A 144179-nucleotide genomic window follows, 5' to 3' on the forward strand; every position below is an offset into this window, starting at 1 on the left:
CACGGGAAGTCTATGATTAATGCAATGTAATCACGAATAATTATCTGATTATTATTCATGAATAACTGATTAACCAAAATTCTGTGGATTATCTTGTCCAAACGCCGACCACTAGGGCTGAGAGACCCAGACGAAAAAGTTTCATCGGTAAATTTTAACTAATTTAAAGGCCGACTTCCAAAGAAAAGGGTACTTACGAACTGAAAACCGAGCATCGAGACTAACAATGGGGCGACCGTGCTGATTTTCGAGTTCGTGCTGAGACCAAATTTTGAAGCGTTCTAACTAACTGAAAACCTTGCAAGGAGGGTTCTAGCGAACTGAAGATAATCAATATTGAGAGACCCTCGATGTTTATCTTCAGTTCGCTAGAACCCTTTTCGTTGGAAGTCGGCCTTTAAAAGAAAAGTATAGATTTAAATTAGAAACGGTCAGAATGTTTCCTAGAACCCTAAATTGAAGCACGCGAACGAAATGAGTTTTGGTTTCTGATATCGAATTTTCTCCGCAAAGTTTTGTAATAAATGCTGAAAAGATGATTAAATAAACGCAACTCTATTATTTATCTGCATGCCGTTTTATCTATTATTTCGAAAACCATTACCTTAAGCAGAAGTCCATTAAAATAGCCTAGGAAGTAACCAAAAGCGGGGTTTGGGACTCCCCTCTCTTGTGTAGCAATACTGAAGAAGGCCGACACATTCGCCACCTCGCGATAACGTTTCTCAGATCTCTGGTTTAGGCGCGACTCGAACGCCAAAATTTGCCCTATTGAGAGAGAAACAGCTATTGGCTGAAAATGAACGCTGGATCTCTAAAGGGACCGGAAAACACCCCCTTCCACTGTAAAACCGAGCCCTCTCTAGCATAGCATCAGGGGAAGAGATGGGGCTGTGAATTTGGGAACATCAAGGTCATTCGGTTTTATATTATTATTCATAAACCTATTGAAAAAAAAGATTTAACGACCGTGACCGTTTCTCTTAATTTTATTTTTTTTAAAGCAAACGTGCTATATAGAGATATCTACCCATTTCCGGTCCCTTTAGAGATCCAGCGCTCATGGCCTGAAGAAGTCACGCCCCGCTCACGTGAAGAATTATCTCCAAGAGAGGAGCTCGAGATTTCCAACCGCCCATCCGTGAAGTTAAAAGGAGTTCTCACACCAGCAGAGACGTACACCATACCAGCTATTGTAATTGTTTACTTCCTAGGCTAATTTAATTGACTTCTGCCTTAAGCTAAACAAAAATTTACTGAACAACCAACCAAACGTAATGGTCTTTATAAAATGAGGTTAACTATACTATAGTAGAATTCAACCTCAGAAAGGGTAAATAGTCTCGTAGGAAACCGATTTTTAACCTTGAACTTTTGGGCGTCCAACCCTTCTAATGTTAGTTAGCAAAATTATTGATCACATTCTCCGGGATTGAGTCGCCGCTAAATAATAGGTATAAAACTCTATTTTAATCTGTATTATTGCATCAAGCTTCATAATTTATTTATATTGCTCCATTATATGGCATGAATTTATTCATAAACATGAATGTGTACCATTAGCCTTTCTATCATGTTATTCAGGGATGGGAGGTACCTTTCTATAACATAAACTTTTAACGTCATAGCGGTATAGCCAATCAAAATCGAGACGCTTGGAAGTTTGAACAGCAGACGACCAGTTTCACAAAATTGTTTGAGGGATACAATTCCCAGTAAGGTTTACCAAACTCCGTCAATTGAATAGTAAAAATGATCGCCGATACTTTAATAAATATCTCAACACGATGACCGAAGGTGATGTTGATCTTTTAAAGGAAATTTTGTTAAGTGCGCGCAATTGTTTTCCTAATCTAAAAGTGAAAACTGTGTGTAAAGTGCTAAGCCTTGGCCATAAAGAAAATGAAAGGGTTGAAAATTAAGTACAGTACCAACATCTGAAATCTTGAGAATTGATGGGGTTTTTTCTGCTGTTGGAGGTAAAATTAACGCTGTACTTGATCAATTTACAAGCATAATTATTCTTTCGCGTGACAAGAGCATAGCTTTAGTTTTTAAAACAAACCGCCGGAAATTCTCTGACGTCAGACAAACTTAGCCCCTCCCATCCCTGAATATGTAGTTTAACTAGTCAATGCACATATATATATTCGTGTTAAATGAATAAATTCATGACCATAATTATGTCTCCACTATAAAGTTTTATAAAACAGAGATTGATTAACAGAACGCGCAATTCACGGGGTGCGTAAAGACGGGTTACCCTATGTCCGCATGGTGTGAGCTTTACAACTCCAGAAACACCCGATTAAAAATGTGTAATGAAAGGTTAGTACAAAATTTTCTTTCTGTTCAATTGTTATCGCTTATTTTTGAGAAACTCCCAAGTTGCAGGCTGGTTAGGTATTCCGTCTAACTTTTACTACTCTTTTCGTACCGAAGAATAATTTTCGGCCAAGTTTTACTTCTCGGATACAGGTACCCCCTCTCGATACTGACAAGAAAATTATTCGTGACCCGAACCCGGTTCCAAATCCGAAAAATATCTAAAAATTAATTATTTAAAATTCAAGAATAATTTGAATTTATTTGAATCATTTCACAATTCATTAAAGTCATATTGCTCTTGGTTAGGGAATGTTGTTCCATAACGCCTATAGTGCCTATGGGACCCCGAGGGTGTTAATCAGGCACTGCTAAAAGCTATAAATGGGTTTCATTGGTTTTGGACGGAAATACCCAGACGCAATTTGTAAAAAACTATCAGATAAATTACCGGATAAATTACCTATGAACTACTGATGCTTTACCGGATAAATTACCGATGAATTACCGGATAAATTACCGATGAATTACTGGATAAATTACCGATGAGTTACCGGATAAATTACTTAAATGAATTATATCGATGATTTACCGGATAAAATATCTATAAATTGCCGGATAAATTACCTATAAATTGCCGGATAAATTAACTATATAATACCGATTAATTACCGGATAAACTACCTATATATTACCGATGAATTACCGGATAAATTATCGATGAATTACGGATAAATTACCGATGAGTTACCAGATAAATTACTTATGAATTATCGATGATTTACCGGATAAATTACCAGAAAAATTACCGGATTAATTACCTATAAAATACCAATGAAATTCCGGTAAATTAAAGATTCAAATTTTTTAAAAAATTACCTTTCTGTCGCAAATTTATGGTAATTTTTTTTTAAGTCTCTATATCGTCTAGCTATTAAAATACGTTGACTGTTGAGCACTTTATACCTTGTTCAGGTCCCTTAAAAACAACGAGAACTAATGGGAAATTGACGAAATACTGAACTCTGAAGTTAAAAGGGGTAATTTTACTTAAACATTTTTTTTTTTAACTGTGAGCGCGGAAATTTTGAAACTGTTCAGTAATTTACGGTAGTGGTCGGCGTTTGGACAAGATAATCCACAGAATTTTGGTTAATCAGTTATTCATGAATAATAATCAGATAATTTTTCGTGATTACATTGCATTAATCATAGACTTCCCGTGGATAATCTCAAATTATGAATAAAGATAAAACAAACAGATATTATTCTATCCAAATGCCGACCACTACTCAGCCCAAAACCCAGGAAGCTCACTTATAGCTTTCAGTATTGCCGGATAAACATCATGGTTGGCGGTCCGTTGGCCCCAAGTCAGGAGCAATATTAGTGTAATGAGTTTTGAAATGATTAAAATTAGTCGAGTTATTTTAATTATGCAATGCTATTATTTGCCATAACTACAATTACCTAAACTAACTTTCAGTGAAAAACCGACTTAATGGACTACTGGTGGTGTATGAGTCAAACTAAGTAGAATTCACGCAATGGGAGTTTTATAGCTATTCTTTAGCTGCGACAGGGATAGATTTAATTTTAGAAGTTGGAATGAAGAACAGAGTAATGTGGGCGTGCGTCAAAGTCCCGGACCCCCTTCCACGGGACGGAGGGGTATGAAAGAAGCTAGGCGGGTCATAGCGACAGAGGTAAAAAGGAATCACGTATTTTTCGGCGTCCCCATCAGCAACGTCATCAAAACGTAGTTTAAGTGAGCAGCCAATAAGATAATTTAAACTTTTCGTTACGTGTTTGAGGGAGGGACTCTACACTGGGCTATGAGTCGGACTGAAGTAAATACTAACCGTTCTCCATTCCTACTTCTGAAATTAAAATTATCCCTGATTAAATCAAACCCATGAATTTAAAATATGACAGATTAATAGGGTATAAAAAGCACGCAAAAGAATTACACTCGTGCTTTATTTATGTTTCAACTAGTCTCAGTCTGATACTGAAGAACTACGATAAATCTCTCATCAACACTTTCCAGCTTTTAAAGATTTTGGATTGTCCAGTCAAGCATTAGTGGGCCCAAAAAGATGGCTTTGAACGAAATTGAATTTGTTGGAAATGATCGGTATTTTAAATACAGGTAGAACTTGAATTTTCAAATAATAAACGTTATCGTTGATTGGAAATTTAATTTAAAATTAAAGGTACACCCAAGAAACAATTATTAATTGTTCGATACCTTGGTCTGAAAAGGTGAGCTTATTAAAATTCGGTGACGTTGTTGAAGCGAATCTTCAGTGTCTCGGAATTAAAACTGCTTTCTTGATGACAATTTAACTTTAATTTCTTGTCAGGATAAGACGGATTTTAAGGAACAGATGAAGTTCATGGCAGAATATTTTAATCGATTCTTCAACATGAAGTAAATTTTACACTTCCATATCAATTCGACTAATAATTGGACCGAATTAGACAGAATTTACTTAATGCCACTAAACCCGGGATAGATTTATTTTAGACTAGCTGTTACCCGCGGCCGCGCGGCGTCGCTCGGGTGTAATAAAAACTTTCATCAAAATGTAAGAATGGGTAGATTTTCCTGATGACTATAATACTTTTGTAGCACCCTAGGAGCCAAGGCACTCGGGGTTGCCCTCGGGACATTTTTTGTTACTTTTCATGCGGACATTATTCCATAAAGAAGGGTTTCTAAGTTTTTGGCCACCATTTAAAAAGATGACATCAAGTCGAACCCATAAGACCGTTCACCCCGTCTATAGGTTAAAGGAAACCAGTGTACTAAATATTTGTGAAATCGGTTGCATAGAGAATTTTTTTTACATATCTGGGCGCCATTTATTAAGATGGCGGCGGATTGGAAAAATATTTCTTAGTACGCGCCAACTACTTGTGAGTAACCTTCTTGCAAATTGTCAGCCTTCTAGGGCAAGCGGTTTGGGCTGGGGTTCGATTATCAGTCAGTCAGTCAAGACCTAAATTTATATAGATATAGAAGTAGGAATGGAGAACAGAGTAATGTGGAAATGTGGAATCGGTCCCGGACCCCTTCCCCGGGAAAGTGGGGGGGGGGGGGTATGTGTTTAGTTTTTCTTGTGTTCTTGAAGAGACATTAACGGTTCACTGTGAGTCGAGAGTTGAATACGCATTGCTAGGAAAAGGTGTAGTTTCTTTAGTAGAACCAAGTATCATGACGTATCGTCGATTTAAAATAATCTGCATTCAGCCTAAATAATGTAGTAATTCACAATTATAAAGCTTGAATAAATCATTAATTTTAACTTCTGCAATTGCTAATCTATAAAGAGCAATAATTACATATCTATATATATAGGTTTGTAGGTATTTAGTGATACTCTCGACTATGATGGGTAATGTTTTGAGATCAAATTGAATGTCGTTATTGATTTTAGAGAATTATAAAATATTCAAGAAAAAAAAGTAACTTGTGAAATATGGCAAAAACAAAAATCGATAAATACTAGGCCTAGCCTTTCAATCATTCAGATTGTTTTTTGAAAATTAAGTTAATTTTGAATTGAGTAATTGAATTTTGTTTCTAATGGGGATTTCCTAAAAAAGTCAAAACTATTCGCACACCCCCGCTAGTTGTTTTATACCGAAAGTTCATGATAACGTTTTCCCTAGTTCATACGCAACGTTAAAGAACTCTCAGAAACGAATCTCAGCTTACAGACTGCTATGAAACAATGTTAACATCCTATTATAATTCAATTTTGTCGACAACTTTTAGGCTGCATTACAAGAAGAAATATGTTGACTTCAATCAGTATTATAAAATAAACGATACGCCAAAATTTTCCGAGGTATGCAACTTTTTACTTATATTGAAACACTGATTAAAAACTGGAGTACAAATTATTAATCGCTTATATACGCCGATTTTAGACATATCAGGTTATCAATAGCAAAGAGATAAGCACATTTTTCCTCAGTCGATTGGATCATTACAATCCATCTCCGCCACTCGGAATAAAGGAGATGATTATCGTGACTAGACCTCAAGTGACAGTCGCGTCCAACTCTTGGTCCTTCTTAAATATGGACAAAGAAGTAAAATTTGTTCAATAACAATATATTTAATACCCAATTCATTGTGTTTTTCTTGGTTAATTCAGGTGGTGATTTTATTAGCGTTAACCTTGGGACTTCTGTCAATTTTGCTCGTCATTCACTCCATCGTAACAAACAAATACAAATCAGTGCCCACTAAGAAAGTAGCCAAGAAAATGACCAAAGAAACTCTGCAAAATGTCTGGGAGAATGCCTCGCTCTTGTGCGCCGAACGTAAGCAATTACTTCATCCCTAATATTTAAAATGAATTCATCGTCGTCATAAGCGAAACAGAGATTTATGTTTTGTAGCGATTCCCGCTGTTCTGCCTCACATTACTTGTCGTCTGCTCGCTTCTTCTTGGCTTATCGGAGTGACTTTCATACTGTTCTTCTTGGGTTGTTACTTGCGTACGGACTTCTCGACGGAAAGCTACAACTGCATCGACACTCTATCGGACTTGATCAAATCGGGAATTGAGCCGGCATTTATAGCAAGCGATGATTTAAAATATATTGAGGAATTGGTGAATAATCTTCTTCATGTTAAGTCCTTAATTATTCTGATATCATTGGTTTGTATCAGGCGGCCCAGGACCCAGTTGTTATGAAATGGCTAGATGCACACAAGAAGAAATTTGTTAAACATTATTTTTTATTTCGATATCCATATATTGATTTTTTCATTCCTATTTTTTCTGGAAAGACAGCTCTGATCATAAACAAAGATGAAGTGGATCTTTATTTTAAAAAGTTTGCGGATATTCATAAGACGAAAGAGTTCTTCTTAAAAAATGGAGGATTTTACTTTTCGCAACAAGTTATTAAACTCGAATACAATCACATAACTTTCAACACCTCATGGATCAAAAGCACACCACAATTGAACGCCCAACTGGTGTCAGTAAGAATTTTATCAGAAACAATTATCAGCCTTAACGCCTGTTTTTTTACAGAGTAGAACCGATGTTCGAAAAGCAAGTTTTCAAGTATCAGAAACTTGCGGCAGAATACACTATTGATCAATTAACTTGGAAGAGACCAGTTAAAAGCATGGAAGCCTTGGACCTGAGTAGCGTCAGTGTTCCTTTCTACTTTCTTCTCATGCTGTTGTCAGGAACAGTAGCCGTTATCATTACCGAAATAATCTTTAACTAACTCCCTAAACGTTCAATAATAAACAGTTAAGAACACGAAGAAATGGAATTACAATACAAGATAAAATTTTTATTTTTCTTCGAACTATTCTAAACGAACGAAATCAGTTCGTGTTAGGTCGTTTTAAATTCACTCTCTAACTATAGAGCATAATTATGCAAATAAGATTTGAAAGTAATTAATTATCATATACAACCTTCAAATTATTTTAGTAAACTTGTTAGTGGCAAAACACGGATATTCTGGTAGTTTTAAATGCCTAGGAATGTGCACAAATCCTTGAATAAACGAAGAATACCTCATTCATACATTAATATATCATTCACATGCTAAAATAGGCAATCGTGTATGGCATGCACATGCCCTCATAACTATCAGAATTTCAGAAACGCGTGCGAAGAACTTACGTTATAATTTCAAGGGGTCACCGGCTCCACCCTGTAATGATGGCTTTTGAATTGGGTACTTAATATTGTCCACGTTATATTCAAGGAGACGATTAACTGCTTACTCTGTTTTAAGAATCTCGTCCTCATTGTTAAAAATCTATATTGGTACATTTTTGTTTTGGCTCGAGATTGGGTTAGGAATATCCGAAGTATTTTCTAAAATTCATTACCTAGACTAGGTTTTGCCACATTTCCTTTTTCAGTCTCTGTTGCGTTTGATCCGACGATCATGCGTTAGGAGAGATTTCGTAAATCATAAGTAAAATAATCGCAATAAGTATGACACTTCAAATATACCCAATGCTAAATGCTTCCCTTTGGGAAGGTTTCTCCCAAGGGAAACAGAATAAAAGAGTTCTAGGAAACTATAAAACTTTATTCTCCATGGCGCCTTAAAAATGGTCGCTTCTACGACAGTATTTGACAAATGGCGGAAATGATGTTGTGCCCAGAAACATTTAGTGACATACTTTTTGTTTTTGCAAAATGTTACTTATGGTTAAAGATCGATTAATTCTGTTATATTCATGTAGGGAAAAAACTGTAATATGGATAAAATTGTTACAACTGTAGTTTGTCCCTTATTGAACATAAATATTTACAGTGTAATATAACCATTTTGGCACTAACCCTTCATTGAGCATAAATATCTATTGTGAATCATAACTATTTTGACACTACCCCTTAAATGAACATAATTATTTATAGTGTAATATATCAAAATTGTAAATCTACTTTTAAATATGTACACAAAGCGTCCTTAAAAATCTAAAATATAACTGGAATTACTCTAATATTTCTAGTAAAATTAAAAGTAACCTTAGATTATTGGGGTGGTGAAGTGGTTAGCACTTTCGCCTCGCTTCAAGGGTCCCGGGTTCGATCCCGGACTGTGGCACCGGGTTAAAAACCTGGGAACAAACCCTTCTGCGTAGAGTTTGCAAGTTCTCTCCCCACTTGTTGAAGTTTTCCTTCGCGGTCTTACCCGGTTTCTCCTTTCCATCAAAACTTTCCGAGGTTAATTGTAATAGTTAGTATAGGGCGCTGTCGGTTAGCTGTGGCATAGGGGCTAGCCACCACCCCTCTATGCATTGTAAAGGGACACACCTGTAAACAAGCCACAGGCTTAGTGTGGAAATCCCTTCGTAGACAAAGCTTAGCTTATTATTATATCTCCACTAAAGTTTTATAAAACAGAGAGTGGTTAACAGAACGCGCAGTTCACGGGGTGCGTAAAGACGCGTTACCCAATGTCAGTATGGGGTAATTGAGCGTTGCAACTCCAGAAACACCCGATTAAACATGTGTAATGAAAGGTTAGTACAAATTTTCTTATGATTCTGTTGAATTGTTATCGCTTATTTTTGAGAAACTCCCAAGTTGCAGGCTGGTTAAGTATTCCGTCTAACTTTTAATACTCTTTTCGTACCGAAGAATAATTTTCGGCCAAGTTTTACTTCTCGGATACTGGTACCCCCTCTCGATACTGACAAGAAAATTATTCGTGACCCGAACCCGGTTCCAAATCCGAAAAATATCTAAAAATGTATTATTTAAAATTTAATAATAATTTGAATTTATTTGAATCATTTCACAATTCATTAAAGTCATATTGCTCTTGGTTAGGGAATGTTGTTCCATAACGCCTAGTGCCTATGGGACCCCGAGGGTGTTAATCAGGCACTGCTTAAAGCTATGAATGGGTTTCATTGGTTTTGGACTGAAATACCCAGACGCAATTTCTAAAAAACTACCAGATAAATTACCGGATAAATTACCTATGAACTACTGATGATTTACCGGAAAAAATACCTATAAATTGCCGGATAAATTAACTATATATTACCGATTAATTACAGGATAAATTACCTATAAATAGCCGATGAATTACGGGATAAATTACCTGTATATTACCGATGAATTACCGGATAAATTACCTGTATATTACCGATGAATTACCGGATAAATTACCGATGAGTTACCGGATAAATTAACTATATATTACCGATTAGTTACCGGATAAATTACCTATAAATTGCCGATGAATTACCGGATAAATTTCCTATGAATTACTGATGATTTACCGGATAAATTTCCGATGAATTACCGGATAAATTACAGATGAATTACCTGATAAATTACCGATGAGTTACCGGATAAATTAACTATATATTACCGATTAATTACCGATGAATTACCGGATAAATTACCGATGAGTTACCGGATAAATTAACTATATATTACCGATTAATTACCGGATAAATTACCTATAAATAGCCGATGAATTACGGGATAAATTACCTGTATATTACCGATGAATTACCGGATAAATTTACTATGAATTACTGATGATTTACCGGATAAATTACCCATGAATTACCGGATAAATTACAGATGAATTACCGGATAAAATTACCGATGAGTTACCGGATAAATTAACTATATATTACCGATTAATTACCGGATAAATTAATTATAAATTGCCGATGAATTACCGGATAAATTACCTGTATATTACCGATGAATTACCGGATAAATTACCTGTATATTACCGATGAATTACCGGATAAATTACCTGTATATTACCGATGAATTACCGGATAAATTACCGATGAGTTACCGGATAAATTAACTATATATTACCGATTAATTACCGGATAAATTACCTATAAATTGCCGATGAATTACCGGATAAATTTCCTATGAATTACTGATGATTTACCGGATAAATTTCCGATGAATTACCGGATAAATTACAGATGAATTACCTGATAAATTACCGATGAGTTACCGGATAAATTAACTATATATTACCGATTAATTACCGGATAGATTACCTATAAATTGCCTATGAATCACCGGATAAACTACCTGTATATTATCGATGAATTACCGGATAAATTACCGATGAGTTACCGGATAAACTACCTGTATATTATCGATGAATTACCGGATAAATTACCGATGAGTTACCGGATAAATTACTTATGAATTATCGATGATTTACCGGAAAAAATACCTATAAATTGCCGGATAAATTAACTATATATTACCGATTAATTACCGGATAAATTACCTATAAATAGCCGATGAATTACGGGATAAATTACCTGTATATTACCGATGAATTACCGGATAAATTTCCTATGAATTACTGATGATTTACCGGATAAATTACCGATGAATTACCGGATAAATTACAGATGAATTACCGGATAAAATTACCGGATAAAATTACCGGATAAAATTACCGATGAGTTACCGGATAAATTAACTATATATTACCGATTAATTACCGGATAAATTAATTATAAATTACCGATGAATTACCGGATAAATTACCTGTATATTATCGATGAATTACCGGATAAATTACCGATGTGTTACCGGATAAATTAACTATATATTTCCGATTAATTACCGGATAAATTACCCATAAATTGCCGATGAATTACGGGATAAATTACCTGTATATTACCGATGAATTACCGGATAAATTTCCTATGAATTACTGATGATTTACCGGATAAATTTCCTATGAATTACTGATGATTTACCGGATAAATTTCCGATGAATTACCGGATAAATTACCGATGAATTACCGGATAAATTGCAGATGAATTACCGGATAAATTAACTATATATTACCGATTAATTACCGGATAAATTACCCATAAATTGCCGATGAATTACGGGATAAATTACCTGTATATTACCGATGAATTACCGGATAAATTTCCTATGAATTACTGATGATTTACCGGATAAATTTCCTATGAATTACTGATGATTTACCGGATAAATTTCCGATGAATTACCGGATAAATTACCGATGAATTACCGGATAAATTGCCGATGAATTACCGGATAAATTACCGATGAATTACCGGATAAATTGCAGATGAATTACCGGATAAATTAACTATATATTACCGATTAATTACCGGATAAATTACCTATAAATTGCCGATGAATTACCGGATAAATTACCTGTATATTACCGATGAATTACCGGATAAATTACCGATGAGTTACCGGATAAATTAACTATATATTACCGATTAATAGACGAATTCGGAAACCCCATACTCAGAAAACAACTTTCAGGGGCGCTAGCCATATCGGGGCCAAATATTTGTAATAACACATCACGGTAGATGGCGCTAAAAGTATTGCTCTTGATATTAATTATTTTCTTAAAAAATTATCGTGTTATTTTGCGTTTGTATATATACAAATAAATTTGTACCTAAGATCCAAACTTATTTATGTCAAAATTGATATAATTACTATATGTGCAATTAGTTATTAGTTCTCGTTTTAAAGTGTAGGGGGCGAACCGTATAAAAAAGTGCACTCTCATGCTGATTGGCTAGACGGACCCGTGAGCAGACGATGCTAATGACTTGGTGCGTAATTCTAGCCAATCAGCATGAGATTGCGCTTTTTAAACCGTTCGCCCCCTACAGTTTAAAACGAGAACTAATAACTAATTACACTTATAGTAATTATATCAATTTTGGCATAAATAAATTTGGACCTTACGTACAAATTTATTAAGAAAATCCCGTCAGGGATTTTCTATTTATACTCAATCCGAAATCGTAATGTTAAACTCTATGGAGCTTAACATTATGAGGTGGAAACATTTTCGCGACCAAGGGGGTACACTTTTTTCACAGCCTAACTTTACAGCACTAGCAAAGGCTGAAAAGGTATAGTATCTCATTTCTCGTAGTGTAAGGTTAACTTGGCCTTTTTGTATAGGTTTTAAAAATAAATATTTTAAACCACGCGCTAGCTCACGCGCCAGCACGCGCTGCATTTCAATTAAAGTTTCAATTCAAATCTCGCGCTTAATTTCACCATTTTGATTCTCTAATTAAGTTCACGTGATTTTTTTTAAAACTCTTTGGGCCTAATTTTTGTCTTTGTAAGCCTAACGTTAAATGATCACAAAGAAATAGTTGAAGAATTTTTATAATTTTCACATGGTTTCAACGAATATTTAGCTTAGTGTGTTTTTATACAGTGCATTGTATTATCCGACCATTCCAATTTCCGAATGTAAGTTACGATTTAGTGAAATACTATCAGAAGTAAATAGATTATAAACAAGAAGTTAATATCTCCCCGGCATGGGCGCGTTATGAAAGTTGAGATTAGGGCTGTGCGAATAGTACTTTTTAAGGTATTCGTCGAATACCAAATAGCAGTGTTTTGGGAGCCATCTCTCGGCTCGGAATAGGAAAATGACCAAATAATTTGACCAAATAGTGTGAAGTTCAAAAATTCGACCAAATTTAAATTTCTATAAAACTATTCTACCAAATTTCAAATTTATAAATAATGGGACACGGAAAGGTACTTTTGAACAGCTGAAAACTTATTTTTGAACGAGTCAAAGGTTTTATTTTAATGAAAATTAGGTTAGTTGTCAATATATCCCTACTCGCTTGATACTATATTTTTAATAGGTATACTGTAGTGACATATAGAGCTATTTCAGTGGGGGAAAAATTTCGTCTGCTACGAAAATTGGGCCTGCCTTTGAGTGTAGAGGGCGGCCATTTTGTGAGGGTTTCTCTATGGGCAAATAGCATTGGTGACGTAGCCATTACCCCCTCTGAAATAGCTCTATAATTAGGAAGTTCAATATAATTAGCTCCGCAGCGAGAAGTTGATAATAACCAGTAGCCAGTACCCTTTAAGTTAAAACCTTTAATGATTTATCCTTGTCTATGAACTTCTAAAGACTGAGTGGCTGATTCCTGCTATAGCCTCCTAGATGACGCGACTCGGTGAACGCGGGTAATACTTAACAGTAGCCACGTCAGAATTTTAAGGCTATGTCTGCCAAGTCGCGTCATCTATGAGGCCACGGTCCAGCGGACACTATCACAGCGCCCATAGGGAAGGAACATAACATTTATGTTTCTATCTCTATGACAGCGCCCTCAAATTCAGAAAATCAACAGAAAAATTCAAAAACTGGTTGCGAATACCAAATAATTTGGTCAATAGACTGTTAAAAACAGTCACTTTCAAACTGTTTTATCCGCTATAGAATAGTCGGTTTTTCGAAGCTCATTATTTGGTATTCTAGAATTTTGAAAATCATTATTCGATTCGTCGGGGCGAATAGTAAACGTCAATTTTGACCAAATTATTTGGTCCGACCAAATAGTCACGAATAGTCTGCACAGCCCTAGTTGAGATTCCCGCTCCTATTCCGCGGCAGTGCACAAATGGCGTAGCACCTAGCGAACCACTTGACATGTACCTAACGTATCTAGTGTCGCGCCGCTCAGACAAAGTAGTGCGGGTTGTTGAAGGTTTAATCGACGCGCATGCGTTCTAAAGGTAATTTCAATCAGCTGTCTGCTGTGAGACTGTGACAGTATAGCCTAGGCCTAGTACAAAATCTGTGAAGACTACATGTGAGATGTGATTGCCTATGAATGTGATAAAATAGTAATATGAAAAATGGATAAGGAATATGATTATGACGAATTCGTGAAACAGAAAGATGAACGTTAAACAATACTACAATGTTGGAAGAGCCAAGGACGTTTGAAAACTTTTGTTTGCAACATGATGGAAGAGTATGCGGTATTATTCGTAGGTTTCAGATAAAAATTGCTCTAGGTCGATACCGAAGGCGAAACTAAAATCGTTTTTTACGCGGCATTATGAAACTAATTACAGTTTTAGACTTTAGTATTTTAATATAATTTACCATAATTCAGCAATTACCCGCACTACTACGGCGCCATTTTCCATCACGTAAGCGCGGCTACCAATGATATTGCCCTAAATTTACTCCCATGATGCTCAGTAATTTGTACTGCTTTCCAATATCTCTTGTCGCTTCTATGACGTCATGCGAACATCCTATTGGTTACAAGCAAGCCACGTGATACTAGATACTCATTTTACATAGCATGCAGGCGGGAAGGTATGATTGACTTAAAGCTATTAACTTTTTGATATCTATTTACTTTTGATACTATATAATTAGTCTTAAAAAATTGGACGAATGAGTTTCACTATTCCAGAGCTAATTTATTCCCAAATAACGTTTCTCCCCAAAAAGGGACAGATATTATACCAAAACGAGTTTTGCTTCGCAGTCCTTAAAAAACTGCATTTATACACAATCCGCGGCACTTTTTCAAACCCACAAAGGGCCAGAAATTAGAAATTATTTTATGTATTGCAATTTGAAATTAAGTTTAATCGATATGAGAAATTTGGTTTTAATTGCGTAGTTCAAACATTTGTTATGATTAGAAATTTTACAACAAAAACGGGTATAAATGCGGCGTTTCGGAACAAAGAGCTAAATCAAGGACTATTATGACTCGAGTTCGAATTGAAGTTTAAAACTTATACAAGATGTAACAACACACATATGAACACCTTTTCTGAATGTATGATAAATGTCTGAAATACGACACTGCTTTTAAGACCACAAATCAGAATGAGGGACCTCATTTTACCAGTAGTAAAGCAGGAGTAGTAAAGCGACATTTTACTCGAAGTAAGTGTTCTTATCTCTTCCACCCTGAAAAACTAAAATGTTAAAAGCTCTTTTTCTATTTTTTCGCTTTAATTATTTGACAGGGATAAGTTTTTAGGGGAACAGATTCTATATAATTTCCTACGTGAAAATCTAAGCTCCCTTTATCTCGAAACGCCGCATTTATACCCGTTTTTGTTGTAAAATTTCTAATCATAACAAATGTTTGAACTACGCAATTAAAACCAAATTTTTCATATCGATTAAACTTAATTTCAAATTGCAATACATAAAATAATTTCTAATTTCTGGCCCTTTGTGGGTTTGAAAAAGTGCCGCGGATTGTGTATAAATGCAGTTTTTTAAGGACTGCGAAGCAAAACTCGTTTTTGTATAATTTGTATATATATAAACCCAAAATAACACCAAAAAGTTTTAAGAAAATAATTAATATCAAGAGCAAGTCTTTTAGCGCCATCTACCGTGATGTGTTATTATTAATATTTGGCCCCCGATATGACTAGCGCCCCTGAAAGTTGTTTTCTGAGTATGGGGTTTCCGAATTCGTCTATTACCGGATAAATTACCTATAAATTGCCGATGAATTACCTGTATATTACCGATGAATTACCGGATAAACTACCAGACAAATTACCGGATAAACTACCAGAAAAATTACCGGATAAACTACCAGAAAAATTACCGGATTAATTACCTATAAATTACCAATGAATTACCGGTAAATTAAAGATTCAAATTTTTAAAAAAATTACCTTTCTGTCGCAAATTTATGGTAATTTTTTTTAAAGTCTCTATATCGTCTATTAAAACACGTTGACTGTTGAGCACTTTATACCTTGTTCAGGTCCTTAACCTTAAACAACGAGAACTAATGGGAAATTGACGAAATACTGAACTCTGAAGTTAAAAGTGGTAATTTTATCGTCTTTGGCAGTCTAGTGCACTTTGTTTTACTTAAACAGTTTTTTTTTTGACTGTGAGCGCGAAAATTTTGAAACTGTTCAGTAATTTACGGACGATAAATTACTTATTCACATCACTGTGACGAAAGAAGTAAGTTTTTGTTTCTGATATCGAATTTTCTTTGGTTTATAAGAAATGCTTATTAAATAAAAGCAATACTATTATTTGCCATAACTACAATTACCTTAAGCTAAACTAACTTTCAGTGAAAAACCGACGTAATGGACTTCTGGTGGTGTATAAAATATGAGGCAAACTAAGTAGAATTCAATCTTAGAAAGGGTAAACATTCTCATATAAATTCGATTTTTTCTAGGCCTGTGCGAGTCCACTTTTTTGGGGTTCGAGTCGGGTCGCTATAATAAGGTATAAATGGAATAAAGTATAACGGGAATAAGGTATAATAACGAACTGGGATAAAATATAACTGGAATAGTGTATAACGTCGTATTTGAAAACTGGAATAAGGTATAACTGTCCAATACTGGAATAAAGTATAACTGGACTAGCGTATAACCGCGAAATTCTATACCGGAATAAGGTATAACCGGATTAATGTATAATGGACGTACGTATAACGCCAAGTTTGACAACTGGAATAGCGTATACCGGACTAATATATAATGGACGTAAGTATAACGCCAAGTCTCACAACGGACGTATATCTGTATAAAATTTTAATGGAATACCTCATAATACCAAATTAAAAACAATTAATGGTAAAATAAAATGGTAAAAAATAAAAACATTCTGCAGTTATGGGTTGTAAGTCCTGTATGCTGCTGAGGCGGCGGTCCTGCAATATGGGCAATTCCTATGTTGCACATCATTATTCATGATTATGTCTTTACACCTTTCGCAGGCGCAAGTATGGCCACATGGTACAAAAACAGTGTTTCTTCTATTGACCATGCATACCGTGCACAAATTTTCTATTTCTGGGGCCGGATCTGGGTTAACTCCTGGTGCCTGGTCTAGAACGGGAACGATTGCCGGGGTCAATCAAGTACCGGCGCTGGACCGGGGGTGGAGCAAGAACTGGACCGATGGCGTGGGCCGCAGCTGGATGGACTAGGCCTATGTTTGCCAGGACTGGACCGACTGCGGCCGCCGATGGCTGCGCATGTATAGCACCTGGAATCGGCACAGTGGGACGGTCCAATTCTGCAACTACGTGACTTGCCACGCGTAGAAATTCCCTGACGGTGTACCGATTGTGCTCCAATTTTTCGTTACAGCTAACGATTCTTTTCATTAGACACCGTCAGGGAAGTTCTAGCCCCACCCCCCGGTTCAGCGCCGGTACTTGATGTCGACCCAACCCCGGCAATCGTTCCCGTTCTAGACCAGGCACCAGGAGTTGACCCAGATCCGGCCCCAGAAATAGAAAATTTGTGCACGGTATGCATGGTCAATAGAAGAAACACTGTTTTTGTACCATGTGGCCATACTTGCGCCTGCGAAAGGTGTAAAGACATAATCATGAATAATGATGTGCAACATAGGAATTGCCCATATTGCAGGACCGCCGCCTCAGCAGCATACAGGACTTACAACCCATAACTGCAGAATGTTTTTATTTTTTACCATTTTATTTTACCATTAATTGTTTTTAATTTGGTATTATGCGGTATTCCATTAAAATTTTATACAGATATACGTCCGTTGTGAGACTTGGCGTTATACTTACGTCCATTATATATTAGTCCGGTATACGCTATTCCAGTTGTCAAACTTGGCGTGATACGTACGTCCATTATACATTAATCCGGTTATACCTTATTCCGGTATAGAATTTCGCGGTTATACTCTAGTCCAGTTATACTTTATTCCAGTATTGGACAGTTATACCTTATTCCAGTTTTCAAATACGACGTTATACACTATTCTAGTTATATTTTATTCCAGTTCGTTATTATATATTATTCCCGTTATACTTTATTCCATTTATACTTTATTCCGCCCCCCCTTCGAGTCGAGTCTCGAGTCCTTAAATAAGCTCTTATAGAATCTCGAGTCGAGTCTTTTAATTAATATCGAGTCCTCGAGTCCTTAAGTCAGCTTAAGAACTAGGTTTCAAGTCCAGTGTCGTGTCCTGATAAATTATATCAAGTCCCACTCGAGTCCTATTAAATTAATTCCATTAATACTAACTTTAATATAATTTACTTAGTTTAATTTTTCATAATTATAGTACAAGAGTTATAATAAATTAATTTCTAAAAAGCATAAATTATACTTAAAAAGTATAAATTTTACAGTGCCCACGACGAAAATGACGCGCAGTAACAATAATTTTAACTGTTGGTTTTGATTTGCTTAAAGGGAGGGTGAACTGGAAAATCAAGTGATTTTTTATCGATTCTTCTTCTAATTATAAGACCAGTCTTAACAGTGAAACATTCAGGAAATATCTCCGAATGATTTTAAAATTCAATTAGGTTTCGATTTTGAGAATAATTTGAAGTATCCCCCTCCGACCAATCGCGTAACGTCCTGCCTTTTTATTAATAAAATCCTCGTTGCACGCTCCGCGTTGAATGAAATTCATCGCGAGATTTGATAAAATTCGCGAGCGATGTGACAATCGTGGACCGAGACATGGAGCGTGCCATGAGAATTTTGTTAACAAAAAGGCAGGGCGTTACGCGATTGGTCGGAGGGGGATACTTCAAATTATTCTCATAATCGGAACCTAATTTGAATTTTAAAATCATTCGGAGGTATTTTTTGAATGTTTCACTATGCAGACTGGTCTTATAATTAGAAGAAGAATCGATAAAAAATCACTTGATTTTCCACTTCACCCTCCCTTTAACTGCTTTATCTGAAGTCAAATTTTTGTCCAACCCCACTAGATGCGGCCCTCTACTTAAATTCCGGGTCACCTAGTAAATATTTTTGGACTTTATAAGGCGTCAAGTCTCGGTTCGAGTCCTCCTCGAGTCCAATAGTGAAGGTTTTTGAGGACTCGAAATTATTCTCAAGTCCTAAAATATTGATTTTCGAGTATTCGCCTTCAATCGAGTACTCGCACAGGCCTGATTTTTTCATTTTAAATCATTCGCACGTCCTATTCTTCTAATGTTGGTTAGGAAAATTATTGATCAGATTTTCCGGGTTTATGTCGCCGATAAAGAATAAATATGGAACTCCATCTAACTTCCATTATTGCATAAGCTTCATGATTTCTTTCTTTTGCCCCATTATACTTATAAACCTACTATAGATCCGATGTGCATACGTATGGGGTGATTGCACCCCCCCAGCCAGGGCCGGATTAAGGGGGGGGCAGGGGGACACTGGGCCCCGGGCGCAAGGCTTGTTGGGGGCGCATTGAGTTTAACTATTCCCCTTAGGGACATTTGCTGTTCCGTTTTTTCCGACCTAAGGGGGCGCACACTATCTCGGTCCCCGGGTGCAAAATTGCTTAATCCGGCCCTGCCCCCAGCCACCGGGTTTTATTGGGTTTTTCTGGGATTTATTGGGTATTTAGTTTTTTTTGTTTTTCACTTTAGCAGTTGCGTTCATGGTAGAAATTGTCATTCAAAAGTAACAGCTTAATAAAAATGTCTTAAAATGTTTCATTAAAAATAATAAATATTATTAAATAGTACTTTTGAAGTAGAAACAACATATATATCTTTAAAATGAAATTATTCTTGTATCCAAATTCATGGGTTTTATTAAGCGGTTTTTTTATGGTGGGTATAACCCAATAAAACCCGCGGGTTTTTTGGGCTGGGTTTTTCGATTCGAATCCTCGTTACAACTAAAGAAATTCTCTATATAAAAATTTGCACTTAATTTACACTACGACAAATGTGCCTTTGCTAGTGCTGTAAAGTTAGGTTGGGAAAATAAGTGTACCCCCTTGGTCGCGAAACCTTGGGTCTACCGTCTAACTCTCAAAAAAGTATTGACCTCGTAATACTAATCTCCATAGAGATTAACATTACGAGTTCGGATTAAGTATAAATAGGAACGGGACCTGCTAATACTCATAAGCAACCTATCATATAAAATGCTTCGATTGCTCGAAAATATAGTAAGTTTCATCAGGGATAGATTTAATTTCAGAAGTAGGAATGGAGAACAGAGTAGTCTGGGCGCGCGTCAAAGTACCGGATCCCTTCCTGGCGAAGGGGGGTATGAAAGAAGAGGCGGGACATAGCGACTGAGGTAAAAATGAATTACGTGTTTTTCCCGTCAGCAACGTCATCAAAACGTAGTTTAAGTTAGCCAATAAGATAATTTGAACTTTTCGTTGCCTGTTGGAGGGAGGGGCTCCATACTGGACTATGAGTCGGACGGAAGTAAATACTCACCGTTCTCCATTCCTACTTCTAAAATTAAGAAAATCCCGTCAGGGATTTTCTATTTATACTCAATCCGAAATCGTAATGTTAAACTCTATGGAGCTTAACATTATGAGGTGGAAACATTTTCGCGACCAAGGGGGTACACTTTTTTCACAGCCTAACTTTACAGCACTAGCAAAGGCTGAAAAGGTATAGTATCTCATTTCTCGTAGTGTAAGGTTAACTTTGCCTTTTTTGTATAGGTTTAAAAAAATTTTAAACCACGCGCTAGCTCACGCGCCAGCACGCGCTGAATTTCAATAAAAGTTTCAATTCAAATCTCGCGCTTAATTTCACCATTTTGATTCTCAAATTAAGTTCACGTGATTTTTTTTAAACTCTTTGGGCCTATTTTTTGTCTTTGTAAGGCTAAGGTTAAATGATCATAAAGAAATAGTTGGAGAATTTTTATAATTTGCACATGGTTTCAAAGAACATTTAGCATAGTGTGTTTTTATACAGTGCCTTGTATTATCCGACCATTCCAATTTCCGAATGTAAGTTACGATTTAGTGAAATACTATATAATTAGTCTTAAAAAAATTGGACGAATGAGTTTCACTATTCCAGAACTAATTTATTCCGAAATAACGTTTCTCCCCAAAAAGGGACAGATATTATACAAAAACGAGTTTTGCTTCGCAGTCCTTAAAAAACTGCATTTATACACAATCCGCGGCACTTTTTCAAACCCACAAAGGGCCAGAAATTAAAAATTATTTAATGTATTGCAATTTGAAATTAAGTTTAATCGATATGAGAAATTTGGTTTTAATTGCGTAGTTCAAACATTTGTTATGATTAGAAATTTTACAACAAAAACGGGTATAAATGCGGCGTTTCGGAACAAAGAGCTAAATCAAGGACGATTATGACTCGAGTTCGAATTGAAGTTTAAAACTTATACAAGATGTAACAACACACATATGAACACCTTTTCTGAGTGTATCATAAATGTCCGAAATACGACACTGCTTTTAAAACCACAAATCAGAATGAGGGACCTCATTTTAGGAGTAGTAAAGCGACATTTTACTCGAAATAAGTGTTCTTATCTCTTCCACCCTGAAAAATTAAAATGTTAAAAGCTCATTTTGTATTTTTTCGCCTTAATTTGACAGGGATAAGTTTTTACGGGAACAGATTCTATATAATTTCATACGTGAAAATCTAAGCTCCCTTTATCTCGAAACGCCGCATTTCTACCCGTTTTTGTTGTAAAATTTGAAATCATAACAAAAGTTTGAACTACGCAATTAAAACCAAATTTCTCATATCGATTAAACTTAATTTCAAATTGCAATACATAAAATAATTTTTAATTTCTGGCCCTTTGTGGGTTTGAAAAAGTGCCGCGGATTGTGTATAAATGCAGTTTTTTAAGGACTGCGAAGCAAAACTCGTTTTTGTATAATTAAATCTATCCCTGATTAAATTAAACCCATGAATTTAAAATATGATAGATTAATAGGGTATAAAAAGCACGCAAAAGAATTACGCTCGTGCTTTAATTATGTTTCAACTAGTCTCAGTCTGATACTGAAGAACTATGATAAATCTCTCATCAACACTTTCCAGCTTTTAAAGATTTTTGATTGTCCAGTCAAGCATTAGTGGGCCCAAAAAATGGCTTTGAACGAAATTGAATTTGTTGGAAATGATCGGTATTTTAAATACAGGTAGAACTTGAATTTTCAAATAATAAACGTTATCGTTGATTGGAAATTTAATTTAAAATTAAAGGTACACCCAAGAAACAATTATGAATTTTTCGATACCTTGGTCTGAAAAGGTGAGCTTATTAAAATTCGGTGACGTTGTTGAAGCGAATCTTCAGTGTCTCGGAATTAAAACTGCTTTCTTGATGACAAGTTAACTTTTATTTCTTGTCAGGATACGACGGATTTTAAGGAACAGATGAAGTTCATGACAGAATATTTTAAACGATTCTTCAACATGAACTAATAATTGGACCGAATGAGACAGAATTCACTTAATGCTCTAACTACGGGCCACTAAACCCAGGATAGATTTATTTTAGACTAGCTGTTACCAGCGGCGTCGCTCGCGTCTAATAAAAACTTTCATCAAAATGAAAGAATGGGTAGATTTTCCTGTAGACTAATACTTTTGTAGCACCCTATAGGAGCCAAGGCACTCGGCGTTGCCCTCGGGACATTTTTTGTTACTTTTCACGCGGACATTATTCCATAAAGAAGGGTTTTTAAGTTTTTGACCACCATTTAAAAAGATGACATCAAATCGAACCCATAAGGCCGTTCACCCCGGTTAAAGGAAACCAGTGTACAAAATTTTGTGAAATCTGTTGAAACGCGCGGACTTTGTTGCATAGAGATTTTTTTTTACATATCTGGGTGCCATTTATTAAGATGGCAGCGGATTGGAAGAATATTTCTTAGGACGCGCCTACTACTTATGAGTAACCCTCTTGCAAATTGTCAGCCTTCTAGGGCAAGCGGTTTGGGCTGAGCGTTGATTATCAGTCAGTCAGTCCGGACTTAAATTTATATAGATACTAGCTGTTACCCGCGGCGTCGCTCGCGTGTAATGATGTAAAGAATGGGTAGATACTGATGACAAATAATTTTATAGCACCCTAGGAGCGAAGGCACATTTTTTATTACTTTCATGCGGACATTATTCTATAAAGAAGGGTTTTTAAGTTTTTGGCCACCATTTAAAAAGATGGCAACAAATCGAACCCAAAAGACCATTCAGCCCGTCTATAGGTTAAATTAAACCAGTGTACTAAATATTGCGAGGAAAAGGTGTAGTTTCTTTAGTAGAAGCAAGTGTCATGACGTATCGTGGATTTAAAATAATCTGCATTCAGCCTAAATAATGTAGTAATTCACAATTATAAAGCTTGAATAAATTATTAATTTAACTTCTGCAATTGCTAATCTCTAAGAGCAATAATTACATATCTAGATTTAGGTATTTAGTGATACTCTCGACTAGGATGGGTAATATTTTGAGTTCAAATTTAATGCCATTATTCATTTTAGAAAAATTATAAAATATTCAAGAAAAAAAAAGTAACTCTTGAAATATGGCAAAAACCAAAATTGATAATTTCTAGGGCTAGCCTTTCAATCATTCAGATTTTTTTTTGAAAATTAAGTTAATTTTGAATCGAGTAATTGAATTTTATTTCTAATGGGGATTTCCTAAAAAAGTCAAAACCAACTATTCGCACACCCCCGCCAAATTGTTTATACCGAAAGTTTATGATAACGTTTTCCCTAATACGCAGCCTTAAAGAGATCTCAGAAACCAGAAGTGAGATGAGACTAGAAGTGAAGGGCTCTAGCATTGGTGATAGATCCTGGCACTAGTGAACAAATTTGAGGATTTTATGCCGCTTCCCACGCGCTAAAACTTCAGAGAAAAAAATTGGTCGAGTTCCAAAAACATTTACTACCCCCTTCCCCTCAACCTAAAGCGGCCGAACACGGACGCGGCTCCTTGAATCTAGTTCGGCCGTCTACCACCGCGAGCGTCTCACGTTTTGGAGGGAAAATTCTGAAACCGCTACTAGAGGGCCAACTGTTCTTGTGTTATCAAGAATATTCACTTTCGCCGAGTGAAAAATTTGGTTAGCTCAATACTTCTGGTCTCATCTCACTTCTGCTAATACGCAGCCTTAAAGAGATCTCAGAAACGAATCTCAGCTTACAGAATGCTATAAAACAACGTTAACATTCTATTATAATTCAATTTTGTCGACAACTTTTAGGCTGAATTACAAAGAGAAATATATTGATTTGCAACACTTTTATGAAATATACTATGCGCCAAATTTTTCCAAGGTATGCGATTTTTTAATTACATTGAAACAATGATTAAAATTACCATTCGCCAATGTAAAATTTATTGGACCTAATCTAATCTCCCTGTGGCAGATTCATCCAGACACAAATAGAACTTGAAAATTTTCACCAGCTAGTGCAGGACCTGTCTGCGAACCCATAACCAAATTTAAAGTTGAAATCACAATTTTCAAACCAATGTGTTTAAAGAATAGTATGATTATAGAATAAGTATTTTTCTGTGTGACTAATGTACCATTTTTAAATATACCGAAGCCAGAACTTAAAGAAAAAAAGTACCGTGAAAAACAATGCACCCCCTTTAAAAGATTAAAAGAAAAATCATTAGCCTTGTAAAACTTTCTCTATTTGACAGATGCCCATTATAATCATTTTACCCGATAGATAATACTTCTAACTTATAATAATGCTCTACTGGTGAGCGACAACGGAGTCTACCGATTCAACCGAATACCATTGGAACGAATCCCATTCGTCCGAAAATTCCTAGCCAGTATTTTAAAATCTAGCCCAGTGGCGGTTTTCTATTAAAATAGAATATTTTCCCATTCAATCGAATCCCATTGGAACGAATTCCCTTCAACCGAAAGTTCCAAGCTAGTAAGTATATTAGTTTATTTGATTTCGAAGTGGTCTGCGTCCCACCGTGGTGTAGTGGTAAAGCGTCGGATCGTCACGTAGAAAATTTTCGTTCGAATCTCCATCAGGAAGGTGAGTTTACTAAAATCGAATTAAAAGTATAATCCTGAACAATCGATAATAATCGAATTTAATTTCCTTGCAGGTGCTGAATTTAGAAGGCCAATTTATAATTCAGCAGTATTAAGGATTTCACAATGAGAAATATAGCATTGTTAGGTTGAGCTACAAATTGGATGTTATAGCTGGTGTATTTTATTTTTATTGAGACACGTTTGGTATCATAGCCCACTTTAAATGTACAGAATGAGTTGTCGAATCTTATGTCCCTTAAAGTAGAACCAATCTCTGTGGGTGGGTGAATAATTAGGTTTATTTGTGAAAATACCAATCAGGATTGGCTCTGATCCAAGGGGATTGGTAACACATCCCTCTTTAGCAACAAAGAAATCCAACAAGGACCTTTGTTCATTCTTGCTTGCCCCTTTAAAATACGTTCAGCCAATGAAAGTCCAAAGAATATTTACTGTTAAAATGAAATCTAATTTTGTTTAGCGTAATGTTTTAATTTCAAACATGGGAAAAGAGAGAGTGAAAACAACATTAACGATAAATAAACAAATAGAAGAAATTGAAAGACTCAATAGGGTCAATAAAGAGTTGGAAAATAGAATCAAAGATTTGATGGTATGGAACATTTTTCATTTTCATGGTCGATAGGAAGAGTTACTCGAAAGGTGAAGAGTTGATTGTTTTGAAAAATAGGAGAAAAGTGGAATACATCATTTAGCTAACGATGAGCTAGTGAAATCTGAACCCGTTGAAAATGATTCGGGAATTAATGGCCACGAGTTATCTCTTCCAATTGTGATGCACAGTGTCGAAGCTGTCAATGTCCAAGGCATGCTGGGTAGAGAAGATATTAGTCAAGAATCGCCTGATTCTGAGTCTCAATATGTTGCCGAGGTTGGCAATACAAACAACGAAACTGAAATTATCCCAAAAAAGTCTAAAAATATTGGGTTTATAACGCGAATTACGAATGTATGTGTCCCTAAATTGATATGCAGTGAGAATTCGTCACTTTGTGTGCCTTCGCGAAGCTCGAGGTCGAAAACCAATTCAAAATGCCTCTCGACACAACGACGGAAAGTGATTCGTCACGAGAACCTCTTGAGAACAATAATACAATTATCGATTCTTATCATAAATCACAAAGTGTCTCGACAGAGGGAGAAACTGACGAAAGATCAACTCGATCGAAGGAATTACGGGTTCCTGAATTGAATGTTGAAGTCGAAAATAATTTGGATCTTTCTCTTGGCGCAAATGTCGAAAGCGATTCACTAGAATTAGCCGTAGAAAACGATCTTGATGATAACCAATCCAAGTATGGTACTGTGTTTGCCAAAACTGAAGCGTGTTGATCCAAGGTCACTGAGTGTGCCAGAGTGTGTTCCTAAACCAAAACGTAGCCCAAATGAACTGTCAGAATTGACCTCCGTCTCTATGGAAATCAATTTACCCGAAGTTCCGATAGAAGTTGGAAATAATAGTTCGGTGTCCAACTCTGAGACATTTCAAGATATCGCTCCAAAGAATTCCGAATCACCTTGTTCGGAAATTGGTAAGTCATTTTAATCTTTAATCGTCTGAGTGCCTAGAGTGGGGTTACATATTCCTACCCCCAATGGTGGAAATACGCTAATCAATTAATTCCGCCTTCTCGGTGTATAGTCTAATGGCGTTTTCCATTTTAATGCTCTGAGATCGCTCTTGATTTGCTCTAGACGACATGAAATGCGCTTCATTTCTTGAGCTGCTTTAACGATTGTCTTTTCCCGTCCTAATCGTCGATACAAATTTAGCGAGCTATCTATTCTGTCAGCCAATTTTAGTATATCGCTTAAATTGTTCACTTTATCCTTCCTTCCTATAGGACTTAAAAAACCCGAGTGTGATCATTGCGATGATAATCCGGATGTTAAGTGCCGCGAATGTTCGTGTTCACTGTGTGGTGGTAAAGAAGCACCTGACCAACAAATCCAGTGCGATCCCTGTTTGAAATTCTTTCACCTCTGGTGTTTGAAACCGAAACTGGATTCGGTACCAGAGGACGATTATTACTGCCGAGATTGCAAAATTGTCAGACTCGGACAAGAAGTGAAAAATAAAAAAAATGCGAGAGTGTCCATCGGATCATCCACTAAAAATTGGGGCAAAGGCATGGCTTGCGCCGGAAGAACTAAAGAATGCACGATTGTGCCCATGGATCATTTTGGACCCATACCGGGAATAGTTGTAGAAATGTCCTGGCAGTACAGGAATCTAGCCGCTGGATCTGGCGTTCATCGCCTACCAGTTGCTTGGATACACGGACGGGAAAAGGACGGCGCATTCTCGATAGTGCTTTCTGGAGGCTATGAAGACGATCTTGTTAGTATTCGTAGAGTCCCGATTTTCGATGTACGCTCGATCTATCTTGGAAAAAAGTGATGCTAAGATCTGGCTTGTCGAAAAAAATAGGACGCCTGATGGAGTCGCTTAATTCCAGTGAGAGTGGAAAATGGGTTTCTGACTTTAGAATTATAAAGATCGTTTCATGATGTGTTGGCTCAAATGCAACGCCTAGTCTTAAAAAGGTGTTGCTGGATCATAACGTATTTAGATTGCTCTCAAAATAATGGCCCATTTTTCAAGTGCAGCGTAGATCGAAATTCCGTGAAGAAATTTCAAGCGAAGCTTTATTGCATTGCGCTTCTAATGCATTGTTCCCTAAAGATAGAGCTCGGCAATATCTATCCATTATCCACGTTATTTTATCTTTATCCATACTCGAAAATTATCCACAGAACTTATGTGTTAAATCGTATTATAATCCACAACTTAGTTTATAAATAATCGGTTATCCACCGCTTTGTGGATAATGGATAGAAAATGCCGAGCTCTATCTAAAGATGGATTTTCAAAAGCGTGTGTTGAGGGCAAAAATCTAGCGAGTGCGAGGAAATTTTAAAAATGATCGCGAAAATTCAAATAAATTTATCCTACCCGGTCGATTTTATCCTCAGCAAGAACCAGCGCTTTCGTCTCGCAGCAAAAGGTCCCGGGTTCAAGCCCGGACTTTGGCACCGGGTGAAAATCTGGGTACAAATGATTTCCTTCTGCGTAGAGTTTGCAAGTTCTCCCTGCTTGTTAAAAGGAGTTTTCCTCCGCGGTCTAACCTGGTTTCTCCTTTCCATCAAAACTGGCCGAGGTTAACGGAAATAGTTAGTATAGGGCGCTGTAGGCTAGCTGTGGCATAGGGGCTAGCCACCACCCCTCTATGCAATGTAAACAAGCCACAGGCTTAGTGTGTAAATCCCTTCATAGAGAAAGCCTAGATTATTATTATTATTATTATTATTATTAAAACCCACCTTTAGCGTAGTGAGTGTTGCTGCAATGTTCACAAAAGGGCTACTGGTGATTTAAAGGGGCTAACCGGCGCTGTTGGGGTGAAGTCCGCCCTTAGTTCAGGGGGAAAACACCCAGCTCTTTGGCTATAAGAAATGGCGGCACCGTCGCGGTGGGCGGGTAAGCAATATGCTAAGCAATATGCTAAGCAACAGTTTGATCCCCCCTTCACCCCAACAGCTCCGGCCAGCCCCTTTAAGTCGCTATTTTCTCCCGCATACAGTCCTTTCTACGGGATATCACTTCCTCTAGTGAATAAAATACTCAGCTTGAAATTCATTTATGTGGTTGTTGTTGCGTGTGGGAAACGCCTATTTGATAGAAGCGCAACATTTTTGGCCCACATTATCACGGATATATGAACAGGTTCATTTCTTTTTAGGATGAAGGAGATCTATTCTACTACACCGGAAGTGGAGGCCGAAGTTTAGAGGGCAATAAGAGAACGGCGGAACAATCTTGCGATCAAGTTCTAACCAGAGATAACAAGTAAGTAGTTTTCGACAAGTATAGAGCTATTTCAATTCGGGGGAAAGAAGAGCTTTTGAGGCGGGGTTTCGCCAGTCCCCGCCTAGGCGCCATATTGTGCGGGAAATTTAGCATAGAGGAGGGAGGGTGAAAAGCGGCCCCGTTTATTGGCAGGCCCAACTGTGACGTTTCCCCCCTTCAACTGATTTAGCTCTATACGGTTTTGGGAATCTACTAAAAAAGAAAATATGGAAACTGAGCCTCATTCGAGTTTAGTTTTGTTATTTGTAAATCGAGACGGGAAAATAAATTAGGCATACAAGCTTATGACATCATAAATATGTTGTCACCATCCGGTTTAAAGATCTGTAGTTCGCGCTGGCGTTAAACACGGGTGAACTGTTATTATTGCTACTTTTTTTCGTGTCATAACAGTGTCGTTAACATCAAGATAACACCAAAATTATTTTATAATGCTAGAGATTTAATTTAGAGCTAGTTCGAGAACGACAAGCGAGAATTGACTTCATTCGGTTTTGCAGTCCATCTTCCAATTTACACTTCCTTCTACACTAAGCCTTTGACAGCGCCTCACCAGGCAAAGCGTCGCTTTACGAGAATCTATGACGGTCCACGTAAATGAATCAATGTTGATTTTTTTAACCCATTATTTAAACCCAGTGAAACTGATTTGGACTGATTTATTTATCTTTTTAACCACCTTAAATAAAATGAACCTCGAACCGATTAAACAGTAAAATTGTGATATCAGTCATCGGTATACATCACTATTTTAATGTGTATATGAAATCATGATGAAATGTATTATTTTAATATTCTATCTTGAGAAACTAATTTCAAATTTAATGACAGATTTACACGCTATTAGCACTTTATGGTTAACATTAGTTGATAGTCGCGATCATTTAAATAACCATAAAATATTTCATTTACTTTTCTAGAGCGTTAGCCAAAAGTTGTGCAGCGGCGTTTAATGATAAGGAGGGAGCCGAAGCCATAGACTGGCGGAGCGGGAAACCCATTAGGGTTTTAAGAGGTTTCAAAGGCTTTAAACACTCAATATACTGTCCTGAAAAAGGTTATCGATACGATGGAATCTATAAGGTGAAGAAATAACATGAAGACTGATATTTTATGAACCTATTTAGTGTTTAGCTGTAGCTAACTGAAAATTGTAGGTAATCAAATACTGGCCCGAGAAAGGCCGTGCCGGATTTAAAATTTGGCTTTATCTTTTACAACGGGACGATCCAACACCAGCCCCATGGACTGAAGAAGGAAAAAAAAGAATTCAAGATCTCGGAATAGAAATGCAGGTAAATTAACTTGGAAGCGAAGAAATACTTCGGTCAACCATCCTTACTAATTTTTTGGTAAAGAGTTTAATTAATATTTTCTCTGTAGATGTTAAATGAAGCTTCATCGACAGAAACCAACGAAGAAAGTAAGGAAAAACCTTCTATTAAGAACCGGAAAAGGAAGAGATCTTCTCCAGACTCTGTTGCTCCCGAACCGAAGAAAACGAAACCGATTCCTTACGTTATACCCGAAAGAGTAGCGGCCCTGATGTCAAAGGATAGCGTGAATAAAAGGATTTGGGAAGAGTGCAGTTCGTTTTACGAGAAAGGCGAATTAGTCAGTTTATATTTTATTACAATTTCATCACTCATTGCCTCCCATTTAAGCATGGGCGAATAACACTTTTTACTATCGAGACGAATATCGAATACTCAAAAATTTTCTTTTCGAATACCGAGACGAATAGTGATTTTTTAATGGAATATCGAATAATTAGGCTTAACGAAAATATAGTCTTATCGAATAATCGTCGAATATTAGGCCTATTATTCGCGAATACTTGCCGAATATCAGTACTAAAGGAGGTTGTTAGTAGCCATTTTTTACAAAATATTTATTCGAAAATGACTATGCTTTTACTGAAAGTACATTTTTAGGGGTTAATATTTGACTGCACATCTTGGTACAAAGATGTACCAAGGCCCTTTGCGAAATTGGTTGTCGAATATTTATCGAATAGTAAAAATGGGTTCAAACGAATACCGAGACAGTTATTGGTCTCGATATTCGATCGAATTATTCGTCATAGACTGTCACGAGTATTCGCCCACCCTTAGTGAGAAAATAGCTTTCCCCAATCAACTCTTAGCATCTTTAGAATTGTCTCTCTAGGGAATGGTAAAATGGTGAAATTCCACGCTAAGCCAATTAGGCACATTACCTCAGTAGGAGGAGCTATCTTCTTAAGCCACACCCCTGAACTCTTCATTTAAGGCCACCCGGTTTCTCCTTTCCATCAAAACTAGCTGAGGTTAATGATTATACCAAAAAATATATAGATATAAAAAGAAAACTTACACATTGTTGTTTAAACTTGTTCGCGCTGTGTAATATGAGAAATCGCCCCCTTTTTCCTAAAAATTAATTAACCTTTGGATCGCCAACATCGTGTACTATACTTTCTCAAAACCCATGACGTCAAGAAGCTCTTCCCTGATTGGTTAGTTTCCTCGCGAACAAGAAATGGACTTGCCCAACAAAATTAGACTAGTTCAAAGAAAAATGAACTCTTCGAGTAGAGTTACTAGCTTTGCTGAGGACTCGCGAGTACCCGCGAATTTCTAGGGGGAAAACAAGTTGCAGTCCAAGTCTGAGTACCAGCCCAGGCCTAATAATGACCATTCTCTATTCCCCCCCCCCACCCGTTAAAAGACTTATAATTTACCTTCACGCTTATAGTTGCCAGCGAATTGTTTTTGCGAAATTAATATTATTTATTGTTATCATTTCAGAAATTCATTGAAAAAGTGATAGAACAATTTCAGTGCACTATTTGTGGCATTTTAATGAATAGAGATCCCGTGAGTTTAAAGTGTAGCCACACTTTCTGTTTTAATTGTATAAAAAAGCAACTAACATCAAAGCAATACGAGTGTTCCCTTTGTAGGACTGTCATTCCGAACGATTTCCGCCCTAGTCCTAATGTAATTTTAACAAAAATTTTAAATACTTTATTTCCTTAAAGGACGAAAAAAATGTTGTAGTGTTTTAAATTGTCTTTAAATTAAAGTTTAATTAAGTTAATTTTAATGCATTTATGTCTCGTAGCATATTGCTCTACTGTGGCACTGAATTGAAACTTTTATTTGCACTCCATTGAAACTACTTCACGGAAATATTGCAATTGTAAAAGGCAAATGTTTATAAACGAAAAACCGTTGGCGTTTCTGTCTGTATTTTCCATTGAGAAATTTTATATTGCAGTGACAACGAAAGTTCCTTAAAAATAGGGATTAGGCAATTCGAGCTTAGTTCCACCTCCAGCGCCATTATGGGATGTTATTTTTCAGAATAAAAGCTATTTAAGCCCCTCCTCCTGGTAAAATTTTAGCACTAATGGAAGGTAGCCTGACGTTGCATGTCGTATTACTGCCAAGTCCTTGTTGCTTTAAATGTATCTCTGTCTCATTTACTACTGCTCCATAGTGGCAAGCTATATTTCCGTGGAGTAGTTTAAATGGAGTAAAACGTAAGTTTAATTAAATTGCCTTAAACACAAGTGTACAGTCTACATACAAGGAGGGATTTCTCACCGATTTGTCGAAATTTTTGGGAACAGATAGGAGGGGAGGCCGCCATCTTCTTGGTGCCAGGGAGAGTAGCGACTGTCCGCTGACAGCTTGTATAAATTTCGTGAAGGTGTAGCGTTTAACAAACAATACAAAACACAAAGTTCCAGATGAAATGAAACACACTTGCGATATACTTAATATATTTTTGAATTGGTTACTAACGAATGTGTTTTGGTAGGATTATATTTCATGTGCCTAACCTAACCAACGCTGGTTTCTGACTAATTAGACCATGGGGACTCGGGAATGTGAAAAAATAGTAAAAACATTCTATAGCAAATTGGTCAAACTGTTTTTTTAAAGCTTAAAATTGCATATATTTACCGCCATTGTGGGTTAAGACTAAAGTAGAGAAGAAAGCGAACGTGCCTAGAGTGCCTAAATGGTCATAAATCACCAAAAACCTAGTTTCCTCACAGACGTTTTAACCAGGGAGACCAACGGGAAGTAAAATACAGTTAATTGTAATTAAAAGTGATTTATATTTTACCAATTTAACCTTTTTTACCATTGAAAACAAGTAATTCTTCAAAATTAAACGATTTACATTGACGGCCAAATGACCTAGCAATTCCATACTTTAGTCGGATTAGGCCTACTTAACTCTCACCAAAATTCTGTATTGTCCCGGACTGATGGTTTTAGTTCATCGAATATAAACAAGCAGTATCAATCAAAAACATCCCTTTTAACTTTCTTCAAAATTATTTTTTCCACAATATTTTACTAAAATCGCCCCTAGGGACCCGCGTACTGGAGGGAAATTAGCGACAGAAGGCGCTGATGCTGCGTAAAAAAATGTGTACTTTAGTCAGCCTGGCAACTTTGCGTTTTTTCACTAATTAAGAATAAATTAATTCAAATAACCAATTCATAACGGCTAATCATGATGGGGAAACGTCGTATTCAACATCTAGAATAATTATTCAACGTCTTTTTTAGAAATTTCGCAACTTTATATTAGGCACCCTCAAAAAGATCGTTTTTCCACTTTGAACGCTTTCATTTTAATTATCAAGGTCTCCTAACGCGAAACCAATTTCAAAATAATTGTAATTAATCTAATTAAAAAGATAAACTTGGATTTCTATCCTTTGGCAACCTCAAAACAACGAAAACCAAAATTTCCTCATGCGTATTCATTTACTTATCCACATACACTGTCAAAAGTTGATAGATTAAAACAAAAAAAAAGTATACTTCATTCAATGGAGCTTTAATCTAACCGGGGCCATCTTGTTTAATCTCATCAGTCGTACCTGCTGGGCCAACTTCCGTAATCACGCGTAAAAATTACATTTAGCCCAAAATAGCTGCGCGAAATTAATCGTCCGCTTCCGAAGCTAGAAAAGGTGCCGAGTTAATGGACCTAAATAAATTATACCTAATGAACCTTCTAATATTCATGTTCAAGATTAAAAATAAAACTGCCCCCAAGTACGTCAGTGACTGGTTCTCCGCCACAAATCAATCCTATAACACTCGTGGTAAATAGTATGTGGAATAAGCTACCGCCAACAATTAAAAAAAACATCAAATATAAATAATTTTAAACACAATTGTTGTATCTTTCATTAACGACGCCAGATTAATAACAACAGAAAGACTTTATTAAACCCGTATAACTTTAACCCGTACATACGCAGTTAGCTTACATATTGTTCTGCCTACTGATCATAGTCCCATAGCTTCTGGCTATAAGTTACTCTATACAAAATTAGTACACTAGCGCCATCTAATGTCAAGTCCACAACACTGCCTTTCCCCAGAAGAAAAGATAATTATAAGTCCAACAAAACGCGTGGCTTGGGTACTCTTTTTGATCTTCGCAAATTCGATGTGTTAGAAGGTTCTGGCGTGGACGGTGTACCTGGCTGTGCCTGTTCAGTGTCAGGCGTTAGGTCTGGAGCGTTTGGCGTTGAATGTTCCTGAGCTCCCAACTCTTGTATTTCTGGTTCTTGTGCCGTCGCTGAATGATTATGTGGACTGGTGTCATTCCTTAAAGGTATTCGTGGTCGTAATTGATGGTTGTGCCTTCTGACGTTGCCATGAGGTGTCGCGACGTCGAACATAACTTGGCCCTGGTTCCTGATTATTTCGCCGGTGAACCATTTGTCTCCTTGCCCAAAATTCCTAGCATAGACCGTATCGCCAGTTTGAAATTTGAATGTTTCCTTCTCCGTATGTGGGTGGGGAACTCCGACTGTTGGGTTGATTAAATCCAGCCGAGTCCGAATGGAATATTTTAACATGAGGTCGGCAGGTGACAAACCCGTGGTCGTTATTGGTGTGCGGCGATAGTTCAACAGAACTCGACTTATCTGGGTTCGTAGGTCATGGTCTGATGTTTTCGCTAGACCAGTCTTGACTGTTCTTACGGCCCGCTCCGCCAGTCCATTGGACGCCGGGTGATATGGTGGTGTAAAAAGTTGCTTGATTCCGTTCGCTTTCAGAAATTGAACTGTTTCTAGAGCGGTGAACGGTGTTCCATTGTCGGATACGACTAGTGATGGCAGGCCAAATCGAGCAAAGAGGTCCCGAAGCTCGATGATGGTGGCGGATGCAGTAGCAGAGTTTACCACTAGGGCCTCAATCCAATTAGTGTAAGCATCAACCACGATTAATATCATTTTCCCATTGATCGGACCGGCATAGTCAATGTGGATTCTCTGCCATGGGGCAGTAGACGCTGGCCATGATTCGTACGATGTAGCCCGTGGCATTGGAGCATCCTGTTGACTGCGTTCACAAGCGCTAACGACGAACTTTATGGTCTTGTCTATTAACGGCCACCAAAATTTGTTTCGAGCGAGGCCTTTCAAGCGGGTCATACCCTGGTGAGTGCTGTGCAACTCGTCTAACATTGCACGCTGTAATGGTGGTGGTACAATAACCCGTGAGCCCCATAGCAGCACTCCATCCACGCTCGTTATTTCCGCCCGCTTCATCCAATAAAAACGGAAACCGTCGTCAGCGAGACCCTTCGGTTGCTTTGTAGGCCACCCATGATGAGTGTAATCGAGTACTCTGGCGAGTGTAGGGTCATTGGCGGTTGCCACTCTGATGTCGTCAACAGATACTGGGGAAGTAGGGTCGGATAAGGAGCGTACAAGCAAAACTATATCTTGCGGTACAGGTGGGTCAACCTGCGCGGAGTCCACTGGAAGACGACTGAGGGCGTCGGCGTTATTATTTTGGGTACCTTCCCTGTATTTAATTACATAATGGTAGGCGGCCAAAGTTAACGCCCACCGTTGGATCCGAGACGCCGCCGTGCGAGGAATTTGTTTCTTCTCAGATAGAAGTGAGACCAGAGGCTGGTGGTCAGTTAATAAGGTGAATCGGCGACCAAAAAGGTAATCACGATACTTGGTGACGCCAAACACCAACGCTAGAGCCTCTCGCTCGATATGCGAATAGTTCCGCTCAGCGGGTGTTAGAGTTCTCGAGGCAAACGCGATAGGGCGATCGGTGTTCGCGGGCCCAGGATGTGAGAGAACGGCGCCTAGGCCGTATGGCGAGGCGTCGCAAGCCAAAATCAGTTCCTTCGTTTGGTCGTAATGAACCAGCACTGAAGAGTCCCGTAGGGTTTCCTTTGCTTTCAAGAATGCAGTTTCTTCGTCGTTCGACCAGTTCCAACTCGTATCTTTACGTAAAAGAGCGTACAAAGGTGCTAACAATGTTGCTTGGTCGGGGACGAACTTTCCATAGTATGAGAACAATGAACGACCGTAGTTGTTCCACGTTTGCAGGCCTTGGGGCCTGCATGATGGCATCCATTTTGGACTCGAGCGGATGTATTCCCATTTTGTCGATACGATGACCAAGTAATTCGAGGGAGTCTTGGAAGAAACTACTTTTGTCTGGCCTAAGTCGCAGGCATGCATGTTGCATTCGCTTAAGTACTTCGTGAACAGATTGCAAATGTGTTGCGTCTGAAGTGCCTGTGATAGTGATGTCATCTTCGAAATTGGTTGCCCCCGGAATTCCTTGAATCATAAGTAACATAATAACCATAAGTATGACAATTAGCCAAAACTAACTAAAAACCTATTTTCGGACCTTTTACGTAATCATAAGTTCGCGCCCAGCACAGAGACCCCTAGCGGTGGAAAATGAAGCGACTTCCGCCCATATCGAAAATCCGGTTCAGAGGTTTAAACAGACGCCAATGAGAATTGAGTCAACGGTCCTAAGCCTTGGTTATATAGTTGATTTGTATTGACTTTTACCGACTTTAGCGCGGCCAGATTACGAAGTTGAAAGTTGCACTGGGTAAATTTAGTTACCGAATATTTAGACTTCAAAAGGCTTATCATTTTTGGTGCTGAAATATCCGACTTATGGCAATCTTAAAGTCGAACATACAAACACCGCGACCGCGCGAGCTTGTACAATAAATAGCAGACGAGCTATTTCCGACACAAATAGGTTCAAGGAGATGGTTTATTGTGATTGGCTAAAATTGTAGAACTATGTCATTCGCCAAAGACCAGCATGAAGTACCCGACGGAGTTGCAAGTCCTGGCCTGATGTAAGTGAGAGTGTCAGTGTTGATTATAGGTTTCATTTTGAAATTTGCATTATTACAATAGGAAGAGTCATACTTATGTTTATTATGTTACTTATGCTTGAATCAATTCCTCTAGCGCTCTTTGGAAAATAGCAGGCGAAGAGGCAGTGCCAAATGGTAGTTTGTTGACCCGAAATAACCCCTTGTGGGTGTTAATTACCGCCAACAGCTTGGATGCGTCATCCAACTCAATCTGGTTAAATGCTTCTCTAAGGTCCAACTTCGTAAACCTTTGGCCTCCAGACAATTTGGAAAAAAATATCCTCCACCTTGGGAAGAGGGTACCGTTCAGTATCCAACTGTGGATTCAAGGTAACTTTATAGTCGCCGCAAATTCGTGGTTTGGAGTCTTTCTTTAGGACGGTTACAATGGGCGTGGCCCAATCTGAATGTCGTACCGGCTCAATAATTCCCAACTCCTGTAATCGGATCAGTTCCTCGCCCACTGTATCTCGTAAGGCATAGGGTACTGGTCGAGCGGCCATGAAGCGGGGCGTAGCGTCCGCTTTCAAGTCCAAGCGAGCCTTATAGTTCTTCAATAACCCCAGTCCGGGTTTGAAAACGTCAGAATATTCCGTAAATAGATTGGTCAGCTCTTTGTCGAGCGTCTGCTTGGGCAGGGTTCCGCCAACGAGTTGGTTGATACTGTTCCGATCCAGAATTCGTAACTCTGAGAAAATCCAACTGCGTCCGCAAACGTTTGGACAGTGTTCCTTGGCGACTAGTAGCTCCAAGGTTTCAGAACGGTTTTGGTAAGTAACTAGCACCTGTGCCGCGTCCAGGTCTCCAATTGGATGTCCGATAAATGATTCCAATACCGGGTCTACAGGACGTAGAGCGCTGAGACTACCGCCAGATAAAGCGTTCCATGTCTTACGTGAGATGATCGTGTATGCAGCGCCGGTATCCAATTCTAGTTCGACTGGTTTGCCATTAACCAGAAATGGAAGTATTACAGGCGTCGGTGCCGGTGGCAGCGATCGCAGATGAAACATGGTATATTCCGGATTAGAGTTGCATGCGGCTGTTGCTCCTACCGTGTTAACTTTTCCCCTCGCCTTGAATGTTTGGTTACTCTTGGCTGGCTTTTGTTCGGCAAGACATTTCTTCGCCAGGTGCCCAACTTTCTGGCATTTTCCGCAAACAGCGGATTGTTGTATATATAGAAATAGATCATACGAGATTGTCTAGATGGCGTAACTGGGTATTAGTTATAACTTATACCGCTAGGTGGCTAGGGGCTTCCTAAACAAGAAAGGACGGAACGGGCACTGAGTTTGTGACTACCTCACCGAGAGGTTAGATTTTAAATACGTAATAAAACTCTTTTAAATTAAACTAAGTCTATTTATTGTATCCACCACAACATGGTGATAGAGGTGGGATGTTATTAATAACGTGAAAGTAACTTCAAAAAATTCTACGATCCTACGCTCATCATGGCGTCCTTCAAAGTCCCACCTGAGTTTGAACCCGGCTCTGATCCAGCTACATCATGGGCTGAATATAAGGAGAGTTTTCTTATTTACGTCGCTGCAACTAAACTACACGCTGAAACTATAGCAACACAACGAGCGACTTTTCTACATATTGTGGGCCTTCCTGGACGTCGGCTATACAATACTCTACCAATTAACGAACAAGACGACGCTCGCACATTAGCGGTAATTATCAAAGCTTTTGACGATTATTACCAACCTTATAAGAACCTGACATATCTCCGTTACAACTTTCAACAAACTAAACAAGTTCCCAATCAATCTATCGATCAATTCGTCACTGATTTAAGGACCAAGGCCCAAGGCTGCGAATTTTTAACTTTAACGGATTCATTAATAGCTACGCAAATAGTATGTGGCATTAGAAACGAGAAGCTTCGCAAAGATTTATTAGCTACCCCTAATCTCACTTTGGATACTGCCGTGAAATTATGTCAAGCCGAGGAAATAGCAACACGCCATGCACAAGTCATGAGTCAAAACGGTGGCCATAATGGTCCAGAAACAGCTGATGCCAACATTATGTAATCACTTCATGCAATAGAACGGCAACGCCGTCTACCGACATCTAACGCTATACAGCGCCACTCTAGATATACATCGAATGACCAAGGCCCACCGCCATATGCACGTACCTATCATCCAGCTACACGGCAAGGACCACTGAGGCGGACAGCACCTTTCTCTAATCACCAATCATCTAGCTCAACCTGTCCAAATTGTGGACGACCACACCATCGTACTGCCCCTTGTCCGGCTAGACAATCGACTTGCTTGTCTTGCCACCGTTCTGGTCATTGGGCAATAGTTTGCCGTTCCCGATCCCATATTGCCGAACTTACTGCACAACTACGCGACCTTGCACCCGATGAACAGGAAGATTTTGGCGACGATTTCCATCAAGTTTGTTATTGCCTAACTCTACATCAAGAATTGGATAGTATCGATACGTATTCTACACTCCCCGCTAGTGATGATATAATCCATGATCAACTATTGCTCTGTGATTTACCGCTTGTATTTAAAATTGACACGGGCTCGCAAGTGAATATTATATCTCAGAAGATCTATGATTCATTACCTCATGCTACCCGTCCACTTTTGCGACAGCCTATTTATAAAATAACGGCCTATTCCGGACATCAAGTACCCATTCTTGGTATGATGGATGCCAGTTGTTCTTCGTCTATAGCTCTCGGTCAATTTACATTCTACGTAACTACTCAAGATCGAACTCCTATCCTTGGTGCGGCAGCTGCTCAACAACTTGGTATAATTGAACATCATCAGTTCCCTCCATCTCAAACCCAAGTGAAATCTGTCTCAACACTTACGCCAACCCCACATACCGCGGTCCAGCATACCGTAGAAGAAATAGCCCAGCAATATCATACACTTTTTGACAAAGTGGGCAAACTACCGGGAATACACGACATTAAATTAAAACCTTATCCGACTCCATCGATTAGCGCCGCTCACAAGATACCTCACGCCTTACGCGAACCTGTGCGTCAAGAGCTCGATCGAATGTTGAAACTAGCTATTATCACTCCGGTATCGGGACCTTCTGAATGGGTTCATCCCATGGTGGTGACCCCAAAGCCGAGACAAGCCCATGAACCCATTGCTGTGCGTATATGTATGGATCCAAGAAAATTAAATTCTTCAATTAAACGAGAGCCGTTCCCTTTACCTACGACGCAGGAGATCTTCGCCTCATTATCCGGGAAGACCGTCTTTACCGTACTAGACGTTCAAAGTGCCTTTTGGCATATTCAACTATCGGAAGCCAGCTCTCATTTATGCACTTTTGCTACTCCTTACGGGCGTTTCCGATATTTACGTTACCCCAATGGACTGGTCACGGGCTCCGAGGTTTGTCAACGAACTTTACGAACTATATTTCCAATCGAAGAATTTCCACAAGTACAAATTTCGACTGACGATTTTCTAATATCCGACGTAGATCTCCCTACTCATAAAATATCGTTAATTAAGGTATTTCAACGAGCCCTTGAAAACAACCTATGTTTTGGTACGAGAAAAATGTCACTGGCAGTCAATCGGGCAACCTACTTGGGCCATATTGTTACCTCTGATGGTGTTGAAGTCGATCCCGCAAAAGTGGAAGCTATTTGTTCTCTACCACCTCCGAAGGATAAAAAAGCTCTTCAGAGCTTCCTGGGAATGATAAATTATATCACAAGATTTCTACCAGGAGTCAATAATGATACCGTCCCCCTTCGCCTCTTGCTTAAGAAAGATGTCATATATCAATGGGAAGAGGAACATCAGCAACATTTCGACTCTCTTAAACGACTCGCTTCATCAGCTCCAGTCCTTGCCTATTTTGACTCATCTAAACCAATAACATTATCCGTTGACGCTAGCCTAACGGGACTGGGTGCAGTATTATTACAAGAAGGGAAACCAGTAGAATATGCTTCTACCACCTTAACTCCGACTCAATCTCGTTATTCGCAAATACTAGCCATTGTATTTGCCTGTGAACATTTCAATTACTATGTAGCTTGCACTAAATTTACTGTACAAACTGATCACAACCCACTCTTGGCTATTCTCAAAAAACCCATTGAGACTTGAAAGAAATTATGACTTTTATTCACACCTCCTGGCCTAAAACATCGAAACAACTCTCAACACAACTGAAGCATTATTGGCCTTTCCAAGACGAGTTGCATATTGACCAGGATTTAATCTTCAAAGGTCACACCTTGGTGGTGCCACAAGAACTACGATCAGAAGTTATTCGAGAAGTCCACGGCGCTCACCAAGGAATTAACGCTTGCGTTGCGGTTGCTAAATTGAACTATTTTTGGCCGGGAATGCACACTGATATAACAACATATATACAAGCTTGCGATGTTTGCGGTACTAAAGGTGCAGCCAATCGCGCCATGCCTATGACACCGTACCCAATTCCGTCACTACCCTGGGAAATGGTTGCAACAGACTTATTTCATGTCAATTCCAGTACATATATCATACTCGCCGATTATTATTCTAAATTTGTGGAGGTCAAGGAATTAACTCAAAGCACATCCAACCACGTTATAAACTTTCTAAATCAAGTATTCGCACGACATGGTGCACCCCAACGGCTTGTGTCCGATAACGGTCCACCTTATAATTTGGCTCAATTTAAACACTTTTTGGAGCAATGGGGAACCATTCACATAACTTCATCACCACACTATCCTCAATCAAATGGGTTTGTTGAGAGAATGGTTCAAACCATAAAAAATTCAATAATCAAGACAAAACCGGCCAACAAGGACTTGCAATATGTTATCCTGACTCATAATTCTACACCTCGCGGCTCATTACCATCTCCCGCTGAAATGCTCATGGGAAGGCGCCTACGCACATGCGTAACAACTAATTATAAATCACTACTACCTCGCTATTCTACAGCTAAAGAACGCAAAATATTGCAAGAAAGACAAGATGCCATGGTCGAACACGCTAATAAGGGATTCAAGGGAAATCTCCCTCCTCTACAACCCGGAACAAGAGTGAGATATTACGACAGCCATCGTAATTGGTTGCCAGCAACAATTATCTCTAGAGCGTCTGAACCACATTCTTATAATATTCGTACAGACCGTCACCAATTCTTTCGTCGTACCAGAACCCAATTAAAATTAAAAACGGAACCCTTATCTTCTCCTCTTACTACACTAACTTCATCAGGCCATACTCCTTCGTCCACATTGTCGGCAACGTTAATGCGAACAATAGCATCACTACCCACCACAACACCATCGCTTCCTGCAATAAACACAATCAACTCACCAGCTTCGACATCGATTCCTGCTACGACTATAACCCACTCAAATGCTACTCCACCGCTTTCAACAACAACAACAACAACAACCTACTCAACAGCTTCGATACCTCCCCCTGGGACGACTCTAAATCAAACACCAACTACAATAGCTCCAGTACAAACTCAACCTAGTGAAACAACACTGGGTACCTTACCATTATACCAACCTCCTGAACTGACTAAGACTCCATCTCAACAGTCTACTTTGCAAATGCATCATCGACCGCAACACTTAGCAGCACAGAATATTGCGCCACTGACTCATCAAAGCAACTCACCTTGTCTACCTTTACAAACATTTACCAAATTGACACCACAAAGGACAACATCAGAACATCCTATCACAGTGACAGGACCACCATCTGATTCTCATCCGTTCCCCCCTACACGGTCCGGCCGCATACCCAAAATACCGATCCGTTTCCAAGATTACCTAATCTCCGGCGTACATTTAATGATAATAACAATGATTTATTAGTATTGTATGTATACAAGCAACTAGGAATGATATCGGATTATCTTGTAGATAAGATGTTGTATAACTTAACACTTTTGGGAAAAAGAAAGATGTTGGATGTCGTATAACCATGAGTGAATCATATACTAGCTCCCTATAAGTTACTCAGTCACACTGGCCTAATGTATCCAGCATTTTCTTCCGAATAGTAGTCGAGAGGAGGGAAGGCGGGTGAAAGTTATAGTAGACGGCGCCCTCTCTTAGGGCTTTGAAATTAATATATCGAGAACTTGAAAGTGACGATAGTTCCAAATGGTATTAACGGTTTTGGAGGTTTGACTTCTTTGCGTCACATTCATTCTTTTGCTTATTGAAAAATAATTTTGGTTTCACAACAGGCTTCGTTAAAAATGGGTTGGGCCTTTCTTTAAGTTTTTCTATTAGTTCTTTAGACGCATTATTAAAAAGTTTAGTAAGGTTTTCGAGATGACTATTAAGTTGTTGTTTAGCTCTTATTTTTTGATAAAGTTTGGTTCTCTCACCATAAATAGTTCCTGCCTCTGAATGTTGCCTACGGAATAAAATTTTTTATTCCGTAGGCAACGCTCTGAAGTCTGAATTTAAATGAGTTTCTATCATTTGGGCTTTGTCAAAAAATATCCAAAATTCTGCCATTTTAATGCGAAAAAAATAAAACTTCCTATTGTGCCAACCCTAACCCATTAAAATAATTTCAAAGATAAAATACGACTCTAAACCGTCCGCAAACAATCACAACATTTCTTAAACGTCGTATGCTTATACTAACTACCTATCAGTTCAAAGTTTCATTGGTTGATCTCCTTTTCCGGTTTTTTTACCGGAAATACGTAAGCGCCGGGAGAAGTGTTATTTTCTCTCACTGTAGGTCGCATATAGGTACACTTTTTTGGCGGGAAGAAAACGCTGGACACATTAGGCCAGTGTGGCTGAGTAACTTATAGGGAGCTAGTATATGATTCACTCATGGTATAACTTAAAACTCTTAGTATAACTTAAATTTCTTAAGGAAAAGAAAGATGTTGTATATATAGAAATAGATCATACGAGATTGTCTAGATGGCGTAACTGGGTATTAGTTATAACTTATACCGCTAGGTGGCTAGGGGCTTCCTAAACAAGAAAGGACGGAACGGGCACTGAGTTTGTGACTACCTCACCGAGAGGTTAGATTTTAAATACGTAATAAAACTCTTTTAAATTAAACTAAGTCTATTTATTGTATCCACCACAACACGGATATAAAGGGACAGTTAGGTGGTGGGTGATCAAATCTTCCGCAACGGGAGCATTCACTGTGTTTCTTGGGTGTAGAATGAGAGTTGTTCTGTGGCTTTGCCTTGTGGTTGAATTTGCGGTAGTATCTTTTTCCAGCGGTAGGTTGGTGTACTATGGTAGTTTTGTTTACCTGTGGGATAGCGTTACTTGCAGGAGCTCCAGTCACTTTTACCTCTTGAGTATAACGTGAGGCTGACTCTATAGCTTGAGCTATCGCTACAACCTTATCGAATGTCGGAGATTCTTCTTCAAATAGCCGTTGTTGTATCATCTCATCACGAACTCCTAAGACGAACTGGTCGCGAAGTTCCCGATCCAAAGCTGTCTTGAAGTTACATGTTCCACCCAGTCGCCGTAATGTAGCGACGTACGTAGGAATAGGTTCGGCGGGTGATCGCATACAGCTACGAAACTTGAAACTCTCCAAAATTTCCGATGGTTTTGGGCAGAAATGTGCCTTCAATGCGTCGACTAATATTGTGAAGGTTTTACTTGCATCATCCGGAGAATTTGGGGCCAGCAAGTCGTGCAACAGATTGAATATTTTCGGACCCACCGTCGTTAAAAAGATAGATTTCTTTTTACCTTCGTCGGTAATATCGTTAGCGGCAAAATGGTGTTTCAGTCTAGAGGAGTACCTCTCAAATGTTTCTATCGATTCGTCAAAAGGAGCAATAGTCCCGTGGGACGGCATTTAGCACCGAAATTCCGATCGCGGGCGTACCCGTCGACAAACGAAACAAAGAAAAACAACAAGGCCGAGGCCTAACCGAAACGAGCACGAACCGAAAAGTCCGAAAGAAACACGGGGAACCGAAACAACATAAGACAACCCGCGGGAGCACGAGAAGATCCGTCGCCAATTTCTGTTGTATCTTTCATTAACGACGCCAGATTAATAACAACAGAAAGACTTTATTAAACCCGTATAACTTTAACCCGTACATACGTAGTTAGCTTACATATTTTTCTGCCTACCGATCCTAGTCTCATAGCTTCTGGCTATAAGTTACTCTATACAAAATTAGTACACTAGCGCCATCTAATGTCAAGTCCACAACAACAATCTCAAAACCTTTTTGGACAACGCGACTACTCGAATCTTTTTAAATGGATCTTAAATTTAATTACTTAACTATATTTGAAATTAATTTAATCGGACCCTTTTGTAAATAAGAATTTTTTTCTCAAAAGGATATCCAAATAAAGCAAGCATTTATTTTTGATTTATTTATTTATTTGCAGTTATATATTTCTAAGACGCTCAAAATTTGATAATAAAAGAAATTTAGTTTATTTTCAGGGTCTGGATGCAACATATACATACATATTATTCTGGTTTACTGTAATTTTATTCTGATTTATTGTGTTTTTACACTGTTTTGTTATGTTTTTATGCTTTTATAGTTTTTTATGCTGTTTTGTGTTTTATGCTGGCTTATTGTATTTTTATGCTCATTTATTATGTTATATTGAGTTTTCATACTGTTCATTGTGTTTTTATGCTGTTTTATTTTTATTCTGGTTTTTTATGCTGATTTATTGTGTTTTTACGTCGTTTAATTGTATTTTTATGCTGATGTATTGTGTTTTTCGTCGTTTAATTGTATTTTTATGCTGATTTATTATGTTCTATTGTGTTTCTATGCTGATTTATTATGTTCTATTGTGTTTTTATGCTGTTTTATTGTGTTTTTATGCTGTTTTATTGTGTTTTTATGCTGTTTTATTGTGTTTTTATGCTGTTTTATTGTGTTTTTATGCTGTTTTATTGTGTTTTTATGCTGTTTTATTGTGTTTTCATGCTGTTTTCACTTCAGTGATTTTGCGCGACCACTGGCCCAAAAAATTGAATTGTAAAATGTTACATTAAGGTTGCGTTAGGCCTAATTAGTCAGGTTAGGTTTTGCCAGGGCAGTTACGCTAGACCTCTTTTTGATCCATATAGCCATGTAATTTCGTAAAATTATGTGGTGCTGAGGTGTTGTAAAAGTTAATGTTTGAATATCGCGAGCCGGAGGACACAAAAACCTCTGGTAAGTTATTCCACGCAATGATTAATTAATATTTCGCCGCGTCATTTCAAGAATGGAGAAGGTGTAATTTATGGCTGGTTCCATGTGTTGTTGACGCTGTATGTAAAAAATGTGTTTGTCTGGACTGCGTAGTATAGTATTTTAAACCAAAACAATATTTAATTAATTAGACTAGTTAACAAGGTTATGTAGTTTTTATTGCCCTTGAAATAAAACCAGTTTTGAAAGTTTGTGTCTAATAGCCTATTTATTTCACTTAAGAACATAATTACACGTATAAAAGAGATCAAAAATACGTAAAGCTATTTGAAAAGTTAAGCCTAATTTGAATTTCCCGCTCTTTTCATATTCGAATTTCCCGCGCTTTCCATATTCGAATTTTTGGTTTTTTTGTTTCTTGAAACTCTCAATAGATGGCGTTTGGATCTAATTCCCCCGCCGTAAAGCGTCGACTGCTAGTTCTCACCTCCGCATTTTTTAAAGGGCCTAACAGAGGGGAAGTGTATCTAGACCCGTATATATATCTATGATTACACATGGAGGAATCATAGAGATACATAGAGTCACTGTTGAATTCCCGCAATTGAGGCCGATTGTTGCTGACGTCACAGCATTTATGTATTTTACGTCATTATGGGGAAAAAAAGGCCATGCGACACTATGCGGCGGCGGCGGTAACTAAAATATATTTTTTTAATTTAATGCTGGAATATCATTGGTTAACTTATTCCGGCCCAAAATTGGGCGCCGTCATCTTTAAAATCCGCAAAAAGATTTATTTTGCCTAGAGATGGCGCTATATCTACTTCCGTTTTGGTCCAATACATTGGGTGAATGAAGAGGGGAACGCGTTAGTCAATCCATGCTTTAATGCATTAATTTTTTTAACTATAAATACAATATACGCGATTGCTACTCTTAGATGGCGCCACCAGTCTTATAAAGAACTGAAATGCAGCTAGCTTAGCCATTCAAAGACTTACATAGTCGAGCCATCTATCGCCAACGAGCGGAAACATGATGCGTTTCTCATTACTCATAGCTTTGTGGTCAATTTTAGCCCATTAACGCGACTTGGTCTTTAGAAACCCTACTCCACACCATCTCCGACACGTAAAACAAGCACGTCAATTTTGGTTGTAAAAAGGAAAGCAGTCCACTATTTGACCTCGTGACCTTTCCCGACCCATAAACAGCAACCCTGTTTATCTCGTCCAACGTTAGGAAATACGAAATTATAAATTGCTCAAAATGAATTTACTATTTGAGGTTTCATTCAATAGGCTTAGAATTATTCGGAGGAATTTTTAAAGAATATTATTATATTTATTGCGTTACACTATTAAGCTTTTATTGCAGAAAAATATACATTCGTACAATTTTACAATATTTTTTTTATAATTTTTGAAAAAGTGTTTTAAATTTAAAAAAAAAGTAGAAGAAAACAAACAAATCAAATATTCCCGCGGTGTTTTAATAATAACAATAACATCAAAATAATCTAATAGTGTTTATAGTAAAATATAATACGTGGAAAACAAAATGAAATAACCAGCCACCTAACATCCAAATTTGTTAGCCTTTCTTAGATTTTTTGCCAAAAAGTTTACGTTTTATCTTCCTGCCCATCAATGCTCGCGAAGACATTGGTTTTCCAGGCGTTTCGGATAAGGAATGCATTGCTCGAAGTTCGGATCTTTTAGCGCGCAATAAATACATCATCGGCGATGATTTCTCATTATTCGGAACTATAAAGAGACAAAATTTATGTAATCCAATGCCGAAAGGGGTATGTTTCACTAGGGATAGATTTCATTTTAGAAGTAGGAATGGAGAACGGTTAGCCTTTACTTCAGTCCGACTTATAGCCCCCCCTTTAACACGTAACGAAAAGTTTAAATTATCTTATTGGCTCACTTAAACTATGTTTTGATGACGTTGCTGACGGGGACGGCGAAAAATACGTAGTTCCTTTTTTCCTCTGTCGCTATGACCCATCTCTTCTTTCATGGTATGGTCCCATTTCTCCCAATTCTGTGTTTCCCAAAATACATTTTTATCCCAAACTTTCCGATTCCTAGTTCTCCCAATCTTATATTTCCCAATCGGAATTTTTATCCCAAACTATTCAATTCTCATTTCTCCCAATCGAATGGTTTCGGCTAATATTTTATGCTGCAAAGGGTTGCTTTCAAAACGACTTTGATTATTTTTAATGCGAATAGGTTAGGTTTGGTTTGGTAAGGTTTGGTTAGGTTAGGTTAGGTTAGGTTAGGTTTGGTTTGGTTTGGTTTGGTTTGGTTTGGTTAGGTTAGGTTAGGTTAGGTTTGGTTTGGTTAGGTTAGGTTTGGTTAGGTTTGGTTCGGTTAGGTTAGGTTAGGTTAGGTTAGGTTAGGTTTGGTTAGGTTAGGTTTGGTTAGGTTAGGTTAGGTTTGGTTTGGTTAGGTTAGGTTAGGTTAGGTTTGGTTTGGTTAGGTTAAATAATTTTCCTACCAATTAATGTGAAGTGTTTTACTAAATGTATTATATTTTTCTGCTAGATCCACGAGAAAGTTCGTGTTTTATAAATCATTTAACTATGGTACGCCCTTTCCAAAATATTAATGTTTAACTTCATTGACTTCTCAAATAATATGCCTTTTCCAAAACATTACTGTTATGTTATGTTAGGTTAAGTTTGGTTAATAATATTTTATAAATCATTTAGCTACGGTACGCCTTTTCTAAAATATTGATGTTTAGCTTCATTGACTTCTCAAATAATATGCCTTTTCCAAAACGTTACTGTTATGATAGGTTAGGTTTTGTTTGGTTAAGTTAGGTTAGTAATATTTTATAAATCATTTAACAATGTTACGCCTTTTCCAAAATATTGACGTTTAGCTTCATTGACTTCTCAAATAATATGTCTTTTCCAAAACATTACTGTTATGTTATGTTAGGTTTGGTTTGGTTTGGTTAGGAGGACGTCTCTTCCTCTTTGGAGCGGTTATACACTTCAAGTAAGTGTATCCCTTATGAAATGAAAAAATAAATAAATAAAACCATCAAATTCTACTCTATTTGAGTCTTTTTGGGTATGCAATATTGGGTTAATTGGAATAAGAGAACTGGGAATTGGGTTGAATGATGTTTGGGTAAATGGGAATTGGGTGTTTTAAATTGGGCGAAATGGGGGGTAACCTGTTCGACCACCAAACAGAAAACACAAGATTCAGGAGGAAAGAATAAAACAACTAAAAAGGGAACTGGATGCGGGGAGAAAAACTCCAATTGAATATCTAGAAATCATAAAATGGAAATTCAAACTAAACTGAATATGTAAAACATATCATTGTTAATAAAACCAAAAAATTCTCTTTGAATTTATTAACATATGTTTTATGCTGAATTGGGAGAAAAGAAATTGGGGGAAATGACATAGTGTTGGGTCAAATGGGATTGGGAGATATGGGAATTGGGAGAAACGGTTTGGGTTAAATGGGAGTAAATCGTAGGATTGGGGTGGGGGTCAGTCTGGGAAATAAGGATACTTTTTAAACTAGTCCTTGGAACCAGTGACCCCCCCCCCTAGTGTCCTAAATAATAAACTGGTCTCCGGACTGGTCCCAGCCTTTGTTCTCCTATAGATTTGCAATTAATAAACTGGTCCCGAGGACCAGTAACCCCCACTTCTTGAATTAAAAAACTAGTCCAAGCAATTAATAAACTGGTTTTGGACCAGAGGAAGTGTGCTATTTCCCAGACTGAGCCAGAAATACAAGTTGCAAATTTAATTATTTAAAATAGAAATTATTTATCTTGCAAAGTAAAATTGATGGAAAACACTATAATAATATAAGCATCAATTCAATTTGCCAGAATCAAAAGCGTGAAAAACCAAAAAGTACACGAATTTTTCCCGACAAATACCCGAGATTCCACCAGACTCGGGACGCACTAAATTTGATAAATTGCTTTCAGAGCTATGCGCCATTTTTTATTTGAGGGTAGAAATATATTTTCATTTTCAAAAATCAAACGGCAATACATTGGCTAAATACAATTAAACAAAAAAACTTAGGGATACCAATGTTTAAACTAAATTATTTGTAAGCAAAAATGAACCACGATATCCTCAACTATAGTTCCTTATTTGTATCCCATGACGGGCTTGTTTAACACCAGAAACACAAGTAAACGGCCAAAGTTGAGGAATTAGTAGCAGTTTGCACAGCTTATCGGTCCTTATAAACTCTACTTATTACCTTCTTCAGTGTCATTCGGAAATACAGCTCTTCCTGGAGTTTCGTTCTTAATGTATTATAACCACGTCAGTTTGATAGCAAACCCCAAGCTGTATTAAACTTCAAGGACATGTTTCATGGAAAAATCACGATTTTTGTTGAGGCAAATGTGTAGTTCATCTTCAAAACTTAGAGTATTTGAGTAACTTTTAAACCCCAGGCATTTTTTCGTCTGTTACTTCATGATTTCGTTTCTGTGACCCCCTCGTTTTTGACGCACCCCTGGTTAGCAGGGACGACATGCAAAGGATTTCTCAAGTTACTTTTGGAACCCTTAAAATATCAACTACCCGTATTCACTAAAAACGTGGTATTTATTATTTTCAAGGAATAACGAGACCTTTTCTTTAATAAACCGTGGAGGCCGACAATAAAATAAGCAATTTCGTTGAAACCGTAGCTAGGCCGCAACACTGTTTCCGTAAAAAGAAAATTTGTTGTTAGATACCACACACTAGCGTCGAATGGAGAATACATTATAATACTGGTAATGAACCGCCACAGATAATGTCTATTAAAAGCAAATAGAAATAAGAGACTACTGAGGCAGTAAAGAGATTCACGTTGGAAAATTACTTTTTTACTGCTTCCCTAGCGGAATACTAGAGAAAAACTCGTTTATGGATACTAGCGCGAGTACGAAGGCAAACCGAATTAAATTTACAATATTTGCAATACAAGAACCAGATATTCTAAGGGCCCGAATGCCTCAATAGCCTAACTATTAATAATCGAGAGAAATAATAAAATATAAACAGAAGTATATAATACTTCTCTTCAAGAGAAGTGTATCCCTTAACATTTGGAGCAAGCTAGGTTACCAAACCGAATTACACACGCGATAAATAGTTCCATCATCATTACTCTATTAGAGCTTAAATATTTGCCAAGACGCATGCATGCGCTTGTGGGTTTTTGTCCCACGTCAAGACAATTGATTGCTGAGGATTTAGTAAATACCAAACAATCCACCCTCGCACATTGCGATAATTATATACCCATCTGAAGTTTGATGAGCTGAAGAGCAAACAAAAAGGTGCGTGAGCGTGAGAAGAATTATGTTACATAACTAAAGAATATTAAGAGGATACAGAGCGTCATCCTTCTTCTATTATCCCCTTCTGATATCACGTAATATTGAAGTAGAGCGCTGACTGGTCGACCAAAGCTAAGGAGAAAGCGAGAGTTCGCGTCGTAAATATCCTTCATAAAGTCTTTCAGTCATAACAGTGCTTATTACTTTCCGTTATCTCCATTTGCCCTTGGTTAATGGCAAAGGCGGAAAACTTTACTAGCCTATTATTAGGTTTGCTCTAAGGTAACAGTTTCTCTGGCTGCGATTTGAATGGACACTTGGGTTAGAAATCATTGTAATGCAATTCCTTGAATATTTAGGGAAATTAGGTAGGTATTTTTCTCGTAATAACTTGCTAATTTATGTAGATTAGAGGAACTCTGAGGTCTCTGTTTAATATTTACGCGTTGTCGTATTTTTGTAATGGTGTAATCAAATTGCGTTGTGTTTATACGGCCCCTTATAACTTAGAATTAAACGAAGGTTTATTTAAATTGTACTGTAAAAAGATTTATGTATGATTAAATGGTTTATTTATTTAATACAGTTTAGTTTTAGGTATAATAAAAACAAGCAGAAGTAAGCAACATGAAGTTGTAATATTAGGCTTTATAGAAAAATGCATTAAGTTATTTATTGAAATATTTATGGTACACACTTTGTATCAATACAGTTTATAAGAGAAAAAAATATTGAAATAGCAGGAACTGAACGGGAATTAATTTAAAAATTAGAAGAATAATTAAGATGAAAAAACGAAATTTAAAAATACAAAGGGATAAGAAAATGAAATTTCTTAACTTTTGACTTAAAAAGTTAAATTTTTATTGTCGAAAAAATATATCAAAATAGCTGGTAATTAAACTGTACTTATTTAAAATGGCGTGAATTAAGTTGAGAAATAAAAATCTCCAAAAAATAATAAAAAACATGCAAAAAAACTTGACATCACTTAACTTTTGACTTAAAAAGTTAAAACTTTTTGTTATTTTTCGCTTTGAAATCTATGTTAAAATAGTTGAAAATTAACCGGTATTTAACTTAAAATCACACTAATTAAGATGACTAACGAAGATCTATGCAAAAAATAAATCAACATTACAAAAGTTAAGTTAAAACTTTTGCTATTTTTGGCTTTGAAAAATATATTAAAATAGTTGAAAATTGACCGGTATTAGTTTAAAATCACACTAATTAAAATGACTAACGAAGATATAACAATCACAATTACTTAACTTTTGCCTTAAAAAGTTAAAACAAACTTCTGTGATTTTCCCCTTTGAACCCTTATTAAGATGAGTAACGAAAATGATATATAAAACCCTTCCAAAAAAACCCCCACAATTACATAACCTTTGACTTAAAAAGTTAAACACACTTCTGTAATTTTCCCCTTTGAACCCTTATTAAGATGACTAACGAAAATCTTTATAAAAAAACCCTTCCAAAAAAAAACCCCCACAATTACATAACCTTTGACTTAAAAAGTTAAATGTTCATTTCAATTCTCTATAAATGAAAAATACAAAAAGACTCAAAGACTTAGGACCACAAGAAGCAGGAACGATAATGATTACATATTTTCATTAAATTGCAGTCGAATCTTTTTAGGAGTAGTTGCGGTGTATTCCTGGGCAAATTCCATACAAGATTTGGTAATTTTGTTAAGTAGACGAGTGACTACTTCAGGCATCCTTTTTTGAGTGGAACTACCTGGACCGGGAGACGTTTGCGACGATTGCTCTGCTACATTCGATGCTGAATCTTGAATTTCTACCACAGAATCATCAATTCCATTGCAATACTCAAGTGATTGTTGCGATATCATACTCGTTTCCAAATTATCCAATTTTCTCTTCAGCGTCTCATTCTCTTCCTTCAATTTTTGAATTTTCCCCTTCCATTCCAGATAATTCTGCTCAGCGTAAATTTGATTTATCTCAATTGATTTACTCAATTCCTCAACTTTTTCTTTCAATTGTTCATTTTCTATGGCAACTTTACGAGCGGTTTCTTCTACGGTATTTGAATTAGAGTCTACATCTTGATAGATGAAGGTCTCAATCATGTCAACAATCTCAATGTAACCCTTCTCCGAAGCTAAATCCAAAGGAGTATTGCCTTCTTTATCAACCGCTTTATAATCGACGCCTTTAGACATAAGGTAATGTACGATATCCGCTTTGTTAGTTGAGGCAGCGCAGTGTAAAGCATTGTAACCAAGTTCGTTTGCGGTATCGTTCATGTCGGCGTTTCTTTCAATTAAAGCAATAACCATGCTAAGGCAACCATTTAAAGCGGCATATCCCAAGGCGGTAAAGCCATTGTTGTCACGGTTGTGAATATGAACTCCATTGTCCAATAGACATTGGCAAATATCGACTAGATTTTTTTCGCAAGCTAGCATTAAGGGCGATATCATGAAACGAGTACCAACATTGACATCAGCGCCTCTTTCGATAAGAATAAATGCGACATCGCGGTGTTCTCGATAACAAGCCATAGTTAATGCGGTGAAGATGTCGCCACTGTAGCCATCGATATTGGCGCCAAGATTTAATAATCTAATTACTTCATCTTTATTTCCTTGTTCAGCAGCGCTCACCAATTGTTCTGTTAGATTTGGATCAGACATTGTTCCTGAAACGTTTGGAAATAAACTTTTCAATTTCCATGCCATACAACTTTTTGACACATTTATATGAGTCAACTTTTGTTTTGTAAATTAGTTGGGTCGTGTGAACAGAAGTTGAACAAGTTGAATCACGAAATAAAAAATTGATCACTGACCAATTTTTACTGATTCAACTTTTTGACCCATGTGATTGGGTCAAAAGTTGCATCGTCTGAAAAGGCCTTAATCTGAAACCACGTGGAAACGAAAACTAACTTTGATTTTTCCGTAAGCTTTGATTCGAAGGTGCGTTAGGCCAACTTAGAATAAAACTATAACTTAACTTAAACGAGCCTTGTTTACAGGCAATGCTGAAGGGGTTGATACATAGGGCATTGGATATTTAATTTTAGATGTGTCATATTCAAGAAAATTGATTTAATTTGGAAGCGGCAAGCCCCAATGACTGGTTAATTAAAACCAGAACTTAATATTATTATTAAGTTCACTTTTATCTGGCTATGTTTAAATTGACACTAGTTACGTTAAAAAAAATGGGTGTGTCTCAAATCTACAATTTCCCGGCCTTCATTTGACAATTTACCGGATTTTTCTCTTCTAAGTTCTAACGCGTTCCTAACCACACAGGATGATAGTTTTCATGGCTAATGTGAAGATTTTGATGTTTTTAGGAAACTTATAGAGTAGTGTCGGTAGAGAGGGGAGTAGACTGTTTATCCCTCCCTCTAGGCGCGCTTTTGTAAGAGGGGATACTGTACGCGATAGAAGGGTATGACGTTTGCATACGTAGAACTGACATCTAGCTCTAGCTCAGTGTCATCCCCCCTACCAGGCGCGTACAGTACAAAAGCGCGCCTAGAGGGAGGGATACACAGTCTACTCCCCCCTCTACCAACACTACTCTATGGTATGACGTTTGCATAGTAGAACCACTGCCTTCTCTAATACTAGGCCTTGCGATAGGAATAAAAGGGGGTTGGCAGTTACGATTTTACAAATGGCACTAGATGTCGCTTTTCTGAGGTTTCAAACTGGCGGCAAATACAAAACTATGGGAAATTGTTAGCAACGACGAAGTGTAATCAGGGAGGAGAGAATTGAGAGGGAGTGTTAAAGTGAATAGGCGCGTTCATTCGCTTCGTGGCTAAACTCGTCTCTCTCTGGCGCTGACTCGGGGTCTCATCGCGGTGTCCGCGCATGCGTCAAATTTAAAAACCGGCTTTGAACTAGAAGGGGAAGGTCGTGTTTGAATTTCTGCCATGGTTAACTATAAGAAGTGTTGATTTTTAATTGTTAAAGTAACCTATAAGTATTTAACAAGACCCGACATGGTAAACATCGTTTTCAAACCATTTCCCAAACCTAAAACAAAGCTTGAAATTTATTGAAAGTGAATAGAAGCTAGTGGAAGCTAATATCCATATTTTACATTTTTCTATCTGGGTTTTTGGCTTTGGAAACGCGTGGAGGGATATTCCTTTCATATATTTTTAAGCGAATACCTTGAATCATTCCTACAACCGTTACAAAATCAATTTGGCATTTTTATTAAGCCTCGGTTTCCTCCCAACAGACGGTGATTGTTGGTTCACTGCCTTCTCTAATACTAGGCCTTGAAATGTACAACAGAAGCATTTTTTATGTGACATTTTGAATTTGTGCTTAGTAACCGCATGAACGAAATAGTGAACAATCCAGGACATGCCTTTAATGAAAAAACCCGTCCACTATGTGTAACAAGCAACTACTATTTCCCCCTGTTGAGACAAATTCGCGCCAGCTGAACTACGTCATTTTAGGGACAAAATTAAAGGTCACGTGAGAGGGTGGCTATCGAAAGCGGCATACACGAAATAGAGAATGCGTTTTATGTAAACAGGGAGCTATGAGGTAAGCTGTAAAAACCGGCTCTCACTGATACAGTTTGGAAACACACAGTCCTTATTCTTCACAATTTTACGACCAAATTCCAATAATTTGAAGAAAATTGAACCGTTACGCCATTAGATTTAAAAATTTCAAGTATTATACTTTATTTATTCACCCGCAGATGGCGTTAGCAAAACCGGAAATTACAGCTTAATTTGTCCCCAATTTATTTTTCTCTCTCAAACTTCCATCCCCTCCGCCTATCTTCCCACCCCCTTCTTGTTACAACTAGTGGATGTCTCGGTTTGTACGTGCAAAGGTACGGCTGTTAAGTCCTGGATTGTTCACTATTTCGTTCATGGTAACCGTTAGATGGCTCTTTTCTGAGGCGAATTTTCGCGATGACGAAAGTAAATTGGTACTGCGCAGTCTCGCATGACGTAACGTCTTTCGCTTATGGCGGACCAGGAAGGGAAATAAGGATTTTTTTAAACTGGACTAAATAACCTGGTCCATGACCATTGACCAGGGGGCCAGGGCACATCGTCTGCTAAACTAGAGAAGTGGATAATTAACATATTGTAGATAATGTCTGTGTCCGAATTCAGCTGCCAAAGAAATCTCCTCCTACCTCTCCTAAGCTCGCTCATTGGGCAATCCAAATAAAACTTAAGGCATTTCATTGGCAATGGCAGTTTTTGGGAAAAACTTAAGGGCTGTGATGGGTTGAAATTTCCATGCAGACGCCATTGACACGTGTCAAATCATACACCAAATTTAAACTAGTATTTTTCGAACTCTGAAACCGTTCAGCATCATGAACCGGTTTAATGACCGGTTTTTTGCTTTCTTTTTCGAGACGAACTTAGCAGATTACTCTTAGTCGTTGCTAACAATTTCCTATAGTTTAGAATTTGCCCCCAGTTTAAAACCTCAGAAAAGCGACATCTAGCGGTATTTGTGAAATCCTATCTGCCACCCCCCTTTTATTCGTATTTCATGGCCTAGTATTAGAGAAGGCAGTGGTTGGTTGAACAGAGTGAGTGGGGCAGCAGTCGATGGAAGCGGCAGCTGGCGGCAGAGAGAATTTTTAAATTCTCTCTGCTGGCGGTAGTAAATGACGCCACTCGCGCCTGCGCGTTAGCTAAAATTGTGGAACGGAGAAAAAAATTCCTACCCCCACTTTCTTTCCCATTTGCCACTGTATGACGGTTTTTTAGCATTAGATCAACGCTCCCTCTAACGTTCCTTACTCCCTGGTTTTGGCAGGTGTCAATGGTGTCTGCATGGAAATTTCAAGCCATCACAGCCCTTAAGTTCTCCCCAAAAACTGCCACTGCCAATGAAATACCTTAAGTTTGATTTGGATTGCCCAATGAGCAAGCTTTGGAGAGGTAGGAAGAGATTTCATTGGGAGCTGAATTCGGACACAGACATTATCTACAATATTTTAATTATCCACTTCTCTAGTTTAGCAGACGATGTGTCCTGGTCATGGACCAGGTTATTAAGTCCAGTTTAAAAAATCCTTATTTCCCTTCCTGGTCCGCCATAAGCGAAAGACGTGACGTCATGCGAGACTGCGCGGTACGAATTTACTTTCGTCATCGCGAAAATTCGCCTCAGAAAAGAGCCATCTAACGGTTACTATGCGCAAATTCAAAATGTCACATAAAAAATGCTTCTGTTGTACATTTCAAGGCCTAGAATTAGAGAAGGCAGTGGTGACATTACTCTATATACCCAATTTAACATGAACGACGTAACTCTTCAATTACAACTCGCGAACTCGTTTGGACAAAGGCTTAACCGCAGACCCGTTTGAGGTAGGGCTTTGGGGGGTATAAGAGAATAAGAAAATAGACCGGTAAACAGTTGTTTTTAAAAAAATGTATTGTTCACAGAGTATTCAAGAAAAAAAACAACAATAATAATAAATAACAATTACCTTGTTAAATAAGTGTTTTACAACGAAATGAACGAGCGCCGTGACTGCTGTATGGTGCGTTAGCTAAGCAGACGACTGTTAATACCTCTCAGCAACGAAGAGAGTGAATGGGTAATGCAAACAGACCAAATAAGCTATGACTTTTTACAGACTTATGAAAACTTTTTGAAATCTGTAATTTTAATTAAAGAACGTTTTTCTAGCCAAAACGTCGTTGTCTAGCGTTTTCCTTTGGGTCCTCGCGGAGCGCTCCCATGGAGGAATAAAACTAGGAGATCCTATTCTTCAAAAACAGTCTTTAACGAAGCTGGAAACTACTACTACCATTTATTGCTCCTTGCGACCCAAAGGAAAACGCTATTAATATTAATACGATTAATACGAAGGTTTAGTGACAGACAGGCTGAGAAATTAGGTTTTTTTTAAAAAAAATCTTGCCATATGGCCAGAAGAGAGAAAGTACTTTTAATTAAAAATGTGGACACTGGCCACTTAAAACCTTGGAAGCTTTTAGTTAATTAAGTCTCCTTAGGGCCAGTAGACCCTAAAAACATTTAATTTTTAAACTGGCTCAGCTAATTTTTAGAGTGGACATTTGTCCAGGGCCAGCGCCTAATTTCTCAGCCTGGTCAGTGACTTGGTCAAAGCCAACTCGATCACGCGCCCGTGCGAGGATTCGAATCATTCGAGGAATATCATTTGTCTGAGTGAGAAATAAGGAATACTTCAAACTTGGTCGTGTGACGAGTGTAGTGCAAGCGTTCTTTTTATAAAAGAAACTGGTCACTGTCCACTTATTATTCCCACGCGCTGAATAAGTATGGGAAATTCCCGGGGACTACTATCATCCCGAGAATTTAATTTTTTAACTGGCCACCGCCTTATTTCTCAAATTACCACTCTGTCAATTGAACACTAAACTCTACTGAGGTTTGAAATGAATCACATTTGAAACGTAGATTACCTAACGTTAAAAATGCAAATTAACTAAAATAAAATAAAAAATTCAACATTTCACTTTCAACTTGCAAAATTTAATAATGCTTTTGTCACACAACTTTTTGAAAGAAAATGAGAACTTCTTGGCAGTTACATTCAGGTGATTATGGAAGTTTCAAGTACAAATTTGCAACAAAAAAAAAATATATTTTTTTTTCAATATCAACGAACTTTTTACTTAAAAAGTATCAAATAATAAAAATTTACAAAAAAGTTTTCTCTTTAAAATTAAAGATTTTTCAAAAAGCAAAAAAAAAACGTGCTAAATTCAGAGTTTTAAACTTAAACAATATTACCGAAGTTTAAAATGACAGTAATATTTTAAAACAAATGTTTTCTCTTTAAATTAAAACATTAAAAAAGCAAAACAAAACATATTTCAGAGATCTTAACTTTAAATATTATTGAACTTTGGATTTTGACATGAGTTTGAAACATAAAGCATAAAGTACGAGCATATTCTAGAAATTGACTACGCCATTTTACACCACATGAATTTATGAGGTTTGTTTAATTTTGTTCCAGCAGAAGAAGGTTCCAGCGTATCTAAGAACTTCTTCTGATTTCTTAGTTCAACAGTTTTTGAATGAGGTAGTAGGTGTATTGTCGTTAGGTAATATCCTTTCGCCGAGGAAGTGTAGTGTAATATTGTAATGTACTTGGGAAACACTACGTGGTTCTTCATTTCCATTCAAAGCAAAACGTTGAAAAGGTTTTTTTTTTTCGTATACTATTGATATCATACGTCGCGATTTTAGGAGTTCAAAGAAGGAAATAATTTTTCTAAAAGTTTGTAGAAAACATTGGTACATTTTGAGGCGAAACTGTGGTTAATTATTTTTTTAAATTTCCATGAAATGCGGGATTTGCATGTTAATTTTCAGGAAATACAGGTTAACAAACAGCGAAATACAGAAATTCAAGGTAGCTAATTGCAAAACGAATTTAGGAGAACTTTCGAAAACATAAGACGAAGACTGTCTAAAAATAACGATTTAATATGTTAGGTTTCAGTTTGTCAATCTGCTCTCTCGTAGTCGCTTCCAATTGTCATTCTCCGTTTGCTTCAGTAATTGACCGAGCGTGTCTTCAATTCTCTTAATTCTTCTTTTAATTTAAGTTCTCTCGTTGCCGCCTGCAATTTTTCATTCTCCAACTTTAATTTCAGTGTTCTCAGTTCTTCCTTCAAGTCTTCAATATTTTCAACTGAGTCGTTAATGATTTCATTGGCTCGCGACATATGAGTCTCTCTAGCCAAATCCAAAGGTGTTTTCCCATTTATGTCAACTGCATTATAGTCCGCTCCTTTAGACAAAAGGAGTCTTAAGATATCGACATCGCCAATATCATGAATATCTCCTTCTTCAGGGATTTCAGAGACAACTGTTTTATTTAAAGTGGCATAATGCAATGCAGTAAGACTTTTGTTATTCCTAGCATTAACATCCGCTCCTTTATCCAAAAGAGACTTAACCACAACGACCAGATTCCACTCAGAAGCCTTCATTAAGGGTGTTGTCCCATCTGAATCAGTCAGATTAACATTGGAACCTTTTTCAATGAGCAACAATGCCGCATCTGATTTTCCTAATTCACAAGCCAATTGTAATGCCGTTTTTCCATTTTCATCAACGGCGTCGATGTTGAGACCTTTCTTATCCAAAAGAGACTGGATAACAGCGACTCGATCCTGCTGGATAGCACTCGTTAACAGTCTCGTTGGATTAAAGTCAGCCCGATTAACATCGGCACCTCTTTCAATAAGTAGCAACGCCACATCGGATTGTCGATAATCACAAGCCAATTGTAATGCCGTGTCTCTCTTTTTATCAATGGCGTCGATGTTGACACCTTTATCCAAAAGAGACTTGACAACATCGAGTAGATTCCATTTGGAAGCACTCATTAACGGTGTTGTCCCATATGCACCGGCCAGATTAACATTGGCACCTTTCTGAATGAGCAGCAACGCCGCATTGGTACTTCTAAAATCACAAGCTAGTTGTAATGCTGTTTTCCCACTTCTATCAAAAGCGTTGATATTGACACTTTTATCCAAAAAAGACTTGACAACATCGAGTAGGTTATGGATGGAAGCACTCATTAAGGGCGTTGTCCCTTCTGCGTCAGCCTGATTAACATTGACACCATTTTCAACGAGCAGCAATGCAGCATCGCATTTTCCATAATCACAAGCCCATTGTAATGCCGTTTTTCCCTTTTTATCAAGGGCATCGATATTGCCACCTTTACCCAAAAGAGACTTGACCACATCGAGTAGATTACGCCTGGAAACACTCATTAACGGTGTTGTCCCCTTTACATCAGTCAGATTAACATTGGCACCTTCATCGATAAGCAGCAATGCTGTATCACATTTTCCACTATCACAAGCCCATTGTAATGCCGTTTCTCCGAATTCATCAACGGCGTCGATGTTGGCACCTTTATCCAAAAGAGACTTGACCACATCGAGTAGATTACTGCTGGAAGCACTCATTAAGGGTGTTGTCCCTTCTGCATCAGTCAGATTAACATTGGCACCTTTCTCAATGAGGACCAATGCCAAATCAGATTTTCCATAATCAGAAGCCCATTGTAATGCCGTTACTCCATTTTCATCAACGGCGTCTATGTTTACACCTTTATCCAATAGAGACTTGATCACATCGACTAGATTACTCTTGGAAGCACTCATTAAGGGTGTTGTCCCTTCTGCATCAGTCAGATTAACATTGGCACCTTTCTCAACGAGGACCAATGCCAAATCTGATTTTCCACTATCACAAGCCCATTGTAATGCCGTTTCTCCATTTTGATTAATGGCGTCGATGTTGACACCATTTTCCAAAAGAGACTTGACCACATTGAATAGATTACGGCTGGAAGCACTCATTAAGGGTGTTGTCCCCAAATCTGAATCAGTCAGATTAACATCGGCACCTTTTTCAATAAGCAGCAATGCCGCATCGGAGTTTCCATTATCGCAAGCCACTTGTAATGCCGTGTCTCCCCAGTTATCAACGGCGTCGAAATTGACATCTTTATCCAAAAGAGACTTAACCACGTCGAGTAGACCAGTGCTGCAAGCACTCATTAACGGTGTTGTCCCATCTACATCAGCCTGATTAACATTGGCACCTTTTTCAATGAGCAGCAATGCCGCATCGGAGTATCCATAAAAGCAAGCCAATTGTAATGCCGTTTTTCCCATTTTATCAACGGCGTCGATGTTGACACCTTTATCCAAAAGAGACTTAACCACGTCGAGTAGATTATGCCTGGAAGCACTCATTAACGGTGTTTCACCGTATGTAGTCGCATTTACATCAGCAACCCTTTCAATAAGAAGCAATGCCACATCGGATTTTCCATTATCGCAAGCGATGTGTAACGCGGTTCTGCCGTTCTTAGTACAGTGGATATCGGCACCATAGTTTAACAAACTGACCACTTCATTCATTTGGCCCTTTTCAACGGCAGCCAAGAACTCTTCGTCCCCTTACCCAAAAATAGACCTCCAATTATTGCCTAAAATTAGTCCAATATAGACCTGCTATTTATTTATATTTCACGTTGACCGTTTACGTAAAAATTACGTGACTTACACTTGATTGTCATTTGTGATAAGAGTCATATTATCACTCGTTATAAACCTGTGTGACACCTGATCACTCATTTTTCACTAGACATACGTGACACATAATCACCCGTTATTGACCCAAGAGACAGCCAACATGAGTGAAAAATAATCACCCATTATTGACCCAAAACACCCGACATAAGTGACACATTATCACCCATTATTGACCCAAAAGACACCCGACATACGTGACCCGAGATGTAAAATAATCACCCGAGATGACAGATAATTAATCACCCGTTATTGACCCTAGATGACAGATAATGAATCACCCGTTATTGACCCTAGATGACAGATAATTAATCACCCGTTATTGACCCTTGATGACAGATAATTAATCACCCGTTATTGACCCTAGATGACAGATAATTAATCACCCGTTATTGACCCTAGATGACAGATAATTAATCACCCGTTATTGACCCAAAACACCCGACATAAGTGTCACATTATCACCCATTATTGACCCAAAAGACACCCGACATACGTGACCCGAGATGTAAAATAATCACCCGAGATGACAGATAATTAATCACCCGTTATTGACCCTAGATGACAGATAATGAATCACCCGTTATTGACCCTAGATGACAGATAATTAATCACCCGTTATTGACCCTAGATGACAGATAATTAATCACCCGTTATTGACCCTAGATGACAGATAATTAATCACCCGTTATTGACCCAAAAGTCACCCGACACGAGGTGACAAATAATCACCCGTTATTGACCCAAAAGCCACTCGACATGAGTGACAAATAATCACCCGCTATTGACCCAAAAGCCACTCGACATGAGTGACAAATAATCACCCGCTATTGACCCAAAAGACGGCCACATGAGTGAAACATTATCACCCGTTATTGACTCGAGATGACAAATAATCACCGGTTATTGACCCGAAATACACCCGACATGCGTGAAAAATAATCACTCGTTATTGACCCAAAAGACACCCGACATGAGTGACACATTATCACCCGTTATTGACTCGAGATGACAAATAATCACCGGTTATTGACCCGAAAGACACCCGACATGCGTGAAAAATAATCGCTCGTTATTGACCCAAAAGACACCCGACATGAGTGACACATTATCACCCGTTATTGACTCGAGATGACAAATAATCACCTGTTAATGACCCGAAAGACACCCGACATGCGTGAAAAATAATCACCTGTTATTGACCCGAAAGACCCCGACATGCGTGAAAAATAATCACTCGTTATTGACCCAAAAGACACCCGACATGAGTGACACATTATCACCCGTTATTGACTCGAGATGACAAATAATCACCTGTTATTGACGCGAAAGACACCCGACATGCGTGAAAAATAATCACTCGTTATTGACCCAAAAGACAACCGACATGAGTGACACATTATCACCCGTTATTGACTCGAGATGACAAATAATCACCTGTTATTGACACGAAAGACACCCGACATGCGTGAAAAATAATCACTCGTTATTGACCCAAAAGACACCCGACATGAGTGACACATTATCACCCGTTATTGACTCGAGATGACAAATAATCACCTGTTATTGACCCGAAAGACACCCGACATGCGGGAAAAATAATCACTCGTTATTGACCCAAAAGACACCCGACATGAGTGACACATTATCACCCGTTATTGACTCGAGATGACAAATAATCACCTGTTATTGACCCGAAAGACACCCGACATGCGTGAAAAATAATCACCTGTTATTGACCCGAAAGACACCCGACATGCGTGAAAAATAATCACCTGTTATTGACCCGAAAGACACCCGACATGCGTGAAAAATTATCCCTCGTTATTGACCCAAAAGACACCCGACATGAGTGACACATTATCACCCGTTATTGACTCGAGATGACAAATAATCACCTGTTATTGACCCGAAAGACACCCGACATGCGTGAAAAATAATCACCTGTTATTGACCCGAAAGACACCCGACATGCGTGAAAAATAATCACTCGTTATTGACCCAAAAGACACCCGACATGAGTGACACATTATCACCCGTTATTGACTCGAGATGACAAATAATCACCTGTTATTGACCCGAAAGACACCCGACCTGCGTGAAAAATAATCACCTGTTATTGACCCGAAAGACACCTGACATGCGTGAAAAATAACCACTCGTTATTGACCCAAAAGACACCCGACATGAGTGACACATTATCACCCGTTATTGACTCGAGATGACAAATAATCACCTGTTATTGACCCGAAAGACACCTGACATGCGTGAAAAATAATCACTCGTTATTGACCCAAAAGACACCCGACATGAGTGACACATTATCACCCGTTATTGACTCGAGATGACAAATAATCACCTGTTATTGACCCGAAAGACACCCGACATGCGTGAAAAATAATCACTCGTTATTGACCCAAAAGACACCCGACATGAGTGACACATTATCACCCGTTATTGACCCGAGATGACAAATAAACACCCGTTATTGACCCGAGATGACAAATAATCACCCGTTATTGACCCGAGATGACAAATAATCACCCGTTATTGACCCGAGATGACAAATAATCACCCGTTATTGACCCGAGATGACAAACAATCACCCGTTATTGACCCGAGATGACAAAATAATCACCCGTTATTGACCCGAGATGATAAATAATCACCCGTTATCGACCCAAAAGCCACCCGAGATGAGTGAAAAATAATCACTCGCCATGGACCCGAAAGACACCCGACATGAATGACAAATAATCGCCCGTTATTGACCCGACGTACGTGACAAATTATCTCTTGCATCCTGGGATACACCTGATAAAAGTGACAAATTGTGGCTTGCGATAGACCTGAGATACACCTTAAATAGTTGATATTATATCACTAGTTTATCTGAAATACACCTAATATAAATGACACACGATGGTTCTCCCCCATTCGGCTGTACCCATAATTCAAATGTCCCATTCAAACGAAACCCCGCATGTTGGCGGTTTTCGAAAAATATGGACGGTGTCAAGTGGCTGCACTTAACGATTATTGAACATTGCTTCGATATCCACGATTGATTTAGAAATCCGAGGACGCAATGATCGATTCATTCAATTACGAGATACTGGCTTATGTATCATTATGGAAAATGTAAAATAAGGCATACTACGAAATTGGTCATCTGTTATTATGCTTAAATGATAATTAAAACGAAAAAAATATATTTATTTCTCAGCTAACAAACTTAATGAAAAAGACTTCTGATCTTATCTTTCATTTTTATTCAAAATCTCTATTATAATACGAACTTAAGGAAGCACTATCATACCAAGATAGGGCCGAATAAATGACACAAATGATATCACCTGTTATTGATCTGAGATAAACCTGAGATAAATGATAATGTATCACTCGCTATTGATCTAAGCATATGTTACTTCTGATCTAAGTGATATCACTCGTTAGTGATCTGAGATACACCCGACATCAATAATAATTTGCCACTCGTTAGTGATCTGAGATACACCCGACATAATTGAAAATTTGTCACTCGTTAGTGATCTGAGATACGCCCGACATAAATGAAAATTTGTCACTCGTTAGTGATCTGAGATACACCCGACATAAATGAAAATTTGTCACTCGTTAGTGATCTGAGATGCACTAGATATAAATGATAATTTATCACTCGTTAGTGATCCGAGATACACCAGACGTAAATGATAATTTATCACTCGTTAGTGATCCGAGATACACCAGACATAAATGACACTTTGTCACTCGCTACTGATCTGTGATACACCTGTCAAAACTGATGTTTCACTCCTTATTGATCTGAGAGACATCTGACATAATAGATAATTTATCACTCGCTATTCAACTGAGTAACACCAAAGGTTACACCAAACATAAATGTTAAAACATTAATTCGTTTAAGTGTGTGACATATATCAGTTACTGAATTTCGGGTGAATATCGAATCCCCAATATTCACTATGGTTTATATGTTGGAGATTCTTGGATGAATCGCGGACCTCACATTAATTCTTGAATGTTTCTGACGAGTGCAGCTGGTATATCTCTGGTGAAAATTGAATGTGTAATATTCACCAACCTCAGTACATAAATGGCAATTTATCAGTCGCTATTGATCTGAAATACACCTGGCATGAATGATAATTTGTCACCCATTATTGATCTGAAATACACCTGGCATGAATGATTATTTGTCACCCATTATTGATCTGAAATACACCTGGCATGAATGATAATTTGTCACCCATTATTGATCTGAGATACACCTGACATATATGATAATTTTTCACCCATTATTTATCTGAGATGCACTTGACATAAATGATAATTTGTCACCCATTATTTATCTGAGATGCACTTGACATAAATCATAATGAAGTGTTATTTGTTGTCAGATATTCATCCGACATGCGCTCACTGAGTTCTTAACAAACAGTATCGACAGAGCCCCGAAGTGATTTTTGGATGTTATTCACCTGATATTGCTATCAGGAACCCTCATTTCATAAAGACTTTGCCTTGAACGTGACCGATATCCATGGGTATATATAAGTGATGCGAGTGTCACTCATGAATCACCTTGACTTTGAAAAGCCATCTAACGTGACACTTTAAAGAGCTGGTATTCACTAATGAAATACTTCTCAAATAGAAGTGATAATCATTGACACGTTGTGTCACGTAATATTCACTTGTACTTGGTAACAATCACGTGAAATTCATGTAATATCTACCTATTTATCATCCAATATTTTAGTAAGGGGTCAGACATATTGTTGACGAGTACTTCAATCTCTATTTTCTAGTATTATGGGTAATTTGCAGCTGATCGTAACTCGCCTGAAAATAATAATAACCATAAATATAGATGAATATCCAAACCCTTATTTGAACAAGAAATCATTGTTTCGTTGTTTTCTTTTATAAAAGGACTGCTACTTCATGGATTTTTAATAAAATTTTATTTATTACTTTAAAATAACGGGAGCTTTCGGACCGTGGTCCTTCTTCAGCCGATACAATTTCTAATATAATTTCTTATCTATTTTACTAATTACATTTTTGCACCGTAATGTACCCTAGTTTTTTCTCTGATTTATTTTTTAATTTTTTAATTTATTTTTTACTTAATTTTGAATCCCCCCCACCCGTTTATGTTTACATTTCCCTTATCTAAATTTAACTCCCCTCTATCCCTAATATAGATTGCTTCCTTAAAATTTCTCCTGTACCATCCGGTTTCTTGACATAAAACCTTTGTTGAGGTCCAGTTAATTTTATGATTATTTTCTTTTTTTACATGCAATGCTAATCCATTATTTTCGTCCTTGTTTTTAACACAGTACTTATGTTCTGATTGTCTTTTCTTTAATTTCCTTTTTGTTTGACCTACATAACTTTTATTACATTCGCATTTTATTTCATATATCACTCCCGTTTTGTCCAATTCTTCCGTTTTTGGTTTGTTTTTTATTAGTTCTGTTTTAATCGTGCATTGGGTTTTATTTACTAAATTAACATTATGTAGTTTTAGTTGTCTGCTAGTCTTTTCTGTAATCCCCTTTATATATGGTAAAGAAATGATATATTCTGGTTTTTCCTTTATCGTATTGTTTTTGACTTCATGGTTATTAAAAATTTGATTAACTAAATGTTTTGGGTATCCGCTATTTATGAACTGTCTTTTAAATTTATTCTTATCCTCTATTGGTTTGTCCGATATTGTTTCTATTTTATTTTTAAATGACTTTAGGATACCTATCTTGATTTTATCTTTGTGTGATGACTTAAAATTAAGGAATAGTTTTGCGTGGGTGGGTTTTTGATACATTGTGCATGTCATCTTAAGGTTATTATGTTCTACTAATATGTCTAGAAAAGGTAATTTTCTGTCCGTTTCCCCTTCATATGTAAATTGTATGTTTTTATGAATCTTATTTACTATCCCTAGTAATTCTTCTGTTTTTAAAGTTTTATTTTTAATTAGAAATATCAGCACCAATCGCCAACCTGGTAATGGAACATATAGAGGAAAGTATACTAAAAAAAACGACAATTAAAAAACAAGTAAAATTATGGCGAAGATTTATGGACGATATATTATATATATATATATATATAGCATTGCATGTAAAAAAAGAAAATAATCATAAAATTAACTGGACCTCAACTAAGGTTTTATGTCAAGAAACCGGATGGTACAGGAGAAATTTTAAGGAAGCAATCTATATTAGGGATAGAGGGGAGTTAAATTTAGATAAGGGAAATGTAAACATAAACGGGTGGGGGGGATTCAAAATTAAGTAAAAAATAAATAAAAAAATTAAAAAATAAATCAGAGAAAAAACTAGGGTACATTACGGTGCAAAAATGTAATTAGTAAAATAGATAAGAAATTATATTAGAAATTGTATCGGCTGAAGAAGGACCACGGTCCGAAAGCTCCCGTTATTTTAAAGTAATAAATAAAATTTTATTAAAAATCCATGAAGTAGCAGTCCTTTTATAAAAGAAAACAACGAAGTTTAGATCAACCATGGAACGAAAATTTAACATATACGAAGAAATCATTGTCTTGAATAATTAAACTACTCCCAATGACCAGTGCCATTATTCTATGTATTTAAGTTGGAATTATTAAAGTAGAGGGGACCAGTGAGGCTCGGGGTTTGAATTAAAAAAAAGTGGCCCGACTAATTAATAAACTGGTTTTTGACTTGTCTTATTTCGAAACCTTCTCTAGAGACGTGTACAGTACATTTTAGCGACAATCAGCTTCAAACTGAGACAAGCCAAGTCAAACTTTTTATGCCATTCTGGGCAAAGGCTTAAGTTTATTACTTTTACTTATTTTTTCTAATTAAACATTGTAAAGCTCTCACTTTGAAGACCAAAATTACATTGAAACTGTCTATATTCCTCTAAAACTGCAAATCATGTATATCAAAATAAAAAATCTTAAATGGTGCAAAATAGCACGAAAACTACTGTCTGTGAGGAGTAAACCTACTGTACTTCCAAGCAAAGAGGGTAGACCCTCTTTGTTCCAAGTAAGAGGAGGGTGTAGATGTTTCACTCGTGTTTTCCCCTAAAGACGCAACTCACGCAAGAGGGAACGTGATAGGAGCGGACACCAAAAACTAATACTTTTAACAAGTCACGAAAATTCTTTCTTATTAGCTATTTGAATGCAGTAGTCCAAAAAGTCAACAATGTGACGTTTACGTGAACACCGTGTGTTTGGGATGGGGTGGGTTGTCATGCACGACGTGGATAAACGGTTGAGGTCTAACTTAAAATTTTCAGATACTCGTTCACAACGAGGGTTACCCTAACTGTTAAGTTTACAATGGGTTTTCAAGGATAATTCTACCTGTAGTCTCTCTGCTTCAATAAGTCTAATGTGAAGATTTTGATGTTTTTAGTTAACTTATATAGTCAATTTAACATGAACGTAACTCTTCAATTACAACTCGCGAACGCGTTCATATGTTCCAAAAACTGTCTTTTGTTTGAACATAATTTTCCATCAATATTTTGACCAAGGCTTAACCGCGAAACCGTTAGGAGTGAGTTGGGGCTTTGGCGCGATAAGGGAATATGAAAATAGACCGATAAATTGTTGTTTTAAGAGATAAATTCTAAAAAATATAATGTTCAGAAAGTATTGAAGAAAAATAATAATAATAAATAACAATTACCTTGTTAAAGAAGTGTTTTACAACGAAATGAAGGAACGACGGGCGCCGTGAGTCCAGTCTGGGAAATAGCACACTTCCTCTGGTCCAAAACCAGTTTATTAATTGCTTGGACTAGTTTTTTAATTCAAAAAGTGGGGGGTAGGATTGCACTTTACGTGACCCACCCAACTAACAATGGTTTCTAGTTAATTGGACCATGAGGAGTCCGAAAAAAATAGTTAAAAAATTATTTGGCCGCCGCAAGTTGGTCAAAAAAATTTTTGAAAATTTTAAAATCCATGCACTTACCGCCATTGAAGCCGCTATCCGCTTAACGCATTCTGCACTCAATCTTGCAAAATAAGCCGAGGAGGTCTGTGAAAAATTGCCGGACTCGCGCCGGAGTTTTATAGCTATGGATTTTTTTAAGCTTACGGAAACATTTATTTCTGATAAAAGGAGGGAAATATAAATGCGAGAAAAACTCAAATGATTTGGGAAAATCGTTGAATTTTTTGGGAATTCAATAATTGATAACGGTAAATTTTGAAAAAAACCGTCAAATTATTCGGGATTTTTTTTAATTCACTCAACATTATTTTTGGGAAAATGTGTCAAATCCTTGGTAAATATGATTTTTTGTAAAACAAAATTGAAATAAAAGGCGTAGAGAAAAGGTGTCAAAATATAGGGAAATTAGCAAATGTCAACGTCAATATTTCAGAAAAGGAGTCTAGTTTTTTTGCAACTATATTTTGGGAAAGGCGACAAATTATTGAAAAAGAACCAAATGTCAACATCAATATTTTGGAAAAGGCGTCAATTTATTTCAACAATATTTCGGAAAAGGCGGCAAATTATTGGGCAGTTAGCAAATGTCAACATCAATATATATGAGGCGTCAATTTATTTCAACTTTATTTTGGAAAAGGCGTCAATTTGTTTCAACTTTATTTTGGAAAAGGCGTCAATTTATTTCAACTATATTTTGTAAAAGGCGTCAATTTATTTCAACTATATTTTGTAAAAGGCGTCAATTTATTTCAACTATATTTTGGAAAAGGCGTCAATTTATTTCAACTATATTTTGTAAAAGGCGTCAATTTATTTCAACTATATTTTGTAAAAGGCGTCAATTTATTTCAACTATATTTTGTAAAAGGCGTCAATTTATTTCAACTATATTTTGTAAAAGGCGTCAATTTATTTCAACTATATTTTGTAAAAGGCGTCAATTTATTTCAACTATATTTTGGAAAAGGCGTCAATTTATTTCAACTATATTTTGGAAAAGGCGTCAATTTATTTCAACTATATTTTGGAAAAGGCGTCAATTTATTTCAACTATATTTTGGAAAAGGCGTCAATTTATTTCAACTATATTTTGGAAAAGGCGTCAATTTATTTCAACTATATTTTGGAAAAGGCGTCAATTTATTTCAACTATATTTTGGAAAAGGCGTCAATTTATTTCAACTATATTTTGGAAAAGGCGTCAATTTATTTCAATATTTTGTAAAACGCGTCTAGTTATTTCAGCAATATTTTGGAAAAGGCGACCAACTATTGGTCAATTATCAAACGTCAACATCAATATTTTGGAAGTCATTGCAACTATATTTTGGAAAGAGTGCCTATTTTTCGGCAATTTGATAAATGTAAACACCTTTTCCAAAGTATCGTCCTTCACATTTATCAAATTCCCGAATAATTTGGCACATTTTCCAAAGTATCGTCCTTCACATTTATCAAATTCCCGAATAATTTGGCACATTTTCCAAAATATCGTCCTTTACATTTATCAAATTCCCAAATAATTTGACACCTTTTCCAAAATATCGTCATTCACATTTATCAAATTCCCAAATAATTTGATACCTTTTCCAAAATATCGTCATTCACATTTATCAAATTCCCAAATAATTTGACACCTTTTCCAAAATATCATCCTTCACATTTATCAAACACCCAAATAATTTGACACCTTTTCCAAATTAACGTCCTCCAGATTTATAAAATTCAGATTAATTTGACACCTTTTTCCATGATATCGTCCTTCACATTTATCAAATTCCCGAATAATTTGACACCTTTTCCAAAATATTGTCCTTCAGATTTATCAAATTCAAGAATAATTTGACGGCATTTACCAAAATTTACCGTTATCATTTATCGAATTCCCCAAAAATTCAACGATTTTCCCAAAACATAGCAGTTTTTCTCGCATTATATTTCCGTCCTTTTATCAGAAATGAACAGTTTCAGTAAGCTTAAAAAATTCCATAGCTATATCTCCGGCGCGAGTACGTCAATTTTTCACAGTCCCACCCGGCTTATTTTGCAAGATTGAGTGCAGAATGCGTTAAGCGGATAGCGGCTTCAATGAGGGTAAGTGAGTGGATTTTGAAATTTTCAAAAATTTTTTTAACCAACTTGCGGCGGCCAAATAATTTTTTAACTATTTTTTTCGGACTCCCCACAGTCTAATTAACTAGAAACCATTGTTAGTTGGGTGGGTCACGTAAAGTGCAATCCTACCAAGTGGGGCTTACTGGTCCTCGGGACCAGTTTATTATTTGCAAATCTATAAGAGAACAAAGCCTGGGACCAGTCCGGAGACCGGTTTATTATTTCGGACCCTAGGGGGGTCACTGGTCCCAAGGACTAGTTTAAAAAATATCCTTATTTCCCAGACTGGCCGTGACTGCTGTATCGTTCTTTAAGTGAGCAGACGACTGTTATTGACGCGGCGCTCAGAAACGAAAAGAGTGAATGGGTTATGCCACAGCCCACTCGATCACGCAAGTTGCACGCGCTATAGAAGCCCGTCCAAAGAATTCAAAACCCATGTATTTTCGAGAATCGAGAGGGTGTAGTGGAAAAGCTGGTAAAAACATGAACGAGTCTCGATTTTTGAGACAAAAAGCACTGAAATGTTAGGGGAATTGTCGAGTTGATGAATAAACTTTTATAGGAAAGTGAAAAATGTAAGCTCTAGCTTCCTGATTTTTTTACTATTTGTAAATTAAAGTACACTAAAAAATTAGAAAATATTTTTAAAGGCTTAGGACTGATAGTTATTTTTCTAAAAATTATCAAACTTTTAAAACGCGCTGGGCAAATTATTCAAATAAATAATTTTTCCCCCAATACTTGTAGTACTTGGTTTTCACATATTTGCCAATTAGCTTTAACGACTAGTTAATTGTAATAATAAATAAAATATAAGCCCTTAAATACAGTATTTTGATGAAGAACATTATCAGCGGGATTGTTTGGGCCTAGTGTTTATTTTCTAACCGAAAAACTATTCACGCTTGAAATTTCAAAATTTGTAGGACTTTATAAAACGTTACTACGCACCTCTCCTTAAAATTTCACGACATTTGATCCACAAAAAGCGAAATTACGCCCATTTTACCCCAAAAAAACGGCATTTTCCCATAGACATAATGCTAATTCTTAGACTGCTTTGACGAACGTTATCGGTTGAGCCTAGTGTTTATTTTTTAACTGAAAAACTATTCACTCTTGAAACTTCAAAATTTGTAGGACTTTAGAAAACGTTACTACGCACCTCTTCCTAAAATTTCATGACATTTGATCCACAAAAAGCGAAATTACGCCCATTTTACTCCAAAAAACGGCATTTTCCCATAGACATAATGCTAATTCTTAGACTCGTTTGACCAAGGAGTACTAATCGGTCATATTCTTGACTTTTGGCTGTTTGAAGGGGCTTCTATAGCGTGTGCAACTTGCGTGATCGAGTGGGCTGTGGTTATGCAAACAGACCAAATAACGTATGACTTTTTACAGACTTATGAAAAAATATTGGAAATCTATAATTTTAATTAAAGACCATTTATCTAGCCAAAAATATTAATATTAATACGATTAATATGAAGGTTTGACTTATTTTCGTGCTAAGTTATGCCACTGTGAAGTAAAAAGACGTAGTGCTGTTTCAAGGAAACACTAACATTTCTTTCAATTGAAAAGAACCTAAAGAAGGAAAACCAAAAACGGATTTATGGGATAAGAACGATAATTCACTGGCCATCCTCGCATACTTTATTGAGAAACTTCGTCTGCTTATATTTTGACTCCACCCACAAATTCTGTATATAGCTACTTCTAGAGATCGAATTTGTGGGTGGAGTCAAAATATAAGCAGACGAAGTTTCTCAATAAAGTATGCGAGGATGGTACTAGAGGCTAAAGCTATGATCCGACGTTCTTATCCCATAAATCCGTTTTTGGGAAAACTTATCGGATTCGATATAAAATCGCAGCTAAAATTGACAGAATAACATGAAACTTCTTTGGAACTTTTAATATAAATTTTTGTCAAAGTATTAATTAAAACTTGCGTATTCTTACCACACACTAACCCTATAACAAATTGTACGCATAAATATTGATTATCGTATAAAAAACAAACTTTATTTCAAAATTACACTGGAAAATGAAATACTTTGACATTTTTTTGAAAAAAAAAAAAAAAAAAAGGTTAAGGAACGCATGGTGATAAGTTTATTGAGGTGGAATGTCTTTATCAGATTTGATTCTAATAATTGGAGCGTCTTCATTTTTACGCAGAAGAATCTTGCCATCTTGAACCCAAACGAATTTGTACTGCTTTGCTTCAGCGAATTCTTTGACGCGATGCAGCAATTTCTTGTTGAAATGGGTCAACTTCTGGTTGATGTAGATTTTGTCATCCTTGAATGATTTATCCAAAGATGATGCCAAGATTCCAGTTGACCTCTTCTCTCTGAAGGCTTTCAACCAAGTCTGGGTCGTTTCCACCCTATGAAACGTGACCGCGATCGATCTAGGCTTGTTGGTAGCTACTGGATAGACACTAGTTTGACGACAGACTCGAATCAAATCGCTTGGAAAAGCCAAACCCAGATGGTGAACTATAGAGGCTAAAACAGATATCAGGTTCTCATCGGATTTTTCTAGAAAGCCGTTTATTTCCAAGGTGTTGAGTAGTTGCTCTTGCTCAGTGCTGTTCAGTTTGGACTCAATTTTTAACCTCCAGTTATCTCTTTCCGGTTTCGAAGCAATCAGTTTTGGTTTAGTAGCCAAGTTGTCGGCAATTTCCGTACACGACTCTGTTATTTTGGCTAGTAGTGGCGCGACTATTTGGGGCATTATAACCTCAGCCGAAGATGCTGGCGACGTTTCTACAGCAACACCTGAGACTAATCCTTCAAGTTTGATCTTCACAACATCTTATCTACAATTAAATCCGATAACATTCCTAGTTGCTTGTATGCATACAATATTAATAAATTATTGTTATTATTATTAAATGTACGGGAACGGATGAGAATGAGATGGTGGTCCGGTCACTGTGATAGGATGTTCTGATGTTGTCCAATTTGGTAAATGTTTGTAAATGTAGACAAGGTGAGTTGCTTTGATGAGTCAGTGGCGCAATATTCTGTGCTGCTAAGTGTTGCGGTCGATGATGAATTTGCAAAGTAGAATGTTGAGATGGAGTCTTAGTCAGTTCAGGAGGTTGGTGTAATGGTAAGGTACTCAGTGTTGTTTCACTAGGTTGGGTTTGTACTGGAGCTATTTAAGTTGATTTAGAGTTGTCCCAAGGGGAGGTGTCGAAGCTGTTGAGTAGGTTGTTGTTGTTGAAAGCGGTGGAGTAGCGTTTGAGTGCGTTATAGTCGTAGCAGGAATCGATGTCGAAGCTGGTGAGTTGATTGTGTTTATTGCAGGAAGCGATGGCGTTGTGGTGCACTCTAAGAAATTGGAGTGTGATTTAACACCTTTATAAGTACTTTATATGGGTCCAAATTTGACACCGTTACAGGTGTACATTTACACCCCTGAAGGGATTTAATAACACTTATTTGAGCAAAGATAAGTATAAAATTGTGCAACAGAGGTGCAGTTTAACACCTTTTTAACTCTTTTATCGCACTGAAAGTGAATTTTTACTCTCATATTAGTGTTGTGCAAATCCTTAAAGGGTGCGGCATAGCACCTTTCAGGGTGTCGCTTCACACCTTTAAGAGTGGGAGATTATTTGGTAGGATAATAGTAGAAATTCTAGTACTTTTCCTAGACTTAAGAGCAAAACCGATGACGTAAAAACACTATAGTAGCTACATTTTGACCACTCATGACGCATAACTCAAATATCGAGGATGGTTTTCCTGTTTAATTAAATTTTGATTATCCGCCATTCTGCAGTATTATTAGCAATTAATGCTATATTCATAGCAGGGTTCCATCTTGAGAGAACTTCATCACCTATAAGGAGGAAAGTTCTCACATGCAGAACTATACCTCTTTAAGCGAGGGTTGTTGCGTATAAAGTAATTTTTACGGGTTTATAAACTTCTGAAAAAGGCAGAAAGTTTTCAATTCGTACAAATGCATAGGGTATTAAATTAGTTTTGGAGGCTATAATATTCAAGCAGGAGATATAGACGTTCTAGTTAAATTTAATATTCTCTTTTCACTAAGAGTTTTTCGTGCACCAGAAACGCGTTCAATCTAATTTGCACTACAGATTTTACAAAAAAAAAATCCATTTAATACTGTAATTTTTCTCAAAATAATGATAAAACATGTCACAAAAGCAAGAGCTTTGCTTCTCAAGCTGTCCCTACTGTGAGGCCAGTATCTAACCTAGTCTCGTTTTTTAAGAGTATCGCTTAGCACCTGTAAGAGTGTCGCCTAACACGTTTAGCATAGTTTTATGAAGGTACAACACCGCCAGATTACCAATTTCTTTGTTAATTTTATTTAAAGGATAAAACTGTTTTCTTTCATGATTATCATCTTTAAAAAAAGGTTTAACAAGTACGTTTTTCAATAATTTTTTACTGTTTGTATTGACTTTAATATTAAAACATTAATGAAAAATAAATGAAAGACCTTATTCAAGAAACAAGCAGTAATATAATTTTTCATGTTTAATTTCGAACGGTGTTTTAATAGTGTTATTTTACACCGAATTTACACTTTAAATTGGCCCCTAAAAACTCAAGGTAATAAAACTCTCTTTTGGGTGTTTTTACGGTGTTTACACCGTTTTAACACCTTTTTAACACTTCCATTTCTCAGAGTCTGGGTAGTGATGCTATTGTTCGCATCAACGTTGCCGACAATGTGGACGAAGGAGTATGGCCTGATGAAGTTAGTGTAGTAAGAAGTAAAAGTTAACTGTTTTTAATTTTGATACGCTACTTTTTCCTACAGTAAAAAAATTCAAAATAAATTAGAATTTTCAGCTTCTTTACTTTTGTGTCTTTACGTGCTTTTTATTCTCACCATTTTGGAAATTTAATTTATAGTGGGACCGGTAAAATAATAATTAATGCGAGGGTCACTGGTCCCAAGGACCAGTTTAATAATTCCAACATGAGGGGTCGCTAGTCCCGAGGACCACTAACAAAATTCACCTTATTTCCAACCCTGTCCTAGAGTCTATGTTCTAGCAGTAGCATGTCTGTAAAATATCAGAGATTCTTCAAGACTTAATTAAACCACAAAAATACCTATAACCATTTTCAGAGCAAACTAATAATTTTACGGATAAGCTATGTAAAAGTAGATATTTCCCAATTAAATCAATCCATATTTTCTCAATTAAATCAATCCATATTTTATCAATTAAATCAATCCATATTTTATCAATTAAATCAATCCATATTTTATCAATTAAATCAATCCATATTTTATCAATTAAATCAATCCATATTTTATCAATAAAATCAATCCATATTTTATCAATAAAATCAATCCATATTTTATCAAATAAATCAATCCATATTTTATCAATAAAATATACCTCATCAATTACAAATGACTTACTCTAATCAAAAATAATCGAAATTATTAATTAAAATACGGGGTTTTGCGGGGAAAAATCATGAAAACGGTCAATATCCTTCAAATTAAGCACATAGATTCTAATTGAACTCCTCTTTTGAATGATTCTCATCTCCTTAATTGCAACTAGTGTAGGGCATACCAATTGAATTTAACTGAACCCCCTCCGATTTCATTTTTAAACTGGTCCAGGCGATTTTTAAACTGGTCATTTGCCCTGTGCCACCGCCTTATTACCCACGCTCCCGTTCGCCCTATTCGAACTGAGGGGAGACGGTGGGACGGCATAAACCTTAGGTGCCGCCTGGTTATAGCAGGGAGTATGGAACGTTAGAGGGAGTGTTGATCTAATGCTAAAAAAACCGACATACAGTGGCAAATGGGAAAGAAAGTGGGGGTAGGAATTTTTATCTCCGTTCCACAATTTTAGCTAAGGCGCAGGCGCGAGTAACGTCGTTTACTACCGCCAGCAGAGAGAATTTGCCGCCTGCTTCCGCTTCCATTGACTGCTGCCCCACTCACTCTGTTCAACCAACAATCAACGTCTGTTGGGAGGAAACCGAGGCTTAATGAAAATGCCAAATTGTTTTTGAAACGGTTGTAGGAATGATTCAAGGTATTCGCTTAAAAATATATGAAAGGAATATCCTTCCACGCGTTTCCAAAGCCAAAAACCCAGATAGAAAAATGTAAAAGATGGATATTAGCTTGTGGAAGACCGATTTCCAGTAGCTTCTATTCACTTTCAATAAATTTCAAGCTTTGTTTTTGGTTTGTGAAATGGTTTGTAAACGATATTTACCATGTCGGGTCTTGTTAAATACTTAGGGTTACTTGAACAATTAAAAAACAACACTTCTTATAGTTAACCATCATACCATGGCAGAAATTCAAACACGACCTTCCCCTACTAGTTCAAAGCCGGTTTTTAAATTTGACGCATGCGCGCGGACACCCCGATGAGGCCCCGAGTCAGCGCCAGAGAGAGACGATTTTAGCCACGAAGCGAACGAAGGCGCCTATTCACTTTACCACTCCCCAATAGCGTCGCTAGGGTTTGAAATTTGGGGGGGCTAAATCTGGGCAAACTATTTTAAAGTTATTATAAGAACTTAATATAAACAAGATGGCCCAAGGGCTGGGACTTAATAGTAGCCACATCGTTATCTATTTAATTAGCACATAAATAAAAAGAAAAAAATTCAAAGACCCTAAACAAAAATCAGAAGTGTCCGACCTCACAGTGGTAGCGTCTCTTGCTGCTGCGCCAGCCAGCCGGGTTCAATTCCCGGGTGCGGTATGAAATTTTTTTTAATTAAAATAAAACCTCTAACTGAGCTCAGCTACCACTATTGTTTCCATTTAAGCTAAAATCTGACGATAACGAAAGCGAAAACCCCGGCCAGTACTACTACGATGTGGCTAAAAATTGCATAATGGGTTCTTTGGAAAATGTGTAGACCTTTAAAACTATCCGTAAATTTGTGTCAACGTGAAATTATTCGTATTTTAAAGATGTACAACCTTTTATTGATAAGGACTACGGAACCGATTATGAAGGATTTTCACTCGTCTTTAGTTTCTTTTAGTTTTGGTTAGCTTTTAGTCCACACTATTGGGACTCCCTTTGAAAGAACATGAAACATTTTACTTGTCTTCATCTGTTTTTTTCTTCAAAATTTTACAGTTTGATATTGAAAATTTTTTATATATTGCTACAGAATTTTAGGTTGCTAACAGCAAATTTTTGGTAGGGTTTACGGATTATTTTGGGGGGGGGCTAAGTTTGGAATTTGGGGGGGCTATAGCCCCTCCAAAAAAGGCCTAGCGACGCCACTGACACTCCCTCTCAAGTCTCTCCTCCCTGATTCCTGCTTTAATCCTTGTGAAATCGTGAAATCACGAAATCTTTGGCAAAAATCACGAAATCTTTCTCGTAATCATTGGCAAAATCACGAAATCTTTCTCGTAATCATTGGCAAAATCACGAAATCTTTATCGTAATCATTGGCAAAATCACGAAATCCCGCACGTTTTTCGGGAATGTCGGACCTCTGAGATGGGGCGCTCTACTTCTAAGACTTCTGAGAAATGGTCTTTGCTTAATAACCTACTTTTTAGGCTTCTCTTAGGGCGTTGTATTTCTAGATATCTAGTGATGTCTAACACCAGACTTCTCACGGCGCTCTGTTTCTAGATATCTTTTTGATATGTCTAATACAAGGTCTCTTAAGGGGCTCTAATATATTCAAAAGGCTCCCGAAGACCCAAAAACATATTATTGAAGACGTTTCAACATATATAGATCTTTCATTCACAATACAAGCAAGGGTTATATGATTAATTTCAGCTCATATGAAAGAAATGGCGGAGTATGATGTTGCCCCATGAATTGACTATATTTTTCAGAATGTTCCAAGGTAAGGTAACTTACTTCAATTGAAATTACCTTCTGAAAATTGATTTAATTTAAACACGATTAATGAATTTTAATATTAGTTAGAATGTTTAATTCTTGAACAACATTTTCTTTCTACAAATGGGACAACTCAAACAATTAAAATTATGTTACAGTAAAATCAGCATATTAAGTAAAATATTTACATTATTTCAAAAAGCAGTATTAACGTATAATGAATAATGGACATTCCACTATTACTACTTGATACCTTCATTTTGAAAAATTTTGAATATTTACAACGATCACATTTGAAGGGTTTTTCTCCACCGTGAATGTATGTCTGTCGTGCAATCAAATTTCAATGGTATTTCACCGCTGTGAATGCGGACATGTCCCAAAAAAAAACTCTTATATTTACTAACAAATTCACAACAGTCATGTACGTCTGAAGGGTTTTTCTCTATTATGAAGGGTATTATGTGTGATCAAAACGAACTTTCATGCGCTAGTAAAGTCACAATGAGCACATTTAAAGGGCTTTCCCCCACTTTGAACGCGTTGATGCCTGATGAAAGTACTCTTGCCAGTGCACCTAAAGTCTTACTGATGGCATTTGAAGGGTTTTCCACCATTGTGTATGCGTTGATGTTTGGTCAAATTAGGCTTCTGTACGCTGGAATAGTCACACTTATCACATTTGAAAGGTTTTTCACCACTGTGAATGCGTTGATGTATGATTAAAATATTCTTGTGAGTGCTGGAATATTCACACTGGTTACATTTGAAGCGTTTTTCGTCACTGTGAACGCGTTGATGTCTGATAAAACTACGTTTGACAGCGCAACCAAAATCACACTGATCACATTGGAAAGGTTTTTCTACAGAGTGATTACGTTTATGTGTGATCAATCCGAACTTCCGCGCGCTAGCGTAGTCACACTGATCACATTGGAAAGGTTTTTCTCCACTGTGAACGCGTTGATGTGAGATCAATACAGACTTCCATGCGCTAGCGTAGTCACACTGATCACATTGGAAAGGTTTTTCAGCACTGTGAACACGTTGATGTCTGATAAAATTACCCTTGACAGCGCATCTAAAATCACACTGATCACAATGGAAAGGTTTTTCTCTACTGTGAACGCTTTGATGTGTGATCAATATAGACTTCCACGCGCATGCGTAGTCACACTGATCACATTGGAAAGGTTTTTCTCCACTGTGAAGTTGTTGATGTGTGATCAATACGGACTTCCACTTGGTAGCGAAGCCACACTGATCACATTGGAAAGGTTTTTCTCCACTGTGAACGCGTTGATGTCTGATAAAACTACTCTTGTCAGCGCACATAAAATCACACTGATCACATTGGAAAGGTTTTTCACCACTGTGTATGCGTTCATGTCTGGTCAAATTACATTTCTGTGTGCTCAAAAATTCACACTGATCACATTTGAAGATTTTTCCTCTAGTAAGAATTTTTATGTGATGGTTTGGACCTCTTTTGTCTTCAGGATTATGTTTTTCCTTGGATTTATCTACAAAAAGCAAAAACTATATTTCATTAAGGAAATAATCACGTAACATCCGGAAAATAGAGATACGACACGAGGAAATCGCGATGATACTATAGGATGTGGTCTTAACTTGTATCATACCCTTTTTTGATGCATCCGCCCATTATTATCGTTACACAGTGGAGACGGGGAGCGCGCGAAAGATTCCCAGAGTCGCGTCTACTATTTCCTAGTTATATTCAATCGTGGTTTACAAATTAACATTAAATATATTGTATTTAGAATTCTGTAAGGGCGCTTGATTTAATAAGGAATGCCAATTAGGCGTGTGAAGACACAACATTAAAGAAAAGAAGTAGTTTCTTTCTCTCTAAACCAATGCGAGGCTGCTTGTTGGTGTCATATCTTATCAATCACCTATTGTAATAACTAATAGTTCCATACAAAATGTACAAAATAGAAATAATACACAAGGGTTGCATTCTATCACTCACTGAATATAAACTTGGACCAAGTAACGCCACTATATTAATCCTTGTAAATTCTAGAAACCCCCGAAAGAAATAGTCTGGGGTGTAGCCCCTGTGTTTGCGCCAAACCAAGCCACAGAGCAGAACGAGTGTAAAATCTTCCCGTCTCATTAAACTATATTTTTACAAGAGTAATTTCGCTTAAACTATTTCTCCTTAGCACTGATGGAAAATGTCTTGTATGTAGTTTATTATTGTTCCTTAAAACTGATAAAGGCTTAAGAGAACCAAATTTTTTGACATAGGGGTGAATTTTTGTGCTAAACCTTACCGAAAATAGAAAGTTAAAGTTATAAATAAAAAATAAGTTAATGCGTGGTTCAAATGACGATATACGTGGGTAACAACAGGTTAAAAGTCAACCAAATTGATCCATTAACAATTAGTCTGAAACAGGTTATAGTTGAGTCTAAAAGTACGTCCAGGTTGGAACATGGGTTAGATTATCAGATTATCTAAGTTATATCCCAGCATGCTCTGTCGATCATCAAAAGACTGTTGGGAAATTCGAAATATTTTCTATTTTGGGCCGATGCCTTAATCTTTTCGATTGGCATCAGCAGTAGTTTCGAAATAAAATCAGATTCGCTACTTTCGCCAACATGGGTCGAGTAGAGTTCATTCTTGTATGTTAAGCCATAAAATTGTTCGAAGCAGTTCATTGCATTGCCGTATAATCTACATTCATTAAGGGTTCCAAAAACTAGCTTGCCCAACTTCATACCATCACCACTGACTAATAAGGCTTTTAAAATTTGCCCTAAAACTTTTCGGGGCTTCGGTTCTAGCTCATCAGCGTTTGGTTCAATGAACTTTGCACCCAGCGAGTGACTTGTGGGAGACTTTCAGTATTTCATTAAAAATGAAAATCTACACACCAGGCTGCTTGCGGTTCCTGGCCTCAGTAGAGAGTCCTTCCGAACTATACAAATAAATTGTGATAAATAGTCCGTGGAAACAATAAAATGAATACACCTTTTTTTCTCTCGCAATACCTTTCCTTTTGAGATTGAGGTTGTTGCTGTTCCGCAACTGGAAGGGATAATGCTTGGCTAGCTGGCTCTGAATCATAATCAACTGGTTCAACTTTCACTGATACATCGTTAGCCTTTTGAATTGCTCCATTTTTCTCCTAATTTTTTAGACAATTAACAATGATTAAAGAATATTGCTAATATCTAACCTCATAGGTTACCTTGAGATCTTTGACTTTGTTTTTCAATTCTTCTCTGACCTTAATGAGCAGGTCAATTTTCTCTCGTTGCTCATTAATAGTTAATTCATTTCCCATTCGCTCTTTCCTCACGTTTGAAATTAAAACGTCAAACTGAAAAATTCAAATAAGATTCCATTACTACAGCTGATTTACATGGGACCTTCAGGCAGAATGCCTTTTAAAGAGACGAGCAAGAAAGATGAGAAACCAATGACGTCAAAGAACATTAATGGTCCTCAGTTTTAATAAATCTTTAAACAAGGGACCTTTATCCTCTAAACCTTCAGCCAATCAGAGGGGAATTTATCATTGGCCATTTAAAAAAGTTCATTGTTCATGAGTCATTGAGAGGCTGCAGGAAATGTTATTTTTAATCATGTATCTCATAAACTCTTCATAAGGAACGGAAAAACTGGGTGCTTTCACTCAAGCAAAGCGAAATGGCCCCTAGGTTCGTTTTTTGCCATTAGCCGCGCTACCAGCACAGATTTCCTCATAATGCGGGAACTATTTTATCAATTATTACCTTGTTCCTCAGTTTCTTCATTTTGTCATCTTTGCTTAAGTAACAATCTTCCTTATCCATTTCCTAAATCAATTTTGCAATTTTCAACTTCATAGTAGAACGAGGAATAGTTCAAAAATATCGCAAATACCTCTCCGAGAACAACTCTTTGAGAATTCACCAAATTCATGTAGGCTTTGCGTAAAGACTGTTTGTGGCGACACATTTCTTTCCTAAAATTAAACTTTGAATGAAGACGTGTTTCGAAACATGGAACATTTTTCGAAGAACAAGCAAATTAAGGAATGGAGAAAAATGTTAATATTTTAAACTACTAAGAGTTTACAGTGTTGCCAGGACCTTTGTGAGACAAAGTTGCTCAAGGCTGAAATGCTTGATTAGTGAGAGAGTGTAGTTACAAAATCCGATTCAATATTAAAACTGATCATATCTCGATCTGGATAGTGTCCGACACGAAAATTGAAAAGTTTCCGTGATTTCTGTTCAATTTAGCTGTTTTGGGCATTTGATTAGTCCAGGGCTGATACTCAGAGCTCGCCTGAATTTTAGTTGAAATAGTAACCAACTACTTTGAAAAAAGTAACTTAATAGTAACTAAATAGTAACTTAATAGTAACTTAATAGTAACTTAATTTAAATATTTAACATGCACAATTGAAGTAAAACTCAGTTTAAAATTGTACACACAGGTGTTTAATACTTAACCTAACCTATAGAGTAATGGCACCTACTTGCCTTTGACTGTATTAAGCTCTATGGGTAGTTAACATGGAGTGCCACTAATCTATTCGGCCTAACATTAAACATCAATATTTTGGAAAAGGTGGCAATTCTTATGAGGGATAAGACTTTTTTTTTTTTTTTTTTTGGAAATTTGAAAAAAGCGGCGGCCATTTTAGATCTAAATTTTACGCTCTATCGAATGGTGTGCTTGATTTTGCTCTAAAATGATTTTTGACCTTATTCACTCATACCGAAATTGTACCCTGACTTGTAACCATTCTGTAACTAGAACCGCTCTTGAAAAAATAGCAGACTGCGCGAAAGCCGAAAAACGTACTAAACGGCCGCGGCCCCCTGGCTACGGTAACGCGCTGGCGGGCGCGACTGGTCCTTCAGCTGCAGCATAGCCCATTCGATCACACAGGCAGATTTTTAAAGGGGCTGGAAATAATACGGCTACCTCGATGGGAATAAATGTCTGATCGTTTAAAAAAATTGCTTTTTAGTTTTTTCACCCTTCATTCACTCGGAAATTATAAGGAAAACATATTTTTTTAAGAGATGGCCTATCAAATTTTAAATTAATCAACTTTTAGTAACCAAAATTCAAAAAAAGTAACTTTAAGTAACCAATTTCAAAAATAGTAACTTTTAGTAAAAAAAGTGACTCAGTATCAGCCCTGCTATTAGTCTTAAAAACGAGGACTACTGCGCCGCTATTGGTTTAGAGGCATTGGTTGAATTCTCACAGGCTGAGAGACGTAAGGGTAAGGTGGGGCATAGTGCGCTCTATCACGAGCTTATCAGGTGCGAATTAGCAGAAGCTACTAAACCAATGGCGGCGTAGTAGTCCTAGTTTTTATGATTAATTAAATGCTAATTATTTTGTAATAAGAGATCTTTTTTTTTATTATATTTTTCTTTCGTATTAAGATAAAATGTTGTTTTCCGACCTTTTCCTTCAAAAATGAATCAAGAAAAGGTTTAGGTTTTACTGTAGATACATTATTTTACACAAATTCAAAATTTAATAGTTAAATACCAATTATGTGAAAATGTATCAAATTGGTTCATTTTATACTTGCCAAATATTTCTAAATCTTGAGTTGATTGAAAAAAATGTCACTATTTGGGGCGCCTAATTCTAACTGCAAATTAAGGGGCCTGCCTTTATACGCATGAAATGTCTTGCAGTTCTCGTGAAATCAGAATCGAAGAGTAAATTACAAATGGCGAAAAAATTTAAATGAATTCCGAAATAACACAATTTTTTTGTAATAAGAGATTATTATTTTTTTTCATAAGTTTCCGTTTTATATTTAGAAAAAGGCCCTCGAAAAGGCCGTTCTTATAAGGTATAATGGGACATATTTCAGAATAGCTCCTGGTAGTCGTTCACTTTTCTTTCTATGTTTATTATATGTAAAATTGCATGAAAAAAATTATGGTGCAAAAATTTTCCAGCGCAAATGTTTATTTAAAAAGTTACAACCGTTTAAGTCTTTGGCTTACGCAAAGGCTTAGAGGTCACGAATTAAGATCTCTGCAGACGAAAATAACCAATTAATTAGCTGCCACCTTTACCAAAATTATATTCTCCTATTAATTAGCTGCCACCTTTTCCAAAATATTCTCCTATTAATTAGCTGCCACCTTTTCCAAAATATTTATATATTAGGCTTGGTTAGGTTATTTTAGGTTTGGTTTTGGTATTTTCGTCTGCAGAGATCTTAACTCGTGACTCCTATACGTGTATGGTCCTTTTTCCACTTATAATTGCTTTATTAGGCGCACGCCAAAGAATTAAACGCTTGTAACTTTTTCAATAATCATTTGCGCCGAAAAAGTTTTGGGCCATAATTTTTTTCATCCAATATTACACATAATAAACATAAAAACAAAGAGATCTGCTACCAGAAGCTATTCTGTAAAATTGCCGGTTTAATGTTATGTTACCCGGCCTTTTACTTTAAATATGAGAGGCTAATAAAACTTCACTAGCCCATCTGGAACAGGTAGAGGATTTTGAGCCATAGCCATGTAGTTTCGTAAAATTATGTGGTCCTGAGTTAATGTTTGAACATCGCTAGCCTGAGGAGACAAAATGCTCTGGCAAGTTATTCCACGCAATGATTACCCCATCAAAAAATAAATATTTCGCCGCGTCATTTCAAGAATGGGGAAGGTGTATCTTATGGATGGCTGTTCCATGTGTTATAATTGTTGACGCTGTATTTAAAAAATATGTTTGGTCTGGACTGCGTAGTGTAGTATTTTCAATCAAAACAACAAGTCTGGATAAAGGGGGGAGAGTCCTTAAGAGAGATTGCTTCTTTGGGACATTCTTCAAGTTCAAGAGATATTTTCATTACTTACCAGCTTAAAGGTTTCATCATCACAACACAATCTTTAATAGCATCCATCCTACTACTAAACCAAATTAAACTAATGATTCAAGACTATGTCAAGTCCTGTAACGTCTGAGGAATCTTTTCCTTGTTATTTGTTCTTCTTGGCGAACGAGTTTCTTATTTCTTTTACTAAAAGTTTCTCTAGTAATTTTAGTTTACCACTTGACGGTCCATAAGAAGAATGCCTAGCAGACGTAAAAGTTTGCAAAACCTCGAACTTGGAGGCGGTATTATTTTAGTACTGGAGTGGTATTAAGATAAGAAAAGAATGCGTGTGGCACGTCTGCGGGGTGGGAAATAAGGATTTTTTAAACTGGACATTAGGCCAGCGATCCCCCTGACCTTGACGTGCCCTGGTCATTGGTCTTGGACACGAGCGACTAAAGCCCCGACACTTTGCTTTGGTCCCATTGAACCGAATTCCCATTCGACAGAACGGCTTTTTTGTGGTGTCCCATTCGACCGAACGGAGCCAAAAGGTGCGATTTTATTATAGTCCCATTGGACCGAAATTCTATTGAACTGGAAGAAGACATACTGTGTGGTTTTGCATTAAATATATTTTTAATTAATAGGAGAATATTTTAGAAAAGATGGTAGCTAATTAAAAGGAGAACATTTTGGAAAATGTGGCAGCTAATTAGTAGGAGAATGTTTTGGAAAAGGTTGCAGCTAATTAATAGGAGAATATTTCGGAAAAGGTGGCAGCTAATTAATAGGAGAATGTTTTGGAAAAGGTGGTAGCTAATTAAAAGGAGAATATTTTGGAAAAAGTGGCAGCTAATTAATAGGAGAATATTTTGGAAAAAGTGGCAGCTAATTAGTAGGAGAATGTTTTGGAAAAGGTTGCAGCTAATTAATAGGAGAATATTTCGGAAAAGGTGGCAGCTAATTAATAGGAGAATGTTTTGGAAATGGTGGTAGCTAATTAAAAGGAGAATATTTTGGAAAAAGTGGCAGCTAATTAGTAGGAGAATGTTTTGGAAAAGGTTGCAGCTAATTAATAGGAGAATATTTTGGAAAAAGTGGCAGCTAATTAGTAGGAGAATGTTTTGGAAAAGGTTGCAGCTAATTAATAGGAGAATATTTTGGAAAAGGTGGCAAATAATTAAGAGGAAAATCTTTTGGAAAAGGTGGCATTTAATTAATTGGAGAATGTTTCGGAAAAGGTGGCAGCTAATTAGTTGGAGAATGTTTTGGAAAAGGTTGCAGCTAATTAATAGGAAAATATTTTGGAAAAGGTGGCAGCTAATTAATAGGAGAATGTTTTGGAAAAGGTGGTAGCTAATTAAAAGGAGAATATTTTGGAAAAATTGGCAGCTAATTAGTAGGGGAATGTTTTGGAAAAGGTTGCAGCTAATTATTAGGAGAATATTTTGAAAAAGGTTGCATCTAATTAATAGGAGAATGTTTTGGAAAAGGTGGTAGCTATTTAAAGGGAGAATATTTTGGAAAAGGTGGTAGCTAATTAAAAGGAGCATATTTTGGAAAAGGTGTCAACGAAATATTGGAACCAAACCTAACCGAACCGAACCTAACCTAACCTAACCTAACCCACCCGAAACCAAAATATTAAAATTTTAATTTAAAAGTTAAAGACATTGATGGAACTACCATTAAGACTGTACTTCATATTAAGCACAATTTGTTTATTAATTCTATATACCTCTTGCCTTGAAAGGAATGAAAGTGAGTGTTTTAATAAGTATCACGAAACATTTACTTTTAATATTATTAACATACCTTTCGGAGATTCGAACCAACAACCTATCGCTTCGCAGTCCAACATCGTATCCACTACACCACCGAATCGCTGACGGCTACAGTGTTTCAAGTTATATTCATGTATTTTTTACGGGCATATTCGGACGATTGGGATTTCGGTCCATCGGGAATATGGCCATTGGGCTGGAAATCTAAAATCATTGCGGGATATTCGGTCGAATGGGATTTCGGTCCATTGGGAATTCTGTTGAAAGGAACGATACCGACACTTTTGGGGGCCGAAAGAGGGTTGCCTTGTGGGCGGGAGAATCTCGTCTGGCCTTCATTGGACGCTTTTCGCAGGTCTTTTTGCGTTTTCTCCTTAAACTGTCGCGATAATAGCGTACAAAGGCTCAAAATGTCAGTCCAACATTGATATTCAGTCAATTCCTCTTCCATTTCTTTATCACTGCGACAAGAAGTATGTATCTTACTACTGGAGAAGAACGTGTTTCATTATTTTCAAAGCTCATGCTTTTAAAACGTAACTAATGTCAATTATTTAAACTAATTACAAAATATTACTGATAATTATGTTTCACTTATTAAAATATGTGTATTGGATGGAATGCTTTTCTTTACGAGTTTCTGTCTGCGTTTTTTCTCGGCTTTTAAGCAGGGCCGGAAATAAGAAAAAATTCTTATAGGACATGTGTCCAGTGACCCCTCCTTTGACTGGAAAATTTATGGGACATTGTCCACTGCAGTGTGCAAAAATAGTGTTGCATCTTCATAGTCAAGCTATTAAAACATCGGAAAATTTATGGGTCAAAATGTCCAGTGACCCCCTTAGTTTTTAAAAAAATTATGGGACATTTTAAAATTTTATTGGACAATGTCCAGTGTCCTGTGCTTATTTCCGGCCCTGCTTTTCAGTGAAAGGAGCATGGAGTTATTAAAGGGGATATGAAATATATGTAATATTAATAACGGAGATTGAACCCGCCAAATTCAGTTTGCAGTATAGGGACCGTCCATAAACTACGTCACACTCATATGGGGGGAGGGGGTTTCTAAATTTGTGACGGTCCATGTCAAGGGGGAGAGAGGGGTTCTTCGATGCGTGACGTCACATTTAGCATTGATTTTGTTACGAAGTCAGTAAGAGGGCGATTGGCTCTCTTATGTTATAGAAGAAGAAAGACAACATTCCATAGTCCACCGTTACAATAATTTTCCAAAATTGTTATTCCATCATCGCTTAAATAGTAGAAAATTTAAGCAATTATCTACTATTTACACCTTTATATATAGCCAATTTAAATAGCGCATTTAAAATAAACAGCGTAAACTCTCTTATGTCTCTGTTTATTCGCCCCTATTATTTGTGAGGATGAATCAAATCCCCCTGCCGATTGAAATGGTTTCGATTCTTTGGCAAATTTTCTAAATCTCAAGCTTGATAAGTCTGTTTTCGGTGACAGTGTCGAAACCTAAAAAGTGTGCCCCTTTAACTAAGCTTTTTGGAACTTTTTTGAAGCTTATAAAAAGCTCATCCAGACACTAAAATTCTAAAGGTCAATCAGAGGGAAAAAGCTTAAAACGGAAGAGAACTTGAATTTTCAGCCGAGCAAAATATTTCTGAGAAGGCGGCATATCACTCAAGAAATTAATCAAATTAAATTTGTAAATTAACTCAAATCATAGTTCGGAGGGGGTTAAAGAAATGTGACGTGGTTTTTAGGGGAGGGGTCTGAGAAAGGCGTGACGAAGCGTGATCTGGGGGGACGGGGGGGGTCAGAAAATGTTTTTTTTTTCGCGTCACGTATTTTATGGACGGTCCCAATTTAAACATACAACATTACGAAAATTTCAAAGACTTGGAAAACTAAATTTTTACTGAAAAACAATTATTTAATTGCCGGTGCATTTTTTTACAAAAAAAAAGCTTTATCAATGTCTGCTTCCTTAAAGAGAGCGCACGCTCAATGGTACCAGACTTTGCAGGATTCGCATTCAACCATATTCACATAAGAGTTTATTTTGGGACACAATCCACATTTCCAGTTTTCACGTTTCATTTGAATGATTTGATCAACCGCAACTGCGGAGTCGCTTGTAAGATAAGATTTTGAGAACTGTACAATTTCTTCAGTTTCGTTAATTTCATCGTCCGAAATTTTTTCAGGATCAGCTTCAATCTCTTCCTCTTGGATCTTTCCTGACCCAGAAATTGCTTGCGTAACTTTGTCTTTATCGACGAAATACGACAGAAATCTTTCAATATTTTTTTTCTTTTGTATGCTAAAATTTCTTGCAAGTTTGGTCATTTTCTTTCGTTTTTCCGTTGGGTTTTCAACTAAAATTTCACGAGAAATTGGAGAAGCGGTATAAGAGTGATCATTTTTATCATGCACATCTTTAATTCGACCATCTTGCGTTAAATGACTGATTAAAGATGCTTTCTCTACGATGCTTGCTTACAGTATCTGACATTGGCATTATTTCTCGTCTTGACAGTGGAAAAGAATCTATTTTGTTTCTCAATATTCTTGTTATGTGGTGTACGTTTATTTGACGTGACAGTGTTCTCGCATGAAGATGTAGATCCAGGCAGTTCTGAAACTGCAGATAAACGCAAAGCTTCCTTAGACCTTGAAAAATTTATTTCCAGGAGAGCCTTCGTAGATTTTATCTGTTTTCTCACGGTTTCTATGATATCATCGTTCTGGCAATTTCTTGCAGCCCCACATATAAGCCTTTTCTTTTTAATCGCCTTTCTTCATTTGTTGTTTATGGGGGTGGGGTTGGGTGTTCGACGTCTTACTAGAGGGGTTAGGAAGATGCAAGACAAACACCTACCTCTTTTTTCACTAATGATTCAACCTAGCTAACGCTAGACAAGATGTTAGAATGCAGTCAGTTGTGGAGAGTTAAGGCCTTTTAACGGGAACGAGGGGCTCGTAAAATTTCTGAATCAAAAGTGACCGCGTTTTTGATGGTATGTGTCAATTGAGAGTCAAAATAGATTCTAATCCAAATTTTAATATTCAACATAATATTCAATCTTATTCATAAATTTCACACACTTTTATAGGGGTCAAAATAAAAATTAAACAAAAAATCAAAAGTAATATCCTCTATGGAATGTCTCCTTTAAGTTTCAAATTTAAATTTCAGGGGTGTTTAGGTTCAAATCGTACAGTTATGCACTAAAATAATAATGTTCAAAAATAGAAAGTTAGGATTTTAAAAAATGAATCAATCCGTCAACCATAATCTCAGTTCTTTAACCATAGTTTCAAATCAGTTTATCAAAATAGTTTCAAGTTTTTAATTTCTTACGACAAGTTGCTCCTCTTCCATATTCTTCTTAAGGGTTAAGGGTTCTTTTTTCTTCTTTCTTGTTACGCGATTTAAGGGTTTAATTATGTTTTTTTCTTTTCTTTCTCGATTTAAGGGTTTTACTTCAGGATCTTTTTTCAGGTTACACGATTTAAGGGTTAATTATTATTTTTCTTTTAATATTTCGCGCACTCGCGCTCCTTCTCTTCTTCAATTTAGATGTTTTAAAAAATGTTTCCGAGTTTCTCCAAAAAATTAAGGATTCAAATTGACGAAAAATAAAGGTATCAAAATGAATAAAAAATCTCTCCGATTCTCTTCCAAAACTTAGGGATTCAAATTGATGAAAAATAAAGGTATCAAAATGAATAAAAAATATCTCCGATATAAAATAATACTCCGGACTTTTAAGGGTTTCTTAAGGGTGAGCCGACAGGGTTTCATTAAGCAGTTCAGGAATCGACTGAGGGTGGGACAGGAGGGACTTCGTATATATAACTTCTAGTTTCTCGCAAGGATTTCTGGGACAATGACGTTTGTTGATTGACTTCGGTTTGGCGAATAGTGGACCATATTCATTACGTAGCCGGGCGGATTCATGTTATCAACGAATAGGCAAAACTTTTAAATCTGGGACCAAATGGGGATTGGTCAGTTTAAGGGTTAAAAAAAAATGTTCTAGAAGTTTCTCGGGCCAGGTACCAGGATAGAGACTCAAGGTCTTGTTGCTTGGGGTCTAAATCAGCGTGACATTTCTCTGGGTTCTTGGAAAAAGTTTTCGTTGCTAAGTATTTCATTTTGTACTATGGATATAGGGGTATAGGATAGTTCTAGAACGTTCTGTGTCAACATTGAGGGGCTAGTTCCTTTTCTTTTGTACGAAAGAATTTCTTTTCAGTTTTTTAAAGGGATAGGTTTAAGTTTAAAGGGCTAGTAATATCTTTATAATGTTAATTTAAAGATTAATCAAAAATTTTATTTGATTTTTGGGTTAAGATGGTTACACACATAGAGACATTATATCTGCAATCAGATCTTCCTTTTCCTTTTCGAGTGTCTCTTTTTTATTCGATTCGGCTAAAAGATTCAATAGAAAATTCTTGTCAGTGGGTTGTTGTCTTTCATTTCGGGTTGCGTCTACCAACGTATCACTAAGTAGTTCGCCTGTTATTGCACTTGACGTAGGCTCTACGATTCCACTGGAACTTCCTTCAATTTCTGAAATTGGGGCTACTTCAGACAGCATGATGTTAACAAGGTGGATGTGTTTACATATGTTTGTGTTAATTTGACGGTCCGGGAAAGTGCAAGAGAAAGTGTGCACGCATATTTTGCAAACGCTGCAAGTAGAAAAGCATTTGCAGATGATGTCATCTTTTGTCACCGTGTACTTCAGATTATCAAATGCGTCGCTTTCCGTATCTTTCAAGCTTTCTTCACTCGTCACTTCCCAAATTGATCTTCCAGTTTCTTTGACCAGAGTCCTTGGTAGGTTCATAGCTTGATTGTGTCTCTTAAAACCTTCCGTCGATTTCTTTGTAATCTTTCCTTTCGTCAGTTTGATGAACCTTTGATGAGCTTGGCTTCGGTCGTATTCCAATAAGTTTGCGAGACATCGGTCTAGTCTCTTGTTTTGCTTTCCATCAAGGATATTGTATTTAAATAGCTTGTGGAACGCTTCTAAATACATATTTGTACTTATTTCGGAACCAATTCGATAACACGAAGCCCATTCTTCCTTGCAAGAAACCCATTCCTTTTCAAAATAGTTCCCAAATGTTTCGGTTTTATCGTTTTCTTCCATTTCTCTTAAGCTCGTAGCAAGCATCTTCTCAAATTTTGACTGATCTAACTCGTCTATGAGTAGCGATAATCCTTTGAACAAATGAGAGGCTAATTCTTTGTCCGGAATTAGTGATAATTTTTTCCTGATGTCGTGATAGACGTGCCATTTGCATAGAAGTTTTTTAGTATTACCACCAAATACATTCATCCAACTGTTATAGTATTGAGGGGCTTTATCCGTCATTATGTATTTTGGAATGATTGAAGTAGTGTGTTTCTTGATTTCCGAAAAAAATATCTTCAATATTTCGCCATCTTCTCTGTTGGAAATTAGAAATGCGACAGGTGCGCCTTCTTTAAATTCGTCAATTACTAGTACTGTTATCAGTTTAAAATGATATCCATTTGTCCCATGTGTGGCATCCAAGCATACAATATTTTCTCCAAATTCTCTAAACATGTTCTTCTGAAATTTGGTCATAATGGCTAAAACAAAGTCCGATTTCGCCAAACCAAATACTTCATATTCGGGAATAATATTTCGGTTTTCGTGTTGTTTTTTGTAAAGAAGTATAATGCCACTTTTTTTTGAAGCTCTTCCTGGACGTAAGCATCTACACTGATATGGTCTTCGTATTAATTCCATAAGATTTGCATATATTATTCAAATCCTTTTTTTGTGCAATATGTTTTCGTTGAGTGACATCCATATTACTGTTGCGAATATCATCTAGGACCTTTTTCTTAGACACTCCTCCTGCCAACTTGGCAGCGATTATTTGCTTTTCATTTTTCGAAATTCTTAAATGGCATAGGTCATTTTCGTGACCATAATGTGATTTACATCCGACAAGTGAAACTGTACTATTGCAAGTAGATACTGAGACTTTGAGTGTCGCTGTACAGTTACCGTTTATTTTAGAGCTTCCCATTGATTTTGCTTGACGTTGGCCATTTGAATTAGATTGATACTGCCCTGATCTATTACAGTACCAATATTCTACCTTGCAATGTTTTCTCTTGCCTGTTTTGTCTTTCAAATATTGTGTAGCCACTTTTCTTTCTTCCTCTTCCTTCCATATCAAAAAGTCTAACGGGAATACCATGCTTTGTTATGCACAAAAATTATGGCGTTGAAATTTTTGGCGCAAATGAATGGTTAATAAAAAAAAGGCGAGTGGGAAATTTGAACCTAACCTAACTTAACCTAATCGTTGTTTTTAGGGTAAAAAATATTCAAAAGTGTCGATATCTTCTTTCGGATCATCTTCAAAAAAACATTTACCCAGCCAAAAACTTTCACTACTATTTATTTTGTCATATAGTAATTTAGGTTAGGTTATGTTCAAATTTCAAACTCGGTTTTTTTATTATTAATAACCATTCATTTGCGCTAAAATATTTCAACGCCATAATTTTTTTCACACCGAGGGGCTTCGAAAAAAGCTACACAGGTGCTGTTTTTGAAATTGGCCTAAAAATCTTATTATAATTGTTGGGATTTCTCAAACTGTTTCCTTTTTTTGTATAAAATCAATAACTGTACAGCCGAATCTGGTCAACTTAAAACTAGCTAAAACTTCTAGAGTCCTACCCCAAAACCAGTCTTTTCAAGGTTAACAGTAAAATCTTGTCGCTTTGTGGGGTCAAGCCCCTCCAAAAGAGTTAGAAATTCAGCAGCGAGGCTAGCGTCGCGAGAGAGAGAGGACGCGAAAGTAATTGCAGGCCAGATTCGGTAAATTCTTCCATACCAATTGAATAAAACTACATTTTTCTAATTAAATAGTCTCAAGTTAATAAGTATATGAACCACAATCGCAGAGTCAGAGTAAAATAACACGAATTATTTTATGGTGCCGAAAATCGGGATATAATTAGATATTGTGGTTAGTTTAATCGGTCAATTAAAGTAAGAAAATGGAAGAAAATAACGAAAGAATAAAGAAAATTCGAGCGTCAAAAAGAGCACAAGTAACAAAATACGTTAACAAAATAAAGGACGATTTAACAAGGACACCGATAGATATAAAAAAGTTACAAAAGAACCTGCAACACCTTCGGAACAGAGAGGAAGAGTTAAAAGAACTAGATGGAGAAGTGTTCCAATTAACTGCTATCGACGACTTGGATCAAGAGCTAACGGGTGTTCGAAAATATGAAGATGACATAAATGACTGTAGAGACGATGCTGAAAGAGCCATAGAAGACAACATTAGTGCAACAGCCAGTACTATAGTAGAAACAAGAGGTGCGGGTACATCAACAGGGTATAATACACCAAGAGGAGTGCCTAATCAACCACAGCATCAAGGACCTTCTAGTCATCATCAAGAACAGTCAATGCAACAAGGACCTCCTGATCAAGAAAGTGCCTCGAATATGATTACTCAAGAGAGGATCGCGAATCATCAAAACGGAAATAACGCGTTTTCCTCGCGGTTAAAGCTCCCTAAATTAAATTTAGAATCGTTTTACGGTGATCCCAGTAAGTGGCTTAGTTTTTGGGATTTATACAACACTGCTATTCATCAGAATGAATCTCTAACAAAGGTAGAAAAATTCACTTATTTAAGATCGTATTTGGGAGGCTTAGCGGCTAACTCGATAAGGGGCTTGTCCTTAACAGGAATTAATTATGATAAGGCAGTTGACAATTTGTTAAATAGGTTTGGTAGCGAAGAAGCTATAATTAATGCCCATATGTGCAACATTTCGAATTTAACCCCAGTTAGTAAATCCAATGATCTGGCAGCATTGCGAAATTTCTACGATAAGTGTATTGTAGAAGTAAGGAGCTTAGAGTCATTAGGGCAGGCGACAGATGGAGGTTTTCTACATCATAGTATTACGAAAATGATCCCATATGATCTAGCGTTAGAGTATAGTCGAAAACTAGACAGAACAAGTCCCTTAGTAGTAGACAACTTGCTGGAATTTATTCGCAAAGAATTAGAAAGCAGAGAAAGAGCTCAAGCATTCACCAAAAGAAACGAGAGAGCTATTGAACATAATAACAAAGAGAGTTACAGAGAAAATTCCAAGGAATATAGAGAGAAGGGATCTGAAAGATACACCTTTCAACATAAACCCAAGAAAACCACGACCCTAGCCTTAACAAACAGCGCAGAGGTAATCTGTCCATTTTGCGACGGCGCTCACAGTGCCATTGAATGCCAGTCCAAAAATTTAGAAGGGAAAATAGAAATTTTGAAGAAAAAACGTAAATGCTTTCGATGTCTAAGAGGGGACCACCTATCGAAAAACTGCAATTCAAGAGTGCAGTGTAAGCACTGCCACAAGCGCCACCATACTTCTATGTGTGAGAGCAGAGATAAAGAAGAAAAATCAAAAAAGCAAGAGTTACAAGAGAAAACTACGACAGAGGAAGCGGCCAGTCACACCCTAATTCAGAGAGAGGTCAGAGAAGAGTCGGGAGGCATTTTAATTCAAACTGCTGCCGTAGTATTGAAGAGTAATAATGATAAACAAGAGGTCGCTAGGTGTTTGATTGACGGAGGGAGCCAGCGCACCTTTATAAGAAAAGACATTTCAGAGAAATTAGAGTTACCTGTTGTTGGGGAACTTAAGTTAAAATACTTTCCCTTTGGAACTAACAAGCCGACCTCTATTTTGACTAGAAAAGTTCAAGTAAAAGTTAAGAGCATTCATGATGATCAAGCTATCTTAATAGAGGCGATTGAAACACCAGAGATTAGTGCTGCAAAAATACAGGTCCCAAGTAAAATTGTTCAGCATGAACTAGAGAAAAAACACTTTAAGTTAGCAGAAGATATAGAAGGAAAATATCCCATGCAAAGAGAAATCGGATTATTAATAGGGTCTGATTATTACTGGAAAGTATTCAACACAAACGTAGAGAGATTAAGCGAGTCACTCTTTGCTATGGAAACTATATTCGGTTGGGTGGTACAGGGTCCGACTACCACTTGTCTACTCGTGAATACTCAGATAGATAATGAAGAAATTGAAGCAAGCGCGATGAATCTGATCTTAGAGACAGGACAAGAAGAGAGCATTGAAGGGAGATTGAAGTCATTTTGGGAAATTGAGTCCTTGGGAGTAGTCGAGTTGGAAAACAAATTTAGTGAAAAACACGAAGAAGCCATGTACAGAGATTTGAGAGCACAATAGAAAAATCACATGGACGCTATCAAGTTAGACTACCATGGGTTGAAGATAAACCACAATTAGGAAACAATTATAATATGGCTAAAAAGAGACTAGAGTCACTCTCAAGACGATTCCGCAGGGACTTGAATCTTTTCGAAAACTACAAAAATGTCATACAAGATTACGAAACTAAAGGTATAATAGAGAGAATCCCAGAGAACGAAAGCGAAAATGGTCCGGTATATTACATTCCGCATCAACCAGTGATCAATCAAGAGCGGATTACTACAAAACTGAGAGTAGTATTTGACGCGTCGTCACATGAAAACAACGAACCTTCACTAAACGAATGTTTACTACCGGGTCCCAACTTGAATCCAGAACTTTTCGAGGTTCTTCTTAGATTTCGAATGAAGAAAGTAGCAATTACGTCAGACATAGAGAAAGCCTTTCTTCAAATTTCCATAGCTCCCATAGATCGAAACGCAACCAGGTTTCTTTGGGATCCAAATCCATTCCAAGTAGAGTCCGATAAATCAATCATCACGTACAGAATGACGCGAGTCTTATTCGGGGTCACATCGAGTCCCTACCATTTAGCGGCTACGATTAAATTTCACTTAAAGTATTATCAATCAAAATACCCCAAAACTTGCGAACTGCTTAACAGAGATTTATACGTGGACGATTTGGTAACATCAATTGATAATCACCTTGTTGCGTATGAGAGAGCGAGAGAAGCCAGAGAAATCCTGTCCGACGCAAAACTGAAAATCAGAAAGTGGCGAACTAATTCCGCTGAGCTCAGACAAAAAATCAAAGATGAAAAGTGGGAAGACGAGTCCACTATTGAGAGTACTACCATAGTTGAACCACAAAAGGTATTGGGAATGAAGTGGAATCACATAGAGGATAGCTTCACCTTTGACGTAGACTGCCTAATAAAGAATCTGTTAGAGTTTAAAGATACAAAAAGATGCGTACTACAATCAGCCGCGAGAATCTTCGACCCCCTTGGGTTGATTACTCCGTTTTCCATTAAAATTAAAATAATTTTCCAACAACTGTGGGTGTCAGGAGTAAATTGGGACGATCCCTTACCCAAAGAAATAGAGAAAGCGTGGAAAAACTGGCGATCCGAACTGCCAGACTTAAGACAAATTTCAATTCCGCGTCACTGCCTCTCCAACTTTTCTGAAGACAACATACTCGAAAAAGAGATACACTGTTTTAGCGATGCTAGTGAAGCAGCCTATGGAGCGGTTGTCTATTCAAGAGTGATCTCTAAAGATGGAACCATAGAGACGCAGTTGATTTTATCGAAAGCAAGGGTTGCCCCTTTAAAGAAAATCACACTACCACGGCTTGAGTTGATGGGAGCCCTAATGGGAGCAAGGCTGACCCACAGAGTAAATAAGGTTTATCAAGCCCCTAAAAACAAGGTTTACTTATGGTCTGATTCCAAAATTGTCATAAGTTGGATTCACGGTTTGTCTCGAAGGTGGAAACCCTGCATAGCCAACCGCGTAGAAGAGATTCAAGAAAAATCAGAACCACAAGCGTGGCATCATTGTGCAGGAAAGAATAATCCTGCAGATTTGCTGACTAGGGGAGAAAAACTATACGAGTTAAAGGACAAAGAAATTTGGTGGAAGGGACCAAACTGGCTAAAAAGAAGCAAGGAAGATTGGCCTATTACTAAAGTAAATGAAATAACTATTGAAACAAAAGGAGAGTTGGACGAAGAGACAAGAAAGAACTATTTAGAGAGCGTCCAAAGCGCTGTAAATTTAACACCTGATGATCAGGAAAAAAGGTCAAGAATTTCCTTGGAAAATTACAGCACACTGCAATTTCCCGTAAGAGTATTTGCATGGATGAAAAGATTCATTCATAACGCAAGAAAAAATACATCAAAAAATTTCGAGCCCTTGTCTTCCGAAGAAATTCAAGTTTCCAAACATTATCTTATCAAGAGAGTGCAACAAGACGTTTTTTCAAAGGAAATAGAAGACCTGAAAGAAAATAAATTAGTAAATAAACAGTCAGAAATAAGTCAGTTTAATCTATTTTTAGACCAAAATGGACTTTTAAGAGTTGGAGGACGCCTCCAAAAATCAATCGATTTAGAGTACAACGAAAAACATCCGATTATACTGCCTAAGAAAAATCATTTGACTAATTTAATTATCGATGATGCACATTCAAGAGTTTACCACCAAGGCTTAGCCAACACGTTAGCGCAGGTTAGAGAACAATATTGGATTTTACAAGGCAGGCAGCAAGTCAAACAGCGTGTTTCTAGATGTTTAAGGTGTCGCAAGTGGAGAGCTAAACCGTTATGTGAACAAACTGCTCAGTTACCGACGGATAGAATTTCGCAATCTGCTTGTTTCGAGGTGACCGGAGTGGATTTCGCCGGTCCACTTTATGTTAAGGGTGACAAAATTCAAAAAGGTTACATTTGTTTGTTTAAATGTGGTGTGACGCGTGCTTTGCATATAGAGTTAGTTAATGAGATGTCAACTGCCACTTTTCTGTTAGCGCTAAGAAGGTTTATCTCTAGACGAGGACTAATAAAAACAATTTATTCAGATAATGCTCTAAGTTTTAAAAAGGCTAATAGAGAACTGATAGAGATTTGGAAAAATATTAACAAAAAAGAAGTTTATGAGTTTTTTGGTAAACACGGTGTCGTGTGGAAATTCATTGCGGAACGTTCCCCTTGGTGGGGAGGATTTTATGAGAGACAAGTAAGAACCGTGAAAATGGCCTTAAAAAAGACCCTTGGAAAGGCATTACTGAATTTCGAAGAACTGCAAACTGTTGTCGTGGAGATCGAAGCAGTTATCAATTCGAGACCACTCACATACCAATATAGTGACGTGGGAGAACCTATAGGGTTAACACCAGCCCATTTTCTAGTTGGCCGTCGTTTGACGTCACTCCCGCCAGATTCAAGATTAGACCCTACATCTGGCATGAAACGAATTGAAGCCGTAGGGAGATTTAAATATCAAGAAACACTCCTGAATAAGTTTTGGAGAAATTGGAAAAGAGATTACCTCCTTCAACTGTCTTCAGCTCATCACTTAGAGTTAAAAAAGAAGGGTTCAATTAAAGCAGGAGACATAGTGTTGATTAGCGAACCTAATCTCCCTCGACAACAGTGGAAGATCGCTAGTGTTAAAGAGGTGTTTATCGGTCGTGATTCCAAGGTGCGGTCATGTTCCCTAAAGTTACCGAACAAAACAGTAATAAGAAGGGCTATTAACTTATTATACCCTCTCGAACTGAACTAAAAGAACCTTTAATCGGAATGAACTTTCATGAACTATTAGTATAGTTCATGGGGGGGAGTTTGTTGGGATTTCTCAAACTGTTTCCTTTTTTTGTATAAAATCAATAACTGTACAGCCGAATCTGCCATCTGGTCAACTTAAAACTAGTTAAAACTTCTAGAGTCCTACCCCAAAACCAGTCTTTTCAAGGTTAACAGTAAAATCTTGTCGCTTTGTGGGGTCAAGCCCCTCCAAAAGAGTTAGAAATTCAGCAGCGAGGCTAGCGTCGCGAGAGAGAGAGGACGCGAAAGTAATTGCAGGCCAGATTCGGTAAATTCTTCCATACCAATTGAATAAAACTACATTTTTCTGATTAAATAGTCTCAAGTTAATAAGTATATGAACCACAATCGCAGAGTCAGAGTAAAATAACACGAATTATTTTAATAATGGATGTTTTCGAAAGTTCAGTCAAATATTATGGGTGGAGGGTGTCGAGCGGTCGGACGTTCGGCATTTTAGTGTACGGGAATTTGAGATTTTAAAATTTTTACCAAGATTTTGAGATTTTCCCCAGATTTTGAGATTCTGACTGAGATTTTAGAAATCTTGAAATCTACTCCAAGATTTCGGGATTTTCAATGAGATTTTCAGATTTTGAACGCGATTTCGGGATTTTGAAGGAGGTTTCGGGATTTTGTTAAGGATTTTCAGATTTTGAAGGAGATTTCGGGATTTGGAACAAGATTTTCAGATTTTGAAGGAGATTTTCAGATTTCGAGGAGATTTTCGGATTTTTGATGGAATTTTGGGTATTTGCATGGGATATCAAGATTTACCATAGACCAATACGAATATTACATGAAGAGAAACAAACTTCCAGGGGCACACCTCTATAGTGGATAATTTCAATCATGTCAGGAGACACCGCTAGAGGCATGACCGAGTTGGCTACCCTCTCAGATGCAGTGAGCTTGGACTGCCTCTAGTGTTGTCTTGTGGTGACAGGGAAATTATCCAGTATGTAGGCGTGCCCCTGGAAGTTTGTTTCACTTTAGGTAATCGTATTGGTCTATTAACCTCCGGTGTTCATAGGATATTTCGAGATTTTGAAATATAGGTTTAGGTTTTATCCCGCAGAAAAATCGACAAAAATAGTAATTTTGTAATACAGTACTCTTATATAGCGCAGGCGCCAAAAAGCGAGATGGAAGGCAGAGTTTTACCCTCGTGTCTTCCCCTCAAAAATAGATGCAAAACGTGTATTGTAAGCGTGGGGATTTTCAGATTTTAGGGTGAGATTTCGGGATTTCTAGATTTTAATGTGGGATTTCGGGATTTTCAGATTTTGAGATAGGGATTTTGAGATTTTCAGATTTTCACGTGAGATTTTGGGATTTTCAGATTTTCACGTGCGATTTTTGGGATTTTCAGTTTTTGACTCTGGTACTCCTGAGCCACAACTGTCGACAACAGCAGAATCCAGCAGCAACCAGTCAGAGTCATCACCTCCAATCGCAATTATTGACAGCCCACCAGCAGTAAGAACAAAGAGTGGCCGAGTGGTGAAAAAGATCCTCAAGCTTAATTTATGAAATAGATAAAATCCTAACGATATGTAAATTAACTTAAGAGAAAGTATGTTGTATAATTTAGATACTGAACTGAACTGAATTGTCTTAGCGAAGATCCTCAAGCTTAATTTATGAAATAGATAAAATCCTAACGATATGTAAATTAACTTAAGAGAAAGGATGTTGTATAATGTAGATACTGAACTGAACTGAATTGTTTTAGATGATTGAATTGGACCTTGTACATTGTGCAGGCCTATATAAGTATACGAGCTAACGAGGGGCTAGTTAGTTATCGCCCGAACACTTAATAAAGTTGATCTTATTATGTTTTAGTCAGTCGTGTTATTAATGAGCAGATAACACAACACAGGGGATTTCATTATTGGCCGAATTTAATACTAGAAGTCCAACCATAACCTCTGAAAAAATTAAGAAAGAACCAGAAATTCCAGAATCGAGTGATAATTTTAGATTAAAGCTTGACTTAAATTGTGTGAAATTGGAAAACGAAACTGCAACGCCTCTTCCATCAAATGAAGTGATTTACGGACGGAATTCCGACGCATCGAGGTTGGAATCAAATGTAAAATGGGAAGAGCCAATTGGCCATATGTCTAATCAGCGCCACTAGTGGATGGTCTGAAAACTACTCCCATAGAGTCTAGGTATATTTAAGCGGGTTTGCAGAATTTCCGTCAGATGGCGCGGCGTTCCAGCCACCTGGCGGAAATTCTGCAAACCCTCTTAAATATACCTAGACTCTATGGGAGTAGTTTTCAGACCATCCGCTAGTGGCGCTGATTAGACATATGGCCAATTGATCACCTGAAGTATGAGTTTGGTTTTCATAACAATGACGCTGTTGACCAAGACAATCAGTTTACCATCAAACAGTGTTCCATTATTTTGACAAAATTGGAAGATAATTATCATGGATGTTATTACGTCAAGGTGAAAGAACCACCTTATCTCTACGAGGTGGTTAAAGTTAATTTGAATCCCGTCATTTGAATCCATTTTGATATGCTTAAACAAGGTGAGGCTTATGTCTGTGTTATAATTGAGTAATCGTCACAATTACAGTGACCTCATTTCAACAATCCTGCGTGTGTTTCCTACCTATGTTGTCAAATAAGGTTACTCGAATTGATGAGTTACTTTGCCTTTAAAATCAATATTATAAGTTAAGGACATTTTTGGTTTGAATCGGTGCATTTCTTGATGTAGTTAAGGACGTTTTGGTGTTAATCGGTTCATTTCTTGATGTAGTTAAGGACATTTTGGTGTTAATCGGTTCATTTCTTGATGTAGTTAAGGACATTTTGGTGTTAATCGGTTCATTTCTTGATGTAGTTAAGGACATTTTGGTGTTAATCGGTTCATTTATTGATGCAGTTTAAGATATTTTTGTGTTAATATTTCATTTCTTGATGCAGTTAAGGACGTTTTTGTGTGTGAATCTGTGCATTTCTTGATGTAGTTTAGGATGTTGTAAATTCAAGTTCACAATTACAAATTCAGAAGTTTAAGATAAAATACAGTTTTTCTTAAAATCAAAAGGTCACCCCTATTCACTGTCTATGACAACATTAATTTGACACATTTGGTGTCAAATTTAAAGATGGGGCGGGGCATTCATTATCCTTGCTTATAGTTGTTTTAAAACGGCGGTGACCATTTCCCTACTAGAGAAATAATTTCCCATGTTATTTAACTGAACTTATTTCTATGGGAATATTATCAATTGTTCGTCAAACGATATGATTAAGCGTGTAACTGTTCCCCCCTTTATAAAGCTAAGTTTGGCCGGTCGTTTGGGGGAATTCCATTACAGGATGTTAATCAGCCCTACTTAAATGTCGGGGGATCTTGTGACAACGTTAAGTCGTAAAATCAGGGATTCTAAAATGTAAGCCTAAAAGCTGCCTAATCCGACTTGGAATCTTAATAACATACAACCGTCATAAAGGAATTTATTTACTGATTTCAAAATTAAGAAAACGATTCCTTTCCAATTGAAAGTCGCGACAAACAAAACACGCGTTCCATTACTTCGCGTTTATATGCGGGGAGCGACTGTGCTCCTCAGCAATCAAAAGGAATCTCCGTTCTCTCGACCCGCGCGTTGAAAAAAGTAACCTCGGATCGAAGGGAAGGGGGAATTGACGTCGACGGCGGAGGGCTGAACATATTCCCAACAAAAATACAAAGTTCAGCTCTCCGTCGTCTGCAACGGGGTCGGAGGGCGAAACCGTTGCAAGCCTTGCCTACGTCCTAATCCCGCCGGAGGGAGCTTTTCGCTCCATCTAGCGCGGAAAAATAAGTATTTCAAATAATTTATTGGAAATTGGGTGCCGTACTCTGGCCTTGATATAACGTAGGCAACGGATTAAGGTTATGGAAAATTGATTCTTGCCTTCGGAGCTTCCTTGCTACAACCACAGCCCACTCGATCACGCTTTGGCTTCACACGCTATGGAAGCCTTCCACACAATTTTTTTCCTATGTAAAAGCGCGTGTTGGTAACTTTGAGCTTTTTCGCTCGAAAAATCCAAGGAGCCAGCTTTAAGCATGACCGGCTATGGGAGGAACACAGTTATTTAGCCCTAATTTTGAAACTACTGGTTCAAATCTCTTGAAATTTTAAAGAGATGTGCAAAACAATGTTTGCTATTTCTTGCAAATTTTCAAATGTTTCCATTTTATAGTTTTTTTTTACAAATATTAGAACGAAAATTAGCCCACTGAACCCCCCCTCCGATTTCATTTTTAAACTGGTCCAGGCTATTTTTAAACTGGTCATTTGCCCTGTGCCACCGCCTTATTTCCCACGCTTATTTGAATGAAATTGAAGAATGACGCCTGTAGGGCCGGAAATAAGAAAACAATATTATAGGACATGTGTCCAGTGACCCCTCCTTTGACTGGAAAATTTATAGGACATGGTCCACTGGAGTGTGCATAAATAGTGTCGCATCTTCATAATCAAGCCATCAAAACATCCCAAAAAATTTATTAATCAAATGGTCAGTGACCAGGGCCGGAAATAAACACAGGACACTGGACATTGTCCATCAAAATTTTAAAATGTCCCATAACATTTTTAAAAACTAATGGGGTCGCTGGACATTTTGACCAATAAATTTTCCTTAGTTTTGATAGCATGACTATGACGATGCGACCCTATTTTTGCACACTCTAGTGGACAATGTCCTATAAATTTTCCAGTCAAACAGGGTCATTTTTTCCTTATTTCGGCCCTGAGCATGCTGGCAAATCTTCTGGACACGAATTTTACCTTGCCAAGGCAGGAACCAATCAGACCTAATGCACTAGGTGTTGTATAAACATATCACACCCTGTATATTATTAATATTAGAACTAGTGTAACACCCTGTATATATTCTATTGTTTTTTATACTACAAAGATAATGTATGTCACATGATATTTAGTCTACTGATATGAGTATAAAAGACCCATCGTTAATGAGTAACGGGGCAGTTCTTATCCTACACGTGACGATCGACATTATGTCCAAATAAACTTTAATTAAAACTATAACCGACTGTGTCTTCATTCACAAACACAACATCTTGCCGTGTCGAGGAGGGTCTGGTTTGCTCTTTCCGCAACACCATTTTGTTGAGGAGTTCCAGGTATCGTCAATTGCCTGTCAATTCCGAGTTCGCTAAGCGTCGCCTTGAACGAATTTCCCATATATTCTCCCCCGTTATCACTTCGTAAAGTGCCTATCTTCGTTTCTTGAGCATTTTCTACTTTTCGTCTATACACGTCAAATTTCTCCTCAACTTCGCTCTTTTTAGTAATCAAGTAAACCTCCGTGTATCGTGAATAGTCGTCTATAAAGGTCACGAAGTATTTCTTGCCTCCCTTAGATATTGGCGTGATAGGACCACAAACGTCCGTATGAACCAATCGTAAGGGTTTTTCTTCTCTAGTGAAACTTTTCTTCGGGAAAGGAGTAGCTTTCAATTTTCCTTCTATGCATGTTTCGCATTTGGAATAGATCTTCTCTTCCATGACGTCTAGTTGTATATTACTTTTGTTTGACACTTCTTTAACAGCCGTAACATGTAAGTGACCCAAACGTTGGTGCCATAAGTCTAGCGTCTTTGACATGGCTTTGTTGGCAACCTTCTTCGGTTGTACTTCATGAAAGTAATTATATAAAAAAGGACTTGGTTTGCCCAAGCCTAAAAAACAAAACGATAAGAGTTTTTTCCAGTTGACTGAAGCGCGGATATTTTATTTTTCTATATAATTTTAAAGACAATCCGTATTTTACTACTCTTTAGAATTTAATTCAATCTCCTGATTTTACTGGTAATGGATTTATTTCCTATAAATTAATTGAAATAAAAAATTACTTATCTCAGATTTTTCATGATAAAAGTTTACGAAAATGAAATTGTTGAAAAATCTGAGATAAGTAATTTTTTATTTCAATTAATTTATAGGAAATAAATCCATTAGCAGTAAAATCAGGAGATGGAATTAAATTCTAAAGAGTAGTAAAATACGGATTGTCTTTAAAATTATATAGAAAAATAAAATATCCGCGCTTCAGTCAACTAGAAAAAACTCTTATCGTTTTGTTTTTTAGGCTTGGGCAAACAAAGTCCTTTTTTATATAATATCTGTTCCTTCAGTCTGCATTTGTATTAATCTATTATAAAACAATTTTTCGCCTGAAATGCGAAATTTTTCACTTCTAGGACGAGGTTAAAAATGGTTCTACACTTCTACTAATTCTTATAAGATACGGCTCACAATTCGTTTTAGAACCCGAGCTTAATAGTCGACTTCAAAACCAACATCCTGCCACGATTTTTAAACTATCAAATCCGTATCTTTTACAGTCCACTCTACGATTACAATTATCCATGACATTGCGTTCACTGCCCTTGTACGTTTACAGTGAGTGGCACCGTGGCCAGTTATTTTAATTAAAATACCTAGGCCACAGGTCCAGTTTTAAAAAAATACTTATTTCCAACACTGATCCATCTATCCTTATGCCTTACTGAAGGCTACAGTGAAATATCCATGAAGCGTAAGCTTCTATTATAAATCCATGGCCTAAGTAAGGCAACTTAAGCCTTGGTCGAAACTAACATCTAAAATATAAATTAAAAAGGTATCTTAAGAATAGAATTTCAACCGAGACACATAATTAAACGAAAAATAGACCCGCCTGAGAAATTTTTAATAAATATAGTGTTATATTTATTGAAAAATATCAAGTTAAAGTTTCAAGGCGGTGAAATGGCAAATTAGCGTCGTCTACTGTAGAGTAATGAATAATTAGCGTCGTCTGGTGTAGAATAATCATTTGAGGTACTTGCATTTTTAATTAAATTAACATACTTAAACTTAATTAATTTTGATGAAACTTGAAAAAGGCACACCTTGAAGAGTTACTTGTTAATTTGAAAGTATTCCGAAACGTAACTTCGCTTTAGTTTTTAAATGATTCGATGTACAGGAGCACCAAAAACCCCATGTTATTCCTATGTGAAAATCGTCTAAAATCTGTGAATTTTCATTTAACATTACGGGAGTGTGTGGGATCTTATCAAGAAGGGCCTACCGGCCCTCTAGAATAGAGACGTTGTTCTTTTCGTCCTATTGCTATTTGTGCTCCGTCTTTTCTTTCTATCGTCGCGGAATGTTTGTCGAGTAAGATGCTGGCGTCTTTATCAGTGATTTGGCTTGCTGGTAGCAAATTTCCCTCAAGCTCCGGGATGTACAACGTATTTGCCAAAGTTAGGGTGCAACCTCCATTTTCTGCCGATAACTCGATTTGCAAATCTCCAATTCCAGTTGCAGTTAATACTCCACCCCCTGCCACATCCACAGTAGCACTTTCTTCCTTGAAGGTAATGAAATTTTTCCAGCTTGACGTCATATGATCAGTGCATCCACTGTCCAACATCCAACAACCATTGGACGAAGCATGTCCATGTCTTATGGCAGTGAGAGCCGCGTGTGATATAGTTGGGTTTGCTCTGTTAGAATTTTCTCTTCTCTTGCTTACATATGTCGCCTCATGTTTTACGGAAGTCGCTTTGTACTTTCCATTCTTTTCGTCTTCTTCTCGTGTGCAGTTTCTCGCTATATGTCAAAATTCTAGACAAGTATAACATCGCAGACTAGCGTGGGATTTTGTGTCGTCAACTATACTTTCCACGTTTTTTTCTGCTGCCGTTGGACCTATACATTCTATTTTCACGTACTGTACTTCTGCCTCTGCTATATCGTCCTGTGTTCGAATGTCTGTAGTTACTTTGTGCAGCCATAGCGGAGTTACTGTCGTCTTCTTCTTTCACACTTCTTCTATACTGGTTGGTAGATTCAAGCCTTCTCTCTTCCTCGAGTAATTTCGACTTCAATGTTGATAAATCAAGGTCATTTTTATCAATTCGTAACCTTCTGACAAGAAATTCATACTCTTTCGGTAGTCTAAGAACGGCAAAACCAGCCAAGACTACTTCCTCAAATTCAAAACCAGAGTGGCTTACTTTATGGTACAGAGCACTTCTTCTAGTGAGGTATTCTCCAATACTTTCATTTTGACCTTTTCCGGTGTTAACGAAATCCTTTAAAATAAGAAGTCCGTGCCACGTGTCGAAAGTAGTGTGTATATTTTTTAACGTATCCCAAATCGCTTTTGCACTTATGCATTCTGCAATGTCATCTAAACTTTCGTCATTTACAATCAGGTACATAACGTTTTGGTTTTTAAGTACATCATTAACCAGAAAAGTAAACCAAATAATCAAGCTGTGCTAAATTATTCAAACCTCTTTGTATGATTTAGAGATGGATCCAGGTCCACGGTGGCGTACCGAATATGCCAAAATTGGCAGGTCATCATGCAAAAGCTGTAAAAGCAGCATAGCTAAAGATGAGCTAAGAATGGCGGCAATTGTTCGGTCACGAATGTTTGATGGAAAGGTAAATATCAAAATTGAGCATCTGATGACGCGTGTAACATTAATTTCTTATTGTGGAAACAGGTTCCAAATTGGTACCATTTTCTTTGTTTTTTCTAAAAGTTTAAAGTGTCAACTGAGGCTGACATCTCACACTTTGAGGCTTTACGTTGGGAAGATCAAGAGAAAATGAGTAAAATTTCGAGTGGGTCTCAAGCAGCAGCTGCTGCTGCTTCAAGCAACCCCATCTAAAGGAACAAAGAGAAAAAGCTCCTCCATTGAAATTCAAGACTTCTCAACTGAATATGCCGAAAGTAATCGGTCATCTTGCAAAGGTTGTGGAGAAACAATCGTAAAAGATCAAGTTCGCATTTCAAAACTTGACAGACAGAGTGAAAAAGCTAGACTATTTGGTCCACTACCAGCGTGGTATCACGTTGATTGCTTTGTACAAGCGAGAGAAACTTTGGAGTTTTTTGACGATGGCTCTAAAATACCAGGATTTAAGACACTCGGTGTTGAAGATCTAAAGGCCATCAAAGAAAAAATAAAGAAAATAGAAGTCACTCCACTAAAGAAGATAAAGAAAGTGTAGCGAAGTTGTGCGACGATAAAATATTCGCTTAGCATATTGCTAAGATCACGATTAAAAGTTTAAGGGGAAAACCTCACTACAAAGAGGAATAAATATAAACACGTGGTCCGGGCTCGTTACCCTTACTTTCTCTAGCGGGGTAGCGTATAAAGATTAAAATACTATTGGTCAGTATGTCTAGGGGATTTTTAGAGAGGGAATAATTAAACGACATTGAGAGTTACCAAGGTCTTAATGTTTAATTTTAATAAACTCACTAACAAATGCATAACCAATAAACTAAAATAATAAACATGCACGCGACAAAGAAAATAATAATAAAAATTAAACTATTCATGCACAATGAATAATAAATTTATAAAAACAATATGGTCATGACCCATTCTCTTACTTATCGTTAAGCGAGATATATGGTCAGTAGCCCTATCTTGGAACTCTTTCTCAAGCTCTTTGGAAAGTCAGATTTTTCAGTACCAAATAAGTTACTGAAGTTAAAAAGCAGACCAATACAATAAGTTTGAACTATTGCCGATCGATTGCACCCATTTTCAGATTGCTAAGACGCGTACTTTTCCTGCAAAATGGGTTTTAAAAAACGTCGATTTCAGCCCTAACTTAGAACGCCCCCGTCCTAATTTGGAACACCCTAATTTGAGAATGTAGGACATAATCCCCCCCTGGACATAATCCCCCGGACATAATCCCCCCATTTGAGAAGAAAAGGACATAATCCCCTCAGGTAGGAGACAAAATCCCCCGGACAATTTCCCCCGAATGGATGCCGAAGACAAAATACCCCCAGCCCCAGGACTAATTCCCCCCAAACTGTGTTCTTCGGAAGAAAATAAATGTAAAAAATAATATTTTGGAAAAGGCGTACCATTGTAACAATATTTCCAAAATATTACGAACCGAACCGAACCCAACCCAACCTAACCTAACCTAACCTAACATAACCTAACCGGGGACTATGACCGGGGAATTTTGTCTAGAGCGTAGGGGGATTTTGACTAGAGAGTAGGGGGATTTTGTCTACAGAGTGGGGGGATTTTGTCTTGATAGTGGGGGGATTTTGTACTCTTAACTTGGATGGGGGGAAAATGACCGGGGGATTTTGTCTTGAGAGAGGTGGGATTTTGTACGTTTTGAAAAATGGGGGGATTATGACCGGGGGTCTTTTGTCTTGGGGGTATTTAGTCCGTATACCCTAATGAAATTACGAAAAAATCTGAATTTTTTGTAACTAATAATAAGCAAATATAATTTGTTAGCGATGCTACGACCATCTAGCGACCAACGCTTGCCATTTTATACCTGTACATACATTTTAAAGGGCACTGAGTGTCATCTGCTTAAAGCTTCAAAAATTGGCGCGCTGTCAGTTCATTACGGTTAAATATTGTAAATTAAATGCACTCTAACGGTATTTCGAATGAAATAATTACCAAGTTAGATTAAAGTAACCTACAGTGTTATGTTTTTGTGGCGTAACTGTGTCGAATCTACATTTTACATCAAGTGAGTGATACGGTGTTTGAAAATTGAAACCCAATATCACTAGGCGAAACATGCTAAATCAGCTAAAATTGGCATCACGTTTATGACTAAATCTGGATACTGGGCTAATAATTCCCGTATCTTTTCCGCATCTTAATCTACGCTTACGGGACCAAAATTATTAAACAGGTAATGAATCAACGCATCTTCTAAGGTCTTTTTTGTTGTCCTTTAGTGAGTAAAACATTAGTTATGGATGTAAAATGATAGAGTAAATTTTCGTGTTTCGGGGTGTTCCATTTTAGGCAAATGATGACATATTTTCTATTCGAGTTTTCTCAATAATTTTTGGGCCTAACCTGGCGTTTAAAGTGTTGGATCTTTAGTATTTTAGAGGCCGCCTTCGATAGTGGGAATTTTTTTTAGTAGGATAGTAATAAAAATAGTAGTATTTTTCCTAGAACCGAAAAGCTAAACCGATGAGGGAGAAAATACTATGGATAACTAAATTCTGACTAAAACGCTTTCATATGGTTCTACTCTATATACAATTTATGATTATTATTAGTGATTAATGCTATATTTATAGCAAGGTTCCGCCTTGAGGGAACGAAATCCCCTTTCGCTAGGGCAGTTCTTACATGCAGAACTATACCCGTTTAAGTGAGGGTAGTTCTTGCATGCAGTGTAAAACTGCATACAAAGTCGGCCATTTGATCGACTTAAACGCGGTATGAAACTGCATTTAAAAGTCGGTCGTATGACTAATTAAAAACTTCTGGAAAAGGCAGAAAGTTTTCAATTTGTATAAATGTATGGGGTATTAAATCGGTTTTGGAGGCCATAATATTCAGGCAGTAGATACAGACGTTTTTGTGAAATATAATAATCGCTTTTCATTAAGAGGTTTTCGAGCACCAGAACCGCATTTAATTTAATCTTCTCTACCATATTTCCAAAAAATAAAATCCATTTCAACTCTTAAATGCGCTCAAAATAGATAGACTGGCCTCTCAAGTAGCCACTACTGACGCCTAGTTGAGCGGCCAGTGTAATAGTCCATGGTTCCATTTTGCTTGTTTATTCTCTACTGGCCTCTCAAGTAGGCCACTACTGACGCCTAGTTGAGCGGCCAGTGTAATAGTCCATGGTTCCATTTTGCTTGTTTATTCTCTACTGGGCTCTCAAGTAGGCCACTACTGACGCCTAGTTGAGCGGCCAGTGTAATAGTCCATGATTCCTTTTTGCGTGTTTATTCTCTACTGGCCTCTCAAGTAGGCCACTACTGACGCCTAGTTGAGCGACCAGTGTAATAGTCCATGGTTCCATTTTGCTTGTTTATTCTCTACTGGCCTCTCAAGCAGGCCACTACTGACGTCTAGTTGAGCGGCCAGTGTAATAGTCCATGATTCCTGTGTTATCAGCTTATGATCAGCCCGCTTAATAGGGGTTAAAGTCTATTGATAAGAAGTATATAAACATCGTACCCTCCCATTATCTTTGTAGTTGTTACTTTAAGTCCCGTAGAGGCAAATACAGACGCGCATAAATAATGCAATAAAGTTTACGTTTTTATACAAATCTAAAGGTGTTAAAGTTCATAACACAACATGGTGTCAGGAGAAACTTTCGCGAGCGCTCTATAACCGCGTAGTTTTTTAAATTTTCGTTTTCTCAGAGTATCGGTAACGCGTTTCCTGCCGTCGCGGTCCAGTTTCTATCATCGTGTTTGCGGACGCTAGACTGTAACGCTTACCTATTGCTACTTAAACAGAAAAACAACTCAACATGACCGCTGTGCCAGCCTCTGCGCCCGTGTTTCAAGTCTCAACCCCGGATCCTTTCACCTTTGCTTGCCCGAGCGAGTGGCCAAAATGGAGCCGCCGTTTCGAACGTTTCCGTAATGCCTCTGGTCTCAGTTCAAAAGGGGAGGAAGAACAGGTCAACGCGTTAATTTATCTCATGGGAGATCAAGCAGATGACATATTTCTTTCGTTCACACTGACGGCTGCGGAAAAGAAGACATACTCTGTAGTATTGGACAAGTTTGATAAACACTTCGTAATACGCAGAAACACCATTTACGAGAGGGCAAGATTCAATACAAGGACACAACGAGAAGGTGAGACGGCGGATGAACTTATTACCGCAGTATACGCTTTATCCGAACATTGCGAGTACGGTACCCTACGGGACGAACTGATAAGAGACCGAATCGTCGTTGGAATACGCAACAAACACTTATCAGAGCGGCTACAAGACGATCCGAAGCTAACACTAGACCAAGCTATACAGACGGTCAGAAGCGCTGAGGATCGGAAACGGGAACAGCTGGATTTAAATGGAGTCAAACCAGCTAGCCAAGTAGACCGAATTGGAACCCAACCGAACAACAAACGCGCAAGTGCGTGCAGCTACAAGTCGGATTGGAAAAACCGTAAGAAGCGCACATACGACAACATAACGAAGAAGCAACCACCGTTCAACACAACGAAGAACAGTAAAGGATGTCCTCGTTGCGGCAGCCAAGCAAGTCATTCCCGAGACAAGTGTCCAGCGAAGAGCAGCAAATGCCACGAATGTCACGCCGTCGGACATTTTGCGAAGTACTGCCGAAAAACCACTATTAACCAAGTCGAAATGGAAGATGTCTTCCTAGGAGCCATTTCCGTAGACGACATAGAAATCCACGAGTTGGATGTCAACCTGGAAAGTCTATTTCGTGAGGAAGACAACTCAGCTAGCAAGATTATGCAGCAAGAAGACGCATACATCCATTCAGTATCAGAGGAACGGGACAAGAAATGGATAGTACCAGTCAAAGTAAACGGCGAGCTGGTCAAATTTAAAGTGGATACCGGAGCAGAAGTTTCTGCCATACCTTGGGACTGGTATGAACCAAGAAAAACTGAGATGACGCTCTTACCATCAGACAAAAGGCTGTATGGACCGGGAAGAACACGGTTGAAAACGGAAGGCAGAATCCAAGTTCAGCTGGAATACCACGGTGTAAGAATCGATGAATATCTCTACGTTATCGAGAAACTACAACTTCCATTGTTTGGGTTAACGGCAAGCGAGGATCTCAGACTGATCCAAATGATTGAAGATATCGGAACAGAAACACGATCAACGGTGAATCCCGTCAAGGAATTCCCAGCACTTTTCAACGGCCTGGGAAAGATGAAAACATCTTACAAGATTCAGTTGGTACCAAATGATGTTCCATTCGCATTAACAACCCCAAGAAGAGTGCCAATTGCGCTACTGGACGACACTAAGGCGGAACTGGAGCACATGATCGAGAAAGGCGTAATTTCAAAAGTAGAGGAGCCTACCGACTGGTGTGCCCCGATGGTAATTGTCAAAAAGAAGATCGAATACAAGGGTAATGAAAACAACAACACAACGTTGAGGAGGAAACGCGATCTACGAATATGCGTCGACTTTACCAAATTGAACCAGTTCATTCGACGGGAGAGATTTCAACTGCCTGCCGTAAACCATTTGCTTGGACAATTGGCCGGGGCAACAATCTTCTCGAAACTCGACGCCAATAGTGGATATTGGCAAGTCCCTTTGCATAAAGAATCAGCGTTACTCACAACATTCATCACCCCGTTTGGACGCTTCTACTTTAATCGTCTGCCATTTGGTTTAACGTCAGCGTCGGAACATTACCAGCGTCTCATTTCCACCGCCCTTGAGGGAGTAAACGGGAATGTAAATCTCTTGGATGACATTCTACCTTTTGGAAAAGGACAGGAAGACCATGACACAAACCTTCGTGCTGTATTAGGACGACTGCAAAACTCAGGCGTCACGTTGAATTTGAAGAAATGCCAATTCTCTGTAAATCGTATCAAGTTTGTGGGTCATGTTATCGACAAAAATGGAATCAGCCCGGACGAGGAAAAGGTTCAAGCAATTACGAATTTTCCGGAACCGAAGGATCCCACGGAGCTAAGAAGATTCCTAGGTCTTGCAAACTATTTGGGGAAGTTCATCCCAAGGATGGCCGACATCATTCAACCGTTAAATGCACTTTTAAGCACGAAGAATAGCTGGTTTTGGGGCGTCTCACAATCTAACGCCTACCAGGAAGTTAAGACCATCCTCGCATCGAAGCCTGTGTTGTCACTATATGATCCAAAACTGAAAACCATAGTATCAGCGGACGCATCATCATATGGCATCGGCGCCGTTCTCCGTCAAGAACAAGATAACAAGCAATTGAAGGTCGTCGCCTACGCTTCCAAGACGTTAAGTCCAGCGGAGGTACGGTACGCCCAAATAGAGAAGGAGGCCTTAGCCATGGCATGGGCCTGCGAGCGATTTCAAGATTACATCTTGGGACTTCAGATTTTGATCGAGACCGATCATAAGCCACTCAGAGCCATAATGCAAACCAAGGCACTTGACGACCTGTCACCTAGACTACAACGACTACGTATCCGTCTAATGCGATATGACTATACTGTTTATTATACGCCAGGAAAAGACTTAATCATAGCAGATGTCTTATCAAGAGGCCCGTTACCAGAAACCGGTAATGCTGAGCTAGAAGAAGAAATCGCAGCACATATTCAGTTGGTTACGGCTTCCATTCCTGTATCTGACGAAAGATTGGCTGAAGTCTGGAGAGCACAAAAGCAAGACGATACCTGCAAAACGTTGACGAAGTATTCGGAATCGAGTTGGCCAAAACCGAGGGAACTGAAACAAGAGCTGACTAAATATTATCCATACCGTGATGAGATCTCCGTCCAGCAAGATATTCTGATGAAAGGATCCAGAATAATAATACCAAGCGAAATGCAACACGACGTTTTGGATAGAATACACGAGGGCCATCAGGGCATAACAAAATGTCGAGCTAGAGCAAGATCTACAGTTTGGTGGCCAGGACTGTCGAAGCAAATAGATGAAACTGTAAAGAAATGTACAGCATGCACGAAAGAAATCACAAACCGACATGAACCACTCTCTCCGAGCGAATTCCCAGACCGTCCCTGGCAAATAGTGGCAATGGACCTTTTCTACCTAGAGAAACAGTGGTATCTCTTGGTAACTGACTTCTACTCTCGCTATTTCGAAGTTCGAAAGCTCAATGACTTAACATCAGCTGCTATCATCAATCACGTGAAATCAATATTCGCCACGCATGGAATCCCCGAGCAAGTCAGGAGCGACAACGGACCACAATTTCAAAATAAACTACTATCAACTTTTACCGCTTTCGCAAGGGAATTTGGATTCAAGCACGTGACGTCAAGTCCGAATTTCCCGCAAAGTAACGGATTTGTAGAAGCAGCCGTGAAAATCATAAAGCAGACCTTGAAAAAGAGCAAGGACCCGAATTTGGCACTTCTAGCATATCGGTCGACACCGTTAGCCAACGGATATAGTCCAGCGGAATTATTGATGGGCAGAAAACTCCGAACAACCCTACCCATATCGAACAAGGAGCTGTTGCCACAAATACCGCCGTTTCATATTGTCCTCAAACGTGAAGAGAAACGTAGGCAGAGACAGAAGGAAGACTATGATCGCCGTCACCGGGTGAAACCATTGCAATCACTTTCGAGAGGAGAGAGAGTGTGGGTCACAGATCTAAGAGTACAAGGGACCGTACAAGACCAAACGTCTGAGCCCCGAAAATACCTAATCCAAACGCACAATGGTTTGCTAAGAAGAAATCGATTTCACTTGGTACCAATGCCAAAAGAACCGGAGGATGGAACCCGTCACATACTACATCCCACTGGAGTTAAAGAGATGTGCCTAAACCACGCTGTTCAGTATCCTGTTGCACCAACCATCTCAACGGAAGCTACCAATACAGAACCAACCATCTCAACGGAAGCTACTAATACAGAACCAACGATAGTCGGCGATCAGAATTCAATTCCAGATCCATTGACGAATAATCTACCGACCGAACCATCAACTAGTCAGAATGAAGAACTTGACCCTGCAAGAGTTCCGGATGCCAGGAGTAACGGACACACAGCAATAATACACACCAGAAGTGGCCGCCAAGTGAAACAAACTGTTAGACTTAATTTGTAATTAATTAGCTAAAATCATTACTGTAAAGTAGTTGTAAATATTGAATTGTAATGTAGGAATTTAACTTATGGGAGAGGATGTGTTATCAGCTTATGATCAGCCCGCTTAATAGGGGTATTGATAAGAAGTATATAAATATCGTACCCTCCCATTATCTTTGTAGTTGTTACTTTAGGTCCCGTAGAGGCAAATACAGACGCATATAAATAATGCAATAAAGTTTACGTTTTTATACAAATCTAAAGGTGTTAAAGTTCATAACACAACAATTCCATTTTGCGTGTTTATTCTCTACTGGCCTCTCAAGTAGGCCACTACTGACGCCTAGTTGAGAGGCCAGTGTAATAGTCAATGATTCAATTTTGCTTGTTTATTCTCTACTGGCCTCTCAAGTAGGCCACTACTGACGCCTAGTTGAGCCACCAGTGTAATAGTCCATGGTTCCTTTTCCTTGTTTATTCTCTACTGGCCTCTCAAGCAGGCCACTACTGACGTCTAGTTGAGCGGCCAGTGTAATAGTCCATGGTTCCATTTTGCTTGTTTATTCTCTACTGGCCTCTCAAGTAGGCCACTACCTAACCAAACCTAACCTAACCTAACCTATACTTATCTAGTTTGAACGTTAGGACATATCTGTACTGGCCTCGCAATTAGGCCACATAGGACACCTAGTTTAAAGGCCAATGTGATACTTCCATTTCGTTTTTATATTTTTTCACGAACGGCAAAGTAGCCGACGATAAAAACATTAATTTTGCGTGTTTATTCTCTACTGGCCTCTCAAGTAGGCCACTACAAACGCTTAGTTCAGAGGCCCGTGTCCACGGTTCCGTTTTGCATGTTTATTTTCTAATGGCCTCTCAAGTAGGCCACTACCAACGCCTACTTGAGAGGCCCGACATGAAATTTCACCCGCCTCGCCTAAACCAAACCTAACCTAACCTGGTCTAATCTCGTTTGAACGTAAGGGCATATCTGTACTGGCCTCGCAATTAGGTCTCTTAGGACCCCTAGTTAAAAGGCCAATGTATTATTCCAACATTTCGTTATTGCATGTTTATTCTGTACTGGCCTCTCAATTAGAACACTTAAAACGCCTTGTTAAAAGGCCAGTGCATTACCCCATTTCATTTTTCCTGTTTATTCACGAAAGGCTAAGTATGCGCCTCTTTACACGGAAAAAGACCGTAATATAGCAATATTTTGGAAAAGGCGGTAATTTATGGTTAGTCAGAAATAATTAGGAAAAGGCGGCAATTTATGGTTAGTCGGCACAATGTAGCAATTCATACTATTTTCTCCATCATAGGTCTTGCTTTTCCATGTAGGGGGAATACTACTATTTTTACTACCATCCTACTAAAATATTTACCACTATGGAAAACGGCCTCTAAAATAGGAATGACCCAAACTTTTTATTAACTAACTGCCCACGACTGGGCCCCCCTTACTCAACTACCAATTGAAGATGCATGGAACTTCTTCAAGAAATCACTCTTCGATTATGTCTCAAAAACTGTGCCCACTCGGACAAACGCTCTTCCAAGCCCTGGATCTCTCTTGCCACCAGACGCGCAATCCGTAAGAAGGAACGCCTATGGAAGAAATTACGTCGCGCTGCCTCTTCGGGAGATCAACTACGCTGGGATACCTTAAAATTACATTACAAAACCCAGACTCGCCATGTGAAAACTCTTATCTGTAAAGCTACTGAAAAATCTCAACAACGTAAATTGAACTCTGTTCACACTAATCCGCGCGCTTTCTATCGATTTGTACGGAGTCAAATTCGGTCTGTACCCTCTCGGCTCAATATCCATCTTCGAAACGGCCAGAAAACTGACTCGAACTATGATATGGCTAACTGTCTAAATGAGACTCTTGTTTGTAACTTTAATATCTCCCCCCCCCGACCTTACAGCTCTCCCTGAAACTAAACCCTTTTCCATGCCTGACTACCTTCCAACTCTCCCGGAGGTCTATAGTATTTTAAAAAACCTTGATTCGAAAAGTGCTTCAGGTCCTGACGAAATACCAAATCGCCTTCTAAAAAACTGTGCCTCAGCCCTTGCCCATCCACTTCACACTATTTTTAGTATGTCCCTCTCTGAAGGTTCTCTCCCCTTAGATTGGTGTACGGCTTATATTACCCCTATTTTTAAAGGCAAGGGTAGCCGAAGTGACGCCGCCAATTATAGGCCTATTAGCCTTACTTCGACTATTTGTAAAATATTTGAAAAATGCCTCCGCACCCCTCTTTTAGAATTTGTCACCCCGCACTTTAGTATATTCCAACATGGATTCCTTAACAACCGGTCTGTTGAGTCTAATCTCTTAAGTGCCCTTTACGATTGGTTTCATGCTTATGATGAAGGTCATAGGGTTGATATCATTTACCTTGACCAGGAATTTATGGAGGGGCTGGAATGGCTAAGGGGGCTCTCGTTGTACCCTTGATTGTGGAAACATAAGGCGACTCCTTTTTTTTAGAAGTGTAGCTCCTCCCCTTACGTCTGTTTAGCTGTCTACCGAAGGCGAAAAATGTCATGACTCGTTAAAAAAGGCATGGTAGAAGTGACCTTTTATATTTTTTAAAGTTAAACGCGCTGATTCGCCACCGTTCGCGTTCATATTCGATTCTCTCAGCCTAGGCAGAGGACCTAGGGTAGAGGGTGAAGAATTACAGCAAACAAGTTTTTTTGGCAGCCAATGAATGAATGAAAATAATTTAAGTGGTAAATACGATTTTTACGTCAGGCTATGACGTCACTAGCGTAAATTAAGCCACGCCAGTTGTTTCGAAGATCATTTCACGCCGATTAGGATTTGACCTTAGCCATTCCAACCCCTCCATACATTCCTGCCTTGACATAGCTAAGGCCTTTGATTCTGTGCCTCATACGCGACTCCTAGCCAAACTCCACGCTTTAGGCATACACAACAACATATATCGTTGGATTGAGTCCTATCTAACGCGCAGAACCCAGTCGGTTCGGGTTGGCAACTGTCTAAGCAAACCCCTTTCCGTAACTAGTGGTGTCCCACAGGGGAGCGTTCTTGGGCCCCTGCTATTTCTTATATTTATTAATGACCTTCCCAATAAACTAGTCTTCCATTTATGCCTCTTTGCTGATGACCTTAAGCTATACCGCGTCATACGTTCATATGATGATGTAAACCTCCTTCAATCTGACCTGAGCCGCCTTGGTCTGGCCTTTAACGGCCAGAAATCAATGGTACTGCAAATCCAACGATCTAAAGTCGACACTGCTCTCCAGTCCCCTTACTTTCTAGGTGGTCAAAACATACGGCGTGTTAATGAATGTCGCGATTTGGGTGTACACATCTCGCACAATCTCAACTTCCATTCCCATATTACAAAAACCTGTAGTCGCGAAAACGGTCTGTTTGCGACCATTAAAGCAAATTTCCCCAAAATTTCTAACGCACTCATGACACGTCTATTTTCAAGTTATATTCTCCCCATTGTAGAATTTGGTAGCCAACTTTGGAACCCTTATCAAGCCCAAGATATCCGTCAGCTAAATAGTGTTCAAGGTCGAGCGTCAAAAATTCCGTGTAATCTACGTCACCTCCCGCGATCATCTAGACTTTCCTCTTTGGGCTGGGTTTCATTGTCCAATCGGCGGGCCTATCTTGACCTTATCAGCCTGTTTCGTATACTACACACAAATGGTCAAAAATATTTTTCGCGCGCCCCGTCAAACCATGCCACCCGGGGTCATTCTTTCAAGCTCTTCCTACCTCCCTCGCGTAAAAACCCGCTGAAGCACTCGTTTTTTCGACGGTCCATTCCCCTATGGAATTCCCTACCCTCAGATCTCGCCTCCCTAACGTCTCTAACAAAATTTAAATTAGGCCTCAAAAAATTACTTTTTGCACCCTCCTCTTCCTAGTCCCCCATTTCCTCCCTATGGAGCTGTAAGGCTTGTCAAGCCCTAGCTCGTCACCCTCAAACGGAACAAAAAAAATGGCCATAAATAAAGATTCAGCGTTTTCCCCTCAGATCAATATAGATTCTTACCAGTCAAGGCCATAGATATAGTAAAACTATAAAGGGTCTAGATCCACTTCGCTGGCTTAGGCTTAACGAAAAAACGCGGAAGGGGCAACGAGCAGACCACGGCCAACTTAGATACTCGACAAGCTCGCCAATGAGGCCAGCCAAGTTTGATCGCCCTCTATGTTAACGAGCGTATGAAAAAAAACCTGAAAAAAAATCGAAGCCGGGACAAAAAGAGACGAGCTAAAATTTTTTTATAATGTTAATCCTATGGGGCATGGTCCCGAAAGTGGATTCTATCAGCAATTAGGAGTAGTTTTTGAAATGTTTCCGATTTTTGTCCACTCTGGGTATTTTATGAGGCGTGAAGTAAGTTTTCAGCTTCATTTTGAACCTAATTTCATAATTTTACATAAAGTATTTCGCTTTCAATAAATTATTGTTGCTAAGCCTTGGCCATGTTTTTGTTTAAGCAAGCCGGGACAACTCGGGACGAGCTAAAATAAGTTTCTAATGCTATTCCATAGCCGACTTGTATTAATAATAATTAATTAATACAAGTCGGCTATGGCTATTCCTATGGAAAATGGTTTCGAAACTTGATTCTACCTTTAATTAGGAGTCGTTTTCAAAATGTTTCCGATTTTTATTAACTCTGGGTATTTTATGAGGCGTGAAGTAGGTTTTGAGCTTCATTTTGAACCTAATTTCATAATTTTAAATTGCATTGTTTCACTCCCACTAATTTTTAAACTTGAACTTCTATTTCGAGGCGGAGTAATCGTGAAGCCTTGGCTTCATTTCCCGCGAAATTTGAATTTGTAAATATTGCGAGATTTCAAACTGTACATCTGTCAATGCCAAAACTCCATAAAATTTGAAAAATAATTTTTTTGCCGTTTAATTTCCTTTCAAAACGTCGTCTTATGTTTAATTTAATAAGATAAATAGTTTTAAAATGGTTAAAGTTTGCTGTGTACCATTTTGTAAGTCTTCATCAAGAAAACCTAGTGAAAATATATCTTTCCATCAGTTTCCTAACGACCCTATTTTGTGCAATAAATGGCTTAAAGTCATTGCAAGGAAAGATTATGAACCAAAATTACGGTCAGCATCTTCATCCATTGTTTGTAGCATACATTTCAAAGCATCAGACTTTCACCAAGGTAAGTTTAATATACACAAAACTGTTTTGCAATGAAAGATTCCTGAAACAAGATTCATAATGCAAAATTGTAAACATGAAACTTTCAGGTCTAAAAATTCGAAAACTGCGGCAAAATGTAATTCCATCAATATTTCCCGGTTATCCTTCATATATGCAACCACAAGCCACAACGAAAAGGTGCAACAGACACATTTCACCATCCTTATCTACCCTTGTAAAAAAGTCACGTCCCGATTCTTCCGAAGAAATTTCCAATGGGCAAATGCACGAAGAGCAGCAAAGTTCTTTACAGAAACTGTGGAAGAAATTGAGATGGGGGAATCTGACTCAAATTTGAAGAGAACGATAAATAAACTCAACTCAACTATATGGAGACTTAAAAAGAAAATTGACCAACAGAATGAAGAAAAAAAGATTCAACGGGAAGAAATTGATAAATTGAAAGTTTTATTGCAAGACTATGAAAAAGACGAATTTCACATTTCAGTAAAAATTATTCAACAAGCAGCTGATGAAAATGAGTCAAGCCAGGCGCTGTTTTTATTAGATTTAATTCGGAACTTCCCCAAGAAATGCCCTAGGTGGGATTATGACAATATTAGGCAATGCGTGCTTTGGAGATATTGTTCACCAAAGGGTTACAGATTTGCAAGGACTTTAATTAAGCTACCATGCAATTCAACTTTAAAATCTCACGTGGGGAAGATGGATGGAGAAAGTGGCGTCACTGACCTCATTAAAAGGAGGCTAACACTCGAAGCCAAAAAATTAAATGATCATGAAAAAGTTGTATCAATCGCTATTGATGAAATGTCACTGAACAGTCAACTTATATATGATCGAAAACTAGACCGTTTATTTGGCTTAAAGGACACAACACAGTTCATCGAAGAGAAATTTGCAAGGCACAATTCTGAAGCCGCGGAAGAACTTCAAAATTCCAAGCGTGATCCAGTTGTTGCTAATCAACTTCTCTGTTTCCTCATCAATGGCATCTCAACATCCATTTCATTACCAGCAGCATTTTTCTTCTCTAAGCAGCTTACAGAAAGAGACCTCTATGATCTAACCATCACAGTTATTCGTGAAGTCGAAAATTGCGGTTTTATTGTCATTAGACTCGTTGCTGACAATGCCAAAACAAATGTCGCTTTATTTAGAAGGTTTGGTGATGGTGCAAGAGTGCTTAAGGCGGAGGTCACTCATCCTAAAGATAACAGTCGAAAATTATTTCTAAGTTTTGATCCAAGTCATGCAATTAAAAATGACCGAACACAATTACTGGAGGCAACTGAACGAGAGAACCATCCAACTGACATATCCGGGTCATACATTAAGACCTTATACGAGCTTCAAAAAGATATGAGCATCAAACCGGTCAAAAAATTAACAAGAAAGCACGTGTATCCAACAAATCTGGAAAAAATGAATGTTGGTAGAGCCTTAGACATCTTTTCAACTGAAGTTATAACAGCATTACAATATTTAAAAGATAATAGATTTTCGCACCCACAAGCATTTAAATTTAAAAATTGTCAGCCAACAATTGATTACTTACGAGTAATGATGAAGTGGTTTGATATGCATAACATTAGAAATCGGTCCATTATCTACAAAGTCAAAATATAGACAAAATGCCATTCTTTTCAATAAGTGATGAACGACTAGACTGGCTGGAAAACACATTCATTGACTACATAAAGGATCTAAAAGATAACCAACCCAATATTTTAACCAAGGAAACCCTTGAATGTCTCATTCTAACGTCGCAATCTACAACAGCATGTGTAAAATATCTTTTGTCTAATGGTTTTCACTTCATTCTAACAAGCAAACTTACAAGCGATTGTGTTGAAATGTTTTTTTGCAATATGCGACAATCTTCTGGGGGAAACGATCTAATAGATGCCAGGGCAGCAGTTTTTGCCATTGAAAACATTCTACGTTGCGGTTCCAAAAAATTGAACAAGTTTGTTGGTGCCAACGTCCGACAAGATAGCCTCACACCTATCTTGGGATTGCCTGAAGAAGAAAAAACCTTCCATGATGAAGATATTTTCCCCTTAGAAGAGTATGACGTCTCAAAAGTCATACCTGACACCATCATGGCTACACTTGATGAACTTGCCCAATTCCCTGAAACTCAGTCCCCTTCCATCAAGCAAGCTAGTTTGGCCTACATTGGAGGGGTAATTCTTCGCTTCTGTGAAAAGGATGATAGTTTTGAGCCATGTTGCTATGTAAATATAAGTGTGCCAGCATCTGATTCACCTCTATTTGGGCTCATTGACATTGCTAATAGAGGGAATCTTCGGTACCCCAGTAAGGCTTTAGTAGCGACACTCGAGGTGATCCAAAATTTTGTGGAAGCTACAATACCGTACTTGCCAAGATCAAGGATCCTGAAAAAACTAGAGTCTTTATTAATTCCCAAGCTTGAAAAGAGCCCTGTATTAAACTGTGGGACTATTGTGAAACGCCTGGTTCCCCCTCTTCCCCCTCTTCTGGACAATTTACTACACAACATTTCCCAAAAGCTTGAAAGGTTAAACACCTCCAATATAAACCAGTTAGTCGTAAAGTTTTAAAGTTGTAACTACAAATGATATGACAAACATTCACAGTTTAAACCGTGTTTATTGCAATGCAATACACTAATTAAAATTACGCACATATATAATATTAAATGTTATTTTAGAAAACAAACAATACCGTGGTGTAATATTTTTAAATAACACAAAAAAGTACCAAAAGCCAGGATTAAAAAATTAGTGGGAGTGAAACAATGCAATTTAAAATTATGAAATTAGGTTCAAAATGAAGCTCAAAACCTACTTCACGCCTCATAAAATACCCAGAGTTAATAAAAATCGGAAACATTTTGAAAACGACTCCTAATTAAAGGTAGAATCCAGTTTCGAAACCATTTTCCATTGGAATAGCATTAGAAACTTATTTTAGCTCGTCCCGAGTTGTCCCGGCTTGCTTAAACAAAAACATGGCCAAGGCTTAGCAACAATAATTTATTGATAGCGAAATACTTTATGTAAAATTATGAAATTAGGTTCAAAATGAAGCTGAAAACTTACTTCACGCCTCATAAAATACCCAGAGTTGACAAAAATCGGAAACATTTCAAAAACTACTCCTAATTGCTGATAGAATCCACTTTCGGGACCATGCCCCATAGGATTAACATTATAAAAAAATTTTAGCAACATTATAAAACAATTTTAGCTCGTCTCTTTTTGTCCCGGCTTCGATTTTTTTTCAGGTTTTTTTTCATACGCTCGTTAACATAGAGGGCGATCAAACTTGGCTGGCCTCATTGGCGAGCTTGTCGAGTATCTAAGTTGGCCGTGAACTGTTGAAGTGTTGCTAGATTGAAGAACATTAGCGGTTAAAGTAAAGATAAACAAGTTGGGAAAACCAAAATATTACCTCTCCGAGTCAAGAGGTCTACTACTACAAAGTTATTTACCTAGATATGGAATTATTTCTCTTTTTTGAAGTAAAAATTTACGAAATATTGAAGCAGTATTCCAAGCATAGCGAATATACAGTAAAGCAGACGACATTTTACATCCAATAAGGATAAATCTTGACACATGGAAATCAGTTAATGGCAAAAAGAACAGGAAATGAAGTCTACGCTTCAGCTGTTTACCCTATATACTGATAGCTACATTCACAACTGGTTAGCAGTGTAAACACTATCGTCTCGTCTCACCTCAACAATATTCTTAGTTTGCCAACATGAGTGTTAACGTTAAATAATACCAAAGCTAAATTGTAGCTAGACGCACTGATAGTCAATGCGCACCATAAAGAGAATAAAAACTCTGTAGCTTAGCCCTACTAATCTAATTGCCACCATGATCTTTTCTTCTATTATAAAATCTTAACTTGATTATTTAAGAGTGTATTTAACTAGGGATGTCAAAAACCGCCCGGTTTAACCGAAAACCGGTTTTTTCAATTCCGGAGCACCGGTTTTATCCGGTTTTTTAATTCTTCGGTTTTAATCGGTTTTTTCAAATAAAAACCGAAAACCGAATCGGTTTTTTTTTAATTCACAAAATTAAAAGTTTACCCTTTTTGTCACTTAATGTTACTTGGCTTCGGTTGGCTGCTAACAATCTACCACCATGGAGCAATATCAAAGGAGACATAGATGCGTATAATGCAGTTTTAAAGGAACTTTCGTTCTCACTCCAATAAAATTACTCCATCTATCGAGTAATTTTTCATTGGCCTATTCTAGAATGCCAATGGAAAACGGCATTATTGGTACTAACTACTCGGTACTAATATTAATCAAAAATGTCTTGATTAGAATCAAGTCCTAAAAAGTATCGATAAGACTGAGGTTATCACTTGTCTGAAGGATCAGATATTAATTTTTCTTTTTAATTGAAACTTAAAGGCATGCTTAAGAAAAAACAACGTTCCATTACCGTTTTCCGTTGAAATAACTTATTTTACAGGTAATCAATTTCAAAAATTTACTTATCTCGGGTTTTCGGGCACAATTCCATTCCCCCAAAACATTTTATGATTACATTAATTACTTTTGAGAGAGTACGTGTATGACATTGAGTTTTAAAAGGTTCCCTCATTTGTGCCCGGCATGCTTCGCAGTGGATACGTTTTAAAACAATGGCGGAAAATTAAGTAGGGACAGTTAGATTTTTACTCGTGGTTATGCAAAATGATGTAATGTCTAGTGTACTTCAGTCAACAGTCATACTGTTCATTCTCATAGCTCAGGACATGATTAATGCTGCTCACTGTTTCTCTCTCTAGTTTCAAACAATGGTTAGAGACCATTCAGTGCCGCAGGTCGCACATGAATATATTTCAACTACAGTTTACATCAATTCTCCGTGGTCGTACTATTAGCGGGTTAAGCACTAATTTGTTCAGAACATGTCTCGAAAGTGTGCTTGTTGTAAGTTTTTAAAGCAGTGTTGCCAATATGTGGGTAATTTCCCACATCGTGGGAGATTTAGGTTTGGTTTTAGGCTCTGTGGGGAAAAAGTAATATTTTTCCGAAATCAATCAAATGTCGGAATTTTCCTTTTCAAGGGTTAATAGTGCAAAATGCACTAATTTTAACTGCACAGTTAAAATTGGTGCATTTTCGAAAATTTTATCCGGTTTAATAATTTCAAGCGATATTTTGAAATAAATTCGGTGATTTTAAGTTTGGCACTGAAAAAAAAGAAAGCATATTTTGAGAATTTTAAAGCTTTATAGCATTTGTACATAGTGTCAAAGCCATGCGGAGTGATATTCTATATTAAACTTAGTATGATAAAATAGTCCAGATAAATATGACTGTAAAAAAGGGGGTGTGGGAAATGCGGCAAATTTTTAAAATGGAAGTGGGAACATCCACTTTCTAACATTAGCAACACTGATTTGAAGGTTTTGGTCATGGCTAAACAGACCGCTCATTCAGTTTTTTATTGTTTTAAAGCTTATTTTGACACGTTATCTCTCAAAAGTAATTAATGTAATGATAAAATGTTTTGGGGGAATGGAATTGTGCCCGAAAACCCGAGATAAGTAAATTTTTGAAATTGATTACCTGTAAAATAAGTTATTTCAACGGAAAACGGTAATGGAACGTTGTTTTTTCTTAAGCATGCCTTTAAGTTTCAATTAAAAAGAAAAATTAATATCTGATCCTTCAGACAAGTGATAACCTCAGTCTTATCGATACTTTTTAGGACTTGATTCTAATCAAGACATTTTTGATTAATATCTGCTCCTTCAGTCTTCATTTTAATTAAGATTTTTAAGAAACTGTTTTACATTTTCAAAATCTACACTAATCAGAAACATATAAAAAGGGGACCGTAACTTTAGCTCAATCAGTCATTTATTTATAATGATACTCCAAAAAATAAAAACGTAACTCATTGAATGTTTGTATTCTTATTGTAATTAACATAATAGATAGTTTTCACACATGGAGGATTCATACCATTTACACCAGGAAGCCGGGCTATCTGGAGGACAAAAGCAGACGGGTTTTTGTCCTCCAGATAGCCCGGCCTCCTGGTGTAAATGGTATGAATCCTCCATGTGTGAAAACTATCTATACAATTTTTTACAACCCTTTATTGAAACGCGAGGCGCTCCCCTAAAAATTCCACAAATAGGACCAAATTTACAGTTTTACACAATTTTTTAAAACGCTGATTTATGCCTGTTTAACCTTTAGCTCAAATTTTTCATAAGCCCAATATGAAATTCGGATATCCTTAAAACTTCTCAAAGACGATCCGAGATTATCAATTTCAAACTTTTTTGTAGCATTAACTAACGTCTGTTTGATATTAAGCTTATAAACCTTAAACACAATATAGTCAGGGCAATGCCGACTCAATTTATAAGGGCTACCCTAAAAGTCCACAAAGGTGATCCAAGATTGTTAATACGCCTAAAAAGTGCCCTCTTCAAAATATGTAGCCGGCGAAAAGAGAGCGTGATCGAGTGGGCTATGCTAGTGGGTATTTTGGTAGTAAGTAACGGGGGTTGGGACTCCAGGCATAGCCCGCTCCATCACGCACTCGACAACGCAAAGCAACTCGCGCCAGCGTGGGAAATAAAGCGGTAACACAGGGCAAATGACGAGTTTAAAAATTGTCTGGTCCAGTTCAAAAATTAAATCGGAGGGGGGTCAGTGGTCCACGAGACTACTAAAAAATTCAAGGGTAACCAGAGTCCACACGTTAAAATTCTAATATTTTAATTATGCACTTCTTTAGCTTAGCTGGCCAATGGTCACGGACCAGTTTATTTAATCCAAGTCAGGAGGGTCTCTGGGAGTAGGGGTACGTTCAGTAACGAAAATCTCAAGGAAATCGCTGTTTTCTTGATGTGTGGTTGATGGGCTCGAGACGTCACAGTGACGTAAAAGGCTGTTGAACGGAAAAGTAACACTTTGAAGTTAGCGCTGGTTTAGAAAATGGAGTTGGGGAAACGTCTTACTGGCCCTCAAAACGTTACGAAGCGCAAATGGCTCTTTTTAAGTGTAAACGAGCTTACAAATAATGAAATTGTTTAAGAAAATTATGTCTATTTGAATGGTAGAAGTAGTTTTGTAATGAAAACTAATACAATTACTGTAGGAATAACATTATTGGAATTTAATTTTTAAATCCCGCGCCAACTTTTCGTCTGTCAAGTGTTCATCAGTCAAACGCTACGTTACGCCATCAAACAAACCATATCGATTAGATGGCTTTTTTGATGGGCAAGCGCTGAGCATCATGACGTCAAAACCGGAAACGCGAAAAAGCGTACAGTAGGAAAAATCTCACTTCGCTTAGTAAGCGCTACCATCAAAGAGGGTTACTGAACGTACCCCTGGCCTAATGTCCAGTTTAAAAAATCCTTATTTCCCACCCTGACTCGCGCTATAGCAAGCAGCTTGCGACGTGTTGCGCGTGATTGAGTAGGCTATGGTCCGGTCAAAAGAAATCTTCAGTTCAGCGTTGCAAATAAGGCGGTGGCACAGGGAAAATGACCAGTTTAAAAATTAAATCGGAGGGGGAGCAGTGGTCCACAGGACCACTAAGGAAATTCTAGGGTAACCAGGGTCCAGACATTATCTCAACTATTTTAATTACCGACTTCTTTAGTTTAGCAGACGCCGCGCCCTGGTCAATGGTCATGGACCAGTTCATTTATTCCAGGGCAGGGGGGGGGGTCGCTGGCCCAATGTCTAGTTTTAAAAAAATCCCTATTTCCCACCCTGCTTCAGTTGGGAGTCCTGGAGCTCCTAAAGTCCAGAGATGCATATGACAAGGATTCATTTCTCATAAGCGAGAATGGCCAACTCTGATGTGTTAGAGACAGCCTGGCAGCCTGGTATTTGTTTACTTCTCAGTCAGCTGGGTTTTCACCTTTAAAAGTTAATACAGCCCTTTGAATTTAAATAATTAGAAATGAGTAATGTTATTAAATGAATGAATCTATACGGTTGCAGTTGTGTCGAAATGAGAGCTATTAAATATGTGTCTTTGATATTTAGCTCTGATAATTTCAGAAACTTAATAAAAAGTAGTGTTATGTATTTAACCAGTATTTATTTTATTGAAATTTATTAATAACTATTTAATCAAAAAAATTGTAATACTATTTTATGTTATAAATTTTACAAATAAAATTCAAAACAGTAAACATAGGGCAAAGGTTATATTGTATTATAAATAGCCCGTGGGATTGATTTTAGCTATATCGCAATTAGAGCTCGACATTTTCTATCCATTATCCACAAATTAGTAATTAATTTGAATGAAAATAGGTGGATATCTTTTATTAATTGGGAAATAATGCACACACTTTACATTTAAATTTTAGAAGTTAATTTATTATTTTCTTTGTGTATGTAATATTCAGCATTAATTTCACTAAGGCAATAAATTAATTACCTACGAGGAATTAACTAGTATATATGTTTAATATTAGAATTTAATCGTTTCAAAACTAATATGGTTTTGAACCGGTTTTTGTAATTTAGTTATTAAAATTTGTGATTATCGATTGGTCAATATTGAAAATTAACCAATGGTGGAACTAATTTTTTTTAAACTCAATGAAACTGAAATATCAATGAATAATCTACTGAAAGAGGTATCAACCTATTATTTTTTTTCAAACGAAAGTAAATAAGGATTAGCTGGCTTGCTGCTTCAAACAAGATTTTTAACCATGAATAGATTATTTTGTTAATTTTAGTCAAATTTAGATATTCGGTAATCGAGTTGATATGAATAAAGCCGGTTTTGCTCATGTCTATTTTAAACTTTAATCACAGATTTCGCTTACCATTTCACAAGCATAATAAACACTACTGAAGGGCGCAAATCTATCTGTGATCGGTAATGGTGACCAATATAGCAATTTGCCCAATTAATCAGTTTGAACTTCATTTGCACATTTCTATTCGTTAATTTGAAATGTTGCGAGAAATTTGAATGGAATATAAGTAGATATCTCTTTCAGAAGATAGATTTTGATGTTGATATTTAAGATTCATTGAGTTAAAAAAATTGGTATTGGTATTTCAATTAAGCTTTGATATCAACATCGTTTAATTTACGATATGGGCTTATGATGGTAGTCTGTTTATCAGATTAAATCGTTACTTTAAGTGTCACTAGACAGTATCTACCTCCAAAATCGAGGGTTAGTAACTTTGTAAGCATCTCCTAGTCACAGGATATCCGAGGGTCAATTTCTTATATCATAGCTATAGCTCAGTCACTTTTGGCAACCTTGGCCTAATACCATTTTGCTTACCTGGCGCTGTCAAATTCCTTTTAAAGCCTAGATCATATAGGATAGTATCCACCCTTGATTTTCATTTCGCAACACACGTTGGATTCGTAAACCTCGACGCGCACAACGATTAGAAGCATTAAAATTCAAACACAACAACACACTGAGCGCATACATTTATTATTATAGTAAATAAAATTTCTCACTACAGCTGTTTTCAGGGCTGAAGCGACCGAAAGACGGCGGTAAAGAAAAATTCTCCGGCCCGTTAAAGGGAGGGAACGAAATTCAAATGCAAGGCGCGTCCCATCAACAAACAACATTGAATTCGTTTTACGCAATTATAATATTGAAATTTTATACAATTAAGTAATATTTAAGAAAACAAAGCACTACTTTCAAAGTCTAAACTTAAGTACGACGATACGAGAAGGCGAAGTAACGGGCAACGAGAGTTAAACATTTTTTTAAACGGCAAAAATTAACGGAAAGCCAAGGCTTAGCGCAATTTCACCGCCTTAAAAAAAGTGCCAAGTTTACAAATAGATTGTGGGACAATAAAAAGGTGGAAAATTATGAAATTAGGCTTATATTAAAGCTTGAAACCTACCTTATATTATATTTAAAATCCATCCATGAGCAAATCCTCAAAAAATATGAAAATGGCAACGAAAAAGGACCCACTCTCAAATTTTTTTCCCCTTAAAAAAATGGCGGCCACAAACGGGGTAATTTGTCACGGGGGCAATATTAAAGCAGTCTTATCTCACTATCGATAGGCCATTTCAACAAAAGGCATTAAGAAAAAACAATCGGATTATTATGACGCAACTATACGTAAAAAAAGGCCAATATTGGTCGCGCTGATATTTACCAATAAAACAGCGTATCCATGCTAAAATATCGCAGATTGGGGTAGTTTTTAAAATTTAAAATTAAACATACTTAAAATTAATTTTTCTCAAAAACCTTAAAAATGGTCCTAGAAAAAGGTTTAAATTTTGATATAAAACCGTTCCCAAACGTAACAAACGAATATTTCATTTCAAAAGGGTGGCAACAAAATGGCTAAATTTGAAAAAAACTCCATGTTATTTCTATGGGAAAATTTATTTTTTTCACCAAAAGGGCTGATTAATTTTATGGAAATGAAAACCACCCTTAGCAACTTTATTTTTTATACAATAAACTAAAGGGCACCCTACACGCTCAATAATTTGCGCAAAAAACGTGGGGCCCGTTGTTTAAGTTACAAAATATAAATAGAACGTTATCCTGACTAATATTTGTGCAAAGTTCAAATATAATGCTACAATATGTTTTAGGAAATGGAAAATCATTTGCGGTAAATTTTGGACAATATTTGCGTAAAAAAACTGAACATATATTTTGAGTGAGTTTTTATTGCTCAAAATTTTATTCAAAATACGAACAATATTTCGCATTGGAATAAAACTAAAGTCTGTGTATTTAACGATCTATATGTTATGTTTGGTCAATAAAATTGTACACGGTCCATGCCATGGACTCAACATCAACTTTTTTATTGTGATAAAATATATTCAATATAATTGAATAAATAGTGTGCAATATGATCAATATATTTGCCCAATAAAATTAAAAAATAAATTTTTCTACATATTGAGCTTTCAATATCATGATAGATTTTATTTGCACAATTAAAGAAAAGTCTTGGGAATATTTTATAAGATGATGAATTTTATTAATGTCCCCCACTTTATTTGTGCAAAACATTGAGCGTATAAAGGTCGCTTAATGGGTGGATCTTCTTGAAATTTTAACCACATATTGAGGGCCCGAATTGTAGTTCTGTGGAATTTTTTCAAAGCAGTTAATACGATACAAAAAAGTTATAACCAATCAAAAAACCATCCTTATACATTAAAGTCGGTATGAAGTCTTATCTAAGAGAGCTATCGCTTAGGGATGTCAACTTCCCAGAAAAAAACCGGTTTTCGGTTAACCGGTATATTTAAATGGCCGGTTTAACCGATTCAAAAAACGACAAAATAACCGGTTTTTAACCGGTCGTTTATGATAAATGTTGAAAAATGCGATACTCCAACGTAAACTCAAAGACCAAATATAGAGTAATATCTTTCCCATATACGGCAACGTCATAACCCTCTATCTCTTACCTTAGTGATATCCCCTCTCCCCTTCCCTTCCGGGGGCAAATAGTATTCTCTAGTACAAAGTTGCCCCTAACGTAGGGGATACACAGTTCACTCCCCTCTCAACCGAAATTATTCTATTAGTACCGATTAGTTATAGTCTGTCAAACGAAAGAAGAGCCCTGAGAAATTTGTCCAAATTGGTGTCGCCACCATCGACCCCATAGTACTTTATCAACTTGTTTTGTTTTGTCAATAGTCGTCTGGAATATAGTCTGCTATAAACAGATAGGCTTAATCGCAATAGAACCAATAAATTTTGCTATATATATTTAATATGTTTATGTTTCATGGTTTTTTACGATCATGAGTATTAAAGAATAAAAAACAAAATTAACGACAAGACACCAGTTTTATCTTTGTTGAACTAGCATTGCAATATATTTTAATGACATAAGTTAAAGTACTTGTCCATAATTCTAAGTAGTTCAGCATCAAAGCGTCTTCAGTCCACGTCTTCATCAGAGTCTTCGCTGTCTTCTTGCATATTAATTATAAGAGGTTCAATTGTGGTTTCGATGATGGGATCTTTTTCCCAATACTCATGCATTATATTCTCGACGTGCTCTATTGGCTTACGCCAATTCTCTGGTGTCACACGTTCAATGGCCCTTAATGTTGCATCTTTGACCGTCGAGAGTTTGAAACCACAATTCTGCTTCGCAACGTCGTTCTTCACTTGTGCCCATATTAGTTCAATCGGGTTAAACTGGCAATGGTACGGTGGAATCCTCACTACCGTGTGACCTCTACTTTTAGCAACCTCGTCCATTTCGTACTTCAGGGTTCTGGACTTGTGGCGCTTTATTATTTCATAAAGTTCAAGTCGAGAATATAATGCATGAGTATTGGGAAAAAGATTCCATCTTCGAAACCACAATTGAACCTCTTAATATTTGTAGAGTTCTGTCATAGAGTTACGTCATTTTAGCAATGTATTTTTTATCAGCTCTTATCAGTTTTCGCATTATACCGAAACGTGTCATGTGTTGACGAAGGCATCGTATAACCGTGGATGATGATGTTGACTTCGTGATATCGATTTCCATCCATTTGGAGTAGGCGTCAACCGTGATGAGCAGGTATTGACCCTCGATTGGACCGGCGAAATCTATGTGCACCCTTTGCCAAGGGACGGATTCTTGTGGCCATGGTGAGTATTGTTGGGGTGGCAGGGGTGCATGTTTCCTGCATGTCTGGCATGATCGGGATAGGTTTAGAAGATCCTGGTCGATGCCGGGCCACCATATCTTTGATCTGGCCACTTCTTTCATGGATCTCAAACCTTGATGGGTACTGTGAAGCTCGTTCATTACTTTTGGTCGCAACGATTCCGGCACGACGACCTTGTTTCCGATCAGTAAGATGTTGTCTGCGGTTGAAAGTTCCATGGCGCGCCTGTGATACATCCGGATGTCTGGATGGAGTTGGGCATTGTTGTTTGGCCAACCCTGTCTCGTGTACTTGATCGCGAGCGATAGAATGGGGTCTTCTTGTGTGGCTTTTCCGACTTCGTGGACGTCGATAGGGCCATCCGGCCCTCCGCGGAGCAGAAAGACTAATTCCGTGGGAAACGGCGGTTCCGTCTCGGGTGTTTTGAGGGGTAAACGGCTAAGGGCGTCTGCGTTGCTGTGATGAATGCCCTTTTTGTGTACGATCTTGTAGTCGTACGCTGCGAGGATTAAGGCCCAACGTTGAAGGCGAGCTGCCGCAGTTGCTGGAATAAGTCTGCTTTCGGAAAAAATAGCGATTAACGGCTTGTGGTCCGTAACTAGGGTGAATTGTTTTCCGAGTAAATAATCTCTGAAACGAGTGACTCCGAAGATTATCGACAGGGCTTCCCGTTCGATTTGCGCGTAATTGTTTTCGGCAGCTGTTAGAGTGCGTGAGGCGAAGGCTATCGGCCTTTCGACGCCGTCCACCATGTGCGATATCACGGCGCCTAGTCCGACTGGGGATGCGTCGCATGCAAGGAGAACTTCTTTCCTGGGGTCGAACAGTACAAGGAGATCCGAGGATTGTAGAGCGTTTTTTGCCTTGTCGAAAGTTTTTTGCTGTACTTGTGACCATTCCGATGGAGTCGATTCTTTCAATAATGCATATAACGGAGCCAGCAGTGTCGCAGCGTTGGAGATGAAACGTGCGTAGTAGTTTACGAGTCCGAGGAAGGACCGGAGTTCATTTACGTCTGACCGCTAGCAATGTAACATCGAGGATAATAAACTATGTTATTCTAAATTAAATAAACCTCTCAGTGTAATCGAGTTTCAACCCTAACAATATTAATATGCAAGAAGACAGCGAAGACTCTGATGAGGACGTGGACTGAAGACGCTTTGATGCTGAACTACTTAGACTTATGGACAAGTACTTTAACTTATGTCATTAAAATATATTGCAATGCTAGTTCAACAAAGATAAAACTGGTGTCTTGTCGTTAATTTTGTTTTTTATTCTTTAATACTCATGATCGTAAAAAACCATGAAACATAAACATATTAAATATATATAGCAAAATTTATTGGTTCTATTGCGATTAAGCCTATCTGTTTATAGCAGACTATATTACAGACGACTATTGACAAAACAAAACAAGTTGATAAAGTACTATGGGGTCGATGGTGGCGACACCAATTTGGACAAATTTCTCATGGCTCTTCTTTCGTTTGACAGACTATAGTACGTATTCCTGTTAGTACCAATAGGTGTTAAGTAATGCCGTTTTCCATTGGCATTCTAGAATAGGCCAATGAAAAATTACTCGATAGATGGAGTAATTTTCTTGGAGTGAGAACGAAAGTTCCTTTAAAATTGCATTAAACGCATCTATGTCTCCTTTGATATTGCTCCATGGTGGTAGATTGTTAGCAGCCAACCGAAGCTAAGTAACATTAAGTGACGAAAATGGAAAACTTTAAAGTCTGTGAATTAAAAAAAAACCGATTCGGTTTTCGGTTTTCATTTTAAAAAACCGGTTAAAACCGAAGAATTAAAAAACCGGTAAAAACCGGTGCTCCGGGATTGAAAAAACCGGTTTTCGGTTAAACCGGGCGGTTTTTGACATCCCTAGTTAAATACACTCTTAAATAATCAGGTTAAGATTTTATAATAGAAGAAAAGATCATGGTGGCAATTAGATTAGTAGGGCTAAGCTACAGAGTTTTTATTCTCTTTATGGTGCGCATTGACTATCAGTGCGTCTAGCTACAATTTAGCTTTGGTATTATTTAACTTTTATAATTAAAATTAGAAACTAACATATCTCTTAAAATTCTCGCGTGATCAACTGGTTTCACGCCAATTAAATAGTTATAGTCGCATAAAGCTATTTGTATTAATTCCTCCATGGTTTTTTCGCCAAGCTGAGAACTATGCGTTTTACGTCACGTTATCCAAAGAGCCGACTATTTCCTTTGAAGACCGCGCTAGCTCAGCGCTAAGCACCGTGACGTCAAAATTCAAAAACAAAATCCCGTTATGTAGGACACTGCTCACAGCGCTGGGCTCTGTTGAACGCGGCCCAGATTTCCACCATGATTATATAATCTAAGCCTAATTATTTAAAAGTGTATTTAACTTTCGGCTCACTCCAAACCGTTGATGTCTCTTCATTTCAGACACGAAAATCAAAACCCAAAGTTTACTTCACCTCAGGCCTCAATTATTTACTCTATATTTCACTAAACTTATTGCAAGTAATGCTAGATATACCCGCCGGAGTCTAGATCTTAGCTATCTTCATGAAATTACTAAACCAAGGACTATTCTATATACAGATGTAGTATAGCTTAAGTAATATATAAACAGCCATTTCAAATAATAATATTAAAAAAAATCTTTGGAATATCAAAATGAAACAGAGCTTTAAAGCTACAAAAGCACTAAATGCATCATAATTACGAAAAATATTTCATCATATTCACTTTATATTAAGGATAAAGGGAATATTATGGTTCTGTAGGATTTCTTTACACATCAAAACAAAACGAACTTCTAACGCAGCGCACTGCGGCACTAGTGTAATAACGGACGGACACACACAGACAATAACATAGACTGCTTTTTAACTCTTTCCGTATTAATTTTGAATTGAGAAACAAGATTATCTTAAATATTAAAATAAATATAATTAATATTTAATATTTTCTTCGCTAGTTATTCGCCTTATTGAACGTTACATCGTTTTAAAAAAGAACAATTAAACATTCTTGAGAGACTTGACTAATATTGGCGTTTGAAATGAAGCATACGCCGGTTGCTTCGCCTAACTAAAATAGGTAGTATATAAGGGTTTCGAATCGCAGCTATGGATAAGAACAGCGCAATTGCGTGAACCTTTGGTGGAAGCCCTACCTTAGGGAGGCCGGACGTTTCTCGTAACCCTGGCCGATCGCCGCGTATGTCTTAACCTTAAGGATGATGATGGAAGACTGGTGTCCATGTGGAATGGACAAAAACAATGACCAGAAGATGGTGGTGTGTAGAAACCAGTGTGTACAGGCTGGTGTCCATGTGGGATGGACAAAGACTAGAAGATGGTGGGGAATAGAAGCCAGTGTTTACAGACTAGAGTTCCATGTGTGATGAACGAAGACCAGAAGATGGTGGTGTGTAGAAGCCAGTGTGTACAGACTGGTCTCCAAGTGGGATGGACAAAGACCAGAAAATGGTCGTGTGTAGAAGCCTGTGTACAGACTGGTGTCCATGTGGGATGGACAAAGAGCAGATGAAGGTGGATTATAGACGTCAGTAAGATGGACAAATGGCCTGAGGATAGTGGTGTTAGATAGGCAATGGATATTAGCCATTTTAAGTGGAATACAATTTTCCATATTTCCGGGAACTGTAAATGCGGTCCGGAATTTGGGAAAACGTTTGCTCCGATTTGAAAACTGCGAACGCGGTCCCCTGGGGTATAAGTCAATAATAACAGACAGACACACAGACACACACACAGACAGATACGTCGAAATTAGAGCCTCTCCGTGACATACGTCACTCGGAGAGGTAAAAAGCGGGGAGAGAACTTGCAGACTCTGGGGAGGCTGGAAACCAAGGCGGGACTTAGTATTTTATCTATATTTTCCACCAGCTATCTTTTTTACCTTTTCGTTAAGTATTGATTGCTCATTCTTCAAGAAGGCATGTGGAGAGTTGAATTCCGTTTGACCCGAGCCGTAGTAGCTGTAGTAGTAGTAGTAGTAGTAGTAGTCGTCGTCGTCGTTGTTTTTGTTGTTGTTGTAGTAGTAGTGGCCGGGGTTGTCGCTTTCGTTATCGTCAGATTTTAGCTTCAAAGGAACTCGATTATACCAAGAAGGAATTTACTATAAGAGGGCCTTAAAAGGCGTCCGGTGCGCGCGTGATAGTCGACAATAACCCCTCATGGGTGGGGGGAGGCTGGAAACCAAGTCGGGACTTAATATTTTATCTTACTCTATATTTTCCACCAGCTATCTCTTTTACCTTTTCGTTAAGTATTGGTTTGGTTTTTGGAACTCACGAAATCATAAGTATAGCACACTTGATTCGATTTATAAACAATTATAGAACGAGGGATTTTCACGTAGAGACACGTATTCAAAATTTATTAAGTTAGGTTCAAAACCTTTAACTAACTTGTTATTAAAAAAAATTAAAAACCATTCGCGTACCGTTTCAGCACCGCTGGCAGCGTCAATTTTCTGTTTACTTTTCTCGAGGTTTCTTTATCTAGTCGGAATACGTCAATCGTGTCTGTATGACCTATCCCCACGGGATCCAATAGGAAAGCGCAGAGCAATGACGGACATGAAAGGGGTGGGGCTTATTTGTCCACTAACACCGGCGTAAAATCTAGTGACTTAGGCATTCTTATAGTAAATTAATTCTTGATTGTACCTCAAACCCTCCAATAGTGGTAGCTGAGTTCATTTAGAGATTTTATTTTAATTAAAATTTTTTTACTTCGCACCCGGGAATTTAACCTGGGTCACTGGCGCGGCAGTAATACACGCTACTACTGAACCATAGAGACTCGTTGAAACATTCGAGTTTTCATCCTTTAGTTTATATCTAAAGTGTCGGGATGGAGTCAGGGTACCTCTCTATCTGTGGGGTCGGACACTTGTGATTATTTTTAGGGTCTTTGAATTTTTTTTCTTTTTATTTTTGTGCTAATTAAATGGATAACGATGTGGCTACTATTAAGGCCCAGCCTAGAGAGCTGCAACTCCGTGGAAGAACTCCGAAACCCGCTGGGTTCCGCATTTAAGCGATGGGAACTCCAGGAGTTGGAAATGTTTTTCTGAGATAAAATTGGAGTTGGGTGGCATTGGAAGTTTTCGTGTGCGGAGTTGGGAGGCAATGGGAATAATGATAATTATAATTGCGGAGTTGGGAAGCATTGGAAAATTATCTTAAAACATGGATATCTACGGAGTTGGAATACTTAAGTCTGGTAAGTGGTAGGGCTCCAATTTAAAAGCGGACTTTAGCGTTGTTTGTCTTCAGAAGCTTGGTACGAAATTCTTTTTTTACCCGTAACCCACCGTGACACGTCCCCTCAGTGAGTCTCTCACACAAAAGGGGCCGCGGGCGCAAACCCATTGACAAGAGTCTCCTTTCTAGCTATGAGGCATATTAAAGTAAGGCAGTAGGCATATTGGCAGGCACAACTAATAACAGAATGGACTCTAGTGTTAGTATTTCTTGATTCGTGAAGTTCGTGGTCTTGTCCTTCAAAATAGCATTTGCGAAGCGAATCAGTCCGATTTTAATTAAATAGCTAATTTAAGAAACTAAGCGTAGAATGTGACTCAACGACAACGCGTAGCGCCTTTTTCCCCCAAATCTTAAGTTTTAATGTCTAGAAGAATTTTATGAGTAAATATTATTCCTTATTTGAAAATCATAATTTATAAGTACTCAGGCCAAATTAGAAGGAAAACTAATGAACTAAAACTTTCTATTTTTCCAATTCTAAAGAGTGAAGAAATCTTCCAAAGACTAGAAACTAGAAAGATTTTAATGGACGAAGCTGGGAGTTTAAGAAATTTTAATTTTCATGGAAGGAATTGGGAGGAGTTTAAGAAATTTTAATTTTCATGGAAGGAGTTGGGAGGAGTTTTACATTTCGCTTGGCGGAGTTCTGCGGAGTTGAAACTTTTGATTATGGCATTGGGAGGAATTGGAGTCATTGTTGCGTATTGCCTTGGAGTTGGAAGGAGTTGGAGTTTAATATTTTCATTTTGCAGCTCTCTAGGGCCCCAGCCCTTGGGCCATCTTGTTTTTTTTTCAAATTTGAGTTTAATTAATCTTGGCGACATCTTAAAAAAAGACATTAATTTGACGTCTCCCTGTTGCTAAGTTACGGCTTCTGACGGGACATTTTGTCTGGAGCAAACGCCAGTCACGAGCCAAAAGAACACATCACCGTTATGACGTCCTCAGTCAATCACTCTGCGGGCTAAGTGACTATTTTATGTTTTGTTTTAGAAAGAACTTCAGTATAATGTAGGTTTATTGTTAATTACGAAAAAAACAACATATTGCTAATAAGAAATATTCTCCAAATTAACCCAGTAAAATTGCTTGTGGTTCTATCGTTTGCGAATGCACTTCTAAAAACCATTTTTAATTTATTTACAAGTCTGTACCAACTATAGTCGATTTAATAACTGTATTTTAAAGCAAGACTCATTAAAATCGGAGACCGTTAAATGAGAGAATTGAGCTGCAGTGTCGTGATCTTAAGGTTTGAACACTGCTATTCTCGATTCTCACACATCACGGCCATATCTGGCAAGAGTATCGACGCTGTACATAAAGAACCTTAATTAAGAGCTTTAAGGTTGCAAATGCGTGCTTGGCTTATTACTTATCTACCATGTTTATATCTTGTTACGTGAACCTACACACGAAAAAGGGTTTTCTAAATTTATGGATTTTTGTGAAAATATATTCCACCAAGTAAATTTTCCTTTATCATTTCCATGTTACTTTCATATTTTATTTTTACTGTCTTTTTAGCCAAATCGTGTGTTGGTGTTAATTTGACATGCTCTGTTTCCTGCGGCATTGTACGAGGCATTGTCAGCGACGTAGTCGCCGTGTCAAAGTGCCGCCTTTGGTAATATAGAATTATAAATATAATATTGGGCAAATGCGCTGTAAAAGGTAGCTACTAGATTAGTCAGGGGAGAGTTGTTAATTTTTCGGTGTTACTTGGCGAAATTAGCCAAGTTTGATTTTATAAGTGAAATATGTTAAAAACATGATGAGCTATCGATTTAGACTTGTCTTCAAAATTTCATCAGCTGAAATTAATTAGTTTTAACTCTTTCAATTAAACGAAAAATGCATTGTTGCAGGAACTTTGTGAATTCAAGAGCTCAGTGTTTAAGTTTGGAATATTTTTCAACATTTTTTATTTTGCACACAATACGAACAACTTTCCCCGCCTATCTTAAAATTATACAGTGTATTTCAGCTAATCAAACAACTAATA

General features: G+C 37.5%; 9 protein-coding genes and 1 long non-coding RNA gene across 19 annotated transcripts; 5 read left to right on the top strand and 5 right to left on the bottom strand.

Moving 5' to 3' along the window:
• The first annotated feature begins 3944 nt into the window (after positions 1-3944).
• On the top strand, positions 3945-7732 carry LOC149621080 (uncharacterized). The gene is made up of 9 exons (XM_089855876.1): positions 3945-4477; positions 4542-4590; positions 4692-4759; positions 6110-6182; positions 6265-6429; positions 6495-6663; positions 6742-6956; positions 7016-7329; positions 7386-7732. The coding sequence occupies exons 1-9, from the start codon at positions 4425-4427 to the stop codon at positions 7585-7587; spliced, it is 1308 nt and encodes a 435-aa protein (XP_089712002.1). The 5' UTR covers positions 3945-4424; the 3' UTR covers positions 7588-7732.
• Positions 7733-30551: 22819 nt separating this feature from the next.
• LOC149621081 (E3 ubiquitin-protein ligase UHRF1-like) lies at positions 30552-32395 on the top strand. Its single transcript, XM_089855898.1, has 3 exons — positions 30552-30658; positions 30747-30977; positions 32153-32395. The coding sequence occupies exons 1-3, from the start codon at positions 30653-30655 to the stop codon at positions 32381-32383; spliced, it is 468 nt and encodes a 155-aa protein (XP_089712024.1). The 5' UTR covers positions 30552-30652; the 3' UTR covers positions 32384-32395.
• Positions 32396-43364: 10969 nt separating this feature from the next.
• LOC149621082 (uncharacterized) lies at positions 43365-45729 on the bottom strand. The gene is made up of 2 exons (XM_089855891.1): positions 44819-45729; positions 43365-44749 (listed from the first exon to the last, which is right to left on the bottom strand). Exons 1-2 carry the CDS (start codon positions 45380-45382, stop codon positions 44627-44629), a joined length of 687 nt encoding a protein of 228 aa, XP_089712017.1. The 5' UTR covers positions 45383-45729; the 3' UTR covers positions 43365-44626.
• A 2320-nt stretch (positions 45730-48049) lies between these two features.
• Positions 48050-71950, bottom strand: LOC149621083 (uncharacterized). 5 transcript variants are annotated; one of them, XM_089855853.1, is made up of 3 exons: positions 70898-71896; positions 67960-68036; positions 59550-63032 (listed from the first exon to the last, which is right to left on the bottom strand). In XM_089855853.1, the coding sequence occupies exons 2-3, from the start codon at positions 67966-67968 to the stop codon at positions 60603-60605; spliced, it is 2439 nt and encodes an 812-aa protein (XP_089711979.1). In that variant the 5' UTR covers positions 67969-68036; positions 70898-71896; the 3' UTR covers positions 59550-60602. The 5 variants fall into 5 exon arrangements, 4 of the variants coding, with proteins under 4 accessions (XP_089711979.1, XP_089711982.1, XP_089711981.1 ...); XM_089855856.1 differs by having other exon boundaries at positions 59550-63037; positions 67931-68036; XM_089855855.1 differs by having other exon boundaries at positions 59550-63067; positions 67931-68036.
• Positions 71951-75412: 3462 nt separating this feature from the next.
• Positions 75413-76039, bottom strand: LOC149621084 (uncharacterized). The gene has a single exon (XM_089854690.1). It carries the CDS (start codon positions 76037-76039, stop codon positions 75413-75415), a length of 627 nt encoding a protein of 208 aa, XP_089710816.1.
• Positions 76040-81225: 5186 nt separating this feature from the next.
• On the bottom strand, positions 81226-88456 carry LOC149621085 (uncharacterized). The gene is made up of 7 exons (XM_089855874.1): positions 88032-88456; positions 85063-85144; positions 84933-84995; positions 84386-84517; positions 84186-84322; positions 84069-84112; positions 81226-82681 (listed from the first exon to the last, which is right to left on the bottom strand). Exons 1-7 carry the CDS (start codon positions 88076-88078, stop codon positions 81744-81746), a joined length of 1443 nt encoding a protein of 480 aa, XP_089712000.1. The 5' UTR covers positions 88079-88456; the 3' UTR covers positions 81226-81743.
• A 10670-nt stretch (positions 88457-99126) lies between these two features.
• On the top strand, positions 99127-106018 carry LOC149621086 (uncharacterized). Its single transcript, XM_089854691.1, has 4 exons — positions 99127-102249; positions 104721-104876; positions 105724-105776; positions 105859-106018. Exons 1-4 carry the CDS (start codon positions 99127-99129, stop codon positions 106016-106018), a joined length of 3492 nt encoding a protein of 1163 aa, XP_089710817.1.
• Positions 106019-110502: 4484 nt separating this feature from the next.
• On the top strand, positions 110503-111098 carry LOC149621087 (uncharacterized). The gene is made up of 3 exons (XM_089855849.1): positions 110503-110633; positions 110732-110868; positions 110970-111098. The coding sequence occupies exons 2-3, from the start codon at positions 110734-110736 to the stop codon at positions 111096-111098; spliced, it is 264 nt and encodes an 87-aa protein (XP_089711975.1). The 5' UTR covers positions 110503-110633; positions 110732-110733.
• Positions 111099-114666: 3568 nt separating this feature from the next.
• LOC149621088 (uncharacterized) lies at positions 114667-122556 on the top strand. Its single transcript, XM_089855905.1, has 7 exons — positions 114667-118992; positions 119256-119316; positions 120007-120168; positions 121175-121384; positions 122119-122246; positions 122305-122412; positions 122503-122556. The coding sequence occupies exons 1-7, from the start codon at positions 114727-114729 to the stop codon at positions 122554-122556; spliced, it is 4989 nt and encodes a 1662-aa protein (XP_089712031.1). The 5' UTR covers positions 114667-114726.
• Positions 122557-125040: 2484 nt separating this feature from the next.
• Positions 125041-126609, bottom strand: LOC149621089 (uncharacterized). Of its 6 annotated transcripts, XR_016375547.1 has the most exons (7): positions 126474-126603; positions 126297-126405; positions 126043-126224; positions 125925-125975; positions 125761-125812; positions 125485-125618; positions 125041-125409 (listed from the first exon to the last, which is right to left on the bottom strand). It is a non-coding gene; the product is annotated as an uncharacterized LOC149621089 (long non-coding RNA). The 6 variants fall into 6 exon arrangements; XR_016375549.1 differs by lacking the exon at positions 125925-125975 and having other exon boundaries at positions 125761-125908; positions 126474-126609; XR_016375548.1 differs by lacking the exon at positions 125925-125975.
• Between the last annotated feature and the right edge of the window lie 17570 nt (positions 126610-144179).

Source organism: Phalangium opilio, unplaced genomic scaffold (assembly GCF_054372755.1).
Source record: "Phalangium opilio isolate 3A_F unplaced genomic scaffold, DU_Popi_V2 ptg000209l_1, whole genome shotgun sequence".
Lineage (NCBI taxonomy): Eukaryota > Metazoa > Arthropoda > Arachnida > Opiliones > Phalangiidae > Phalangium > Phalangium opilio.

Bases quoted from the DNA above. Each gene is read 5' to 3' on its own strand.
- LOC149621080 (XM_089855876.1), top strand. From the start codon at position 4,425: ATGGCTTTGAACGAAATTGAATTTGTTGGAAATGATCGGTATTTTAAA. The intron at 6,183-6,264 runs GTATGCAACTTT...CGCCGATTTTAG, and splicing joins ATACGCCAAAATTTTCCGAG to ACATATCAGGTTATCAATAG. The intron at 6,664-6,741 runs GTAAGCAATTAC...TATGTTTTGTAG, and splicing joins CTCGCTCTTGTGCGCCGAAC to CGATTCCCGCTGTTCTGCCT.
- LOC149621081 (XM_089855898.1), top strand. The intron at 30,978-32,152 runs GTCAGTTTATAT...TTATCATTTCAG, and splicing joins TTTACGAGAAAGGCGAATTA to AAATTCATTGAAAAAGTGAT.
- LOC149621082 (XM_089855891.1), bottom strand. From the start codon at position 45,382: ATGCCGTCCCACGGGACTATTGCTCCTTTTGACGAATCGATAGAAACA. The intron at 44,750-44,818 runs GTAAACAAAACT...TTCAACCACAAG, and splicing joins CAAGTAACGCTATCCCACAG to GCAAAGCCACAGAACAACTC.
- LOC149621084 (XM_089854690.1), bottom strand. From the start codon at position 76,039: ATGCCCCAAATAGTCGCGCCACTACTAGCCAAAATAACAGAGTCGTGT.
- LOC149621085 (XM_089855874.1), bottom strand. From the start codon at position 88,078: ATGGATGCTATTAAAGATTGTGTTGTGATGATGAAACCTTTAAGCTG. The intron at 84,996-85,062 runs GTATTTGCGATA...AAATTGATTTAG, and splicing joins AAAGAGTTGTTCTCGGAGAG to GAAATGGATAAGGAAGATTG. The intron at 84,113-84,185 runs GTATTGCGAGAG...TTATTTGTATAG, and splicing joins CCTCAATCTCAAAAGGAAAG to TTCGGAAGGACTCTCTACTG.
- LOC149621086 (XM_089854691.1), top strand. From the start codon at position 99,127: ATGGCTAAAAAGAGACTAGAGTCACTCTCAAGACGATTCCGCAGGGAC. The intron at 102,250-104,720 runs GTGCGGTCATGT...GATCACCTGAAG, and splicing joins TTATCGGTCGTGATTCCAAG to TATGAGTTTGGTTTTCATAA. The intron at 104,877-105,723 runs GTTAATTTGAAT...ATTCCATTACAG, and splicing joins ATCTCTACGAGGTGGTTAAA to GATGTTAATCAGCCCTACTT.
- LOC149621087 (XM_089855849.1), top strand. From the start codon at position 110,734: ATGGATCCAGGTCCACGGTGGCGTACCGAATATGCCAAAATTGGCAGG. The intron at 110,869-110,969 runs GTAAATATCAAA...TTTTTCTAAAAG, and splicing joins CACGAATGTTTGATGGAAAG to TTTAAAGTGTCAACTGAGGC.
- LOC149621088 (XM_089855905.1), top strand. From the start codon at position 114,727: ATGACCGCTGTGCCAGCCTCTGCGCCCGTGTTTCAAGTCTCAACCCCG. The intron at 120,169-121,174 runs GTATGCGCCTCT...CTATTTTTAAAG, and splicing joins GTTTATTCACGAAAGGCTAA to GCAAGGGTAGCCGAAGTGAC. The intron at 121,385-122,118 runs GTCATAGGGTTG...CCAATAAACTAG, and splicing joins GTTTCATGCTTATGATGAAG to TCTTCCATTTATGCCTCTTT.